Genomic DNA, 121,896 nt, shown 5'->3' with positions numbered 1-121,896 from the left:
GTTTGGGAAGTGTGGGATAACTGCTGGTGTGGCGCCACTGTCCTGAGACTCGTGAGCTGCAGAAGAGATCTCTACACTGGCCCTGAATAGAAGCATGTCATAACCTGGCTGGTTCCTTAAATGAAGCAGGCCCAGCCACCTTGATGACCAACAGGTGCACCCAATTGGGGGCCTGAGGAGGGGCTGGGATGCCACCTGATGGGGATTATAATTAGGCAGGAGACAGCAGGACTAAGTCAGTTTGGAGGGGGTGGGAAGAGAAAACATTGCATTATAGCCCTTCAAGGAAACTGCTTAGCTGTGAGGAGCTGCAGCCCCTTCAGGAAGCAGGTAGGCCCAGGGAGGGCAGAACTGGGATCAGGGGTAAGAAACAGAATAAAATCTCAGCAGCAAACTAGGCCTGGGGGGGCAGAGACACGCAAGTAATTTAACCACGAGCCCTGAGAGGGGGCAGATAAAAGTCTGTGTATCCTAAAGAAGGGGCAGAGGATGTAGAACTTGGTGTAATTGGTTTGAGAAAACTAAACTCCCCAGTGAAAGAGCTGTTTGAAGCATAAGAAAGTAGTAAATATTAAGGGACAGCAGCGGGTGCAATCCTAGTGCAGTACTAGGTGTCCATACCTTGGCCTCCGTGGGGCATGCCAGGATGACCACAGACAGTGTCTAATGGGGGTAGCAGTAGATCTGCCGTTTCAGCTAGTGGATTTCAATAATCCTGGGTTGGGCTGTGGGGCAGCAGGACCTGTAAAACAAGCCCTAGGGCTGGAATGGCAGCCACGGACAGGTGCCACGTAGCTCTGTGTCCTGGCCAGTGTTTGGTTTGTGGGAGAGCAATGAAATCCATAGCCTCAGTTCCCATGGAGATGCCTGTTCAAAGGTGTGTGGCTGGGGTTGAGGGGTTGAATGGTCTCCTTACACTTGCTAGCACTGCCAGAACCTGATTCCCTGGTGTGTTACTCTAGTCTTAGACTGGTGCAGCTTAATCAGTGGAGTAATGAAACAGCAAATCAGGCTCCCAAGCTGATGGCGTTCACCAGGGCTGAATGGGACCCTTCCTATGCATATCACGTCTCAGGTGATGAAGTGAAAGGGCCTGCCTCAGTTGTCACCAGTGCCACCTGAGTGTGACATCAATGCCTTAGTAGAGTTGTTCCTGTTTCACAGCTGTGTAAGGGAGAGACTGTTGCTATCTCAAGTCTCATGCTGACCGATGTTTCTTGAAGCCCCACCTCCTGGAGTCAGGTGATATGTGAGAATCTCCACTTCCATTTGAAAAAAATACACCCCCCTTTTTTTTTAGCCCTCATAGTTGCAGAGGACGGTTTGCCAGTGGGACACCTCCTTCTCCGGTTCCACCAGAATAAGGCAAATAAAAATGCCCCAGACGTATTGCTTTTAAAATCTGATGCTATTTTGGGTTTTCAAAGCCTGTGAGTTTTGAGCACTTGGGAAGAGGAGACCCAGGCCCCAAACCCAGGCCTGGGGACTATGCTATCTATATAACAGACTAGGGGAATGGGGTGGGAGGAAGGATTCTTATATAGAACCAGGGTTATGATTTTAAAAATAACATTTGGAATTTTAGCAGCCCAAAACAAGGTTGCTAAGGATCCAAGCAAATACCTTACGCTAAAGAGAGGTGACTGACTTGCAAGTTATAGTCCCTCACTCCTGGTTCCATTAGCAGCCCATGTTGTGATGCTGTTCCTGCACCAACTTTTCCCTTTCCAAGTACCTATTTTCTGACCAAGGAAAGCCAGTTTTTGTCTTCCTATCTCTCAAGGTGTCCCTCACTCCATCACCACCAAATGGCAATGTGCACCTGCAGACATGGTCAGACACAGCTGTGTAGCAGGCAATATGATTGCATGACTAAGGGGATGGGCTTTTTTTTTTTTTTTTTTTGAGCAGCTGATTGCTAAAAGTGAAAAGCTACAGGATCCCTACCAATGATCCAGACTTTGTCTGAGACCCGTAAATCTAGATTTATGCATCTCCAGAGCCTAACCTTGCAAACCATGTTTAATTTTCAGCATGTGAAAATGGATGTCCCATTGATGTCAATGCTGAAAGTTAACACGTGGATGAGTGTTTGCTTGCAGCACCATGGCTCTAAGCAGCAATGTGGTCTCTACGGCCTTGTCTTCCCTAGGAGAACAGGCGTGTTTTTTAGCTCCTGTTAGCAGCAGCCCCAACGTGGGCCCCAGAGACTTAGAAAGACTGTCATCCTCACTGTCATTGCCCCCCAGCCCCAGAGAGACTCCACATCCTCCTACTTCTCACTGCACCCCAGCCCCAGAGAGACCGGACTGTTTTGGTGTAGATATCAATAATATCTATGAAGCATTAAAGGGGATGCTGACCACACCATCGGGCACTACATGGAGAAGGCTAGGCCCCATGGGGGAAGAAAAGAGTGAGAAATAAAAACAAAACAACCCCCCTCCAAACAAACAAACAAACAAAACCCCAAAACACTGGGTCCTTGATGGGCCTGGTTCCATTGGAATCATTTGTACCCCCCATCAGATGGCCCTGGTATTTATACAGTGACATCAACATCTACCAGTAAAAATCTTGTTCTCCCAACCTTAGTAGACTTAGTAGAAGAAGAGCTGTTTGTACCTCAAAAGCGTGTCTCTTTCACCACCAGAAGTTGGTCTAATAAAAGATATTACCTCACCCGCCTGGTCTCTCAAATATCCTGGGACTGGCATGGCTACAAACCAGCTGAGTTATAAACATTTAAAAACTGAGCTTCATTCGTGTCCAGTTGTGCAATCATCGCTGATGCTGGGAGCTGTGATACTAGCAGTGCCACCAAATATCGTAGATAATATCTGTGCAGAAAGTTTAGAACAAAGAAAACTTTGTCCATAGGCAGATTTCTGTGCAGAAGCCGATTGTGTTGAAATCTTTATGCTTTTGTAGAGATCACCTCCACAAGATGGAGCCTTTCTACTGCACATTTTATGATTGCTTTAAGCATCAACTGAGACAAATGGTGGACCGTGCAAATTGCATTCCAGCCTGTCGCTCTGGATTTTTCTTTCTTTTGTGTTTTTGTTTTGTTTTTTGAAGAAGCAAGGAAATTAAAATACAAAATCCTATGATGAGGAAGTAGCCCAGGGAATGTCGTATGGGACCACTCCTACTGTCCTGGATTTGAGGGTTGGAAGCTGGAGCTCTCCAGTTCCGTAAGCGATGTAAGGGTTGAAAACATGGGCCCAAGGTAGTCATCTTTGTAGGCTTGCCCATTACAAGCCATCATGGGAAATGTGGTCCACCATATTAACCATCTTTGTGTGCCTACCTGCAATGTATGCTGGGAGTAGAGGGATGGAGTCTTTACTATATAAATAACTGCCTTTCTGCACTGAGTGAGATCCTGAAGTGCAAAGGTTGTTCTTGGTGGCAGAGAGCATAAAGACCGGGGGTTGCTGAAAACCCACTGCTGTAGGCGTCTCTCTCTTCTCCCCTCAATCTCCACTCTGTACATAAGTTCTTTGTACGCAGTATAGGGGGAGTGGGTGCCACCTCCTATATTTGGGCTGCCAAACACTTTCCATTATATAAGATTTTTGTGGGCTCTTTTTTGAGACGCCTCAACACCTTCCTTGGTTGCAGCAGGCCTTTGACATCCAGCAGGAGAAAGGCCTTCGGGTTGGTAAAGTGGCTTTTCTTTATCTGATGACCTTCCATTCAGATTTAAGTGTTCGAGGCAGTTGTTCACATTAACAGAGTTATAACCTGTTCAAAATGACTGTTTTCCTCCGGTGGTGTGTGGACTGTAGTAGCCATGTTAATCCCAGGATATTAAAGAGACAAGGTGGGTGAGGTAATACGATTTATTGAACCAACTTCTGGTGGTGAGAGAATTTACACAGAGATCTTCTTCACAGAGCTCTGTGTTAGCTTGGAAGCTTGTCCCTCTCACCAACAGAAGCTGGTTCAGTAGAAGATATTACCTCAACCACCTGGTTTCTCCATTGTCCTCCTGTTGGCTGTGTTCCTTCCTTCTCTGCAAGGCTGCAGTCTCTCTCAAAAAGTCAGCTATTTTGGATTTGGATGAAACAAACACCTTTGTGTGCTCCAAAACTGCCATTTCTGAATTCCATTTTTGGAGGCAGCCTGGAAGGCCAGCTGGCCAGAAGTCACATGCCCTGGGGTACCGGACAGCTTGGTGTCTCAGTAACAAATCTAGTGAATTGAAGGAAAGAAACTCAAGATTTTTGCAGTAATGTTAACTTTGCCATGCTGGACGTAATTTGTATTGCCTTTCTATGTTGTCTTTTGTGAATGTGCGCTAGTCTGTAGTGTGTTTAATGTTGATGTAGTTAGTTGTCGATTATAAAATATACAGCATGTTCAGTGGGGCTGTGTTAATGGTAGAACCTGAATTTGTTCATTTCCTTAAGTTTGAGCCTTTAAATCCACCAAGTTAGGGTTGCATTTCAGTTGCTGTGGGATGGCATCATGGGCAAATGCTCCATAGTTAAGGTTTCAGTTGTGTTTGTATTATATGTCTGATGTTTGGGTTTATGCCTTTGGGGGAGGCATCTAACCTCAAAATTGATAGGCTAGCTATGGGGCTGAAACTGAATGTTTATACCAATTTTGAAGCGAATTGGATAAAGGGTTCATGGACGATGATGCCCTAAAAATGGAGACGGGGGGAATCTTGCTAAGGATTTACTGTGGTGTTCCATGTTAGTTTCAAGTGGTGAGTGGAGGAAGGATGGTCTTGTGTTCAAGGCATAAGACTGGGACTAAGGCTGCCTGGGTTCAATTCCTGATTCTGTCACAGATTCTCGAGTGCGACGTTGTCTCCCCCGAAAGTGATTTAGTCTAACCAACAGTTAGGCACTCCCCTCACGTGTTAGTCTTAAAATCTCCCCCTTAATCTTTTTGTGCCTCAATTCCCACCCTGTAAAGCAGGGAGAATAATACTTGCACTGTTTTTCTTGTCTAGTTAGACTGTAAACTCTTTGGGGCAGGGACTCTCTCTTGCTTTGTGCACATACAGCACAGTTTGGCCCTGATCTTGGTTGTGATGTCTGTGTGCTACTGGAACACAAATAATGGCACTAATAAAGGTGAACCGCCAGACTCCAGCAAATTACTGAAAATAAGGGATCCCAAGGCAGCCACGTAGGATATAAATTACCATCGGAGCTGGCCCATACAGCATAAATTAAACCCAGAGGGTCAGATCCTGAACTGATAGAAATTGGTGGCATTCCACTGAGGGCAATAATCCTACGATGCTTTACCCCAGCTGTGGATCTGGCCCTTTAGATCCTGTTGGACTTGAATGATGGGAATTGTTTTGTTTCAATAACACGTCAAAACTCTGGAATTCACCTTTTCAATTTGGGGATCTGTCATAACTTAATCGTAGTGCTAACCTGGAAAAGATGAGACATGCCCAGTCATTTATGGAAAGTGCACTTAACTGCACCAAGGCCAGGAAAGTTTATTAATAATACCTCTAAATATAGCCCTCTTTGGATTATATTTAGCCCCTTGACAAATGTCCAAGATACCGGCTTTTTGGAAGCTGGTACATTATTGCTTTTTACTCCAGTGTGGGTCAGACCCAAGGCTCTTATCTCTCTTCCACTTGTGTGTGATGACTGTTTGCTTTTATTTTTTGAGGCTGCGACTCTTTCCTGGGAAATGGGTGTTGCAGTGACAGCACAGAGAATTTCCCTGAACGGGATCCGTGCTTTCCAGAAACATTGGGAGGATTCTTCCTAAGGCAGTTACTCTAGGGCAATGACTATTTAAGGGTATCCAAAGCAAAGAGCTGAATGGCGTAGGCGGTGGTTACACTCCAAAGGTGAAGAGGAATAACCAGGCTAATATTCTAGCAGCAGTGATAATACTAATAGCACACTTCACCTGAGAGACTCAAAGCTCTTTACAAAGGGAGTGAATTATAATCATCCCCATTTTACAGTGGGGGGAAACTGAGGCCCAGCGCAATCTGGCCAGGGTCACACAGCGAGCTGGGAAGGGAATCCACCTCTCTTGATTTTCATTCCTATGCTCTAACCACTAAAGGCACTGGGCTGGATTCCCCAAAGGACTTAGGCACTTCACTGCCACTGGGTGTCTAAATCCCAGAATCAGGCCCACTGGGACTGTCAGACCCCCGTTTAGCTGCCCCAAACCTTGTAGGTGCCTAAACTCATGCAGTGCCTACAAGTTTGCAGTAAAAGTTCTCTGTGCCTGTGTTTCTGCCTCTGGGCCAGGCGTCCAGACACCCAAGCCGCTGAGCGACGCACAACCTGGGGGAAGATACGCGTTCCTCTGCTGAACTCGCCTGCGGGGTCTGAGTGCGCCTGCTGGCGTGGGTCACTGCACAGGAGCTTACACAAAGTCTGAGGATAACCCCATAACTTTTAGCCCAGGGTTAAGGTAACCCACCTCGGAAGTGGGTGATGCCAGGTTAGGTCCTTCTGCTGCATGAAGGGGGGAAGGGATTTGAACAGGGCATCTCCTACGTCTCCAATGAGCACCCCCGCCACTGAGCTCTGGGATGTTCCCTCAGTCTAGCCCCAGTGGAACAGCTTCAACAGGAGACAAATAACTTAAAACGTCATCGGAGCAGGGGGGAGTGGCTGCTGGGTCACCCCCTTCCCAGGTGAGCGCGCTAGCCACCAGACTACACAGCCACTCTCAGGCCACAGCGAGCGCAAGTGAGCATGGCTAGCTTAGCTGAGGAGCCGCCTGGCCCTTCTGGCTTTTGTGAGACAGTCCCTGCCCCCAAACGTTCCCAGTCTAACTGGGACTAGACAAAGGAAATACGACCCCATTTCACAGATTGCTGACTGAGGCACAGACAGAGTAAATGTCAGGGTCACACTCGATGCAGGGGGTAGAACTAGAAATTGAACCTCAGCTGCCTGAGCCCCAGGTCAGTACCTCAACCACAAGCACATCCTTCCTCCTTGTTCTAAAGTGCGGTGTTATGTGCTCTTCGGTGACTTCTGTGCTCCACCACTGAGGTGGCTGCATTTCCGTGGTGGGTGCAGTGATTCCTCTGAGATCATCTGGGCTGAAAGGTTTGGTGTTAAGTCACTAACGGTGAACTCTGGGTAGCCTGAATATGGGGGTGGTTGGGAAGCAGTGCTGGTTGTTCGCCGCATGCGCATCCATCTGCCCTGGGAGGCAAAGGACAAGCACAGTGAATGCTGAAGCACAAATGCAGTACAGTGGGAACCGCCCTGAGTGCACACAATCTGTGCCTGCCCGGAAGGGGTGGGGGCCCTGCCTTCAGGACACTTGCTCAGACTGCAGGAGCAAGAAGTCAGCTGGCTTTTCCCTGTTGGGAGAGCTGCTGGAGAAGCACCCAGCTGGGCTAGTTCCCCTGAAACACCCCTATGGTGCTGATGCTCCAGCTTCATGTTGGGTAGCCCTGTTGGACTCTCTCACCCCAGTCTGGCGTCCCATTGTTTCAGGTGCCGCTGATTTGCAGCACATGTTCCTCTCCCTCCGGCACTTCTGTTGTGTGACAGATTTTTCCCATCTCGGAGCGCTGCAAGGGGAGGCTTTCTTGTGCTCTCTTGACAGAGGCCCCTGTCAGCCCCTCTTGCAGGGACAGGACATCCTAGCTGGTATTTCCTAAACAAAACATCAGAGTGACTGACTGGGGGAGTGACCTTGTGTGAGAGCAGTGTGTGCAGGGAAATGGAGACAAGTGGGGATGCAGGCTGAGTCATCGGGCTGGGTTCCAGGACTCCAGGCAGGAGTGCATTTCCAACCCCTTTTCTCACGCAAAGCACTTGACCTTAGGATAGCCCGCCTGCCAATAGCAAGTCCGCTGTGATCCTTTCCCGCCACACCCATGCTGCGAACCCAGCTTTAATGACCACTGAGTCAGACGGATCTATGGCTGGACCCTGTAAAAAGACCAGCGGGGAGGAGTGTTCTGATCTCCGACCTGCTCGCAGGGAATGAGGTCCCCAGTGGGAACCAGCGCTGCATAGGACAGAACAATCATGCCTAGTGAGATTGGGGCCTCATGGTGCTAGGAGCTGTACAGATACCTAGGGAGAGACACTCCCCGCCCCCAAATGCTCACCGTCTGCATAGACAAGACAGGCAGAGGGTGGGAGACAGGAAGTACTATGTCAGTTTTACAGATGCCAGCATGCTCATAACAGAGATGAGAACAAAGGCTGATCAATATCTACCCTTCTGCAATGAAAGGAAACTCATCGCAGGGGATGCAATGGCAGCTTCCTTCACGCTCCTTGAAATACCAGCATCCTGGTGACTTGTTGAGCGCCTGGCCTACCCAATCCTTGGTGATGTGGTGTCTCGTCTCTGCTGCCATCTCAGCATATGCTTTGCTGGGCTGCTGAATGCAACCGACAACTGGGTGAATTTCACTCACGATTCTCTTGTGTAGCCGTTTGATGCTCTCATGAGGACAGCCTTCTGCCCAGCTCCGAGTGGGTTCCGAGGAGACACCTGTGACACCTGCCGTTTCAAGAGGGGCTTGAGTGAATGCACTAGGTTTGGAAACATCTACACTCGCTCAAACTGCTGTTTGTTTGAATCCTGCTTCGGTCCTGGCTGAGGATGACCTACGTCTCTGTGTAGAAGTCATAGATGACTTGACAGCCCTACACGAAGGAGTTAGCATCCCTGATCGCTAGGGACTAGCATTTGGTCACGGCTGAAATGGCCTCTCTTTGCTTCCTCAGTCAAAGCGTCCTTCTTTGGAAGCAATTTTTATTGTAACTTTGTATTTCCCAGCATTCTCCCAGTGGGTGTGCTTTGAAGGACAACTGTTCGAAACAGAAAACCCGGAACGGGGCTGTGCTGAAGCAGAGACAGTCTGTGTTCACGAAATAGCCCATCAGCATCTAATGTGACCTTTGCAGAAAGACCTACTCCCGGCTGTGCAAAGGGAGCTGGCAAATCTATTGCAGCCTCTCCCAGCAAATCCAAGGAGCCCTACGGGCTCCCCGCCCCCAACCTGCTTTTTAGCCACAGAAGAATATGTGGCGCTTTAAGCCAGCAGACTACAAGCCACAGCCATGTGAAGAATGAGATTTCTACCGCAGTCAGGAAGAAGAGCGTAGCATGTGGAATTCATATGCTGCGACTCCCATCAACAGACAGGAGCAGCCCAGCTTTCTGCCCTTGGCTTGATTAATCCCCGCAACATTTTTATGTCTCACACTGAAATGAGTTTTACATCCCTTGAAAATAGTAAGGAAAAGATCCAAGTGGGGAATCATTTCAAAGTAGTGTGGGGTCAATAGACATGAACCAAGGAGCTGGTAGTACACTGAGTTGCCCAATATTGTTGCCCAATAGTATTAAATAAGATCCCAGCCGATTGGGGCAAATCTCTGGGTTTGCCCATATAAACGAGGGCTGAGTTACAGGATGCGCCATCTCCAGTCTGTGCTGTGTGTGCAATGGAATCAGTGTAACGCCAAACCCGCATCTTGCAAAGGCCAGAGTCTGGTCACACCATGCCAGAAAGGACTATTGCGATTATCTAGGCTGCCCTGTGGCATAACGCAGGCCAGAGAATTTCACGTGACGATTCCCGCAGTGGAGATGGCTGCTGTTCTCTCCCATGAAAGTGGCTATTAAGAGGACATGCTGCCAACGGGCCAAAGGGCAGGGAAAGGGACCTGGAGGCCTGGATTCTTTTCCTGGCTCTGTAACGGTGACCTTGACCAATTAACGTCTCTGTGCCTCAGTTGACCATTCTGTGAAATGGGGTTAATGGTGCTTATAGCTACCCTGCAGGGGAGCGGTAAAGTGTCTTGAGGGCTTTGAGTGGGAAGCATTACAGAAGAGCACGGTACTACGTATTACATTGATGTAGGGAGAGGAACCACCGGGGACAAAGGGAAGGCTGAGTTTCCAAACAAAACAGCTCAACAGGGCTTTCCTGTTCTCAGTGGGGACTCGCAATTCTGGCTCATGCTGCAAGCAGAAAAGAGCTATGATAGCACTGAGCTAGGTCCAAATGGCTCAGTCCCCATCTCTGAAACAGCTGTGAGCTACAAAGGCCTGCTGGGTAGCGGTATGCAAATGAGCAACCCCAAGCATGCTGCTTAGCTCCCGCCTTCCTAGATGCTGTGCCAGAGTTGGCCCTATGAGCAGTGAGCCATTCCCCACCCAGGACTTCTGCTGGGGCATATTGTGTGCCACCTGTGATCAGCACCTGTGGCCACCAGACAAGGGAGGTTTGTGCATTGAATGAGGTCTGCAAGGTTTTCACTGGGAGCAGGAAGGAAAAATTCTGAGTGACAAAGCTGGCTTCCTCAAAGAGGGGAAGGAAGATCTGCCTCCTTGGGTTTCGGTAGGAATAAATATTCACTTAATGGGTTAAGTATATGACCACCAGCCAGGAGGCCTGGGTTCTAGTCCTGATTGTGTTGTTAACCCAGCAACTGGGCAAATCACTTTAGGTCTAATGTGCAGAAGGGCTGTGCACCTGTGAAAATCCAGCTCTTAATCGCTCTGTGCCTCAGTTTCCCCCTCTGTAAAATGGGGATAATGCTTCTTTTCCATCTTTACAAAGCTCCACACGGTGGATGGATTTACAACCCTCACCCAAGTGCCAAGTAGTAGTTATTTCATTTAAAGATAATTAATCTGATTGGGGGTCAGTGGAAAATCATATCTATTTCAGACCTGTTTCCTTTCTGCTGAGCAGATAGTGAAGTTGGCCCACTTTTCCGACATGGAAGGGCACATGACTAGGGTCACTTATCACAAGTCACCAGTGTTGGGTTAAGGGCTTGGGAAAAAAAAAAAAAGTGAACTGCTGATGAAAAGACAAGACAGTCTCTCATCAGATTAGAGTATCAGGATGCTGCACTGGGCCTGACATGGGAGCACAGTGAAGGAATTAGGTCTGAAACCCTGCCTCTGAATAACACCCTGCAGAGAAAAGAGATGGGAACCTCAAGAATCATTATCTCATCCTAGCCGGACACCTCATCTTAGACAGAGCATGGACGGGGCTAGTACAGGCAGCTGTCCGTCAAATGTGATTCTGTAGTTCAATGGGCCGAATTCATGGCTGGTGTCACTCCACTGACTTCAAAAGTCCATTGGCCTCACTGAAGACACACTCCCAAGTGATGTGTAGCAGTACTAGCTTCTGATAAATTTATGAATGGGATGCTATGATGGCGTTGCCTGCAGTAGCAGAGGATTGGACTCAATGACCCAGAAGGTCCCTTTCCGTCCTGTTTCTATGACTAATTGAGAATCTTTTACTGTCAAGTTCCCTTAACGGTACAACGCCACGTGAGTGCTGACTGTTAAATATTACTGTGATCTTCTGAACTTCAAACAAACGAAAAAAAAGGGCCCAGAATGTGTCCCAGTTATTCTTTTCTTTCTTACATCTGTTCAGTGAAGTTTCTCTTTCAAGGAAATCAACATCTTTCCAAGTTAGCAGATCAGAACTCATGAACAACTCTGCAATAGCAAACCAATAGGCACAGCTCAGTTCTCATTCAATAGCAAGAACCCCCCGTTATTTCTAACCTTCATATCAGTGGCTCTCTACTTTTCCAGAAGATTGTACCCCTTTCAGGAGTCTGTTTTGTCTTGCAGACCCTAAGTTTCACCTCCCTTAAAAACTACTTGCTTACAAAATCAGACCTAAAAATACACAAGTGTCACAGCACACTATCACTGAAAAATGGCTCACTGTCTCATTTTTACCATATAATTCTAAAATAAATCAATGGAATATAAATATTGTGCTTACATTTCAGTTGATAGTATACAGAGCAGTATAAACAAGTCATTGTCTGGATGAAATTTTAGTTTGTATTGACTTCGCTAGTGTGTTTTATGTAGCCTGTTGTAAAACTAGACAAATATCTAGATGTGTTGATGTAACCCCTGGAAGACCTCTGTATACCCCCAAAGGTGTGCGTATACCTTATTGAGAACCACTGCTTTATAGTAACAAAACTGATGTGTGCATGGTATGGGAGGAAATCAAATGCCAGTAAGGAAACAGATTTCAGATTCAACCTTCCAGGGGATATACTGTAAAATAGAATGGGTGGTGTCAGAGAGAGACTATTTTTCTAGATATAGAAATACCCAGAAGTTTGAAGGTAATGTCTACACCATATTGGCACAGCTACGGTGCTGCAGCTCTGTCACTGGAGCTTAGGTACTTCCTGCATCAACGGAAGGGGCTTTTGCATCAATTGTAGTTAATCCACCTTTCTAAGAGGTGGTAGCGAGGCTGATGGAAGAATCCATTTGTCTACCCCGCCATGCCTACATTAGGGTTTTGGCTGACCTAGCTACATTGCTCAAGTTGCAAAATTGTTCACAACCCTGCTCAATGTAGCGAAGTCAATGTCATTTTTTAAGTGTAGACCAACGAGGCCAAGGTGTAATTAACATATTGGAAATGGAGGCCCAGGTTGAATTGAACTAGGAAAGCTTCAAAATGACATACTGTGAGAATGCAGCAGGTCTTCACGCCACACATCATTGGATTCGTAAACCTCCGCTACTGTGGCTTCCAATAGATGTAGGATTGGCACCTTTAGCAAGCTAGATGGGTGATGCTTTCTCCCCTGCTCTCTGCCCTGTGAAGGGACGGAGGCCACAAAGCACATCTGGGGCCTGGCTCATGCACAGTTCTAACAATGCTTAGTGGCACTCTTGAAAAGCATCCCAGGCTGTCTCTGCCATTGTTCACATCTGGGCTGTGTTTGGATATCAGAACTGGTCTATTTACGCTGCAGCAATGCTTGGAGGCTCCAGGCAGGACCAGGCACCCATTGTGCTGGGCACTGTACACACATGTGAAGGCATGGGCCCAGCTCCCAAGGCTGTCCCTTATTAAGATCCATGTGCCAAATACACTTTTACAGAGACTGAAGAGACGCCAGTGCCGTGCAGGGCTGCTAAAATAGTCTGGTATTGGGGTTGCAGGCGCTGTGGGTCACCAGAGCCAAACACAGGCGTTTTGGGTAAATTCAGGCATGAAGTCAGGAGTCAGATCCAGGAGTTTTGCTGGGGGCCCATCTCTAGTCCCCAGTCCTGAAATCTGATCTGCCTGGCTGGATCCTTGCCGGGTCCCATATGGGCGCAGCAGTACGCTCTTGCAGATCCGATGATCGGCTCGGGGTCCTACTTTAACTCTGTTGGGATGATGTGCCGGTGACTGTTCTTTTGTTTTCTGGTTTTTCCTTTCTAACCAAACCTTTGCGATTCACATCTCAAACCCGTGGCTGGAAAAGCCTCCGAAACCACCTCCTCGGACAGCCGGCTGGGCTGTCACAAACTGAATGATATGCCTTAGGCCTGTGGCTACCACTGCTACTCTCCAGCTGCTGCATCCGGCGTCTTAAAGCCACCAGAGCAAAGTCGCCAGGAGCAGAGGGCAAACCAATGAAGCTGTAGCTTCTAAACTTCTTCTGGTGTGTCAGCAATGGAGCAGGAGTGTCCCCTGCTTCTCGGACAAACCTGGGGCAAACCAGGGGGCAGCAGTGGAGGTGCTATGATGTAATTAAACCCACTCTTTTTGCAGTGACGTATCCCTCGAGTGTTTCAGTGGCAAGGTGTGGTTTTGCACGTAGGACGCTTCCATTTTGGTTGTGGTGTGAGACTTGTTCTCTGGTGGCCTGAAAGGTTTCCAGCAGCAGAGGGAGCTGTTACACTTCTTTAGCGGGAGATGGGGTGGGGGGGAAAGGAGGGAATGGTGACTTTTGGAACAAAGTTTTCTGGAAGGACTCTGTTTTTTTCCTTGAAATGGTTCCAAGAAGCAGTTATGAAATGTGGAAAGCATTAAAAACAACCTGCCAGTCTGAGCCTCGTTTGTCTTGGGAGAGAGAGGATCAGTGGGGAAAACTGTGCTGGGGGGGGAGGGGGGGAAGGAAGGGCGTAACCTTGTCTCATGTTTGGCCATGTCATCTCATTCCCCTTCTGCTCGTCTGCAGATTGCCGAGGGTATGGAGAGCCAACAACCGTATCCGCCTCTCCTTCCTTTAACGCTCCCTCTGTGCCGTCTGTGCTAGAAGGGAGAGCTAATAGGAATGTGATTTCAGTTACTGAGCGGTAGGACTGATTCGTTAATGGGGAGAAGCAGATGCCGGTGGGGGGGAGGTGAGTGTGTGAGAGAGATTCGCAGGTCTGGCTTGCTGAAAAGACTTATTGAACTTGGTTTCTGTTGGAGGTTTCAGGAAGAAGCCCTGGTTTTGTCTAAATGCTTCTTATTACGCGATTTCATTCTGAGCCCTGCATTGCTGCTGCTTCGTGGAGTCAAGGGCTTCCCAGCTCTCGTCTGTCCTAGCTCAAGTTGCAAATCTGGAGGCCCCATCCACCCAAATTCCTCTGTAATCTTTCACTTTCGAGGACTGGCTGGTTATTTTCCAGGAGCAGTGCCATGAAAAGGGGCCGTGTCAGCAGAAGCCGAAGGAAACGTGCTGTTGTGTGAGATAAACAGCTAGGATTCCTGCACATCGTGGAGGTGGGCTAACTAAACACATGCATTTTCAGTTGCTCTTCTCCAGCACCACATTCCCAAATAGCAGGCTTTTATAGTTTCCATTTGCTGTCTGTGTCACCCGCTGTCTAGGTCGCTAGAGGCTCCCCCTCTAACCTGGTCCACAGAACATGTGAATATGTTACAGCAACAGCTAACGAGCCTTGGCTCTCTGGCTCGTGCCTTCGGCTCTGTGGGCTCCTGGTGCATCGACTGAGACGGCAGCCCTCACGTTTGCAGATGTTGCTCCTGATTCTGCAGAGACTGACGCTGTTAAGCATGTGCAAACATCTTTGCAAGATCAGGCCCCGGGGCTCTCTTCTGCAAGGGGCTGAAGGCCTCCCCGTGAAGCCTCCAGCTACTTTGCAAACTGAACGCTCAGCACCTTGTAGGGTGAGGCCTCCACATTGGTTGGGATTTGAATCTGGGTCCTGGGAAGCTGACTGCAGCTGCTCTGTCACTTTAGCTAAAGAGGGTTCTCCACCTAATGTCTGTACTTGAGCTGTTTGTACGATCTCCAGCAACCATGGGAAAAGCAGTCGCATCTACCCCCACCTTCTCATCTCAAGCAAAGGCAACTTGACCCTGTATGCCTGAGCCCTGGGAGGTGTTCCAATGCAGCGTGTTCTTAGCAGACGTGTCGTTCCAGCAGCGAGGGGCTGAAGCTGTCTCGCACTCCCCACAAAAGGCAGGATTTTCAAAAAGTGCTTGGCGTCGGCCAAATTCTGCTCTCGCTGAAGCCAGTAGGAACTTCACCATCCGCTTCAGTGAGGGCAGCTACTTCTAAAGTGAAAAAACTCTTGGAGCGAAACTCTTGGAGAGGCAGTTAATCGTTTTGTCTCCCATGCTGCCTTTCAAATGTTGGCATTCCAGGCCAGCGGGACGCTCACCCAAAAGTAGGTGTGGTAAGGAAACTCGAAGGTCAGTTTGCGGAGGGGGATCATAGGCAGACCTGCCACAATCTAAAGGTTAGGATGGATGCACATGGCTGTGTTCTACTCGCTCACCAGTTCACAGTGAACGATGTTGATGGGACTGACGAGAGGAAGAGATCCGTGTCGCATGAAAGCGCGTCTCTCTCACCAGCAGCCGTCGGTCCGATTGAAAAATATTACCTGACCCACCTTGTCTCGCTTAGTACAATAGCACCATTCGCCGTGAAGGATGGATAAAAAGCCAAGTCATTTTTGTGGATGAGCTTGTACATTTTCATGACCGTTCTGCGAGGGGGGATCAATACTGAGTGGTTCTTGTGCTCAGATGAGCTTTGCTGATATTTTCAACATAGTATTTAGCCAGAGGGGTCGTGAAGGGTAGGACCCAAGGGCAATCTCAGCCAAGGACTCACAGCCTCTAATGCCCTTCAGCTCAGCCAGCTCAGATCCATCTCTTGAGTGTGCCTTCAGGGTGCATGACCCCAAACCACAGGACGTTAAATATAGCTCCTTCAGCCATCTTCAGGCTGAGCTGTTGCTTCCTGTTGCCTCAGGCTACGTCCAGCATGGAGCAAGAACCAGTGTGCTCTTCCTGGTATGTCAACGGTTATCCCTGTGCAGTGAGGTTTATGCTCAACCCTGGTACAGGACAACTCATGGAGATGCCTTTAATTAGCGTGCTCCTTTCCTCTGTGCTGTTCCTGATCAAGGATCGCTGGAGCTGTTGCCTGGGTGTTGGAAGACGAGGGAGCAACCTAGTGTTTGCTGCAGCTGCTGCTCAAGCGTTGGGGTGGCAAATAGGGAATAGACTGGCATCATTGCAGTGCTATGTCACCCCCTCTGTAAGCACGATCAGAATCTTCTGGACTTAAAACACTCAGAGATGACCCCTCGGCATTTCCTCTCGTTGGGCTCTGGGCCCCTTCCCTCCAAAATAAATCCCTAGAGTAGATCTTCCAAGGTCCATACTGGCTTGGTCTCGCAGTCTGCCTTATACTTGATCTGACTGAGTGATTCAAACCTTTCCACTCAGGTGGTCTTGTTCACTTGAAAGACACCAAGTGCACTGTAGCTTTTGGCAATCTCCAAGTTTCTGACTTTGGATGTGTCAACAGAACTTATTACCCTGAACTCTTTTTCTCGTGTCCCAGCTACCACAGGACTGTGAAACATTGTATTACAAATTTCTAGGATACCCTTAAACCTTGGGACTCTTTCAGCTATCCAGTCACAGTGATTTCACTTCTAGGAGACGTGATCACATTTTATATCGCCACAATCTCACACCTCTGGCTTTCTATCCTATATGGGATTCTTATAGCACCCTGGTATGTGAGCCTTTTCCAGCAGTGCATTATGGGATGTGACTAGCATCGGCTGTGTGTGGCTTGTTCTCTCATATCTTCTCTCTAATAGTAGGGTTGTCTGTGTAGTGGGGTGGTTTGTTTTGGTAGGGTTTTTAAAAATGTCCGTGTGTTAGAGAAGGCAGGTCGAAGAAGTGCACTTTGCACTTGAGGTGGACAGTGGTAAGACTTGGGATGGTCCTTAGTCCTTGAGGGCACGGATGAGTTCTACCCTGATGGTAGAAAGTTCCATGATGCCAGAGGGATGGAGGGGTCACTCATGGCTTTTTTCGATATGCTGAGCTCGGCCACTGAGCTCTTTGAAGATAAAAATCATCTTTCTTTGTTGCTAGGAAGGTCGTTTGCCCTGATTTCAAAGTGTAGGTAACCCAGGGAATTCAACATATCCCAGTCCTGGGGTCAGTACACCTGTTCCTGTAAAAGCTGGTTGACTTGCTTCTTCCACTAGATGCTGGGAGGAGGGGTTTACGTCGGTTACAGATTGTTGTAATAAACCATACATTTATGTCTTATAACTTTATGTAGTAGACACAATGAAGACATAAAATCCAATGGTTGGAAGCTGGAGCTAAATAAATTCAGACTAGAAAGAAGGTGTACATCTCTAACAGAGGGTGATTAACGACTGGCACCACTTACCAAGGGACATGGTGGATTCTCCATCACTTGCAGTTGAAGTCAGGACTGAGTATCTTTGTCAAGGAGATGCTCTAGCTCAAACAGAAGTTATAGGCTTGATGCAGAACTTGAATGAAGTGTTTTTGGCCAGTGCTATTTGGGAGATCAGACTACATGATCATAATGGACACCATTTCATAGATTCATAGATTCCTAGACCAGAAGAGACCAATTCTTGGGTGTCATCTCCCTGCAGCAGTAGGACACTTGTCACGAGAGCTGGAGTAGCTGGTCCTAGTAAATAGCTCACTTCATGATTTTAGCCTTTGTTCTGTTCATGGACAAACCTTCATTTTTATTGATTTATTTTACAAATGTATCTGTTTGGAATTGTTCAGTGTGTGGTTTTGTGAGTCTATTTCAGTCTTTGGGACAGGCGGCTTATGAACTTCGTGTGGGATGTGTGCTAATGCCAAAAACACATAGAAAATACTTGTGCAACAAGATCATCCAGCATTCACTAAGCCCCAGCACTAGGAGGCTTACAGGAAAAAGAGGAAACAGCTCGCTCTGGCAAGATTAATTTACATAAATTATAACTTCTCTCCACTGCTGTTCTAGACAGTGGTTTATGCAGGTTTGTTTGCAGTTTGTGTTCTGCTTTAAGAAATGATACTATGAGTTGGATAGAAATGTGTTTTTATAACAGCTGGTGAGGAACTGGAATTTCTGCTGCCTGGAAAATTCTGACAATTTTGGGAGGAAAAAAAAAATCTTTACGAATAGGAAAGAAAAGCTAAATTTTCCCGCAAAACTAAAATCCTGACATTTTGATTTGGGACCATCAAAGGGCTTCATTTTGACAGTGTTGAAATGTTTAGTTTCATTCCAATTTTACTTAATATATTTAACATAACATGAATATTAAAGTCAAACTGATGAACATCCAGGTGCTAAGTCAGAACAGCCATTCCCCCAAATACTCGTGCAGTGAAAAAGCAGTCCATGAATGGCTAATTAACAAAACAAAAGCCATGAACATGACTGAACTGAGCATCTCTGCAGCACTAACATGAATGTTTGCAACACTGTGTTTCAGTATCTGTCTGTCTCCACCCGTGGCCTGGCACAGCGTGGTTTAAAGTGGGTTAACTGGAGAGAGGCAGATTGCAGTGCCTTCGAATGGCTCCTCGCCATTGGAACTTCAGGCTTAAGTGGATAAATCTGCACGTCACATAGCGACGCTGACGTGCTCTGTTTCCACAACATGTAGCTGTGTGAGTCACAGCTTAGTGCGGTACGTGGCAGGCACTCCGGGATCCTGAGTCCAGCACACAGGAAATGTTCCCGAGGCTGCTCTGCAGCTTCATGGCTGAGAGAGGCATTTTTGCCATTTCCTATGGAATTCCAGCAGCCCTTAAAGAGACACACCCGTCTGCATAACACTGCACTGAGACACATCCACACAAGCGCCGCTCCGGTCCCAGGGCTGCGTACTTATTTACCTTTCCCTTTGGAAAGGGAGAGGATGCTGTCCAAGGGGGATATGCCCAGCATTTTACCTATGTTTAAAATATTATGTATATCATTTCCTAATCCAGAAAGTCCTTGCAAATGTGAGGTCTGCATGGGTCAGCCCAGTCCAGGGTGAATCATGGCTCTGTGTTCGCGGGCCAGATACTGGGATGTACAGGAGCTGCTCTCTGCAGCATTGGAAGCTTGGGAATCTTGTCTGTCCCAGTACCCTGCCAGTTCCTAAGGCAGTGGGGTTCCAGCAGGCAGAACAGAGTGGCAGTGGGACAGCTGCCCTGTTGGCTGGCGCACGGCGACTGGAGCAGAGACCCCCAGAGCTGCTAGTACAGTTAAACGCCAGAGTCACTGGCCCCTAGTTGGGGCTGTGCCTGACTCATCCTCTGTGGGCTGGCTCTGAGGGGGACTGATCACCACACTCCCCAGTGGGTTACAGCAGCACATGGCACGTGTGTGCTTGCTGATCAAACCAAAGGGTGTTGGTCTGATTTCCAGGCCCCCAATCCTTGCCGATGCTCCTTTGGTAAGCACGGCAAAGAGGGGCTTCCCTCTGGGCCGAGCATAACACAGCTCCCCTTGACTCCCGCGGCAGAGCCGCCACCTCCTTCGGCCACAGACTCTGGGATCTATTTATGACAAGGGCGCACAGGCTGCAGGGTCAGCTGCCAGCTGGGCCCTCGGCTAATTGGTGAGAGAGACTGTGGTGCCACTGCCTGGCAAACACGCCTCTGAGAAATAATTGCTCAGCAGGTACCGGCAGTGGCATAACCAAGCATCAGCTGCCTGGGAGAGGACAGCCAGGATGGCCAGGCCGGTTGGCTGGGCCTGACCTCTGACGCTTTCTCTGCACCCGGGATCTGCTCAGCAACTTACTGCCCACGCTCTGGCAGGGCGCCATGCCACAGACGACTCAGCATTGCCTTACTCTTCTGCCTCTGTAAGGCTGCTGCTCACCCTCTGTTTGCAGCTGAGCTTGTTTTTAAATAACCTTTTCACTTAAAAAAAAAAATCAGTCACAAGCCCAGCTCTATCTCTTAGTAGCCAAACTGCTGGAGGCAAAGTGTGAGCCTGTGTGTGTGTGTCTGTCTGTCTCTCCGTCTGTCTGTCTGTCTCCTTCCTGGGGCTATCGGCAGAGTTCTGGCCAGGATGCTGGAATAACCAAAGCTGAGACCACCTCCAGAAAATCCATCCCAGCTTTCTCACTCAGCCCAGTGCATGCTGGGACAGGACTGCTGGTGTGTAGCCAGCGTTGCGTGGATACGTGCAATTGTCCCTGCCGCTCATCGTGTCTGTGTGTGATGGAGGGAGCTGACACGGCCAGCATTGATTCCTGGCCAAAGCACGTCACCCAGCCATCTATGGGGGCATGCACAGACACACGTACATAAACACAGAGCAAGACCTACAACTACCAAGACATCAACGCCGATCGTGAAAGCAGATGCACACCACAAAACCCAGCGCTATAAACATCCCTATAGATGCATTGGACACACACGGGTCGATGCCTAGTGCTATAGACACACACGTTAACTACACACACCACATTGCAGACGTATGCACAGAGGGGTGAAACAATCATAACACGACAGGCACCGGCATGCACATGGCACTACGGTCGCACAGCACAGGCGTGCTCGCGCGCTCACACGCACGCAGATGTTCTCCACGGCAGCGCTGTTATTTTGGGCTTGCCTGTGAGCGGACTCTGGAAAGGCTGAACTGAATTTTTGAACCAAAGGCGAGGTCTTAACTCTGGCCTGTCAGCAGGTCCACTGGGAGACTTGACAGCCTGCAGCTGCGGGGAGTGAGATCCTGAGAGCCTCCGTCTCTTACAAACCCGCCCGGAGGATTTCATGGTTCCTCTTCCCCAGCTGGGTCACTTTTAATCCTAAAAGGCAACAGCCCCGATCCAGATCCCTGCCTATTCAGCCTCTGGATTTCGCCAGGTGAGGAGGGTTGTACAGCGGGGTTCTGCGTATCTTTCTTTGCTGGGTGAGCTCTTCCTGGTTTCCCAGGATGAAGCATCAATAGCTGCAAAAAAATCAGTGCGTTTCTCTGCAGAGCACCTGTGCTGATGAGCGCGGTGTTGCGTTTCTGCAAGCAGCCAGGGCTGTGGCTTGCTTGTACGTCAGCTGGGTGAACCTTCCTGTAAAGGGAGTCACATGCTGCTCAAGACCCAGGTTCCCCAGGCACATAAAAACCCCTGCGAGACGCCCGCCCCTGATACCCATTTGATTTCCCCTCTTCGTTTCATTAACGCCGAGAGGTATTTACTGCCCATGGCACTGTCACCTGGGCCATGCCCCTCGCTGCTGATGCTGCCCTTTCTCTGGATTCCTCAGAGGTGTTACTAGCTTATGGGGGGGCCGGGCCTTTTTGTCCTTCTGCAGCTAGGAATCCCTGCCAGCGATGGTCAGGAATCACTGCATTCCCAAACCCAGCTGAAGGTCCCTCCGTTCTTGTCCTACCTGAACAGTAGCCCCTCTCCGGGGCATGCTAACCAAGCAACGCCTACGCATTTGGTGCTTCTTCGCGATGCCTGTTTGTACAGTCTCGTTGAGCAGGGAAGCACAGGCATCCCTGAGCTGGCCTGGGGCAGGCGCCTTGCTCTGCCCACGCCTTGCAAGAGTTGTTCGGGGAGGGGAAGGAAGAAGAAACTGCAGGAGGCTGGTGGGAGGCAAATTGCAACTTCAGGAGTTGGAATTTTGGCCAGGATGCCCGAACTAACCTCCCTGCTCTTGCCAAGAGTGGTGTGGGATCTTTAGTGGGCCGAGGTGTGTGTTACCATACTTGGCACTTCTAGGGTGCTTCTCGTCTATAGATCTCAACAGCAGGGAGCAGGAGCCTCTGTTTTACAGACGGAATAAATTGAGGCAGCCCGAGACTAAGGGATTCGATCGAGGGCACGCAATGCATCAGTGCTAAAGCTGGGCAAGTCACTGACTGGGGGGTCAGGAATCACTCTAGGCCCAAGGTACTTTAAAGAGATCTCTCCTCCTTCAGTGATCCGCTCCACCTGCCTCTCTGTAACCACGCAAGGGCTTCTGCCCTGCCCCACCCCAGACTGCCTCTCTCCAAAGGCAGCCCTAGTGTGGGGAGGCCTACCTGTGCGAGCTTTCATCTAGCTAGTGTTGATAACCACGTGAAGATCCGATGGCACAGGCTTCATCGCAGTTGCCCGAGTACACGCCCACTGGGGCCCCTGGGTATGTCCCTAGCCCACGCTGAGGTCTGTGCCGCCTCGTCTTCACTGCTGCTGTTATCTGCACTAGCTAGAGTCACGCTGGCTCAGGCCGGGCGACCCGCGCTGCAAACACACCTTAGTGTGAGGTGTAGATCCCGATACCACACTGACTTCCATGCGGGTGGGGCACGGTGCCCCCCTCTAGCGCCTGTGGTGGTGGAGGAAAGCCAGGTACCCTAAAGGCTCGGACCGGGAGGTGAGTCAAAAGAACACCCAGGCATGGCTATGATGATTTTAAACCAGCCCTGCGTGCAGTCTGCCTGGCTTACGGTGGTGGAAGACATGGGGCTGGTGGCGATGCTATTTCTGGGGGGCTGTGGACGGGCTGTGCAGCGGGGCTGGAACTCATCTGCGCTTCGCTCGCTTGCAGACAGCAGGTCATGCCCTGCAGCAGCACTCCCGCTCCAGCCGGGCCTGCTCCAGCCTAGTTTGTGGATACTTGAGGCTTGGAGGGAGTTGGGAGCCAGATGGGAACCGTGTGGCTCAGGGCTGTCTTTCTCCAAACACACATTCTAAGTAAATTCCTCCCTGGCAAAGCCCTCCAGTTCCACTCTTGTGGTTTGAGGACACCAGCCTTCTGCCTTACAGCTGGGCCGCTCTAGGAGTTACACAAGAGCAAGCAGCATACATAATGTTGATGGGAATTATCCCTGCTCCTGTCCTCTGCCTGGGGCTGGGAGCCATCTGTATGACCCTTGCCAGGGTCAGCTGGGAGACATTCCATTTTTCCAATGTCCTCCCAAATAAAAAAAAATAAATAGATTGTCGGATGCTCAGAGCCCTGTGAGAAACTGTGGGTGGAAGGGAGGGAGGGAGGAAGGGATTCTTTCACTGACGTTAGTGGTCCCAAATGGTGTCCATTTGACAGTCCCTGGGCCCTGCCAACACACAAGCCAGGGATGTGTCATGTTTCCCTCCACACAAGAGAGAACGAGAAAGAACAAACGTGAAGTCTCCCATGCGATGGCTTGGTGTGCATCTTTCCTCTCTCTAGTTTACAGCAAGAATAGCTGCTGTCTCTACACACTAGGAGAGTTCCTGGAAATGTAAAGTACAGTAGACTGAACACAAAGGTAGCAAAGTCTGAAGTTGCGTACCACACGATGTGGGCCCCTCTCCACCAGGAACTGGACTAAGACGTACGACTTATTTCACGGGCTACCGAAGAGCCACCGTCATGGCAAACCTGACCCACATTGAGATCAAACCAGTCACTCGGCATTGCAAGGCCACGTATCCCATTTCCAACCCATTTGGTTTCTTTGAAGCCAGTGGAGTTGTTCCTTCTCATGCCAAGTCTGAATGTGCACCCTTAAGTTGATCGCCTGTTGAGTTTGTCCACGGGACAAAATGCAACATATTTGAACAACTGAGTTAGCTGCCATCATGCGGGACATGCAACAGCCTGCTCCACGTAGGCCAGGGCTAACGGTTTTCTGCATCATGCTAAGACCAGGGTAGGGTCACAGTTAACCGGCACAATGGAGATTGTCCTTTGTCCTGGTCAATACGGACCGCTTCATCCTGGTCTGAGCCATGGCCTCTCACTTGTTTTTTCACAATCAAGTTCAAATGTGATAAAACTTTGCAGTGCAGACAAGTCCTTACAAGGTTACTCAAACGTGTAGCATTGCCCAATATCTAGGATGCTGGCTAGGGAGTTGGCAGATTTGGATTTTACTCTTAGCTCTGACATGGTCCTGCTGTATGACCTTTCAGACATGTCATCTCACCTCTCTTTGCCCTCCCGCCCTTTGTTTAGTCTTTGTAGACTGTAAACTCTGAGACAGCGATTGTCTCTTATTATGTGAGTGGACAGCACCTAGCACAATTATTTCCTGATTTCAATCAAGGCAGCTGGGTGCTACCATACTGCAAATAATACATTTTGCAATAACTCTTAAAAGACAGGCCCCTAAATGTTGATTGGTTTTGAAAAACAGACTCCTGCTTTCTCAGAAAGTTATTTCCGAAGCTTCACAATTAAATTTCTCAGGCTAGACAGTCCTGAGAGCATTCCTGAGTCCCGGGGAAAGGAAATGTAGTTGCACCTGGTACTTTGGATTAGTATGGCAGCTTTGCTAACTTTCAGAGCTGCAAGTGGTACACTTGACCTCCTGTTCCCTCGCTGCCAGTGAGCTCAGCCTTGTCTGAAAGCCACTGCAGCCCAGCCTATGTTTTCTTACAAAGATAATTAGTATATATGCAGATGGTTCTTTAGTTGTGTGCACCTTTTGTTTTGTGAGATGTCTTTGCATTCTAGGCATAGACCATGCATAGAGGGGACAAGGTCTTATACCAGGGCACATAATGGGGTGTGTGAGAGAGAGAGACTCCACAATGTGGAAGATTAATTATTATTATTATTATTATTATTATTATTGTAGTTGTGGTAGGACCGATGAGGCCCAGTAATGGATCGCACCTCATTGTGCTAGGTGCTGTACAAACACAGAACAAAAAGACAGTCCTGGCCCCAAAGTTCTTACAATCGAAGTATAAGACAAGAGATGACAGAGGGATGGGGAGCACTAGGAAACTATAAGACAATATTGACCAGCATGATAGGCAGTGGTCACAGCACACCAGGTGCCCCCTCATCAAGTTTATGGGACTAGTTTAAGTTTATGAAAATACATGGTAATTCATTTCATGTGTCTGTGTCTCCAGATGACGGCTCCCCAGCAGTCAGCAATTTCAGTCAGAGACAGGTTTAGCATCGTTTTGCTGGCTTGCTCTGAAAGAGACTGCGTGATGTTGTTTTCAGACCATGAGGATCCTGGTTTTAGACTCACGGCCATGGAGAATGATGCCACCTTCACTGGAGAGATGATACCTTGAGAATAGCTTGTGGGGTGCTGTCTGGTGTGGGTGTCAGGGATGCTTGCCCGGCCGCTGCCCATGGTGTGCCCTTCCTCTGAACAGCCAGAGGATTCACCCTTCATGACTGTCACGTGTTGTCTGGGGTTCTCTGCTCAGTTGTGTCCTCCCCAGTACTTAGCTCAGCTCCGTGGCTGCTCCCTTACCAGAGTGGCCGGGCTGGTCGTACTGGGGGGCTCACACTCACTCCCCCCTTCCCCCCATTGCCTGGAAATCACCTAATTGAACAATAACACGAAGTAACGGGCTGATGACAGGCTGTCAAGTTTCCTACAGGGGTCAGTCAAGGCAGTCTGGGAAGAAGTAGAGGAAATCACCCTGGGATGGCTGCCTGACATCGGACCCAGACAGGAAAGAAGGCTCGTAACTCACCCTGTCCCTTGGCAAACCAGGGCCTTGTTTTGCTATGTTTAAGGAGGGTTATTGTTCACTGAGTCGAATGCTTGTCGAGTGCTCCCACCCTACCTCCAGGCCAGAGGTGACTCATGCTTCCTGGGGATGAGCTTATCTCGTCGTGCCCAGTGCTCATCCATCGGAAGACCTTGGAAAGCGCGGCCTTTGTCCTTTCGTAGGGTGACCAGGAACGTGACCGAGCGCACACCGGCCCTTCTAGTATTCCGGTTTGTTTCCGGTCTGTTTCCTGGTTCTGCATCTCCCCACTTAGCATCACCGCTGTGCAGCCCAGGAATCATGGCCTCGGTCTCAGCTGCCTGAGACTCCACTGTGAGACTCTCTCAGCTTTAAAGAAGGGAACTGGGGAGGTGGCATGTGGCTGGCAGGCGATGCTGGCCAGGTTGCAGGGTGGAAACAGGTGATGCCAGATGGGATGAATTCTGCTGTATGGGCCAGAGGAGTGACAGGTGTAGTTAGAGGAATGCATGAATATTCTGTGCCTCACGCAAGCCGGCAACATAGTGAGTGATTGCACTGAAACCCCGGAATAACGAGCTTATAACCAGCAGAGGACAAACCTGAAAAGATGGGGCGGTTCTAACCAGCCTGAGGTCCCCAAGCTCAGCTTGGCTGTGAAGCAGACAGGGCTGTGTTAACCTGGGCTCTGGGTATGCTCTAGGTCCTGCTAAGTAATTCAGGCTTTAGCTGTTTGCTTCTGTACACTTCAAGAGGTTCCCCTGCTGTAAAGCTAATTGGCGACTGTCCTTTATTGCAGCTCATAACTTCTGCATTGAAGTTCCTCATCCTCACATTCAAAGCTCCAAAAAATTTGTCTGCTCCTAGGTCTCTGCTCTTGTTCCCTTCTAAACCTCTCTTCTTGCTGCTCCCCTAGCCTCTGGTTTTGGTTTCTCCACACACAAAGAGCAAGCAGCTACATTCAGTCCAAGCGACCTCTGTTTAAAAGCGAGAGAACGGAAGTAAAAGAAAGCAAACCTTCTCTGGAAGTGTCTGTGCTGAACTGACCACGCAATGGCTACCACTGTCTGCGTAGAGAAGTCCTTAGAAAGTTAAAGATGCCCACACAGAAACAGAGCCTTCATTCCATAGCTCAGTGCTGCCAGTCTCCTTCCTCGCGCTCCGCTCTGTGTCTTCTTCCTTGTTCCCACTCACCTGAGGGAACGCAGAGATCTCCCTTCCTTCCTGTAATAGTGTTCGTCTCCTCCCCGAGTCATCCTCACACCCTCTGTGTAGCATTTGCATCCTTCTGAATGAGAACATAACAGCGATGCTCCTTCCCACTGGGAATTATGTGTTTGCAATGTCCCATGGATGCTTATGGCACAGCACTTCGTAGTCAGGCTGAAGTGTGAGGTTTTCAGAAGAATTGAGGATCAGAAGTCCCGCAGATATTTAAAGGAACTTGTACTCCTACATCTCTTAACCCTGGGAAAATTTCCCGCTAAATATTCATAACTGTCACCTTTTGTGGCCATCCCATAAGCCAAATGGGTAGTCCTCCAGGAAACAGAGAATCCTCGTACCCCAGCTGGAGCTACAGCTGAGTACTTGACTGTGACTTGTGAAGGGGTCCCGGGCCAGCCCATTCCATAGGCTCTCAGATATTAATCAATTGAAATAAAGACATTAAATATAATGACAGTAGCTCCAAAACTTGGTTCCCTTGGATGGGGTCACTAGGTGTGAGTAGCATACAGGGAGCAAGGAGGGGCAATATTTGGTGTTTGGATTCATCTACAACTTTCCAGAGCCTGCTCCTAGCACAACATGTATATGCTTTTTACAGCAGAGGGGCACTAGGGGATATAGCTGCATCTGCTACATAAGCCCCTGTTTTCTTGAGGGTGTAAACGAAACTGCAGACTCTTGCTCTGTACATGATCTCAGCCTCGCAGTCAAAGTTTTTGATGAAAACATTTGGTTTCTATTGAATTTTATGATTGCAAAAAATGACGACCTCGGCCCAGCTTCTCAAAGGTATTTAGACTCCAAATTCCCAGGGAAGTCAATGGACGTTAGGATCCGAGACACCTTTGCTGATCTGGGCCCTGGTGTTCTCCTCTTGCCTGGAGATAAATGTAGCTCTTCATCTGAGCCCACTGGACTGGGATCTCTAAAGTGAACTGTCAAACCACGGCTCAAATGAAAGTATAAGGGAGGAGTCCCCCTCCCTTTCTTCCTCTTTCTTGATATGCATTATGCTAATTTGAGGGGTTCCATCCTTTTCTATGCTCTCCAGCCCCATTTCCATTCACGCTCTGGTCCCACGAGGTGGCCAGGAGACTCCGTTTCCCATTTTGGGGTATGATTTCACAGATCCCGTTGAATGGCAGGACATTTCCTCATGGGGCGGGGGTGTCTGTTCAGAATGAAGCCGCAAACAGTCCTAGCTGGAAATGGAACCTTTCAGCGCCCTGACTGCTAAAGCCCAGTTGACCTTTTCACTTTCCCGAGCCATCATGGTAGAGTGGGCACTTTAACTGGGCAGGACAACTCCCCTCTCAGTCCCTGGCCAGTCCACTCTTCAGCATCAATCACTGGAAGCTCCCCTCCCCAGCCCATGCGGGTTGCTTGCTATTTTGGTGAAAGAGGATGCGAGAAGGCTTGCAGTGTGAGCTCATGGAAAAAAAAGGGAGGGCTAGAAACTGGACGGCAGAGTGTGCCAGAGGAATCCCACCTGATACAGTGACATCCAAAGTGCACCGATGCTGTTACTGAGCCTTGACATGCCATTAACATAAATATTCTGGTCAGAGAGAGGGAGAGATGCTGCATTAATGCAATAACACAGACCTCTTGCTTGTCAGTGGAAACAAGACTCCATCTGTCCAAAATATCATCCTTGGCTTTGCCTATAAATCTTGCATTGAATGAATAAGCTTATCTATTTAACTCTTAGCCAAAAGGGATGCACTACACAGCACTGTGCAAACACTGTCAGCAACTGTAAGTTACAGGAATGTTTTCAAACCATTTCTTGCTTTCAAAACAAGGACCAGCTATTCCACAATTTTATAACACAGTGTATCCTATTGGTAGCCCTCTTTTAGGTTAGCAGATCATTCCCAAACTGACCATGATATTCTTTGAATGTGTTCGTGAGTCATGTTTGCCATATAGTTCAGGCAAATTTCACACTGTGGGACTTGTTTGAATGTTGATTGTTTTTGGTGTCTGGTTGGTCACTGAAGTCACATGGCATTAACTGTTCTGATTGGATGTCTACAACACTTTAAGAAGAATAATGAAAACAAATAAATTACATTATTTTGAGTATTAATTTTTGGAGGATTAATTGTTTGGGCTAAAATTTGTCAAACTTTTGGAATTTGTGAACATCTAACCATCAGTATACTCCTGACTAATAAACAGCAGGAGTCATAGCAAATTGAACTGTGATGTTGTTCACAAATCAGTGTATCACTAGCCAGCCAGCCAGCCTTAATTAATAGCTGGGTGGATGTAGGAACACGTGAAGAATTTTTATTTTTATTTTTCCCAAATACACGCTTGCAAAACTAAACCAGAATCCCTGATTTTGGGCCGTTCCAACATCGTTCCTCTATCTCCAGAAAAATGACTGTAGTTGCACTTTGTAATTACAAATAACAGCTGCCAAGTTAATCCAAACAGGGCCGGGTAGAGAGATGAGTGAGTTGTGCCAAGGTCTGGTGGCATTGTGTTTACTAGGGTGAAGAATTCCGATCACTCCAGCAATTTTTTTTAACTTTACCGTTGTATTTTTTTAAAATTGTAATTGACTGATAGATTTTATGGCCAGAAGGTATCATTAGATCATCTAGTCTGACCTCCTGCCTGACCCAAGCCAAGGAACTTCATCCCGTAACTCCTGTACTGAGCCCAATAACTTGTTTGACCAAAGCACATCTTCCAGAAATGCATCCAGCGTTGCTTTGAAGACATCAAAGGATGGAGAATACACCACTTACCTTGGAAGTTTGTTCCACTAGTTAATCACCCTCACTGATTTTGCTTTTTTTAAAATGTGCCTAATTTCTAATTTGGCTGGCTTTAACTTTCAGCCCCCCTTTCTTCTTGCTATGTCCTTCTTCACTACTTTATATAGCCTTTTAGTTTCTGGTATTTTCTCCCCGTAAAGGTACTTATCCACCATAATCAAGTCTCTTCTCACTCTTCTTTTTGATAAGCTAAACAGAGTGATCTCCTAAATCTCTTATTGTAAGGCATTTATTTCAGTCTTCAAATAATTTTTGTAACTCTCTTCTGCTCTCTCTCATTTTCCAGTATCTTTGGGCACCAGAACTGGTAGTGAAGAACTGTGCCCTAAACAAAGTACGTCTTCTATAAAAAGGAGGTCCCATAACAGCAATGTGTAGCAATTATCTAGTGCTTTTCATCTATAGATCTCAAACTGATTTACAAAAAGGTTAAGTATCATCAACCACAGTGTGAAGACTGTCAAATTGACCTAATGACAGAATCTGTTTCCAAGGGACTTTGATACGAAGGTGATGAATGCATCAAATTTTTGATACATTGAGGAAAATTAAATGAAGAGTCCACCACACCTACACCCATCCCTTCCAAAATGTACATTTCTAATAAGGCGCATGCTGCAGATTTCACATCCAGAGTTTGACCTCTCAATCTGTATGGCTTTAAGATCTGGGTCTTTGGTTCGGCACAATATAAAGAAGGGGCCATTTGCAAAATTCAGACTGGGTTTGGTGTTCAAACAGGCTCCAAAGTAGTTTTGGATGTGGGATTTGTTTCGGTTTGATTAATTTCCTTCATCAGTTTTAAACAAATAACAAGGTCCTGGTTCAGCAAGCAACTTAAGCAGGTACCTAGCTTTGACTCCACTGGGACTAAATCTATGATTAATTAGGGCCTAAATTAATTAATTAGGGCCTTAATTAGCACCTATCTGCTGCTCTAGGAAGCACTAAACATGTGCAGATCCTGCAGCATCTCTAATTTAATAGAAAGTTCAGGCCTGTTTCATTTTTAGGGCAGTTGAGAAGGTCAGTTCCACACGATGCTGGTAATTTGGTAACTGTTAGGATTTTGTCTTGCAGGTGTGTTTGCTGAGAAAGCTGTTATTTTGTGAAACGGAGATGTAGCAGCAGATTACAAAGAGACATACACATTGTGCTCTTTGAAGGGGAACTTTGTTTTCTTTCTTGTTGTTTCCCCCCTTTCCCTCCCCCCAAATCTAACATAAGAGCCATTTGGTCTGAAAGCATATGGTGGCTCTTTGTAAATGGAAAACCATAACACTCTAAAATAAGGTCTTTTACAAAACAAATCAGTGACATAAGAGGTTAGGGCCAGATACCATTCTTGGTCCATGTGTGCATATCCCAGTAATGGCAATGGAAACTCTGAATATGGCAATGGGAACTCTGGTTTGGGGCAAAATATGGCAATTGTCCAACATCAGCATGTTGACTCAGATTAGCATTCACACGTTCTGCTGCTTAGCTTAACCTTTGGAATTTAGATTCAAGGGAATAGGTACTTTCATGAGTTTCCCAGAATTTCCTGGTACTGGGCAGAGGAAAACCCTCCAAAATCACAGACTGAGTTGGGGGCTGAGGTTCATGTATTGTTTTTCAATTTTATCTGAATTGGCTTGCCGATCCTTAGTGTCGCATGCAGGAAATAATTAAGTCACCCCAATGATGTACCAAGGAGAAAGTGTCATGGGATATCTCATGACTCACCAGAGAGTTTAGATGACTGAAACTGAATCATGGGCACAGGAAAGGCCTATTGTCTTCCCTTTGTCACTTGGTTTCATGAGCTGCAGGGTCTGTGCATTTCTTTATTTGAATGAATGCCTGTAATAGGAAGATTTGGGGAGAGGGAACATAGAGGAATGACTGCTATATTTGTTTGAAGGAATAGTGAATGCTGAGCACACATTTATGGTGCTTGAGACACTGAACATTCTTGGTGGTGCCTCTCCCCCTCTGGAGAGGGAAGATTAGCTAGTAGCTAGACTATGGGCTGGGGAATCATGAGTCCTGGGTTCTAGTTCTGTCATACACTCACGCTTTTGGCTTTAATTCCTCTGTTTTCCCATTGATAAAATGGCAATAAATGAGGCTGCTTTCCTAGAACACATCAAAGAGTGTTATGAAAAACATGGTCTTATAATGGGTCCAGGACTAGTCAATATTTTCACTAGAGACTTGGATAATGGGGTGAAGAGCGTGCTGGGACACCAAGCTGGGAGGAGTTGCAAGCACTTTGGAGGACAGGATTGAATGAATGGAATGAGTCAATGTGATGCAGTTGCAAAAAAAGGCAAATATGGTTCTGGGAAGTATTCTAAGGAGTGTCATATGTAAGACACAGGAGGTCGTTGTTTAACTCTACTCAGCACTGGTGAGGCCTCAGTTGGAGTATTGCATCCAGTTTTGGATCCACACTTCAGAAAACAGGGACAATTGAAGAGAGTCCAGAGGAGAGCAATAAATGACAACAGGTTTAGAAAATCTGATCTATGAGGAAAGGTTAAAAAAACTGGGCATGTCTAGTCTTGAGAAAAGACTGAGAAGTCTTCAGCTATGTTATGGGGGGAGTGTGTGGACTAGATTACCCCTTGAGGTCCCTTCCAGCCCTACATTTCAATTATTTACAAAATACTTGGCTTTCAGATGGCTCCAAGGCCTGTACATGTCTTGTATATTTACATATCTTGTATATTTCAGCTTCCTGACCCTTAACCGTGTTGGCTCTGCAGGGCTAACTGGAGTATTTCTAGCGCTAGGGTCAGCTTGCACGCTGCTGGATATGTAAAGGGACCAGTCTGGTGGGTTAGAAGGTGCCATTTTTACAGAGGCACTTTTCAGAGCACAACTGGGCCTTAGAAGATGTGCACCTCCACCTTGTGAGCTGATCATTGGTCTGAAGGTCATTTTTCCATCTCTGTTGTGGTGTGTCATGCTACTAACTGTGACCTTTCCATGCCTAGGGCAGCCACCTGAGAATGCCAAGGTCAGGGCAGGCTGTAAAAGGAGAGCAGATTCTCCCAGCACCGGTGGGTAGCACTGAAAACAGACTTCCCAACCAGCCACAAACTGTGCTTCTCATTCCCCCAAACCGGTTATCAAGAAGCCAGTACACAAATACACACTGCCCCCTTTACTGCATTTCAGTCTCTGGCTCCCAGTCAGCCACTAGGTCCACCAGATCAATATAAGTTTGGATCTTACCCAAAATACCACGCTGCCAGCCAGTCCTTTAGTAACTAAAACTAAAGGTTTACTATAAAAAGAAAGAAACAAACCATAAGAGACATGTTAAAGGATTAAAGCAATCAGATACATACCAATGATTAAAAGTCCATATCCATCAGGTTTCTAGAAGAATTGTGGAGTTCCTCTGGTGTACATCCTGTACTTGAATGGGTTTCAGTCCTTCGGTTCAGTTGCAAGTGAATTGATCCAGAGGCAGGTATGTGTCTGTAGCTGAACAGGAACAAAAGACAAAATGGATTCCCCAGGCCTCTGCCTTATATACCCCCTGGCCCTGGCCATGCTGCCTGTGGAATTTCACAGGAACCAAAATGGAGTCCAGAGTCACATGGGCAAGTCCTGGTGATTTATCAGGTATATCCCTACTTCTCCCCCTGGGCCCCTTGCACCTGGAAATGTCTTAATGGGTCATTAAGCAGGCTATTGTTTTGCAGCCATCCTGTCTGAGTCGTTACCCAGACAGCACAATATATATATGCTGGTATATCAACATACCCATAACTTCCATCTCACATATAACACATGAACATAAGTATTACCATCTTACTTAGCACATTGTAGCCTTTCTAACAGTACCTGACATGGCATATCTCACATGAATTATTATGATTTTGACACACTGATGTCAAACAATATACTAAATGCTCCCCTACCCCCAACCAATCCAGCCAGCGTGACACTAACTACATCCTCTGATTCCAGGCATAGAGCTAACCAAGACGGCAATCTCTAACAGTCACTTTTGAGGGAGGATGGGGGGTGGGGATGGGACAGTAAAATATATCAGGTAAACAGACACTGTTTGGTGCCTCTGGAACATGGATCCAACCAAAGCAAACTCCTTTTCCTGTGGGGCACTAGAGCTGTTTTTTATGCCTGAGTGATTTTGATGGATTCACATAAGTTTGACTAATAATGTCTGCTCACGCGGTTGCTCTTATTTGCTTTAGAGCTAGCTAAACTTGGCACTCAGCACAGCCAAAACTGCTATTATTTTTGAAAGGCCCTCTACAGTTGTTCTGGGATTTAAGTTATTTTGCTGGCAGCTAAGACTTGCTGCTGGTCAGGGAGGCGGTACACATGTATTGTGGCTGACAGATTCGCCTACTAATTTAATTCACGGCATACATGATGGGGCAAGATCCTGCTAGCGCAGCTCAGGTTCCACGTTTCCCAGACAGGCTGAATCAGACACCTTTCATTGGTGCCACATTAAATTACCTTAATCCGGTACCAAAATCTGAGTTAGGATTGATTTGGGTAATATTGAAATCAGGATTCCAAGGCAATTTCCTTGCAGCAAAGATAAGGGTGACTTCCCCGTCCATAAACAAATAACTTTGCTAGTTTCCACCTCTGGTGGTTGCAGAGGTGGAGAGAGAAATGAAACTCCCCCTACTTGCTGCCTCTCAGTTGCTCTCAAAGTGGAACAATTACCAAAAACTCCTGCCCCTTGTGTATTCCTCTGTCACGGGGCAGCATTCCCTCACCCTGGATTCCTCTCTGCAAACAGTCCTCAGGCAGACCAGTGGCACGTTTAACACCAAGTGCTTTCTAAATGCTTGTTCCGCACAGCACAAGGCTTTCCCCCATGTCTACCTATTACCAAGGCATGTGGGATCCTGAGCTTTCCCAGCTCTGCCTCCTCCTGTCTCTTAACTGTCCTCAGCTGAGGACCTGAATCCTCTTCCTAACTGGCTAACCATCTGGTGCTTATCCCGATATCTCCTCAGTTTGGCCCAGGAGGGGATGCTTGCAAAGTGCATAGAGTGATGAGTCAGCTTTAGGTTACTTGCGCTCTGTCACATCTCTGCTCTCGCCAAATCCTTGCCACACACCTCTGCTGTCACTTTATCACACTCCTGCTGCATCCCACCTCTTGTGCGACGCTGCAATGTTACATTCTTCCCTGTCAACAAGTGGGATGGAGATGGTCAGGCCTGGTGACTGGAGCTGGAATCAGGTGGCTGGAATAGGGGTGGAGCAAGGCTGGAGCAGACTAGGAGTGAGGCAGCAGTGAGAGCAGGACTGGAGCAGGACTAGGAACAGGACTGGAGCCAGAGCAAGGCTGGAGCAGGCTAAGTCTTGGGGAGTCCGTACCACCATCAGGCAGGAGAGAGTTGCAAATCCTAGACTGACTTCGAGCAGACAGCTGCTGTACCTTCTGTGGAGTTTATATACCTGGCCTGGGAGTCACATGATCAGTTCCTGGCTTGTGGATTGGCTGGAGCCAAGCACAGGAGTGACTCATCACCTTACATTTCCCTTCCACGAAATGTCTAACCACGAGGATTCAGGATTGAGCTATTGCCACCAAAGGCCACAGAGGCACTTTGTGTTCAATCCCACCGTTAATGATCACTTTCTGATGACCACAGAATGAGAGACAGGTGGTGGAATTCCCCACGTTCGTGACATTCGCTGATTTGCCATGTTAACTGTGGCTAACTCCTAACACTTGTCATTTGACTGCCAGTGTCTCTGCCTTGATTTAAAAACCTTGCTGCTTCACAAGTGTTGCTCTATTGTTATTCTTCTCAGTTGGCATAGACATAGGAGATGATGCTTCCCTGTCATAGCGTGAGCAACAAATGTAAGCACGGTCCAAAAGCAGCTGCTTGAATATGTAACCTTCTCTAGCTCTTGTGATTTACTTGTTCCCAGTTTATCAAGAAAAACCCCAAATGGTGTAATTTGATAGAGGAGCCAAGACTGAGGTGAAATTGGCAGAGCTAGGTGGAGGACCAAGGATGAATCAACAGGGAGTGTTGCAAGTCAGGATTTAGATGTCATGGCAGAACTCCACACATAATCAAGAACCAGTGCCATAGGTGGTACGGCAGGTCAGGTTTGAGGTGCATTGGCAGAACTGTCTGAGTTCAGAAGTGGAGTGGAAACCATTGCAGCAAATCAGTATTGGAGGGCATTGATGCAGCTGAGAGGTGCGTGGACTTATGAGTGTGTGGTAAGCTTACAGAGCACTTGTGTGCATGAGTGTCATCCAGGGCTTTTATTCCCCTACTTTCTTGAACATCAAAGTCACTCACACATTTTTTTTTTAGATCTGGCAGTACTCCACATTGGTCCGTGTGGCCCTTTTATTTCTGGCCTGTTCCTTTCTCTCCTTTCTTTGTAATGTGACCAGTGTGACATTTGGAATATTAGTACAGTCAGTTATCAGCTTTCCCTGCCGTCTGGAATCCTGCCACAATCTTTTCGTTCTTTGAATACTGTGCATTCCTCTCTTGAGAAGAGATGATGCTTCCTTACTACACTCAAGAACGTTAGCCAGAAAGACCCCAAGTAAACATCTGCCATGCTGTCCAAGATAATATCTATGCATTAAAATCCCATTATCTGTGCATATGATCTGAACCATTAATAATAGAAAAAGTAGCATTATCCATGCAGTGCAATATACGGGAGTGAATTCTACAGTGCAAACATTTAAAAGGCCATTTGCTAGATCCAAATGTTCCTTTAGTTTTGTGGGAAGAGATGTAGTATGGTAGGAGAGATCAGATTTTAATTGTTGAATGCTTCTCCTTGCCTGTATTAACTGCACATCCCTTTTCTGTACAGCTGGTTTACATTTGGATGGGGTTTTTATTGCTCTTGGTTTGTTTCACTATGTGTGAAACTTATCCAGAAGTTTTATTTTTAAAAAAAAACAAAGAACATTTGTGTCATGCACAAGACATTTAATGTGCAGCTCGACTCTGACATGTTACTGTGTAAAACCAGCACCTTCTTTTAGCATAATTAGTATTTGACATGTACATTGTGGTAAAGCCTAAAGTCCACAGCCCTCTTGGGCACCATTGTGCTAGGTGCTGTACAAACATAATAAATGACAGTCCCTGTCCCAAAGACTTGCTTAACAGACTGGCTCTTCATGTGTATTGAGAATCATCAATTGTCCTGTTCGTTGTAAAAATAAGCTTTGAATGCTCTGTACTACTGATAGCTCTACAAAGCCAACGAAGCTCTAGGAGAGACAGCTGGATGCTGTTCTGACTCACGCATCATCAACAGAATAATTCAAAAGGGCCTAAATTCTGCTCTCATTAGAAAACAGAGGAATCTGCTGGCATCACTGGAGTTACTCCAGCGTTACAACAGAGTGAACGAAGTGATTTTTGTAATTTCCAACTGCAGGATGAAACACTGCCCTCAGTTATTCCTGTGCATCCCCTGGAGGGCGGAATTTAGTGACAGTGGGGTTCTAAGTACAGAAATGGCCTGCAGAATCTTTACCATTTGCAGCAGAGTATGTATCCATCTGGCTCTCATAGGGCTTCAGATACTAGATGGGGTGGGGGCACAGACATTGTTCCCCACAGTAGATCTCTGGCACTATGCACAGGGTCCTCTAGCAGAGAAAGGCCACGATATTATTTTGAGATCTGCAGTTACGCTGACCTGAGATTGTTGTTCACAGCTGGATTAAACAACTACACGCAGCCCCAGCCAACGGGTGAGCTGGGAATTCAGCCTTAAGGCCTTGGGAGCAGGGACTGTGTTTGCTCACATCTGTACTGCACCTAGCATGTTCTGAGTACAGCTGCAATATAAATGAAGTGTAATCCCACCACCATGTTCAACAGGGGGCCAAATTTGCTGCTGAGATAAATTGCCCAGAATCCATTGAATGGAGCTGAGCCAGTTTACACCAGCTCGGAATTTGGCCCATGGGTTTGTAATAGCTGCAAAATTGCTCACCCTTCACCCTGGTGGTTAGAGCGGTAGCACTTTAAGTGCCATGGATTTAGTTTAAGATTGGGAACAGTGTAGTCTGGAAGATTTGTGATTGTGAGGTAGGAAGTGCTGCATTCTAATTCTGACTCAGATACTGACTCTTTCTGTGGCCTTGAGCAAGTCACTTCAGCTCTCTGCCTCAGTTTCCCCGTTATCAAATGGGGATAATGAGTTACCTACCTACACATGGGTGTTTGGGGGTTAATGTATGTGCAGTGCCAGGAATATGTTTTCACCTTAACATTTAGCATATCATCATCATTTCAGAGCATGGAATTAGCCCGAGTAACAAGTGAGTGCAACATCCACCCCTCCCCGTCCGCCATGCTCCACATCTAGGACATTCCCCGGGAAGAACCCGGAAGCCAGTCACTGTGCAAAAATTCAGTGTCACCGACTAATGATAATAACTGTCACGTCTAACATACACATCACGCAGGCATTCAGAAAGGGAACACTGCCCGTGACGGGAGGCTCAGAGACTGGCCAGACTCTGACGTCTGCTTGCAAGGTTAATATGACTCTTCAGGGGGTGTTTTCAGAACAAATGATTCAATAGTGCACCAGAAAAATATAGCATCTGTGCCAAAGAATTCACGAGCATTCACCTCTCACAAATGTACTTGGTTTCCTGCCTAACTGAAGGCCAGTGCTTAATGTTACATGTTGTATTCTCCTGTCATTTCTTTTTTTCAGTCCTGAACAAAGCAGGGAATGTCTCTCTAAGATTGTGGGAAGTCAGGAAAGGAAGAGATGATTCACTCCCAGGAATATTTGAACTGGAGAGAGCTCTTGGCAGCTCTGTAGTTTTTGGTGACAATGTGTTTCCCTGAGACTGCGGATCACCACGCCTACCTTCACAGATCCAGTAACCACCCCTGGCCTCCAAACAAACCAGGAAATCTGCTATCGATAGCCTGGCCCTCAGATACCACAGGACATGCTCTGAGGAGAAAGTCTGGGGCAGTGTTTCTCAATTAAATTTGGCCACGGAACCCTTTTGAACTCCATAAATAATTGCGGAACCCCCCAAACTCGTAACAATCTTCAAATGTCGAAATAAGCAAAGGTCAGCATTTCTCACTTAAATTACACTTACACTGGATACCCTCCGCCGGAAAATCCGGGACATCTTCCCTTTTTCGGCGGTGCGGAGAACGGCTGCTCATGGCGGTGCGGAGAACGGCTGCTCTCGGTGGCGGAGAACAGCTGATCGGCGGCGCCGAGAACAGCTGCTCGCAGAACCCTAACAGTGTTCCCGCGGAACCCCAGGGTTCCACGGAACACTATTTGAGAAACACTGGTCTAGGGTATAAACCAGAACCCACAAAACCGCCTTCACCAAACAAGGACACTGCACAAGACAAGTAGGTCACATCATGGAATGGGCCCCCCTAATATCCCAAGAAAACCTGCTTCAATATGGAAATAAAACCCCCTCCAATTACACACCCCTACTTGTCACTTATCACTTTGCACTGGAACCCAGGTGTGGTATCCTCAAACAGTCACAACCCACGCTTGACTGGGACCCCATCCTTAAAGAAATCTTTCCTGAACCCCTTCTTCTGGCCTTCAAACAACCGCCCAACCTCTCCTAGCCCATCATCAGATGCAAGCTCCCCACAGGCCAGGACACACCAGCTCAAAGCTGCAATAGGCCCTACCAGAACAATGGATGCAAAACCTGCAGCCATGTCTCCATTGCTATGATGATCAACACACCACACCTTTCAAGATCCATGGGTCCTAGTCCTACACATGCCTATCACAACAGATGGGGTACCTCATCTAATGCACAAAATGCCCCTATAGCAACTATGTGGGTGAAACAGGACACTCACTAAGCTCTTGAATGAATTCCCAGTGGAAAATTATAAGACAAAATCTTATCACCTGTGGGCGAACACTTGTCACAAAGCGATCATTTGATATCCGACCTCTCAGTTCTCATCCTCAAAGGAAACCTGCACAAGACCTTCAAAAGATGAGCCTGGAGCTTAAATTCATCACTCTGCTAAACACTAAAAATCATGGATTGAACAGAGCCAGTGGATTGATGGCTTATTGCAACAATCTATAACCCACTGACCCCTCAGCCCCAGCTTTTCTTCCCTCCCTCATATGACTGGAGAGGTATTAACTGGACACTTCACCTTGAATGCTCCCTTGAAATATGTGCTAACTGCTTATGCTGAACAATCTGTTTCACCTTGTATTTAGCTGTACATTCATTTCCCACAACTGAAGCAGAGCTCTGTGTAAGCTGGAAAGCTCATTTCTCTCTCCAACAGAAACTGGTCCAATAAAAGACATTTCCTCACCCGTCTTGTCTCTCTAATTTCCCTGAAACTGTAATTTTCCTATCCAGAGAGGACAGGCACCATTATATCACAACTCATGGCTTGGATTTCAGTGCCAGGGTGAAAACTGGCACCCTCCTGGCTAAATTAATCCCTGGGATAACCTCCAGTGAAGTCCACAGAGTTACAGCGAGGATCAGTGTGATCCTCCGCTTCCAATAGCAAGTCCTGGTGGAGAACGGCGGAGCCTGCATTGCTCAGTGGTAACGATAGTGTCTATTCAGGAAAACAGAAACATCCAATAACTAATGAGAACTTGGATGATGTTGTAAAGAAAGATCTAGGCTGGGATTTTCAAAGGAGCCGAAAGAGTTTGGCACCCAAATCCCATTGAAATTCAAGGAGAGGTGGGTGCCTAAGTCCCCTACGTTCCTAGCATTGCAACTCTGCTTCAGTATTGTCTTACATTCTACAGCACTGCCACCAGTTTGAGGCTAGGGCGTGACAAGGCCCACATCCTTAGGTCAAAGCCCCAGAGCATTAAGAGGCTAACTGAGAAAGTTCATAAGGTTCCATCACTGGCTTTAGCAAAGGATCAAGTCCACTTTATTATATGAGTATCTCTCAATAGCATCCAAGTACTGCTATACTCTGTAGGGGGCCAGCCATGTGATCCTTTACTTGCCTGAAGCTGACTAGCAAGTAGCTCTATTTACACCTGGGAGCACAAGCTAAGGAAGCAGCAAATCTACCCATGACTCTAAACACCCCCTTGAGTGAGTTGCCCAAGATCACAGAGGAGATCTGGGAGAGAAGGGAACTGAACTCAGCTCTCCTAAGTGCTGGGCATCTGCTCTAACCACTGGACCATCCTTCCTCTCAGATAGCCCCCTTCCAATGTCATTGGAACTTCTGAGACACAGAGCTGGGTTCTCTGGAGCAGATGAAGTAGGAACTGACCTCAGACTTCACTGAAAATTCAAACTGAATCTTTTCTGTGAGTTTGGAGGAGCTCCAAAGCGCTGTGTTCATTTACAGTTCATTTACTATTCCTATTAATTAGCTATTAGGACTGACAGTTATAATAAACTTTCCTTTTTATTGGCCTTCATGCTTCCTGTTTCTGGTCAGGATCAGAAGTGGAAGCTCCACAATACCTCCCAAATACATTCCTTCAGGATGGCCTATCTTAGCTGGAAACTGGAAGCCCCAGACATGTCCTGAGATGGCCTGTACTGGCAAGATATCCAGCCTAATTCTCCAGACTCAAGAAGCCTGAAAAAATATCTGAACTTAAGTGGAACTGCTGAAATTTGCCATCTTCTCCCTGCTCTCTGTCTTCTTCACATCCATAGCCTTCCCTTCTTGCACTACCTTCTTACTTACCATATGCCACTGAATTCCTACCTCTCGGCAGTTCCAGCACGCCTCACTCCCTTTGGGTGTATATTTCCAGGTCTCTGGTGCTGATGTAAAAGCGAGTCTTGCAGTCACAATTACTGAGGCTTTGTGTTCCCTGCAACAAGGAGCTCAGGTTAGTGCACTCCTGAACTGGAGTGAAAGCGAATGCACTGCAAAGCAATGCTGGAGCGGCACAGAGTGGTTGAATTAGCCGAATGATTAGGTTTAGCAGTTGAGTTGTAACTTGAACTGTGCATCCCCTCACAGCTGTGCTGCTACAATGCTTCAGTGCAAAGACACTGTCTGTGCCGATGCAAGGGGTTCTCCCATCAGCAGAGGTAATCCACCTCCCTGACAGGCAGAAGCTAGGCTGCCAGAAGAAATCTTCTGCCGACCTAGTGCTGTCTACATGAAGACGTAGGTTGGCTTAATTACTCTGTTCGGCGGGGGTGGATTTTTCACACTCTGAGAAACAAAGTGAAACCAATCTAATTTTCTGCTGTAGACCAGGCCTAGATCTCCATCCTTCGCAGCATTCAAGCTTCACCCCCACCCCAGCCTTCACAAGACAGCTGAGTCGAGTTTAAAGCATCACTTAAGTCAACTAGAGATTTTGTTATGGGGCCAGGAGTTGGGTTAGGGGCAAAACTCGAGTTGTCACTTGAGTGAATAATGCAGTGAAGGCAGGGCTGAGAAGACACGGCTGCTCTATGCTACCGACTTTTGACTACCAACGTCAGCTTTTTGCGCCAAAACAGTAGTGGTGTACTAACTACCCTCCTTCCCCCGCCGACCCAACCACCCAGATTTTGTGACAAAATAAAACTACCTCGACAAGAGGCTTTTTGCACCAAACTTTTAGCATCAAACCGTCAGCTCCCACACTTAATTCTGTTGCAATAAATGGCCTCCAGGAAGTGTCCCACAATGCTCATCCTGACCGCTCTGGCCATCAGTTTGAACTCTGCTGTCCTGTAGCAATCTGCCCCTCCCCCTTTAAAGTCCCGGGAATTTTTGAAAATCCACTTCCTGCTTGGTCGAGTTGGAGAGCTCACATTGCATCTTCCCGGCTTACCATGGTGACTCCATGCCCCAAACACTCTCCCACTTGGAGCACGCCAGAGCTTCTGGATCTGATCGACATTTGGGGAGACGAGGCTGTGAAGTCCCAGCTCCACTCCAGCCAAAGGAACTTTGATACCTACGGTCAGATTTCTCATGGCATGGCGGAGAAGGGCTATGAATGGGACACACTGCAGTGCCATGCAAAAATCACGGAGCTGTGGTGGGAGTCAAACCAAAAGGCTAGGGAGTCAAACCGTCATTCTGGTGCAGAGCCAAAGACCTGCCGCTTCTATAAGGAGTGGGAAGCCATCCTCAGAGGTGACCCCACCTCCACTACCAAGGGATCCATGGATACCTCCATGGCAGCAGACCCCAGGCTCAAACCCGAGGAAGAAGTCATGGATGAGGAGGTTGAAATGGAGGACCTGTTTGAATTTGGCTTCCACCTTGGATGTTGCAATTTCTACTTCCATATCCTTGTTCTCATTATCCACCCTACCACTGTCCTCATTACTCCTATTAAAAACTAAGGCAAGGTATGCGTTGAGGTATTGCGCCATGCCTAGATTATCTTTAATCTCCCCCCCCCATCCTCAGTGCTCAGCGGTCCCACTCCTTCTTTGCATGTTTTCTTTTCTTTTCATGCCGAAGGAACCTTGCACTATTGGTATTAATTTCCCATGCAAGGTGCAACTCTGCTTGGTTGTTGGCAGTTCTCACTTTGTCTTTACACTACCTGATCTCCCAGAGGTAGCTTTCCTTGCTGCTGCCTCCCATCTTCCATTCCTTGTAAACTTTCTGCTTTCTTTTAATCACCTCTTTGAGATGCTTGCTCATCCAACTTGGTCTGCAACTCTAGGAATTTTCCCCCTTGTTCTGGATGCAGGCTCTAGATACTTTAAATCAAAGTTGCAGAAACTAATTCCAAGCCTCCTCCCCATTCAGATCTTTGAGTTCTTCAGTCCAGTCCACTTCCCTTCATATTTTAAAGCCTGCCCGTTTGAAATCAAGGACCCTAGTTTCAGACCTATTTTTGTTCATGCTTCCTTTTCGTTTCCTCAAAAAGCAGAGGCCATTGGGTCACTCGCTGAGGGAGCGGGGCTCGCAGGAAGTGAGAAAATAGCTCGGTGTGCTGGAACAGGAAGCAGGCGTTCACTGATAGGTCCCACCCCAGTGATGATCAAGTTTACTCAGAGGCTTGGACTTCAAAGGAACATAACCCAGCATGGGAGGGAAAGCTGAGGCATGGAGCACACAGCTGGGCCATTGTGATTTCTCAGTCTACCGCTCGCCCTCTTGTGCTGTCAGCTGCAATTTATTACTTAATGCAGGCATCCCATGTGGTTTGGCTCTTTCTCATGCGTAGTCATATACTGAACCACACCCAGCATCCAGCATGAAGTCCTCCCTTCTCACGGCAGGTGAAATATTCTCTCCATTTTAGTGTAAAAAGCATTTTTGCGCACCCAAGCTGCTCCTAAGCGGACGTCGACGTTAACAAATACCTCACCCGGGGCTGACCATGAGCAGCTAAACAGAACTTCCAGGGGGAACTCAAGCTAATGGATTTTAGTTCTAGAAAAGACCTGTTAGTCAGCTGGTCCACCCTGCTGTCAGTGCAAAATTATTCCCTTGTCTGGGTCCTGGGTCCCTTGTAGCTACAGAATTGACTTTTGTTAATTGTTTCATTGCTGATCATTCTGAGCATGTTATTAATGCAGTAAAAGTACTAAGGTTGTTTAGCTTGCAGGATTGCACTACGCAAATATATTCAAGCCAGCTGTCGTGTGTAATAACAGGCTAAGTGCCTCCTATGTCACAATGCCAGCTCCCAGCTGTGAACTGCTGCCTCTCTTGACATATATCCAGACAGAGGCAGGACCTGTGGTCCAGGAGGTCACCAGGGGTGAAGCAGCAGGGAACTAGAGCGGGAGCTGTATGGAATAGACAAAGACTGGGGCTTCCTGCAGACGAGCAGTCATGCAAACCCTGGGAGATGATACCAGCTAGTGGACTAACACATGGGAGAGATTTTGCGAGGAGGAAGTTAGGATCCCTGCCGTGCCCTCTGCTAGCACTATCCAATGCCAGGGCAAAGAAGAGGACAGTTACAACAGTAGTAAGGTACCATGCCACACACCTCTACCAGCATCAGTGCATGTACCAGTGTATCATGCTGCGTGGCCTATCGCAGCCTCCAAGGCACTCGTGAATATGGTTTTTGACTTAGGGCCAGATAAAGGTGGTCACAGGGCTAGAGTCTCTGCTGTTAGAAAGGGGTATAGTTTTATTATTTGTATTCCCGCGTCATGGACCGGGACCCCACTGGCATAACGCCCCTGACTTTAGGGGAACGAGGCTGACTGACACCAGTAGATAATCTGGCGCACAGCTGTCAAGGGGACGTGAGACAATACCAGAGCGTCCTTGGTAGGGCAGTTGTTCCTCTTATTTGCAATGCAAGGGCACCAGACGATGCTCAATCCTTTAAGATCCTGGGGCTGGTTGTCACTATGATCCTGGGATGATTGTTGCTAAGGTTGCTGCAGCGGTATCCCCCTGGCCACATGGCAGAAACTGTCTGCTGAGGGCACCGAAGGCACCTCTTGGGGAGCTTATTCTGTTCGGCAGTCAAACAAACACGCCAAATTTCCCCATGCAGGCACCAAAAGAAGGATGTCTGGATCCTGTTTCTGGGAACGCAAACTGGCCCTTATGCCCATAGGATGGACATTTATGCTCCATCTGCGCATCCAGGACTTGGACTTCCTATGAATGTATTTATGTTCAAAAACTGGGTCCACTGAAGTGAAATTTAATCATCCAACGAGAAGCAAGATCACTCCCAGCCCCTTCTGTTTACCTGGGTTGGCACAATCTGGCAACATAGGCCTAGATTTTCAGCTAGAGCATTCAGCATAGCTGACAGGGAGGAGGGGGGACAAAGGTGCCCTTTGCACTCCTTCCCCCAGTCTTGGGCCACCCGTGCACCACTCTGGCCCTGTGGCACGATTTAGAGAAGCCTGAGGACTGCTCTAAATGATGCCAGTTACCCCTAAGAGATACCAGAGTTGGGGATCTCTGGACCATAAAGAAGCCCTGGTCACGCTCCTTTTGTCAGCAGCAGGGTGAGGGGCGTAGCAGGAGCCAATATGGTAACTCTTCACCGTCAGAAGTTGCCCCTGTGCTGGTACAATCCTCCCAAGGCTGGTCACTGGGATTCTAGGGCCAGTTTGCAGTGGTGGGGCAGCTTCAGTGCCCCACACCAAGTGGGCCACGGGGCAGCAATCTCATTAGGAGTCTACACAGAACCTGTCGGTCTGGATCAGCTGGCCAGGAAGTGGTGTTGCCCTGGGAATCGCAGCCTACACACGCACAAAATAGACCAAGAGAAATGTGGCGTCTTTAGTTACCATTACAGCATTTAAGAGCAGTGTCCTTCTCTTCTCCTGCCAAAGGGAGATTTCAAGCCCTCCAGTCACAAACAACCGATGAAAAGAAACAGAATTTGTTCTTTAAATGACTTTCTTCCTTTAAAAAAAAAAAAATCTCCCCCTCTTTCTCCCTTTCTATTATTATGAAAGGCCATAAAATCTACTGCCAGCGTGACCTTGGGAGTCATGAAATTAGCTACGCCACGTTTTTTTCATTCTGGTGTCTAATAAGCAAACGTGGCTCAATGCTGGATTGCGGTGGAAATCCCCTCGAAATACACGTGACAGCCCCATGGGAGCCAAACAAAGCTCCTGGGAAGCCCTAAGGCCAAGTGAATTCAGCTTCACTGCCTTAGTGCAAAGCATGCTTGGCTGAAGGATCAGACTTTTTCCCCTCCCAAATATTTTTAATTTCACGTGTGAATTACATAATTCCTTTGATTGGAGGAGCTCAAAGTGTTTACCAATATGGATTAAGCTTCACAACCTGCCAGTGAAGTAGATCTATTATTATTAATTATTTGTTTTATGGTAAAACCTAGCAGTCCCAACCAATATGAGGGCCCCATTGTGTTCGGTGCTGTACACGCACAGAGTGAAAAGACAGTGTCTAGCCCAAGAAGCTTAAAATCTAAATAGACAAAGGAGCAGCGGGTGAAGTGTCTTGGACACCATCATAGAGCCAGTCAGTGGCACAGTGGGGAGTCCCTGCTCTGATTTCCAGTCCAGGGCCTTAGCCACTTAGCCACACTGCCTCTGTAGAGTATATCTATTTTATAGATGGAGAAACAGGCACAGGCAGGTTTATGGGACTTCCCCAAGGACTTCCCAATGAGGCAATCACAGCCCAGGGTCAGAGCCAGGCTCCGGGTATGTCTACACTGTAATTAGACCCCCGTGGCTGGCCAGTGCCAGCTGGCTTGGGCTCGGGCTAAGGGGCTGGTCAACTGCAGTATAGACATTCAGGCGTGGGCTGCAGCCTGAACTCTGGGACCCTCTCACATCTCAGGGCCTGCTAATATTTGTGAAGCACTTAGATCCTACAGTGATGAGTCCTTGGCTTGGCTAGGTCTACGCTTAAAATGCTACAGCAGCACAGCAGTAGCACTGCAGTGTGGACACTCCTGTGACGGGAGAGGTTCTCCACTTGCTGTAGTATAGCCACCTCCCCGAGAGACAGTCCGTAGGCTGATGGAAGAGCCCTAAATGAGACAAGGGCCCGGTGGAAACAATATCATGGGATCGTGTAATTAAAGACTATCATCATGCATACGCACAAGGGGTCTGAATTAAGGTTGCACAGGCAATCTTCATTCTGGCATTTCCTCACTTTTGAGTGCTGGACTTTGCACCATTAATAATGGGTGTGTGGGGAGGTGTCTTGCCTCCTCCCTTGTATAATGTGTATTTAAGGCCTGATCCAAAACCCACTGTGGTCAGGGGAATGACTCCCGTTGACTTTGACGAGCTTTTGTTAAGGCTTTGTCCCTGGCGGTGTACAAAGTAGCTACCACAATTCCCTGTGAATGGTTGTCACGTGACGTCCCTATAGTAACACACATTGTTTACTGGCACTTGTACAACTTCCTTCAATCTGCTCTCAGCTCGCAGGCCTCTGAGAGAGGAAAAAAGCTAGAAATGTTTTTGGTTGCGTAATCTTTTGTGATCAATGTTGTGCACTCCTGCTTATTGAGAGACATACATGGATGTTTTTTTAAAGGCAATCTTGGCGCCTTCTCAAAGGGATGCGTTCAACCACCTGACGCAGATGGAAATGACCCCTGCTTACAACTTTAAGAGCTCACTGAAAGGTAAGATGACTGCACTATGGATGATTTGCCTGGTACCTCTGGGGGTTCGATCCTGCTCCTGTTGAAGTCAATGGGAACAGGAATGGCCATGCATGCATTGGGAATGCAATGCAATGGGAACAGGAATGCCATGCAAGCTCAGAGGTTAAATTCACCTACAGCTGAGCAAATACTGAAAACAACAAGTCCTCTAATATGCATTCAAACTTTGTCACTTTGACTGTGCTCATTTCCCTTGGGTGCTTGCTTTGCTCAGATATTCTTCTGCTCACAGTTTACTAGTGTGAATACTCACTGAGTGTGACTGTTAGGTTATGTCTATACTTAACATGCTACCGATGTGCCGCTGTAGTGCTTCAGTGTAGACACTCACTTCAGCAAGTGGGAGGTTCTCCCATTGCTGTAATTAATCTACCTCTCTGAGAAGTGTTCAAGAGAAGAATTTTCCTATTGACCTAATGCTGTCTACACTGGGGGGGTAAGTCCTGGAGCGGACCAACCCTTTAACTCGACTGTTCAAATATTCACCCAAAACAAATTTCAAAAGATAGAGCCAACCAAAGGGCAGTGAGACTTGTCCACTGTGACTTTTTTCCCTTGATTATGCAGTTTCAAAGTCCCAGAGGGGTAGCCATGTTAGTCTGTGCATAGCAAAAACAACGAGAGTCCTGCAGCACCTTAAAGACTAACACATTCCTGCAGGCAGAAGCTCTGACAAAGTTGGTTGCTGCCCACGAAAGCTTATGTCCACAGAAATATGTTAGTCTTTAAGGTGCTGCAGGACTCTGTAGTTTCAAAGTTGTGCACTTGTTGGTTAGTTCCATTATCATTCAATTAGGAATTAAATCAATGCCACGTGACTTATGGAACTTAGCAGGAGGTTTGAATATGCACCAGAATATGTTTGCAAATTATCCGCAGACCAAGAATTAATCACTGACGAACTTTGTGATTCATATCCAATACACTAGAAAAGACTGAAATTTGTTCATGGACCAAAAAAAGAGTTGAAAGTGATCAGATAAGCTGCTTGTCACAAATCATTTGCCCACCTGGAAATTCTGGCCTCTGAAGTCCCAACTGAGCGACTGTACTAGAGTGGAAAAAATTGGGCCAGGAATTTAAGTATCAGCTTATTCCATTAGCATCATCATAGGATCATAAGTTGTGTAACTTCAAGAAGATAGCATGAAGATGATTCTCAGTGTACATCAGTATGGCACAGATGAGAACCGAGCTAAAAAGTTGGTTAACATTGATTACTCCTCTATCTAAGCAGCTTTAGTATTAACACAGTAGTGAGGTATTAATATAGTTGTGGTTAAACTCATTCTCACTAGGAAGGGTTACTGTCTCCCTCACTAAGTGCATAGTTTGTAGTTTCTCAGACAATTGGCTGGATGTTGATTCAGTCCAGGGAGTCAAATATCAAGGCATGTTATCTGTTTATTTCATGCTGGCCGGAGAGGTGCAATTGTTCTTTACAGGGAATCTGCTCCGCTAGCACTCAATGAAATTGGAAGCCTGGGTGGTGCCAGAATCTCAAAGCAGAGGACTGAGCTGGCATGTCACCCACTATATGACAGCCATGTCTAGGATTTGATTTCATGGAAGGACAGATGCTGCCTGGCTTCCATTCCTACCGAAGGCCTTGTAGGGTGATTATGTGGTTACATACCTCTGAGAATGTGGACAAAACTATTCTGCAGAGCTGCCAAGTTGCTCCGCGTTGCAGAAACAGGAGCAGCAGCGCTGCAGAGTCTGCTGGGCACAGGATTTTGGAGTCAGCTGTTGATCAGTCTGTCTACTCTTAGCAGCTTTTATAGGAACGGTTGGAGGGGGGGGGTGGGGAGAGGGGAAATCCGTTGTATTTTGGGCATTAATGACGTGTAGCAATCTGTCCTAAAGAGAGGTGGTATTTCAAAGAGATCACTGGTATTCCAGAAGTGGAACAGCATAACATAGAAAAGTATGGGTGTGAGACTTATTTTTTTAATTCTAAATATGTGCAAATATAGCTATGCAATATAGGTGATGTTTGGACATCTCTACTTCAGACTGGTCTTGTGTCCAAACTACAATCTCAGCCTGTCTCTCCAGCATCTCCTTGTGGATGTCTAGCTATCAGCTTGATCTTTAAATGAGTTTAAGATTGAGCTCCCCTTCCCTGCCCCAAGCCTTCTTGACTGTGAATAACACCGCCATGCCATTTGTCACTCAAGCTTGTAACCGGGTGTCGTCCTCGACGCGAACGTCTCGTTAGGTCCTCACGTCCAAGCTGTCTAAGTCTTGGAGATTCTTTCGGCGTAACATCCAAGATCCAGCCCTTTCTATCCATCCACACAGCTAAAACTCTCTCAGCCAGCCCCTCAGCTCACATCGTGATGACTGCAACATCCTTCTCTTTGGCCTTGACAAATGCAGACTGGCCCTGCTCATATCCACTTGGAATGCTGCTCCAACAGTCATTTTTCGAGCCCATTACTTTGACCATGTCATCCCTCTCTTTGCATTCCTCAGCTGGCTCCCCATTCTCTATTGCATCAGCCATAAACTGCTCATCTTCAGGGCCAACGTGACCTGTCTCCACCTATCTGTCATCCCTCATTCCTTACTGAAATTCCTTACTCCTGCCTCTAATCACCCGATCATGATGCCAGCCTCCACTGCTCACTTGTTACATTTTCAGTCAAGCACCTTTCTGCTTTCTCCCATGCTGTCCCACATGCTTGAGAAGTGGCTGAATATGGCTGTTAGCCACTCTCTGCCTCAGTTTCCTATCCCTGAAATGGGGATAATAGTATTTTTCCATCTCGTTTGTTGTGAAGACAAAGTCATCGAGGATTCTGAGGCACTCAGATACTATAGAAGTGGGGCCATAACAGCCCCTTAGATATCAAGAATGACGCGTGGGTCATGGTACTGTCAATGGTTGATGTAGGGTCAGAACCTCAGCCCTGCTCCAGCAGCTTCGCATGACTCGGGAAGCTCATAGCAGCTCTAAAGCCAGCATAATGGTCCCCTGAGAATTCCTCCCATGTTGGGGCATCCTCTGGGTGCCACTGAGTTGCTGTATAAAATAACCATGTGTGAGAGGCTTAGAAGGAGATCAGATGGTTTGGGGGCTCAGTAATGGTCTACAAAACCTTCAGCCCGTCAGTCACGAGTGTGAATGAACTTAGGTTGGTGGGGACCAAAAGTTGTTACTGGTCAGTCTGAAATGAGTCTAAGGAACAAATTCAGCCCTGCTCTAAGTTGGCATCAGTAGGGGTTACACCCGCTTCCCAGAGTTGCTCCGTTGCAGGCTGTCAGCTGAGGGGATTGAAGCTGGGACTTCTGGCTCTAAATGCATGAGGAGCTACAACCTCCGGGGAAAGAACCAGCTGCGTTAGCCCAGGCCGTAGCAGGCTCAACCTCTCTTTATGGCCTGGCCACCGCTAAGGGGGAACAGCGCGCCTGCCTCACAGAGTGGGTGTGGGTTACACCAGGGCTGAACGGGTATCTCCATTATAGGGCCCACGTCTATGCCCGGCACTAATTAATACCTGGAGTCTCAGCACAGAGGGCAAGGGCTGGTGGTGACTGACCGGCCCTGGTGCCGATGGAAGCCGGGCAGTAAGGTGAGGGTTGCTAATACCTGTGCCATGGACAGACGGAGAACGGCACCCTGCAAAGCCATCGATGTGACACCTTTCTCCCACACTAGGGCTGCGATTTTTTCAGAGGGAGTTTGGCGCCCAGCTTCCGTTGACTTTCAATGAGATTTGGCCACATGGCAAATCCCAGCCTAACCTCACCAACAGCTTCAAAACCCAGCAAGCCTAGTCTGTTTTGTGTCTGTGGAATAAGAATGAAAGGAAATGTCCAAGGAGGGCAACAGGATTTTAAAGAAAATGATCAGGAGAGAGACACACAGAGCAAAGGAGAGAGAAGCGAGGAGGAAAAGGAACATCGAACATTCTCCAAGAGATCCTGAGCCATCGGGTTAACAGGGGCTGCTGCTCAAAGCGATCTGCTTCTGTACCAGTCAGTTTCCTCTCCCATTAATTTCCACGCATGCTTTAGAGCAGCTCCACCGGCCGCCTTTTCTTTTGGCGAGTGCACATTGCAATCGTGCATGGATGTCCTGTGTGGGTGTGACTGCGCCCCATGCAGCAATGAACCCCCGCTTCAGCCATGCAAGCGCATATCATGGATCTAGGGTATATCTAGGGTTCACACCCAGAAAGAGGTCAGAGGCACTGGACTGTCCGTATGCACTTTGGTCTAAATCGTCTCCCCAGTGCCCATCTCGTTTGGCTGCGCGCTTGCAGAATGCAGGAGGGAAAGGAGGGAGGAATCTTTCCTCCTAGGAAGCCAAGCCACACTAACCCACTGGTGCGCGTGCGGGAGATCCTCTCTGTCTCTGACCTGCAGGGGATGTGAGTCTCGCTGGGGAGCCTTGGCTCTTAAGCTCCAGCAGCTGGTGCTTGCAGCCATGGAGGTTCCTGTTGCAAACATGGGGTCTCGATCAAGATGGCAGCCTTCACACCACGCTGCAGCGAATACTTCCACCCAAGAACTGGAGTAGTCACTGCAGCCCTAGCAGCCCCTCTCTATGGCGTGGGGAAGGAAGGGTGGAGCCACATAATAGCATATTCTCCATTCCTGCCCCCAAAGAACCACTGTGCATAGCCATCCCCAGAGCCCCCATGGAGCTGGGCCCCATGGCACACAGGAAGCGTGCCCCTATGGGGTCGCGGAGGATCATTTGGGAGGGGCGTGACCAGGCCTGGGGTTAGACCCCCATGGGGGGCAGGGAGGGAGTGTCATCCAGCCCCACTCTTTCCTGAGCTCTGCTCCAGGCCCAGCTGTGGCCTCCAGACTGGGGGGGAGGGGGAAGCAGGGGGTGTGGACAGGGATAATGGGGGGGCACAGGGTAAACATTTTGGGGACCACTGATTTAGCCACTCCTGGGCGCACACAGATGCAGAAGCTCTGTCGCGTGAGTGCCGCGCTCCTGCTCTGCCGCTGCAGAAAGGAGCAGGATTTGGTTTCGGGCTGTTGCGTTTAAACTTCCTCGGTGAGCGAGTGTGACTCTTTACAACCGTGGGGCCAGCTGCCTGAGGGAGGCGGGGCGCGGCCCCCTTCCCTCATGAAAGACAGGCTGTCTCCAAACTCCAAAGAGCTGGCTGCGGAGCAGTCACGCTCCGGACAACTTGAGGTGGGTGGGGCGAGTTCCCTTTTGGCCATTTATTTTTCTTAGCTTATTTAGTGCCGTACGTGTCCGTCAGCCTGCAGATGTTTCTGTTGCCACCCACGTGGTAGGGGTTATAATAATACTGTCTGCAACCCTCAGGCTCAGCGGCCGTGGGCTGCGGAACGCCGCCGGAGAGAAAAGGATGCTCTTATAAAACCAGCAAAGCCATGAACGTTTACTGAGCCCGGCCAAACTTTACGGCTTCATTTGACAGGCAAAAACAATGACTGGTCTGTTTGCCATGCGGCCTGCAGTTTCTCCCTAGAGGCGAGGTGTGCGGAGTTGCCAGGACCCAGCAGAAAGTACCTCTCCGAAGCCTTGCTGACAACCACCGGCCATCAGCGTGCTGGGGGAGGCAAATCCCTTGTACCGCATGGAGACAGATATATGCCTATGTTGTTATAAGCCTGGAGTCCTGCCCGGGGGACATGGAAAACAGATGTTGCTAGAATTGTAATCTTGCGGAGAAGCACCAGCCCTTCACTGCCAGCCCCCTGACATCAGTTTCCTTCTTACACTTCAGGGCCTAAGGAGTCTGGCCCTCGGCCTGTTACAAGGCCACAAGGCCGTAGCGAGTAAACTATGCGAAAAGTGACTCGCAGCTGAGGCAGGTTTAGCACAGCTCCTGCCGGCCCAGCTAAGGTTTATGCCTCATCGAGCAGAACTGTCGGCTTCTCTGCTGCATGCAGAGTCGGGCACTATCAAGGAATTGGTTAATACTCCCTGATTCTCTGCCCCAGCCCTGGCGCAGGCTGGAGTAGCCTGGAGGCTGCTCTGTTATACCAGCCGGAGTGCAGGATGCTCTTCCGGTCACCTCCCATACATTCCACTCCGACACGCCGCCTGAAATGACTCAGTGAAGGACCCTCAGTTCCTGCACTCACTTCCCCAGCTGCTCCAGTGGAGTCTGAGGTGCATGAGTGTGAACCAGCTGGGGGTAAACTCTAGTGCACATCAACTTGTTGCGCACTGACTGTCCGTGTGAACCCTCCTGGAGTGCATTGAAAGTTCCCTAGCTCATGCTGACATAGTCCCATTTCCCAGTGCTACATCCACATGCATTAGGGAACATTTAGTGTGCCAGCAGGGTCCACACGGACAGTTAGATCACGACACACCGGTGTGCATTAGAACTTATACCCCAGCTGGCGTGCACGAATGCATGGGGTAGCCAAGCCCGGAGTTTGTTGGCCTATCTAATCAGACCTTTTCAAAAGGGGTGGTGTCTCGGAAAGATGGCTGTTTGGAAGGAGGTTGTTGATTCCTTTAGCTGGGCTTCCATTTTGTCTTGTATTAATTAACGATGACTTTGGTGTATCAGCCGACAGCTAGCTGGGACTTGTATTTTCCCCCAGACCTCCAAAAAATCCTGACAAAAATTAAACCCTTTAGTTTTCTTCTACATTTTGGAGGTTTATTTGAAAAACTGAAAAGTTTCTAGTTTTTTGGCAACTGAAATTTTTTTCAGTGTTCATGTTGGAAAGAAAACCCCCACATTTTAGATTTCTTTTCATCAAAAATGTTGCGTAAATTTCCATTTTGTTGGAAATTTGCCCAACCAAATGTCTGTTTGTCCACTTTTCATCAAAAAACCAGTTTCAACAAACAATTTCCAACAGTCTTACTAGATCATATCTACAATAGCACAGAGATATATTTAAGTGATGTTCGTCCATTCTGAGTTCAGTAGCATCTTTTCTGGTCTTTGAACTCATATTTTTTTTCCAGCAAGTAGTGCAAATGCCAGAGAAGTGACAATGCCTGGATGATTGTCACTCACATGATCACTGCTAGCTTCTTGAGAATCTATCTTCAATGGGTGGAATATATTAATTCAATTGGAAATGACTGACATTTTTGCTTGCCAACATACAGTGTGCTTGTTAAGTGTCTGGAGCACACCCTATGCAAAAATGCAATGTGCTGGAACCTCCTGCTGGAATTGATATTTCCTCAAGTTTTCCTGTTGGGTTTGGGTCAAGATTTCTCGAGGCTGGATCAAATGAGCTAAGTTTCTACATTACTGTATGTGTTCCCCTAATAATCTCAATAGGGCTATTATTAAACAGACAGTAAACAGTGTGCTAAGTGTGATACATTGTATATCACCACTATCCTTTACTAAATACTGTGTAGAGCACATTGTTACCTTTGTCTTTATCATGGAATCTAGGACTGGGGCCATTTTTAAAAGGTATTTAGGCATCTAGTGGGATATTTAAAAAGCCCCTGGCCACCTAATCCTCATTATTGGGAGTTACGTGCCTCGTGGGATTTTCAAAAATGCTGGGTGCCTTTCTGCATCTCAAAACCCCCAAATACCTTAACAATCTTGGTTGCTACACCAACCCCCATCTCTCCTGCTGCACGTTGACGGTGTCTGCCCTCTCATTTCTTAATTTTTGTTTTATGCATTGAGGTTATGTCTGTATTTACGATGGTGCCTAGAGTACAGGTATGATATGTGTAGCTACATGGTGCAGTGAAAGGCTCTGGCAGCGGGGAAAGGCTCTGGCATCGGGGAGGAAGTAGGAAATGACACTGCTAAAAATAGCAATGTAGATGTGAAAACTTCCAGAGGGGTAGCTGTGTTAGTCTGTATACAGCAAAAACAATGCCTCTGACAAGTGGGCTGCAGCCCACAGAAACTTATGTCTGCAGAAATGTGTTAATCTTTAAGTCCTACAGGACTCTCGTTGTTTTTAATGTAGATGTGAGAGACCCTGCTTGGGTGTGGAGAAAGAATCACGTAGGGTACATACCCTAGGGTACAGGCAAGTAGGGCACTCTACTGCACTCTCCTAAGCCATGCCTCATGGTCTCCACTGCTATTTATACCAGTTCTAGATGGGGGTGCAGTGTCTGAACTCTACATGCTGCCGTAAGTCTAGGTGTGCCCTAAGTGGGTTCTGGAAAGTGACATATTGATGAACTTGGAGACAGAATTTCTCCGTCAACAGAGTAAGTGAAGCTTAAGGCAACACCAGTGCGAGGTTCTGCACACACTACTGCCCATCTGAGCTGGAGAAAGAAGCTCAAGGAGCAGAGTTCAGTCTTCAGGACTGTCAGTCATTGGTCTCACTGCTGAGACTACATAGATGAGAGGCTGGGTTTGGCAAGGTGGACATCCATCTGTTGAAAAATGGACCAGGACCGTGCATTCGTTATTCCACATGGGCTGTCAAATTGACAGTAGCAAACGGAGCTGGCTGGAAAAATGTCTTTTATTTCCCAGCGAAACATTTTGAATGAAAAAGTTTTATTTGAGATTCTTCAGGGGATCTTTTGACACTAAACAAAACTAAAAATGTTGTTTAGTTTTGCTTCAAATAGACATTTTTGTTTCTTCTTGTTTTTCGAGAATCAAACTGAAATGAAAAAATGCAGTTAGAAACCAAACAAAAGATTTTTGTTTAGAAATTTCCTATAGAAAAAATTAGTCAAAAATGATCCTTTCTTGCCAGTATATATGTATATATATACTGTGACAGGGCCAGACCGGACGGCCATGAAAGAGTGCTCTATTTACAAACCAGGAGGTGGGCGGGCATTAGCCCCAGGCTCCATAAAGCCCTCTTCCCTGGGTAACCCAGCTGGGGCTAATTCAAGACAATTGGGCCAGTTAGGCCACCTGGAGCCTATCAAAGAAGCTGCCCCAGCAGTTAAAAGCCTTCGCTTCAGGCAGGTCAGGAAGGCTGAAAGGGAGTTAACAGTCAGAGCAGAGCAGAGTCCTCCACTTAGGAAGGAAGAATCCCATGCACAGCTATAGACTGGGGACCGATGAGCTAGGCAGCAGCTCTGCAGAAAAGGACCTGGGAGTAACAGTGGATAAAAAGCTGGATATGAGTCAGCAGTGTGCCCTGGTTGTCAAGAAGGCTAATAGCATATTGGGCTGCATTAGGAGGGGCATTGCCAGCAGGTTGCGGGAAGTGATTATTCCCCTCTATTCGGCATTGGTGAGGCCGCATTTAGAATATTGTGCCCAGTTTTGGGCCCCCCCACTACAAAAAGGATGTGGACAAGTTGGAGAGAGTCCAGCGGAGGGTAACAAAAATGATGAGGGGGCTGGAGCACAGGACTTCTGAGGAGAGGCTGAGGGAACTAGGCTTGTTTAGTCTGCAGAAGAGAAGAATGAGGGGGGATTTGATAGCGGCCTTTAACTACCTGAAAGGGGGTTCCAGGGAGGATGGGGCTAGGCTGTTCTCGGTGGTGGCAGATGACAGAACAAGGAGCAATGGTCTCAAGTTGCAGTGGGGGAGGTCTAGGTTGGACATTAGGAAAAAGTTTTTCACTAGGAGGGTGGTGAAGCACTGGAATGGGTTACCTAGGGAGGTGGTGGAATCTCCATCTTTAGAGGTTTTTAAGCTGAGGCTTGACAAAGCCCTGGCTGGGATGATTTAGCTGAGGTTAGTCCTGCTTTGAGCAGGGGGTTGGACTAGATACCTCCTGAGGTCCCCTCCAACTCTAATCTTCTATGATTCTATAAAGTGGAGCAGAGTGGAGTGGAGCTGCCCTGCCCTGCTGCAGCTGCAGGGCTTGGGACTATCATCCACTGCTGCTACCACACCAAGATGGAGAGGCCCCAGCTGGGGAAGTCTGAACAACCCTTCACGCTGGTACCAGGGAGCAGGCCACAAGCCGGGGGGCCATGGACAGGCAACCCAGGGAAGGTAGTCGGTCTCAGGGACTAAGCAGGGTGAGACCACTCCTCGCAGGAGCTCTGGGTTGGGGGCCTGGGGCAGAGGGTGGGACTGGGCCCCCCCCCCTTCACTTCTCTCCCAGCTGCACCACTGGTGTAGCCGGTGAAGCGCAGGATCCACAGGGCGGAACAGGCGCACCCCGCCACAATACACACAGACAAAATTGCATTTTTTGGCAGGAAAATTTATGGGGATCAAAAAAATTGATCAGCTCTAGTAGGAACTTTTAGTCCTGACTTAACTGGATGGGTTTATTTCTGCTCAATCTAGAAAAAAATCTCATGATCCTTTTCTGAAATTAGCTTCACTAAGTATTGAATGTGTATGATGAATGTCCCCCATTAGTTGGTTTTTATTACAAGTGCATTTGAAGCTCGTGAATAATGTATGTGTATTGGAGTTGTGCAAAAGATTTGTAACAAAACTGGGCCTGGAACTTGGAGCAGGTTCACAGATGAGTTGCACAGATCTTTTGGTGATGCTGTCCTGAAGTCTGAGTTAACTTTGTGCTTATTTTAGCACATGTGGTCCTGCCTGGAAACCATTTACCGTACTGGTTTGCAAAGAGATATGGACTGAGAAGCTGCTGGTTGTATGTGAGTTAGGTTTAGTCTGGTGTCTGGATTTAAATTTGATGCTGCTGAACCCTTTAGAGCTAGTTTTATGAGATTTTGGCCCCCAGGAGCAGAAATTTCAACAGATCAGCTGGTCTCACAAGTTCTTATTATCTTGGGTGAAAATCATATGAGAACCATTATTTCTGGTACTTGGGGGCACCTTTAAATTGGAATCAGAAAACAAGGCACTCTGGGTTTTTTTAAATTGACCCGTTTCATCCGAGTTTCATTTCCACACTTGAAACCAGACCAAAACTGGTGCTTTGGGCTGAGTTTTTAAGTTCATTTGAACCCCAGGCTCAAAGTCAAACACAAATGGGCCAGATCCTCAGCTGCAGTCAATTGAGCGGTGCTGCTTTACACCAGATAAAGGTCTAGAGGGGCTGACTCCCGTCTCCATGGAACTCTGTTGACGCCAATGGCTTGTAGCAGTGTAAGTGAGAGGAGAATTTGGCCCAGAGGGTGCAAAGACAAACACGTGCAAGCATGCAATCATAGATACACGCACATTATTTATTGTTAGGGTCTCATTGTCCTGCCTTTACTCAGGCTGAGTAGAATCTTGCTACACGAGTAGCCCCGTTGGACTATGTGCACTAAGGTACTTGTCAGTGTGAGTGAGGACGACACAACCAGGCCCTAATTATGGGCCATACAGGAGGTGTAGTAGATGCAGCACTCCTTCAGATACAGTGTAGTTCCTGCCTCTGTTTGTTTTATCTTAACAAAGCCTTCTTGCTCAAACGTCACGTTACGTGTGCGTTGTAACGTACAAGACAATGGTCCCTTGGTTTTGCTCTGTGTGGTGCCCTGAAAGTTCACAGGCTGTTTCTCACCAGTTCATGCAACTGTGAAGAAGAGCTGCCAGGAGTCACTGAACTCGGTAAAATGGGAGCTACTGCACATACTAGCTCGTGTCCCGCAAGCTAAAACAGACCCAGGCTTAGGGCCAGGCTGGACCGCAGTCAGTGGCCAGAGGTGCACACAGACAATGAGTATAACTGTGGCGAGTTAACTTTTCCTCCACAAAATGTAAATGAAGGTAGGTTATGCTGGAGCACAGCGGGACCCCGTTCCCTTCACACTGGCTCCGGCACCGTTGCGTTACCGTGCGACGCCCTCTCAGCAAAAAGTTGCTGAGCTCAGGGTAATGCTGGCTCTGCATTCCTGGATGATGAGTGAGGGGTTCCAGTGTTTACTTTGAACACTGTGCCCTGTGTCTGAATCCACCGGGTGTTAAATTCTTCCAGATTTCTGGCTCTGTGCTGCAACTCAGATGTGGCCAGGAAACCGTTCTGCTGCAGAATAGGGAGGTCTCTGTGTGAGCTAGTCAGTGCACTGCACCCTGATGTTTCTTTGAGTGGAACACAATGGAGAAGGGATTCGTTTAATTTTGTTGTGCTCATAGGCTCCATTTACTGCTACATTTATGAGGGGTATTGGAAGTGCATAGCTGAAAACAGGATGGAATTATCCCTGTAGAGATAGCACTATTGCAGACTTCATTGATGGAGGAAGCGCAAAGGGGCTCACCTCACAGTGATTTTTCTTATGTAGCGAAAGGCAGTGTTTTGGGGGTGGTTTCTGATGTCTTGTGTTGTAAATTAAGAGCCAGCTGGTTCTGGGATGATATCACTTCAGCCACGCCTGTCTTTTCCAGAAGAGAGGAAAATACACTGGAATCAAATCCTCAATCTGGCCCCCAGACTTTTGGGTGTCTGAAATTCAGATGCAAATATTGTGACTTGAGTCCATCTCTCATATGTTTGGGTCCTTGCAAGAGAAGCAACAAAGACTCTGGCCAAGACTTCCAGAAGTGACCAACAATTTTGGAAGCCCAACTTCGGACACCTTAAAGGCACCTGATTTTCAGAAAGCATCGAGTCCTCGCTCTCTGAAAAACAGGCATCACAAGCTGAGCAGCCCGGAATCACCTGGCACTTTTAGAAACGTCAACCAGTGTTTTCATTTGTCAGCACCTCTTTTCTGAAACACCCTTTTGTGCTGTGTGTAAGAATACTGTGGTAAAATGTATTATATTGTGCTGTACTTACTTTAATTCCAAAATGTAGCAACAGGGGAGAAAGTGTAGGTTAGTGGTTAAAGCAAGGGCATTGTAGAATAAAACTCCTTCATTCTGATTCTGGTTCTGACTTGCTGTGTGACTTTGGGCAAATCATATAACATCTTGGGCCTCAGTTTCTCCATTTGTAAAATGGGAATAATTATAGTAACACTTCTGTACCAAGTGAAGTGAGGGTGAATTAAATGTTTGTAAAAGTCTCCGAAGAATATCTAAGGAAAGGCCCTGGGAAGTGCAACGTGGTACTTTGTTGCCTGAAGCTAGGAAAACAGTGAATGCTGCAAGAAAAATTTCAACAGTTCAAATTTGTAAACAAATTCACCTCACCGGTCTCTCTCTCTCTCTCTCTGCCTCTTTTGTGTTCATTCCCACAAATGTTCTGGCAAACAGTTTCCCAGCAGAAATGTTTGGTGGACCCAGCAAATTTTTAAGTGAATATCTTAGAATATTTGCAGACAGCTAACTGAGCATTTGTAATTGCGAGTATTCACTCTGGAATCCTCCACCTGAGAATCACGTTTATGCAGACATGCAACAGAAGTATACCAAGCGATCTATGTGTTCAGGCAAAACCGCTCAGATACGACCTGTGTGTCCGACCAGAATGACTCACAATATTGAATGCTCACAACAAATTGTTACAGAACAATCTATGCACCTCGAATCATCTGAAGAAATGAAATAATATATCCACAGGGCAAATGTACCTGAGCCCATCATTGATCTGATTGCAGATGGTTTGTAAGAGGCAACATTGGTCTGATCAATTATTATGAGTTGCCGCTGAACTCTAGCTACAGCCCTTCCAGGTCTGTGGGTGTGTGCATGCACATGTGTGCTTTGCTTCTTCCCATGGACTCCTTTCTCCACTGGGATCTGCCTCCTCGGCACCTACTGCTTTTGATGCCTTGGGTCCTTCTTGAGTGGATTACGTGGTATAAGCGAATCTTTTTTTGTTCAATCCACCCCTTCAAAAAGTTTCAGAGTTGCTGCCACCTATAGGCTAGAAAAAATACAGTAACAGAAGCTAGCAGGCAGCTTCCTAGTAATTGGACAATAAGGGCTGCTGAATGTTGATGTAAAGCTGGGCTTTTCCTGAAGCATTATGAAAGGTGGGCAGGGGCAGCAGACCGCGTGATGGGTACAAATGTGACTCTCAATATCTTCTCTGGGAAGCTGGGTTCTTTCATTAGCCATTTTCATCTGTCTTCCTTTCCCAGTAAAATGGATTTCTCGTAAGCGTGCTGCAAGGTAGAGATTCGCAAAGAGCCAAAGAAGCACTGTCCTTCTGGAGATTGCTGATTTCTTTCTTTCACTATCAGTGAAAAAGTCCCTCCTGCCCCCCAGTTAGGAAGTTTGGTTACTCCCAAGAGCAAAGCTAATTAACTTCCCTATCGTTTATTAAATTCCACATAGCCATCCGGATTAGAGGACAAAAGGATAGCCTGAATCTGGGTATTTTGGGCCCTGATTCAGCAAAGCATTCAAGCCTGTGCTTAAAGTTAAACATGTGCTTCAGTGATCTCCTGGGTGTGTGCTTAAAGTTCCATTTGTGCTTAAATGCTGTGCAGAATAAGGATGGAATTACCCACAGGCTTAAAGGCTCGATCGTGGTCCGTTGAATTCGATGGAAGTTTCACCACGGTCAAGTCCTAAAGTGCTCTGCTGAATTTGTCTGCCATGATCAAAGCTTTGAAATAGCGATTGGCTTGATGCACAAAGCTGGGTCCTGTATTCAGATTTACCCAAAGCTGTTGGTCCTACCCAGTCTCTAAGTAGGAAGAAAGAGCTTCAGAGCTTGTGGCATCTAAGGAAATATTGGATCCATTTTGCAATATGCGGTTTCTGTATTAATTTATGGTAGAGCCAACAATGTTTTTGTGGCTTTTGGTGCTCAGTGAGTCAACTGAGGTCAAGAAAAGCACTGGGTATATGAGAAGAGGCACAGTTGAGTCTTCAGTGTCATCTCCTGGAGTAATAAAAAAATCTTCCTTAGCCCTGTCTTCATACAGACAGGCACATTGGTCCTTTGATAAGAGCAGGCCCAGAGCTGGGGAGAATTAACTACTTTGGGGCAAAATTATTGTCTGACCAAGCATCATCTTGGAGAGCAATTATTAAGGGGACCAAACAGTAGTTAGTTTTCATGGTCTGGCTCTTCCCCCATGAGCACAAGCTGTTCATGCCCAAACACATCAAAACCCAACTCCTAAGTCTGGGATACAAAGGAAGGATTTAGCTATGGACCAGCTGTTAAAACATACGAGTGGAGAGTCCTTTTTGGATGCACTCCTCTCCTGTTATTGGGGCCTGTGCTTTCTGCATAGCACTTCAAAAAGTGCTGCTTCCATATGCTCTGTTTAGGCCAGGGAGCCTCAAAAGACAAGGAAAATAAGGTCATCAGGCCTTAACTGGCCACCTCCGCACTGGGCTCCTGAAAAAAATGACATCAGCCTAACTCAACAACCACAGTTACCGTAGGGCTTCTTTATCTTAGGCGTATTAAAAAAAAATCATTGATCCTCTTGTACAGACCAGCTCCTGACTGGAGTGATGGCACGGCATGGAGATGCATGGCGAGAGAAGGGAGAGGGCTGGAGAGGTATAGATGGTAAAATGGAAATAAACACAAGAATTCCTTGCAGCTAAAACCACTTAAAAAGCCCCTGGAGTAAATAAATGCAACAATCCATCTGGATAAAATGAATGGAATCTTACAGCCTAAAGGAGATGTCTCAGCACTGAAATGCGTGAAACACAGGCAGCACAGATCCCTTCTCGCGCTATATTTGGGGTTGTGCCCATGTACAAGTTCCCTTTGTGCCCTTCCTGTCATTTTCTATTCTTGTTTGTCAATTAAGAGCGACATACCTGAGAGAGCTCCTCGTCTGGCTGTACTAGGTTTCCCATGGGTGGGACCAGGGGAATGTTCTTTTCCCCTTGGGAAGATTAATTGTACGAAGTCGACATTTCTATTCTCGAGGCTAATTCATCTGGATGCTGAACATTCCTGCTTTGCATGTTTAGCATGGCAGGCCTGTGTCATGGCCTTCCAGTATCTTCAGACTAAAAACAGACACAAACTCAACCCTACGACTCATATTGCATACGACAGGCCAGATCTATTGTCTTATGCCGGAGCGCATGCATAGATTTTAAAAAGTGCACCTGAAGGGAGCACGAGGAATGTGACAGTGACATATGGTGGACTTTCCCAAGGTGCATATTAAAGGTGACCAGAAGGGCGGCTAAGGAACGATGTAACCACTAACCAATGGGTCATTTCAGTGAGGTGGCAGAAAACGCCATTGCTAACTATGGGACAGCTTCCGATATCTTTATGCATATGGGATGAAATCCTGGATCCAGTGAAGTCAATGGCAAAACTCCAATTAACATCAGTGGTGCCAGGATTTCACCTAGTCTGTAAAAAGTCCCGTTGATTTCAGTAAGAGTTCTCAGAGAGTTAGGGGCCCTCTGAAATTACTTTGACAGCCACCAGTCAGGGTGGAGGCTAGAATAATCCAGGCTTTTTTGGATATTAGATGATGATAGCAGAGCCAAGGGTGAAAACTAGAATAGTGATTTCCATAAGCAAGGTGCCTCCCAGGGCTTGTCTACACTGGAACATCCTGGAAAAATAATCTGAATTAACTAGAGGTGTGAATTTGAAGTGGATTAGTTAAACTTCCTGAAATTCCTGAGTAGACGCTATTATTTAGAATTAACGTGATTTTAATTTGATTTGATTTTAAATCATTTTGGAACAGAATCAAGCTCTATCAAATTAAGGGCACTTTAATTCCAAATGAAGGTGTTCAAACAGGGGTTGAAGAAAGTAGGTGATGCTGCCTCAGTGAAACAGAAATTGACGTGTTTGATGGTACGACACCTGCCTCCCGAGATTCTTGGTGCCTCGTTCCAATATCTCACCAGAAGGACATCATCACAGCTCTTTCTCCATTACCGCACTGCCACGTCAGAACATGGAAAACCCCTTTCAAGGTCCAGTGCTGAATGAGTGGGTGGGTGTGATACCCACACCACTGTGGTGCAGTGGTTTGTCCCCTTGTAGTGGGAGGTGGGGACACCTGTAGCACTTGAGGCTGTAACAGCCTCGGCTAATAGAAGTGAGGCATTTAGCTCATGCAGTAGTGGCTCAGATCCAGAGATGTGAGGTTTATCCCTCCTTCTGATGATCCACCCAAGATGTAACAGCTATGGTATTGCTAGTAGTCTCCCGGGCACAGCTGTATTTCGAAAAGCAGCTCTGTTCTAGCAGGTAATGAAAGCAAGCAAAACAATTCACTAGCAAGAGGGAGTTGTTGTATTCGTTGTGACCTAATCAGAAAAAAACAGATGGTGCAAATTTCACTTCCTGTGCAAAACTATTTCTGGCACTCAAATGTCAGTAAGAAGTGTACATCTACCTTGCCCAGTGGCCTGTGTGAGCCGCTGTAAAATTCCTTCGCACCGGGAAAGCAGAATCAGAATACAAATGGCCACTGCCTCTCAGAGGAGAATGAGAGAATCACAGAAATGTGGGGCTGGAGGGGACCTCAGGCAGTCATCTTGTCCATCCCTCTGTGCTGAGGCAGGATTGCGTCTTTTCAGAATGCCTTCCAGGGCTGTCTGGTGGATGGGGGAGGGCACAAACTGCCACCCCTTTGTGAGGGGTTCAGCACCCTCCCCGCTGCTTGACTAGCCGGCTCTGCCTATTCTCCATCTCTTGCACCGCAGGGATAACCTGAGTGCTGCCCCTGTTGTACTCTGAGTGCAGGGTCTGCAGCTCTGCTTGGCCCTTGGGCTCTACCTCCCTTGCCCCCATGCCCCATAGCACACCAGAGTAAGGACTTGTCAGAATCTATCCCTAAGCAAAGTGCCAGAACCGAACATGGCATGTACTCAGCATGGCTCTGGGAGCAGCTGCACATCTTGCCCCAGTGCTGTCCCGGCTTTCTCGCTGCTCAGGCAGCATTCAGTGCCATCTTCTGATTGGCCAGCAACAATTCCATAACAGCCCCCACCCACCAGCTACTGTATCACTGACCCCAGTGTGTCGCGGTGGGGTTTGTTTAAAGGACACCCCCCCACACACACACACACATACAATCTGGCAGCCCATCCTGACACTGAGACATTATCTCCCAGTCAAGAAATCCCCTCTCTCTGTACACTGGCTACAATGTGCTGGACTATCAGAGACTGGAGGGCAAAGCAGGAGAGAAGAGTTTCCTCGCACTGGATGGCAGGCTCTCCAAATCAAGATTCCCAGCCAGAATAAGAGGCTTGGCAACTAGATTCCCTTTAGGTGGAGGACTGAGGCCAAGTTAAGGACAATCACCCACACTGTTGCGGTCTGCACTGCTAGTCTAACCAGGCCCAGTCACTAATTAGCCCTGCAATCACATCCATGCTTCATTTTCTCTCCTTTCCTCCCCCCGCTCCCCCGCCCCAGTATTAAAGAAGGAGGCTGTCTAATCAATCTATAAACACCCAGTGTGCACATGGCATGGTGTAGCTGTCAAGTTTGAGTCAGACCAAACTTGCAAGGGAGAAGATGGGCGTGTGGCGTATACACTCCTGCCCCAATCTTAGCAGCTTTGCATGCGAAACAAGAAAAGGTGAAAGGGCCGAAAAGGGGAACGTCAGACAAAATGAAGGTTGGAAAGGATTTCTCCAGCTGCTAACTAGGCGACAGCAATGTCTGAATTATCACTCAACTCATTCAGCACGTGTCTAGATTTGAGCCCCTCTAAGCAAGTTCTTTTTGAATGAATTCAGCCAGAACAGGAAGTTTAGATAGTGTTATCAAACTCAGTTTGGGCCCAAGCCACCACATATTTATTAATGCTGGGAATTCTACATCATCCTGTCTGAAACTCATTCACTGATTGCTACTAACTCCCATGCTTTTTTTTTTACTAGTGCATGGGTGGGGCAGATTATAGTTTACCCTCATCTGAAAAGGAATTTGCCATTTCCTTGAATAACCCGCTTACTTGGGTGGGTGATTGTGCTGTGATTATTGGCTTCCAGAGCCATCAAACCAGAAAGAGAGAGAGAGAGAGAGAGAGAGTGAAACTCCAGTCCAAAACATCCTCTTAGTTCTTGTGGGTAGCTTAGGCAGGAAGGAAAAACAGTAGTATTTGTTTATCTGGTTTTCTCCTTGATGGATAACACATTTACACAAAACCTCAGCATATCAGAAATACCGCCAATACTAAAAACAGGGTTGTTGTTCCATTATAGAATGAAAATAAATACAATGCCAAAGACATCAGAGTCGTTTTGTAAGCAGCAGTTTTGCTTCTGAAGCAAACATGATTTAAACATTTATCAGCACTCAGTAAAATTATTTCACAAGGGCAATCTAATTATTTGATTCACACTAGGTCACTTAAAATGACCTTCCGTAGGTGTGTCCTTCTCTAGGCTTATTTATCAACTCCTATTCCTCATTAGAGTGGCTGGAAAATAGAATTTTCATTCACAAGAAATTCTGACATTTTGGGGGTAAATTAGAACAGAAAGCCAAAATTTTGACGTTTCCCATGAAATGAAAATTCCCCAAAATTTTGACTCGGGACCACTGAAACGTTTCATTGTGATAATGTTGAATCATTGGTTTCCATAAGATAAAAATATTTCACTTGAGTAATGTCTAAACATTATAATATTATATGAAATAATGAATATAATATATAGACTATTAAATATAATAACTGATGTTTTATATAATATAAAAGTCTAAAAAAGGTGAAGTTAAATGAAGAAGTGAATGAATGAAATATTTTGTCATTATTGAAACAATATGAGAAAGTCAAAACATTTGTTTAGATTTTTTTCCATCCAAAGCGTTACTGAAATTGACACATTCCTGTGAAACATTTCAATTATAATGAAACCGCATTTTCCAATAGAAAACTGTTCCACTGAAAATTTTTCATCCAGCTCTACTCTTCAGACAGAGGATTGTCTGTCTGTTTTCTCCTAATGGTGGCATAAGCGGTACGTTTTAGCGGAGAGTGAACTAGACTGTCTCAAAATGGTCCTACCTATATGGGCATGTTAAGAATTTAGGACTATGTGTTGAGGTTTTCAAAGCCATCTGGGACATTTAGACACATCTAGTTAATATTAATGGAAGCGTTGTGTCCAAATCTCCATGACTGCTTTGTAAATCTCAGCCGTAGAATCTAGTTCTCTCCCTTACACCAGATTTACACTGCATTTGGGGGTTATTCCAGATTTACACAGTGATTCCTGATTTATTACAGTGTAACTGGGAGGAGAATCACCCCCTTTATCCTTTCTGCACTACCTGGGACCCAAGACCATTATTCTTTCTTTGAGTGCAACCATTCGTTCTACTGCCTGAAAGACAAGGAAACTCCATGAATTTCAACCGGTGAGGTCACAGGGATGCCATTTCAGTGGGCAGGGGGAAACTTTCAACAGGGGTCCAGGAGACACTGGGATTATTCTGAAGGATAAAATGTAAAAATCAGTATATTTCAGGAGCATTTATTTTGATTATTTCCTATATTTTGAATAACATATCATATGGGTTTACTACAACAAAATTACCAACCCAGGACAAACACAGGCAAGTTTTAAAGCTAATGAGTCTTTGCCGGTGGAGTGCAGATCCAGTACCAAATAAAACCTAATTTTCAATCTTATAAAACAACAAATGTCTGAACTTCCAGGACACGAATACAGTACAATATTACAACTCCCATCCCTTGATGTATCAGTCTTTTAGCTTTTGCACAGACAGCAATGCAGATGCACAGCGTGATGCATTGCTGCTATTTTTAATAGAGAAAAATCAAATTGTTTACTTTGACAGAATAAAATCTATTTACCCCTGCATGTGTAATCCCCGATTATCAAGCCTGAACGGCATTTATTGCAGTCTGTGTTGTGGGCTCTGGTTGTTTAATTCCAGCTGGTTTCATACCTTTCCTCAATCTAATTTAAAACATTAACTATGTACAATACAGTATCAACTTCTCTTCTGGAGTTATCCACACATCATCCTAGTGGGGACAATAGGAGGAAAGGGACTGCAGGGTTCTGAACCCTAGGGAAAAGGCCATAAAAAACAGTGAGAAAATGGGGTGCTCACTGGGACCCTGCTGGCCACCCGTGGGAGGCAAAGAGAGGGTTACTCCCCCTGTCTCTCTTTCCCCACACGATAGTCTGTCCCCTTTCAGAATCATTGATTTCAGTGAGAGTTTTGCCCTAGTATCAACTAGATCAGAACTGAGTAAAGATTACAAGAGTTGGCTCTAAAATAATAGCAGGGCCAAAAAGGTGTGCAAGTGAAAAAGGTACAACTGAGAGCAGGATCTGGTCCTCTGACATGACTGGAACCTGAGCATCAGAAACGATCGAACAACGAATGCATTTGGAAAACCACAGGGCCAGATCCTCAGCTGGTGTAAATTGGCGTCACAGTAATGAACTAGCAAAGCTGATTTACACCAGTTGTGGATCTGGCCCCAACTAGTTTAACCATGTCGAATTTTTTACAAATTGCAGGTGGTTTACATGCAAGCTTTTGCTTTGATCAGTGAGGTGCACACAGATTTCTCCTTTCTGGTTAAATATTTGACATAACCAAAAATCAAACGGACCCAGTCCCGTTCCCCCACCATCCATTGTTTGAAATAACTCAAGAAAGAACTCTTCTGTCAGGGACTGCAGATTTCACAGACATCACACCCATGAGCCTTTCCAGAGGAAAGACGCTGTTCATTTAATTGGAGAGATAGGAACAAATTCTACATCTCAGCTGCTTATGTGTACATATCAGGTAATTCCCACTGAACTCAGAGGGAATTACTCTGGATTTAAGTTAGTGTGACTGGGAGCAGAATTTGCCTATTATGCCTAGTTCCTTGCAGATGTCCAGTAAGTAGAATAAATATGGATCCAAACCTGGCCAAACATTTTACTTTTGATCTTAGATTTGATCAAACTTTGTTTTTAGCAATCCTTAATCAGCCTGGAATTTGGGGCAGTTCTCTGGCTTGTGTTATACAGAAGGTCAGACTAGCTGATGACAACAGTCCCTTCTGGCCTTGGAATCTATGAACCTGATGGTGATTATTTACATGTACAAAGCGTGAACCAGATCCTCAGCTAGTGTAAATGGGCATTGCTCCATTAGAGTGACTCCAATTTCTAGTAGTTGAGGGCCTGGACTATATTTCCAGGTCACTTGTTATGGAAATCAGACTGTTCGAGGAGCCACTAAAGATGCTGGCAGATGGAAACCAAATAGTAAACATGTCTAGGGGAGGCCTGTAGCAGGGGGATGTGGTTTTCTTTTCCTCTTTGTGGGAGCAGGGAAACGTGTTTTCTATTTATCCTGGTGTTTACCACAGAAATGGTATTTGTACTGTGTGTATGTCACAGACAGGCCTGAGCCGTTGTGTTCAGATCTACATCTAGATCTAGACTTTCTCTGCATTTCAGCAAGACCCACCGGGGGATTTAGAGCTGGGCCCTACTCCGTATTGGATTTGGGAGAAAGCATGTCAGACCAATACGTTTCTAACACGCAGAAGTGGGCCGGCGTCACGATCACGGCAATGTGGGGAGATTCCTATGGCAGGTGCTGTGTGGCTTTGACACGCAGCCTGCAGCCGGAGATGAAGATTGTGGCATTGCCATGGTTGCTATTCCTAGAGGAGGAAGAATTGCAGCAAAGGCTAGGAAAGTGCCTTCAGGAGAGCTGGGGGATGCACACCTCTCATGGTCGCTGTTATCCCCGGCCTGGCTCCCTCCCGCCCCAGTGGCTCTCAGTATCCTCCTTCAGATGCAGTATTCCTGATTTGTGGAGCCATCACATCATCCTGGGGGCTCAGCCTGATGGGGGCTTTTTGCCGCCCGTGCCTGTGATCCACCTCCGGCTCATGGGGTCGGCGCAATGGCAGCTGCGTGCCCCACTCCTGCTGGCCGCCGCCACCGCGCCATGCTGGGTATGCTGCGGAGTGAGAGACGCCGTGACTCGTTGGCAAACTCACTCCGCAGCTCACGTAGTGCAGCGAGGTGGTGATGGCTGGAGCAGCGGGGCACAGGGCTGCCGCCCCGCTGACCATCTGGCGGGAGGAGGTGATCAGACATGACTTGACCTGAGCCTGATGTCTGTAGTTGGGTCCCATTGGGTATGGGCCAGGTTGCAAGGATCTACTTCAGGTGACTTCTTTTATTACTGTGCATCTTCTCCCAGCCTTTGTAGCTACATTTTCAGGGGAATCTTATAAAGCCTTCAAGAGTCTTTTTGGAGCAGGTTCCTATGTTCTCCCTTTAATAGGAGTGAGGTCTTTGGGGGATTTTCCATGGCCCTCAACCCCAGCATCAGTCTTGCGCTCAGGCTCCAGAATGCAGAAGTCTTAGAACCTGGGATATTTGTCTTTCCCAAGCCCATTGGGATGGACTCTGACTCATTTACACGGGTGTAAATCTGGAGTATCTTAATTTATGATAAGAATCTGACTCTGTGCGTATATTGCTGGAAATATCAAAAGGGCCAAAAAAGCCCTGGCAAAATGCTTCGGTTAGAGCAATTGATAGGATCCCAGCACCAAAAGGTAAAGGAGAGGAGTTAACCAAACCACAGGCTGAGGTCCATGTTCCAGTCAGGGGATGAGCCAAGATTTGCTCGGTTCTAACTTGGTCTAGTTAGCCTTTAAATCTCTCGAGTTATGGGGCTTCCATCACCCACAAGACTCATGCTGACCAGCCAGGAGCAGATTGTGATGGAGAAACCCTCGCTCAGAATTTCCTTCCTCTTTCGTACTTCTCAACCTGAGCTCGGCATTTATGAAGCTTTTGGGCTGTGGGAATGGAGTGAACTTTTGACTCTTTCTGACTAACACTTCAGCCATTCTCCCTCCCAGCCTGCCCTGCCAGCTTGGTTTTGTCTTTTCCTTCACTTTCATGATCTCATCTGATAATAAGTACGATCCTTAGCACAAGCGAGACACTGGCATGATGATTGCAGCGCGTTCTAACCACCAGCCTTCTAGCCCATGCCTTGTTGGTTACACAATCACTAGCAGCTGCCTAGAGCAGTGTCAGGGCTTCCATAGAAACACACGGGCCTACTCCCTCACCTCAGCAGAAACTCGCTGCTTCCAGGGGATCCACGAAAGCATAGGGCCATCTGGATGTGCTTCTGCACTTGTTCCTCCTGCTTTCCTCACCCCCCGGCCCAGCTTCCTGGCAGTATGGCTCCTGGAGAGACACTCCCAGTGACCTCTGCTCCTGATTCCTTTATATTGGGGAAGGCGCTGCACCATGGAGAAGGGAAGGCTGGCAAGTGAGGTGAGCTGTTGAGGGTCTCAGGTGGCTGTGGGGAAGGGACAGTGCTGCAGACTGTGCTTAGTACTCAGATTTTTAGCCCCTTGGGGCGGGGCCTGTCTTTTCGTTCTGTGTTTGTACAGCACCTTGTGCAGTCGGGTCCTGGTTCACGACTGGGCTCCCAGGTAGAGCAGCTCGGGAAGTGGTTCTCCCATTTTAGGAGAATTTCTTAGATGTTTGAAAGTTTTCCCTGTCTTGAAACAGGGCAAAATGTCAAAAGCAAATTTTCACAAACCGATCATCCGAAAAAGAATTTGGATTGAGTCCACCGAAACATTTCATTTCACCTGCAACTTTAAAAAAAAAAATGTTTGGGTTTTTTTGGTGTTTGTTAGCATAAATTAACTAAAATGTAACAAAGAAAAATCATCTAAGTGGAAAAATGAAATTTTTCATTTTTAAAATATGGGGATGGGACGTTCTGAGAATTTAAAACCTTCTTCTCATTTTTCCCCCCAAATTGGGACATTTTTCAAAGCTGAGTCTTTCCTAGGAAGTTTCACTTTTAAAGAATCGGCGTTTTCCAGTGGAAAAAAAAATACTTTGTTGGAAAAATCCCAACCAATTGTACTCCTAGATGCTATAAATAAACAAATAAACAAACAATAAATAACAACAAAAACAACTCTGGGCACCCACCCAGCCCACAGCCCTTCCTCTTTCTGTATCCTCCAGCCTGAAATAAAAAGTTCCCATGAATGTGCTTTTCTGAACTCATGGGAAGGAGAACCAAAGCTGCACTTGTCTCCCTTGTGGAGAAGGGGGGGATGACATAGCCTGTAGACATCAAAACGGAAAATTCTTAGGTAATTATCCAGCCTTGTTAAAAGACCTTAGCCAAGGGATTTCCCTGGGAGGGTATTCCACAACCTCATTCAGGTTCTTCATGATATTCAGCCCAAATTTTCTTGGCCTCATTTCTTCCAAAGTTTCACAAGATTGTTGATTATTCCTGAAACAATTCTGCTCCTTCCTTGGGGTTTACCCTCATTCCTAGTACCGGGCATTACAGTAGGATCATTTCCATACAGAATATGCCCAAGCACCCATCTATGTGTTGTGGTAGGTGGGGACCTCAGTGGTTGGACTTTCTGTTCACATTCTGCTGTCACTGAGCACTAGGGAACAGCTGACACCAGTAGAACTGAAACAAACGTATGGTGCCAAAAGTGGAGGAAACCCACACTGCTAAGCTGATGGTTTACACAGCCCTGTTTGGATATTCCAGTGCTTAAATCTCTGGACTAAGACTGGGGAAAGCTGGGCTCAATTGCTGGCTCTGCTACAGGCTTCAGATGTGACCTTAGGTCCTCCTAAGAGGCCTTTACTGTCTGTGCTTTAGTTACCGGTCTGTACAATGGGCATCATACTACTTCCTGTCTGACTTGTCCATGAGAATGTGAGCTCGTTGGAAGTAAGGAATGTCTCTCACTATGTTCACAGTTAGGCTCTCCTTCGATCTTGCTTGTGTCACGGCTGCAGCCTCTTAGAATTGCACAGCCATCTGTTTGAGGTTTGCCGATAGCATTCATTCCCATGTACGAGCAGGAGCTTCAGTGAGGATAAAACACACCCCTATATTTAACCAGGAAAAACTCAGTTCTCAGCCTGGCCTTTGTGGGCCCGATTCTCCTGGCACTTACTTTAAAGATTCTTTATTTTGCAAGGGGTAGAAAACACTGTATTAAAATGAAAACATTTTCAATGAAAAATGGACTTAACTTCAAGGACAAATGGGCTGACTTCTGAGCAAAATTACGTTCACAACAAAAAGGAACAGGGATTATTTTATTTTGCTTTGTGTTCGTGATTTGGTTGCGGTAGCACCTAAGGCCCAGTCAGAGATCTGTGCCCGACTGTGCTAGGTGCTGTACAAACATGTCATAAAAAGATGATGATCCCTGACCCAAAGGGCTTACAATGATTTGGTAACTTCTAACAGCCACAACTGCCATTTTCATCAAAAGGCAAAATTTGAGGCTGGGGACTGGGGAAATGAAATTTTGTGGAAAATGTTGAGCAAACTCTTGTGAACATGGTTGTGCAGCTTTTTGAGGAGCCCCTGGCATTTAGGAGGTTGTGGATAAAAGGGCATGAGACGTCATCGTCATGGCTGTGGTCATGATGAATGGACCTCTTGTGGCTTTTTCTACTCCATAAATACTTGGCTGCCAAGTTTACCAATTGTTGATAATGGCAGTGCCACCATAGCTGGTACAGAACCCACAAATGTGCAAGTCAAGGCACTGGGCCTGCTGTGGCATTCCTGTGGTATTTCGTCTGAGACATCATAAGAAAGCACAATCCCTAAGGGGTCCTGGAGGCACCAAAGAATGATGTTTACAGTCGGGTTTCCTTCAAGCCTACCACAAGAATGCGCCTTCTCTGAGTGTCACAGTACGTTGGCGGGAAGAAGACAGGCTGGTTGCAGAGGCATTGGTGCCTGGACAGGAATGCCATTACGTCCCCAATCTTGCAAAGACTTAAGCATGTACGTCTTTTTGCCTGTGACTTCAGTGAGAATACTCATGTAGATTAAGTTATGTCTACTTAAGCTTTTCCATAATTGAGGCTTAAACCAAGACTTACCCATAAGATGTGGGAGATTTGCAAGAGGTACCTGAAATGCCAGGCCACAGAGAATCGGACCCATGATCTCACAAGTTTGCCTTCACCACCAAAGTAGATCTATGAAAAGATATGAGAGACATTGGCTGTTCATTTCGGAACGAACAGGGTTAATCACAGTCTGAATCAGAGCGATATTACAGAGGCTTGAAAATCTGGGATTTATTAAAGATAATCAAACTGGGAATTTGGAGAAGAACCACGTCCAGCCAGTATGAGAGTTTTCTCAGAGCTTTAGAGCCCAACTTCTTCAAATTGAGCTCCGATCTGAAGTGGCAATGCCAGAATTTCTAGCCGGGGCCTCAGGGAAATGAGAGATGAACAGGCTGAGCTTTTTCAACCATCATGCTCGCCTAGCATGTAATTTTTAATGCCTTGTTGTGTTTTCCCTGCTTGTTCCCCAGCCTCACAAAGCACCCATTGTTCAGGCTGAAGCAGCACTTCCTCTTTCAGATTGATTGGAAATTCTGCAGTCGCTTATTTTTCATGGTCTCACTGCCTGATGGATGGGGAGGTTAGTGGCTCTGTAACGCAGCAGAACACCCTCTAGGCATATAAACTGCAGTAAAGTGCCAACAGTCAAAAGCCAAGAAAGACTTTTCCTGAGCTCTGGGGCGCCTTGATCTGAGGAAAGAAAGAGCTTTCCACCTCTCAGGTGATCATTTCCCTCCATTGTGCTGCTTGGACTGTCTTCTTCCGACATACTCTGCTGTTAGCTTTTCATAGTTCTTGTTTGGGGTACACCCCTCAAGTACCCAAGAGACAGCATGGCCTGGTGGTCAGAATCTAGGATTAGACTAGGTATCTCGGGTCTGAGTTTTCTTGGTCCTGCCTCAATGCATGGGAATGGACTAGATGGCCCCTCAGGCTCTCTCTCAGCCCTTCATTTCTATGATTCTAGGAAACCCCAGTTCCCCTCCCAGCTCTGACAGTGACTCCTTGTTTGATCTTGGGCTAGTCACTTTACCCTGTGACTTACTTCTGTGACTCAGTTTGCCCATCTGTAAAAATGAGAATTAGAAAATCCATGTGGGTCTGTGACTGGCTTAATTAGTATCTGTAAATTGCTTCCAGGCCCTTGGATGGAAGGTGCTGTAGAAGTGCTAGGTATTATCTTGTGTTTTACAGAGACGCAGCATCACAGCTAGTCTGGAGAGCATTAGTCTGCTAATTCCTTCCGCCTTCTACGAGGCTTAACCTAGAAAGTGAAATGTCAGGTCATCGTGTTGCCACTTGCCAATCACTCCAGCGTTATGTGATTCATTCAGCTACAAATACAATGCATTTCATTGTCCTTGGCATCTGTAGTCCCCATTTCTAGCATGCTAAAACAGAATTACAACATCTCACTGGCTCTAGGACCCTTGCTCTAAGAATGGTCTGTTTATTTTCAGTGTGTTTATTTTCAGTGTGTGCCCAGCATGGAAACAACGGAAGAGTCTAAATGGCCTATTGTACAAACACCCCAACCTGTCCTGCTGGTGATGCTTTTGCTCTTTTTGCAGTTGCTCATGGCTTTCTGATAAGTGGCTCTGCTTGCATGAAAGCAATGACCACTGTGGACAACAGCCGACACCAGTGTGTCCCCCTGATTCTTCCCCAGCGGGACTGACAGTGGTTTGATTGCCGGTATAGACAGAGCCAAACTGGTGAACGTGCACTGGATCTCTGTGTTGGGGTCTCCACCCCACACAAGGCCTGAAGGGTCCATTAGGCCAAGTAATCTGTAGACCGCACCTGGAGGAAAGCCGGGGAGGGCTGAGGCCTAGTTGGCTGATGAAGTCCAGCTGGGGGAGGAGCTGGGCAGGGTTTATAAAGCCAGGAAGCTGGCAGGGAGGGAAGCAGTCTGTAGTCACTCCCTGTGAGAAGGGAGGTGTGTTTGAGGAGACAGGGCTCAGAGGCCTGTAGCTGCTCCTTGGGAGGAAGGAATTTGGAGGAACCAGAAGCTGCAGGAAGGAGTCCGGGGAAGGAGCAACACAGGGAAAACACAGACTGAGGGTCCTTGGACAGCTGATCTGTCCACTGGGACGTGGCACCATCAGGGCAGTGCCGCTCCTGGTAGTGACCTGGCCAGTGACTGCGGTCCCTAGAGAGAGGGGCCAGAGGGTGAGACAGAGTCGAGGGGGGCCGACTGGCAGAGCTAACCCCCAGAACTGCCAGGAGATGGTGCTGCCCAAACTTCACAATCTCTGAGAGGCCTTAGGATTAGCCCCCCACTGCTATGTTACAGCCCGGGCGGGGAGGGACAGGAACTCAGCCAGGAACCGCTCCAGTGCACAGATCTCCCTGCACCCTTATCAGCCTGGCCCATTTGTCCTCTCCAGCCTCAGCCCTTCAGCCCTGGATCCAGGGACCACCTTCCCTTTGAGCAGGGGCTGGTTCCTGCGTGCAGCGCAGGCTGGCCTGAGCCCAGCCAGATGGGTCTATGGTTGTACATTTACTGTCAGAGAGAGCTGGCAGCAGGAAACCGTGTGGTGGTTATTTATCACCAGGGACAGGGCCGCCACACACAGCTCCGTTTTAAGGGGGCTGGCCCTAAGCCACTGGGATACCCTTGGGCTTTGTCCTCTCTGCGTCAGGGTCACAGGCAATGGATGGTTGTACATTTACTAGAGAGAAAAACCTGCAGTGGGGATACGCTCACCCTTTCCAGACTGCTGTGTCCTTTCCAGCGCTTGGATTTGTCGTGCATACCCCCCAGTTTCAGTCACTTAAAAACCACTGGCTTACAAAATCAGACCTAAAAAGACACAAGCGTCACAGCACACTACTACTGAAAAATGGCCGACTTTCTCATTTTTACCATATCATTTTAAAATAAATAATTGGAATATCAATATTATCCTGACATTTCGGTGTGTCGTATACAGAGCAATATAAACAAGTCACTGTGTGTATGAAATTTTAGATTGTACTGACTTCACTAACTGTTTGTGTAGCCTGTTGTAAAACTAGGCAAATATCTAGAGTTGATTGTATCCCTGGAAGATCTCTGCACACCCCCAGGGGTATGTGTACCCCCAGTTGAGAACCACTGCTCTTGTGTACTGTTTTGCACTTCCAGAGGAGCGATTGAACAAAAGGAAGAACAGATGGATTGCTTAGACGCACTCTAACGAGCATGAGCTAATAGGAGAGGTGTTCGATATGTAATAGAATAGAATGGAGATAGAAAGCATACATCAACATGCAACAGGAATGAGGGGGAAAAAAGGCCCTTTTTTATAAGGTAATGTGAGGCAGAGTGTGCATGGGACTTGGCAAAGGTCAGCAAATGAATCCGAGAGGTGCTGAGAAAGCAGGAATGCCTGGCTTCCAGTCCAGTTCTCAAACCACTAGACCACATTAGATGCAACATGACAAAACATTGAAGGGTAAGACTTCAAAAGAGCCTCCGGGACTGAGGAGCTTAAGTCCCCTCCCATTGCCTGTCAGTGAGACTTGGGTTCCTAAACATCTAGTTCCATTTAAGCTCCCAAATCACTTAGTTACTTTGGAAAATGTTACCAGCCAGCTTCCATGTTCTAGGGTATGGTTTACACTAGATGGTACATTAGAACAGACGGTGGCTGGGACAACTGGAGATTCCATAAACCACTGGGTCCTTTGTCCACCCCTGCTCAGCCCTGTGCACTGCCATGCAAGGGATCCTGGAGAATGGGGCTCTGCCCACACACATCTTCCAAGGTCAGGAGCATGACTGGCTCCTAAAGAACTATCTCCAGTGCATTCATTCTCTTCCCTGCTGAGGGTTTACATTAGCCATGGGGTTAGTGCTCAGCACCCACGCTCCACTGCATGAAACAAGTCTAGATTCCCAAGTCTGCTGTCGGCTGATCTTGCCAGAGTTCCAGAAGAAGATCAGGGCTTTGGAGCAATAATGGCTTTGCCAGGTTGGTGGGGGCGGCGATGAGGGAAGGGAAGGCAGCTAAAAGAGGCAGATGTAGGGTGACATGTGAACATCTTGGCCTTTGCATCCTACTTTGTCTGTCGCTTTGGAGCACAGGCCATTGTGTCTCCGGGAGCGAAAAAATCCACAGAAATTCCACAGGCCCTTCGCTGTCTCACTGGCCATCAATATGGTTTCTGTTTGTGGCTGTTATTTTGCATCTCTTTTACAGTGTGAGAAAAAAGACCCCTTTGTGTGAGAACTGAAAGAAATAATGCAATCCCACAGCCTGCCTGCAATCTTAATGTCAACTATTTGTCTCCTTGCGTTTTCAGATAAACAAGCTCTTTCCCCTGTGTTTCTGGCCACTCCCGGCCACACCCCAGTGTTTTTCTCTTTGCTCGGTCCTAGACGGCACTCCACTGGCTCATCAACAGTGGGGATGGGAAAGCTGTTGCTGGAAGAGCCCATGCTGTAGGACGGGCTGGTCAGGAGAAGTCTGTGATCTGCGATAGTGTCTGCACCGAAGCCCACTCAATCAGTGGAAGGGATGCTGTTGACCCCAGTGGGCTTTGGGGCAATCCCTTTGGGGTTATTTCATCCTGTTTTTCATCGGGGTGAAATCCTGGCTCTGTGGGAATCACTGGAAAAACCCCCATTGACTTCAATGTGGCCAGGATTTTGCCCTACTTTTTTCAGATGGAAAGATACAGGTCCAGCCAGGGAACAAGAAAGGCTTAGTAGCAAAAAGAGAAGAGTGAGAGAGAGGCTCACTGTGGAAGGACATGAACTGCTGTCACGACCTGTTTCTTGATTCAAGGGACTGACGCTCATTTTATATGCAGCTGGTCTGAAGCAACACAACTATAGTGAAGTCAAGGGAGCTACTCTAAATGATGCCAGCTGATGATGATGTCAAGTATCTTTGTGCCAGTCAGTGGGCATCTGATGGCAACTTTAGGGTGGGTGCTAGACAAAACTGGGTGGGGCAGATCTTCCGCTGGTTTCAGTCCAGGATAGGAAGTCAATGGAGTTCCCCTGATTTGCACCAGCTGCCAGTCTGCCCCTTCAATTGTAGCTCCTGTTTATACCTGCTCAGAACTTTCTGAAATATTCCATGCAGGATCTCGGCCCCCATTTCTTGTGTCTCTTTTTTTCTTTTAAAGCAAAGAAATTAACCCCTCCCCCTTCCCCAACTTAATACAGTGGCATGGCTGCAAAGCAAAAATAATGCATGTCATGAAATGCAAAATCAAGGTTTCGTGGCAGCTGTTCATCCGGGTGCATTGCGCACACCTGCGATTTTCACGTTCCTTATGCTCTTTAAATGTGTATCTTAATATATGAATGGGTCTATTGTAAAATCTGTCCCATCAAACACAGTGGATGCAATGCATCCACATTGCTGTTGCTATCAGAACCTTAACTTTCACGTCTTGATGTTTTCCAGTGTTAATTCTGCAAACCTAATCGTGCTCGGATGTGGGATATTTTGCTTTGATATTAGATAATTTCATAGAGTTTAAGGCCAGAAACCACCATCAGATTATCTAGTTGGTCTTGCTCACTCAAGTTGCTAGAACTAAAGAGGCATAGTTGTGGTAGGACTTCCATTCCATTCTATTCTATTCTATTCTATTCTATTCAGGCTTTTATTTGCCAGGCTGTTCTCTTCCTATATTCTTTCTCACTGTGAATTCAGATCCCAGGTTCAGCTTGGCCAGTCAGCATTTTCTTCCTCGCTAGGATCCCAGGGCACAGCTTCTCCTCTTCTAGCTCATCTCTCATCTACCCCCTACAGGATTGTGTGGTGATCACTTTCTCCTCTTGTAACACCTCTTCCCAATTCACACTCATGGGCAGCAGCTTGATTGTGAAGCAGTTTGTGGAGCATTTCAAGCACTAAAATTATATAAATGAATAAAGGGGCATTTGTTTCTCTTATCCCTTCGTCAGCTTTATTCAGTTTCCAGCAATTCTTTTAACAGTCGCTGCTATATCTGGGTTGGTACTGAGGGTCAAAGCCGTATCCCATTGAAGTCAATAGCAAACCAGCATTGACTTCAGTAGGACCAGGATCAGATGCATGGGGCATTGCTTGTTAAGATTTCAAATTGGCTTCATCTCCTGCAAAATATTACTGGCATCCCTTTGTACACTGCTGAATTAGAGGCAGACAATGCAACACCTTGTTCTCAGAATTTCATATAATTTGGGGGGAGAATCCTGAAAGAGAAAAATAAGCAGCTAAAAAAATTGATGTAAAAACTAAGACCCAATAAATATAATCTCATATATAGATGGAAGAAATGGGTCCATTATATCCTCAGTAAAATCTAATCTATCCATCATCACCAAGGTAGCTGCACTTCTCCCACAGAGAGGGGGTAGGATGGTTATTTTCTCCATGACTGAAAGCATTGACATTTAGGGTTTTCCTTCTTCCACCACCAAATCACAGGTTTTCTTGCCTTTTTTGACGATTCTGCTGCACAGCGTCCATCCAATTTCTCACTCCTAGGACACACTGAAGAAAATAAGGGATGCTTCCAGGATCCCTGAAGAGGGCAATGTGGTTGGAGAAGGAGAGGTGAAGTGAAAGAAGGGGAATAAAACCACAGGTGTCACAAAGTTTGATCTCATTTGTGATTTGACAGATATTTGCCACGAGTCATCAGCGATTTCTCCTTCCCTACAATAGTTGATACGACAACAACTTTCTGCCTAGGAGCTGATTCAAAGAAACTGATGAAGTTGATGAGAGTCTTTCCCTTGGTTTCACTGGGGTTTGGATCAGGCCCCTGAACCTGTTCTGGTGCGGGTTGGGTGCTTATCTGAGCTGTTTGGACCTGGCAGTTACCTGGGGAAATCAGACTTTGTGAGTGTTCCAGCACTGGAAAGATTGCAAGAAGAGCCTTCCTACCACGTGTCGGTATTTGTGAGCACGCTATCTGGATTAATTCACAAAATTACAGATTTCAATTGGATTTAAAATACAATGTCAGTGAAAGACATCCTGGCCCAAATCCAAAGCCCACTGCAGTCAGTGAGATTCCTCTCACTGCCTTTAGATCAGGCCCTGTATCTGTGCACTTTTGCAATGCAAGCGTTTGTATCTAGTGCAGTCCATTAAAGCCACTCAAAAAGCAAATGTTTTGCATTACGCTGATTCCTGATTCCAAAGCAAAACTGAAGTATTTCTCCCTCCTCTGCCCCAGTCTCTGAAGATCTGAGCAGACCCAAACCAAATGAATATGGAAACCATATGGTGATAAGTAAAATAAATAAGAGATCAGCTTTGGGAGGCAGCAATCCCTCAGAGGGGCGCAGCAAAAGAAACTCTAAAACAAAGAGAGAGTTAATTATTCCAAGATTTTTTTTAAACAAAAGCTTATTAGTCTGCAAAGTTCTCCTCTGCAACATGTAATTTCATTTCCCCCTCATTTGCTTTTACTATGTGTTCTGGGCACTGTCAGAACAGCCTGATTTATAACTGACAGCTTTGCTATTTTTCCTACAAGTTCTCTCTAAATATAAGAGTGTGAAAATTGTCCCATTGCCAGGAACTCCTCTTAGAATTATAACTTACTTTCCTGCATGCTGCATCAGGTAGCTTTCTGATTTAAATGTCTTTCTTTCATAAAAAGCAAAATCCTCTTTCTTTTGGGAAATTGTTTCTGATCACTTTGATTGCATTGACTATCTCAACATGTCCTGAAAAAAAACAACCGAAAAAGAAACAATGGGTGTGACTCTGCTGGTTCCTGCTGCCAGCGGTGCAGATTTTAGATTACAGGGGAAATGCTTATTGACCAGGATTTTTTTAACTGCAGAGTTTTGTTTCTGGGGCTTTATTTCTGTCCAATGGTCTCCTAAAGCAGCTTGTAAAATAAATCAGCAACACTGACATGGTACATAACAGGGTATTTCTGGCTGCAGGGACCGCAACATGAAAAGCAGCTTATGAACAGGCAGCCAAGTGCTGTACTTTTAAGCATCATGATGCGAAAGATCAGAAATTATGGTAGATTTTTTTCAGTGAAATTTCAGCATCAGACAAAAATTAGCAATTTTTTTTTTTGATGTGGGATGGAAACAGCACCATTTTAGGAGTGAAAAAACTATATCCACCGAGAGACATTTCTCCACCTGTGATGCTGGCAGACTTCTACAGCTGTCCATGGAAAGGGTCTCCCTGTTTGCCTGCAAAAGTTGCAGGTTTTACAGGGCTCTTCCATTGTTTTCCTTTTTGTGTCAAAATCAGAGTGAGGTCTGAATCTCATGCCTTGAATCGGAGCACTCCTGAATTCTGGAAGTGACTTGAAATCCACTGCTCAGTCTCCATCTCCATTCCAAGGTGTGGGAATATCTCTTCTCTCTTTTATTGTCTTTGATTTTAAACTTCCTAAAGAGCCTGTCTTCTTGCTGGCTCATATGGAGCCTTTGGTTTGATGAGGATCTTTGTGGCGATGGTAACAATGCACCAGATTCACCGGAACATGCTGGCTGCTTTGGTGACACACAACCACTCTAAACCTTGTGTGGTAGTGGATTAGACTGGACGCTTGTTTTGCATCACCAAAACAGTGCAAAACAACCGGAGCTTACCAGTGAAACTGGCCTAATAATTACAAACCTAGTAACGCTTTATCCAAAAATCCAATCTGGCATGTGCCAGCGACTGTCTAGGAATAGACAAATGACAGGCAGACCTCAAAAGGTTCTGAATTTGAATCTGCATTGGATAAGACTGCAGAAGTAGGGATGCTTCTAACCAAGGTCCTCTGCTATATCTGTGTGCGTGTTGCACACTCAGGGTCAAACTGTGGCAAGCCCTTGTGTGAGTGTGTAAATCCCTGCACTCCACTGAGCTCAGAGGCTGCTCTCTGCTACCACCCTCTGTGACACAAGCCATCCCACAGGGGTGTGGAAGAGCCTGAGCCGTGTGCCCCTCTGTCCTGGCCAGCAATGCTCAGTGCAGAGGAGGAGAGCACAGGTCATAGAATCATAGAATATTAGAGTTGGAAGAGACTTCAGGAGGCCATCTAGTCCGACCCCCTGCTCAAAGCAGGACTAACCTCAGCTAAATCATTCCAGCCAGGGCTTGGTCAAGCCGCAGCTTAAAAGCCTCTAAAGATGGAGATTCCACCACCTCTCTAGGTAACCCATTCCAGTGCTTCACCACCCTCCTAGTGAAAACCTTTTTCCTAATGTCCAACCTAGACCTCCCCCCTGCAACTTGAGATCGTTGCTCCTAGTTCTGTCATCTACTACCATTGAGAACAGCCTAACTCCATACTCCCTGGAACCCCCTTTCAGGTAGTTAAAGGCTGCTATCAAATCCCCCCTCACTCTTCTCTTCTGCAGACTAAACAAGCCTAGTTCCCTCAGCCTTTCCTCATAAGTCTTGTGCTCCAGCCCCCTAATCATTTTTGTTGCCCTCCGCTGGACTCTCTCAACTTGTCCACATCCTTTTTGTAGTGGAGGGCCCAAAACTGGACACAATGCTCCAAATGCGCCTTCACCAGTGCCGAATAGAGGGGAATAATCACTTCCCTTGATCTGCTGGCAATGGTCCTTCCCTCCCAGTGGTGCACTCCCCTTGGGCACCGTGCAGCACCAGGAAGAGTTGTGTGTGTTTCTTTTTGTTGGAACAAAGCAGAGAGCGTTGCAAATTAAAAGCCCAGACCCAAGTGCCCTTGAGCACTGGGGAAGTTGAGGCAGATCCCCCGACGTGCATTCAAACTCTGGCTTATCTCTAGAATAAAGATCAGAAAATGGGGATTTGAGTGGCTGAGCGAAATGGACTTAGCGGCGGTGGGAGAGAAACCCCTTCAAGCAAACTTTTTTCTAACCAGAGAAAGGATCTTGAGCGCCCTTAAAGAGATGTGTTTCCAGGAAGACGAGCTATGGGTGTAAAATCTGAGTCCTTGCTAAATACACACACATGCATCCTGCTCCCTCTGAGGTCAGGGACAAAGCATCCATTGCCTCTGATGGGACCAGGCTCTGACTAAAGCCCATTGGTTCAGGTTGCTCAGCGGTTGAATTTTTGTTACAAGCCCAGACCTCACCCCCCAGTTAAGAAGTTGAGTAGTTTCTACCTGCCCTGAAAGTCAATGGTCCTCAGGCCCCATTATTCACAGGAGCTGTTCAATGCACCATACAACTGCGAACGAGGTGCAAACCTTCCATGCCACATTCTTCTTTGACAGGTTAGTCCTGGACATCCTCCATCTGCCAGACCGGCTGGGTGCGGCAGCAGAGGTGCCCTTTGCTGAGCCCTGGCTTTTAGAGTTTAGGTCATTTTCCTAAATGATTTGATTTAAATACAGCATAGGAGGAGCGGGGGAGCTTGCCAGGATACTAATAAAAATCCGGGGTCATCCCTCTGTTACGGGTAGCATGTCGAAGAGCATTTCGCCTAACTCTGCTTCCACTGAAGTCAGTGACGGTTTTGCCTCCTGCAAGTTTGACTGCAGTGAGCACAGAGTTAAGCCAGCAACAAGTGCCTCGGAAATCCCAGCCTGTCTGAATATTGGGGGACGATATTCTCCCAAGCCTTCTCTGGAACCTTCCTGCATCTGATTTCTAGGGCTTGCATTTTCAAAAGGGTAACATTTTCCAAAACGCCTACAGCTCAGAAACTCCAAAAGTATTGAGAGATCTGACTCCCGTTGACTCCAGTGGGAGTGAGACACCCAGATACCTTTGAGCAGCTAGGCCTAAGTGACTTAGGAGCCAAACTCCTACCAAGTGCTAACAGGCCTTGTTGCCTGTGCTAATATTCATTTCATGGTCTCAGCAGGTTCAGCCGCTGTCTTTAAAGCTGGGGCTTTCCTGGGGTCATATAGGAAATGCTTTTGGGGATGTCTCTTCACCTGTGAGATTTGATGAAAGGCATTGCCCAGACACCTGCAGAGAGACTCACAGAGCCACATCTCACCTTCCCACACTGCAGGTGTCACCCAGGAGAGGGAATTGGGACCTATCGAGCAGAGGGCTTAGGACACCTGAATGGATCTGCGTGGTGTAAGCAAGGGGAGGGGGTGGCAAGGACTGGTGGTGAAGAAAGTGAATTGGAAGCAGAGGAAGAAAGGTGGGGTTGGAGGAGGGAAAGTGAAGGGTGGGACATGGAGAAAGAGGGGAGTGGGAAGGTAATGGAGACATAAGCAGGGTGGGAGCAGCCAAACTCAGTGTCTGTGGCTTATTCCAACAGCCAGGCTTCTCAGAGGTTTGATTCTCGCCGATTGCCAGGCAGCTGCATGAAATGCTTCTGAGGGCTGGACAGGAGAAGCTGGGCCTCATTTCAGCTGTGTGGTGCAGTGGATCGCAGGCCAAAGCCAGCCTTTGGGCAGCACGCCCCAGCTGCGTGGGCAGACAGGCTCAGTGAGGATGCTGGGGTGACCCAAATTAATGTCCTGGCAGCAGCCACTGGGATTCCCCTGGCACGGCACCAGCCTCAGCTTGCATTAGCAGAGTATGGCATGCTGGGCAGGGCCTGGTGTGTCGCTAGAAACCACTGGGAGGAGGGAATGTGAAATTCCCATCAGGCTGTACCTGGAGGGCTCCCTCCCAGTGCAAAGCCAGCACTAGTATCAGACAGGGAGGCAGCTCCGGTAGGCTGCCCAACCCCTTGTGGGAGTTCGGGAGCTAACATTTCATCTCGGGCAGCTACAGATAAATCCCTGGCTGGGTTTATTAATCCCCTTCCAATGTCAGTGGCAGATGGGGACTGCTGTCGATGCCATGGAAAAAAAATCCTCTTCTCCTACACGAGCAGCGGGATGGATCAGAAGATGCACCCCCAAGGCAGCCCCCGATCACAGCCACTCGCCCAGTAGGAGCGCCAGAAGGCTCAGGCGCTCTGTAGTGGATCACTGAGCCTTTTCTCTGTGGGTTCAAATCCAGCCCAGGCTGGTAGCCCAGTCTAAGAGGTTATCACCTGATGGCTCTTCAGAACCTCCTTCACTTTTCCCTTTAGGTGCAATCACTTCCAGCCCTGCTCGTGGCATAAGCCCTCATACTCCACCCTCAGCCCTTCTGTGCTCAGGTCTCTCCCCACTGTGCCCCAGTCCCATGTATCCGTTCGCTAGCACCTTGGTTCATTTATATGGTGTCCCCAGTGGAAATGCATGGGGGGGGAGGGTGCGGGGGCAAAGTCAGGGAAGCCAGGAGGTGTCAGACGGGAATGTGTGTGTTGTTCTAAGAAGTGGGTGGTTTTCTCCCTGCTGTCCAGGCCTACAATGTAGCTTGCAAGTCATTCTGATGGGTGCCAGGGCTGTGAGGACGGCAGGTGAAGGTCAGAGGAAAAACACCTGGGATCACCTATGACATAACTCTGATTCATAACCCAGCTAGAGTGCTGGGCAGAGAGGCTGGTTTGGAAAGCAGATGCTGAGGCCTTATCTCAGATTCATTTCACCTTAGCATGCAATACAGACACACACAGAGAAATGGAAATGTTCTCACTGACCAACAGGGATCCTAGTTTTCCATGATGATAAAACCAAAATTCTCTGACTTAAAAAAACCAAACAAACCAAAAGCCTCCCAGGCAGTATTCTGACAGGTTGAGCCCTGCCCCCCAGGACTGAAGCTTTTTGCCCATTCTCCAGATTATCTGAATTCTTTCTTATAGGATCTGGTCCCCATCCCACGTAGAGCAGAGAAACAGGGTTCCACGGTAGTTAGTACGTTTTTATTTTTTCACAAAAAGTAAAAACTAAAAGATTCTCTGTAAAAATGCAAATGCCGCGTTTTTCCATGGCAAACAGGTTTCCAGGATCCCTGCTGACCAATACCAAATAACCGTAACTTTGCTTGGTAGCAAAACATTCCCAATACTTACAAAAATCTAAACCAACCCTAACCATGCATCGCATAACATTCTTTCATAACTGTGCACAAAACCATTAATGCCTTGCTCTTTCTTCACCCAGAGTGAAGTCTATATTCCTATCCAAAGCATATGCAATTCCCCAAAAAGGTATTTTAGCCATTCAAGACCAGAGGCTCTTTTAACAACCTCAGCCAACATAAATATCATACAAACATCAGTGTCGTTCCTGTGTTGAAAATAATTCCATGAGACCTAAACGTGAGTATACGCACACATCCTCCTATTCCTAATTCTTACACATGACCATAAAATTATCTAGCCCCTTAACATCAGAAGAGCATTTGGCTGCATACAGTTTTTGGTTTAGTGCAGCTCAGATTTTTAACTCCTTTTAAAAACAATATAAATATAACTAAGATGTGCAGATGCCAAAACCATTTTCCAGGGGGGCTCTCCATATAAACTAAAAATAATCTGCTCTCCTTACTTCATCCTCACACAGAGCTCTTTGAAAGAAGGGCCTGTCAGCTGTCTCTTTACAACACCTACAGTGTTACCTTCTCATTTGCTTTGGCACTACATAGCGTTGGCCGTTTGTGGATCTCTCTCTCCAAGATGCTCTGGAATGCAGCTCACAGCTGTTTCATAGCAGAGCTGGTTGGGGCTGAGGTCTGGGAACAGACTGTAAGTTTTGGATGTGCCTGTGAGATGCACGGAGTTCTTTTCCATGACCTTTGTTATTACTGTATTTAATTTACAGCTCAGTGTTGTTGGGTGGCTGGGTGCCTAGCTTTCACTTAGTGTTATTTCTTTTTCAGGACCTGATCCCAAGCCTATTAAAGTCAGTGGAAGGACTCCAAAGCTTTTTGGATCAGGCCTTTATTCCTTGAGTCTTCAAACCCTGAATCATCGTTGTTGCCTTTGGTGCCAATCCTGATGTTAGACAGTGGACCTCAGTCTGCAGGGCTGTCAGTGCAACGCTATATTTGCACGCACACAGTTTAAACACATTTTCTGTGGTGCAAATGTATCACATGCAGCCACTGATTAGCAGCCTGGCTCCTGACTAGCAGATCCCTTTTGGTTTGCAAAACGAAGGCTGAACAGAGCTGCTTAGCGTTGTTTTTCTGGCTATGTGCCAAGCCAAAACTCTCATCACTGGCGCTGTATGGGGGAAAAAATGGAATTGTCTTTTCATGGGAAATGTCAACATTTTTAAATGACTTTCTGCTCGGAAAAGGAACGAAAAGTTGAAATATCAAACGTTTTTCATAAAATGAAAAATTCTGAAAAGTTTCAAGTCGCAAATATCAGAATTGAAAATGTAGATATTTTTCATAAAAATAAAACAATCTGACCAGTGCCTTACACAAAGGGACTCTGAGAAACGATACGTGAATTTCCCATGGTCACTTAGCAAGTTATTGGCAGAAACAGAACCCAGGAGTCCTGACTCCCAGTCATCTGTTCTAACCACTAAGCAACATTGCTATACCTAATTATTAATGGAATCAATGATCTGCTCAAGCTTATCTTTTCCCCACTTTGCTGGTGGAATAGCACTGGGCCAGAGGGGAAAAAAAAACAGTTTGTTTTTGGTGCTTTGCACCTACCCACGTTGTGTACATTCCAAGCTCCAAGAATGTCAGAGAATCTAGCAGCAGTTGTACTGTATAATTATTCCTGCAACCTCTGGACTGCTTGTCTCCGTCGCTCCGCAGCTCCCAGTGACATACTGTCTCAGGCTGCGCGCACGCAGTCTGGAATGTGCTCTTATGTCTCTTGTACTCAAATAACAAAAACTGTTATTTGAAATCTACTTCTCGCTGCCTCCTTTCCCTTCCTTCAGTCCTCTCTACCCTGGTCAGCAATCCCATTCCAGCCGGGATAATCCTGACACTAATTTCAGTCGCCTGATTAGAATAAGAAGAATCTTTCATTACATTGCAAGGGCACATGCAACGGTTACTTCCCGGCTTCATAGTTTTGGGTGTAGTTTATAAGTCTTTCTGCTTCCCTGCCTTAGGAAATGTTGGGCAAATCCTTTTGCCGACTCTGTCACTGTTGGCAGACTGTGTTTCTCTGAGGTCTTTGAAATGGCCACAGAACAGGTACAGCAGGGATTCTCAAGCTCTTTCATAGTGTGGACCCTGTCTTAGTAGAAAAGTGTTGTGGACACCTCCTCTTGTATTCATGACTGGCCCCTGGGGAATCTAATAAAAGCTTGGTGGACATGAAAAGAACCTGGGATTAAATGAACCAGTGAGGTGGTTGCAATCCTGATGGCATCGATTCATCTCATCATATGCCCACTGGCTCTTAGTATGTTCCACCAGGACTCCTCCGTAGTGTGATTCTCCTGCAGTGCCTCATCTGGGCGGGAGGGAGCCGGAAGGCACCGGTGGCCACTCGTGGGGGGGCGGTCCTCACAACGGGCTTTGGATTTGCGGAGTAGGTCGTTGCATTTATCATAGAACACGGAGGCTGCTCATTTTGGTTCCCAATTTCCTGCGAGTTCAAAGGGGCTGTTTGTGGGGGTGGAGAGCGCCCCACTAGAAAGCTCTTTCTTCTCCATGGCTTAACAATCCTCTCCCCTTTTCTTGCGTCCCTTTTCGAAGACAGTCAAAGTCAAATGAGGACTGAGCAGCTGGGCCCTCCTGGCACTGAAAATAACCCTACCCCCAAATAGAGCTGAATAGCCCTCTGTCATGTAAATGTTTTCAAGCATTTTAAAAATGTGTCCTATATGGCACCAGAATCCCACAAGATCTGATCTTCTGTGGGACATTCCCCCCAGGGTGGTTCGAAGACTCGACTTTGCATTATTTCAAACCATAAATGTCTGCCAGTGTCGTTCAAAAAGCCCATGAAAAAACAAACCCAAGTTCTAGGCCCTGCAACACACCTGTCAAGGACACCCTTGGAGGACACAGTCCCACTCCTTTTGAAAACAACCAGAGACTCCCTATCGGCTTTCTTTTGGGACCAGATTCAGCTCCCATTAATATCATACAATCATGAAGCAGTGGGGAAAGGATCTATTATTCTGGGTCACCTAGTCTCTCCCCCTGCTCGCTGCACTGTTCTTGCTGACAGTCTGTTCTCCAATACTCAGGCCAAATCTAGTGTTAAATATTTCTAGCGTGGAAGCATCCACCACGTCATCACAGTGGTTATATCCCGGGCGGGCCGGGTCCATGGGACCTTTTTCCAGCTCTCCGTCCTTAATAAACTGCTTTGTTCAGCAAGAGCATATTTTACTCATGTAAATATTTAATCGCTAATTACATAATTGTTGTGATTTACTAGGCAGTGCTGGTAAAGATAAAAGCAATTACATGCACACAGGAAATTCTGTAGCTGCTCGTGGGCTGTGTAATTCTTACATGAATAATTGCTGCCAGGCAAGAATGAGCCGGTTTTATGACAAGCTCTAAATGCAACACTCTAAAGGAAACTAAAAGTCTGATTTCTCTAGGCATGTTTGATGAAGCCTTCAGTTCTTTCCAGCGAGTTTCTTTCTTCTTCGGATTCTCTCTTCTCTGGGGAGCTGCAATGCAAGTGGAGATTCTAGATCTGTCTCCTCTGCATGCCATGGTGCGACTGCGGCATGGGTAGGGTAGGCTTAACTGGCTGTACTTGCTGCATTCTAAACTTATCTTTATCTCTTGGGTTGCAGAACAGAGTTTGTTCTCAGCAAATATCGGTCTCCCCAGCCATTTGATCCGCCGCTGCCGCCAATGGCCAGCCTACACCATCCTCACGTCTCCAACGGTCAAGATGCTCGTTGAGCAAGATGAGCTGAGGAAAGCTGAGCCCCAAGGAACATCTCGGGAATGCAGACAGGGAATGGGCAGCAGCGGGGGCCACACGCCAGGACGAAAGGCAAGCGATGAGTCTCAGGAAGTAGGTTTTACTGAGACAGCCCAGGAGTCGTCAAGGTCAAATGAAGATAGCAGCCCCCTTAGGATTGCAAGGGGCTCTCCAGCAAACACTGAAGCCTTGTTTTTCCAGAGTAGTTCATCATCAGGGGGCCCCCCACTTAAAGGCAATAGGGTTATTTTCTCTAGTAAACCCCCCTTCCGTGTGTTACCATGTGGATCCCACATGTCTGCCAGCAAGCAAAAATCAACTGCCTGCAGTTAGAAAAATAGATTTCAGGTGTTCTGCTTCTCCACTCCAGAGTGCATTAAAGTTCCTCTGCAACTAGCTGTTCAGGTTTTGGTTTCTGTTTTTTAATCATATCATTAAAAGCCCCACTTGAGCTCATTCGGATGATTGCGTGAGGGGTAGAATGATGCTCACCCAGCATGCTGAATGCTGCTCTGTTTGTTCACGAGTGTCTTAGGACATGCCCTACAAAGGGGTATCATGTAGAACACAACGTACAAATGTGTACATATGCGCGTGCACACAAACACACACACACACACACGTTCGGGAGCTAATTCTCCACTCCCTTGCACAATGTGTCGTCATTTACATCACCGCAAAGCGAGCGTAAGTTGCTACCGTTCTAATCTGGTAATGTTTTACACCCATTGGACTGGTATAAATGACTATGCAGGTAACTGTGACTCGGATCATAACAATAATAGTAATAATCATTAATAATGAATAGTGCAATAAACTGGCTCTTAGAGTATTGACTTTCGGAGAATACGCTAACCCTCCATTAAAGCAAACCGAGACATGGAACCCAGCAGCAAATTTATATATTGATGTGAATACCATCATATAAAGAGTCAGTGATTCTCTGATGCCCTGTGGCTTGTGTGGTCATTTATACCAGAGCAAAGTGGGTATAAGATGCTACTAAGTTAGAACAGGTTGATTCTCATTGATATTAAGGCCATTTTACATCACTCTGGCAGTGTAAAGGGCCCTGGAGGTGTCAGTGATACTTACGCTTGGTTACACCACCCAAATGGCATAGAGTGGCCTTAGTGGAAATGAGAATCAAACCCAGCCCCTTTGCATTGGTAGAAATCACCACACTAGTGTAGGGCAACGACCAATTAGGCCCGAAGTATTTATTCCATGTCACTACAACAGATGTTCCTCTCTGAAATGCTCCAGGAGTCTAGTTAGTTTTTTTACACTGAATCCTATTTTGGGGTGGTGGTAAGGGAAATTAAATTAATAAAAGATCTACCTCCCTGTTCTTCCTGCAGCCTGTGGCTCATTGTAACTACTGTCTTAAACCACTTTCTCCATCACCCTTCTTCCCTGGACGAATGGGCTGCTAATTCTGCAAGTGCAGGAAACCAGAGCTATTTATAATAGTTCAGCGTGGGGGAAAAATATAGCAAGAAACTGAAATCATCCCTAAATAGCAAGAAATAGTGGCTGAGGTGGCTGAAAAACATTTTTGTTTTCCTTTGGCATGAGTATTTGTTTGCGTATGTGCATGCACATGTGTGTCTGTGTGTGTGTGAATTTAGTGCTAGCGACAGAACATAGCAAGGCATCCACAACAACTGAGTTCTCTCCGGAGAGGAAGTGTGGATTAGTGGTTACAGTACAGGATTGCTGGCTGGTCTGGGACTTATTCTGTGCTCTGCTGTTGATTCTCTGATATATTTGTAGGGCACTTAAATTATCTGTGCCTCAGTTTTCCTGTCTATAAAATGGGGATCACAATATTTATTTATTCCCCAATATCATGGGGAAGTTCAACATGTTAGTGGAACTGGTGGAAAACTTTCTGACAGTTTTCCAACTGGAAAATGCTGAGTCATGTAAGTCAAGATGTTTCATGGCAATGTATTGGCTTTGTTGACATTTTCGACAAAAAATTATTGAAACTTTTGTTTCCATAAGGTTGAAGCATTTCATTTTTATAATTATAATTAATGAGGGATTCTGTTTTTCAAGTTTATTAATTTAAAGGTGGGGCCTATTTTTAGCAATTTTTTAGGTTTATGTAGATGTTCAAAAATCAGTATGTGTTGGGGCTTTCTGTAATGTTTGCATAGACATTGTGTAATGAATAATCTCTGGGTAATGATCCTAGTGCAGTTTAAGTAGTACTATTTCACACAGCGCTACATTAAAGCACACTAGGAACCTTCAGTGTGTACCAGGAGAGTCTACACAGACCAATTAACATGCAGTACATTAGTGCCCTTTAGAAATCACACCCCTATAGTCTTCATTACTGCTCTGTGTAGACAAGATACAAGTAACCATTTCTGGTGTTTCTTGGATCAACACTGCTTTCATATATATAATTTGGTGTGTGTGTGTCAGGTGATTTATCTGTGTTTATTGGCTAAAACCTAAAATCAGAAGCCATAAATAAATAAACATAAATATAATATAGTAAATATAATGTATACAAAAGTCTAAATGATAAATATGAAACAAAGAGCTTCAACCTTGTTGGAATGAAATGTTTCAATGAGACTATTTGGATATTTCCTAAACAAATTTTTCAGAAATTTCATTTCACGGGAAATTTGGAAACTTGGCCTTTTCGTTCTGATTTGGGTCGAAGGGAAATTTGGAAACGTTGGGATGTCCCACAGAACGAAATTTCTGATTTCAACCAGCTCTGTCCATTAGTGTTGCTAAAATACTTTAAGGGCCTGATCCAAAGCCCTTTGGTGTCAAAGGAAGGACTCCCATTGACTGCAATAGATTTTATGTTGAGGCTTTTGATCTTTTAATGAAACATGTCACAAGAGGGCAAAGCATTCTTACTTTGTATCCACAGTAACCAGATAGCAAGTGTGCAAAATCAGGACAAGGGGTGGAGGGTAATAGGCACCTATATAAGAAAAAGTCCCAAATATCAAAACTGTCCCTATAAAATTGGGACATCTGATCACTGTTTGATTGGAGCCAGTGTGGGGGGGACACCAGTTCACCAGGAACGGACAGAAAACTACTGAACAAACAACTTAGGCCAGGATTTTCATAGGTGTCCACATCCTGCTGGAGTTGGGCAACCCAATGCCTTACGCTCCTTTGAACAGCTCAGTCTTATTTCGCAAAGACCACAGAACAGCTGTCAGATAACAACTTCCAGTTGCTACCAGCCTGAGCTGGATTTGAATGAATGATGTAGAGGTGAAAAGTCTCATGTTCCTGTTACCATTCCCCTGTTCCAGCCAGGCCTCCGTGTTAGTTCACACAGTCTATAATTCACTCATTTTATGTGCCTGTGTGTATGCAATGAAGTGTTGCCCAATGGTTACCACAGGGGCTTAGGAAACAAGACTCAGAGGTTTTATTCCTGGCTTTTCCACAGCCTCTCTGGTTGAAACGAGGCAAACCATTTTGCATCTCCGTGCCTCGGTTTCCCCATCTTTGAAAGAGAGCTAACGATCATTAATAATTAACTTACATCTCAAGTAGGTTGGGAGGTTTAAGGCCCCACTTCAGCTAAACACTTAAGCACCTGCTTCACTTCAATCATATGCTTAAGTCCTATAAAAATCAATGGGACTTTGGCAAATGCTGAGCACACACTGAATCGGGGCCTGATTCATTAGTGTTTGTAAAGTGCTTTGATAGCCCCAGGTAAAGATGAAATAGAAGCGAAAACCTGGGGCATAACATAAAAAGTGCCACAAAGGAAAATCTGGACTGAAACAAGAGGAAGAGGACACACACCAATTTACTGGCTTTTCCATCTGTGCTGAGTGGGGAGTGGACAGAATATGCAATTTAAAAGAGAAGTTACTCTTTAATGAGGAAAAATCAAGAGTCCCTGAAGCCGTCGACAGCTGTGGCAGCACCAGTCAGCTGCTGTAATATAAAATCAGGGGCCCCCACGCTAATTGCTGCTCTAAACGACCTTCATTCTGTTGTGGCTGTTCAAGCCCTGTTATATTGGAAGCAGATGCTCATCTCATTAAACAGATAGAAGCCAGGTGCTGCCTGCCTTGTTTCAGTGAAATATTGGCTGATTTCACATAAAGGTGAGTGTGATCAGATTTACGCTTGCACGTACCCAGAGGCAAACAGCAGGGATTTGGAATGATGGACACTGGCTTTTATTTAGGGCCTAATTTGAGTTTTTAACATGACTTTGTGTGTTGGTTGGCACTGAGGACTGGACACAGATGAAAGCAATTTATAGCTTCCTGGGGTGGGATTTTTGCTATGTTCTCTGCTCAGAGTTATTACACTGTGGTACTGGGGACTTCCTGTGACCCAGAAGTAGGCCCTTGTAAAAACAACCGACCCACTTGTGTGTATGCACACTCTCTCCTGTGTTGTTTGCAAAGGGGATAGCAGGGCCATGGCTGGTGTCTAATGAAGGTAACAAAACATTAGACGTTTGTGATTTTGGTTCTCAGAGAATGTGGGGGATGTGTTGGGTCCATGTGATGTCTGTAGGCCTGAGTTTCACTTTTTTTTTATTCCAACCCCATCCAAAATTTTCAACCTCAATTCAGTCAAAAAAAGCCCCATTTTGACTAGCGTGGCATACAAGTCAGATGGAATCGCTGAATTTGACCCGGCTTCGAGCGACAACTACAAAGCAGTCCAGGCTGTAGTTCAGCGCACAGTTTAGGAAATCCATGAGGTCAAAAATGGTCAAAAACCCCCTCGGCTAAGCCTGGTTCAGTGGCTGTTAGCAATGCTGGGAGCCCTGGTGTAGATGGGCCACTCGCCGCTTCAAACAGTGCATCTACAGCTGGTCAGGAAAGGTCCCTTATTTTTGTCAGAGTAATTTGAAAACATTTTTTGTTTTAATTGATCTTTGTTTGGGGCAGGGCTTCACTGGAAACCCAAAAACCTCCTCTCCAAAAGTGAACAGCAACAGATCTTTCATTTTTAGTTTGCTTGGCAAAAAACATTTCTTGTGAAAATGCCCCTTTTGTGTGAAAGTCATTTGGGGAAGGCTGGGCGGGGTAGTTGTCATCTAATCGTGTGCAGAGAATGATCTAACTGATACAATGTTGAAAACCATAGTGACAGCCCACTTCTACCAGGCCTTCCAGCATTGCTCACACCAATAGATTGTTAGTTCTTTGGGGCAGGGACCATATTTTTGTTTTGTGTCTGTACAGCACTGAGCCCAATTGGCTCTGGGGCCATGACTGGAATTCCTAAGTGCTACCGTAATGCAAATAACAATCATAGAACTGAATGAGTGGCACCAATGGAAGGACATTTTCCCCAAATGTCCGTAGTATGGACAAGATTAGAGGGGGCCACAGAGTCTGTCTGTGGCCATCAGTCTCAGTAAAGAATCCCAATTGGTATTCATTACAAGTGAGTCTTGTCTCTTCTCTGCCAGGAGAGAGCCCAGGTTTACCTGAAACTTGACTCAAGTTTGCTGAAAGTTTTCTGAACAAACCTTAGGAAAAAGACCTCAGAAAATACCTCACTTGCAAAGAGAGAACTCCAGAGGGAAATTTAATCCTTCAAGATGCTGAAAGTTCACCAATAGTTTTCTCATGCAATGGATTGTAGCCCCTCATGTTTTCAGCTTTTAATGCCAGGGTGATCCTGACCCAGAGAAAATGCCGGAGAGCCTGTCAGATAGGAGATAGAGGAGAGCTTTGGAGTCGTGTATGCAATGCTTTTCTGCCAGGTTTTGACGATCGTTACCATAACTGGATGGTGAAAGACTTAGGGGGTGTCCCCACTTCGAGCTGGGGGTTTGATTCCCAGCTTACAGAGATGTACCTGCACTGGCTCTGATCTGGCTTGTGCATTTAAATATAGAGTGTAGCCACCACGGCAGTTGCCTCAACTCTATACCCGTCTGAGACCACAGACATATTCTGGGGGCTGCTGGCCTCTTCCACTGCTCATGCTGGCGACGCTGCTTTTAGGGTGTTCGCTCAGTCAGCATTCGCTGGAGTACGTCTCCTCAAGCTGGAAATCAAAGCCTCAGCTCACAGTGTAGACATACCCTCAGAGTGGGTAGGGAAGTGTCACCTCTTAAATTAGGTTGTGAAGATTGAGAGGCTTCAATGTCTTGCCATGTGGGGGTGGTATCTTGTGTTTCTCTGAAGCATAGCCATTCTCAGACGAATCTCAGTTTAGCTGCATAACTGTAAAATTTCCAGCTGGGAAAGTGAATCCCCCATTGGCCATATTAGTTCTTTGGCATCTTATTTGCATGCTTTTGCCCCATCTGATAAATGATGTACAGTGCAAGGTTTCCTATACCAGAAACTATCAGTGAGACTTGAAGCGTGAAACCCACAGAAGGAAATGTATCTTGAGTAAATAAATGCAACCACATGGAGATAAAGGGAGATCGTGCCATCTTGGAAGGTCTAAGGTTTCAGCTTACAGGGTGAAGAAAGAGGAATAGATTCACCATTTTCAAGTTAGTTAAATCAGGTGCAATTTATGCTAACTACAGGTGATGGGAACCTGGATTTTTGGTATGAAGCAGAGAAGGCAGAGTAAGTGCTTTCTTATCATCTAGCTGAAATCAGAGCTATTCATGTAGAAAACAAACCTGTATCTGGTGTGACTGCCTGCATGAGTATATACGCCATGAATTACAGGTCACCAAATGGACTAGTTCAGCATGCACCGGTTTAGGGAATCACTCTGCAGTGATAGAGAGGAAAGAGGGGAATTTATCTGATGGTGATGGGCTCACAGTAGACCAAAAATAACTAATTCCACTAGCCAACTCAGCCATGAGATTTTCAGTAAGTTGTTGTGGCTAGTCCAAGTTTTTATCTTTCAGGGCAAGAGTATAGCTGGCCCTGCATGGGTAATAAATGGAGGGAAAAGCTGAAAAGAGTTGTCTGCTCTTTATTTCCAGCCTCCCTCTTTGCTTTGGCAGCAGAGGGATGCCCAGCTTTCTAATGGGGAAGCCTTACCCTAGTGCTGTATGGAAACCTTTTGATGCAGGCCAAGTGAGTGAAAAGTCAGGCCTTGTGAGAGGTGTGGGGGAGATCGTGAACAGCTACAACACGCTTGTACCTCAGTTTCGCCTGGCATTGTTCACAGGAACAAAAGGCAGGTGATGAAACCATTTTTCACACGTGAATTCTTCCTGCCCAAAAGTTCTTCCCTTCTCTGGCGAAGTAGCCATCTTTTTTTCCCTTCCCCAGAGACTGTGCCAGAGTTCTGCTGTGCCATTCTGCCTCTCGGGACCGACTCTGCCCCAGTAGGCGCTTGGTATGATGTCAATGTTTCGAGTGGGTGAAGCAGAGGAGGCAAAAATAGACGTTTAGACATTTTTCCAGCTTTGCCTGTTTGAAAGGGAATATTTATAGCTCTGTGCATAAACAAAAGCTCTCTTTGTGTGACCATTACCAGTGGCATTGTGCATGTGTTCCCAGAACAGCACACAGCCAGGACGTTCTCCCATCACATGCTCGCCCTCTAATCTGAGGCCTACTCGGAGCCAATTTCACCTCATTGAGAGTAGGAATCTTTGCAGGCCCCTCTTCCCAAAGCAGGCCGGGCAGCATTGCTTTCCAAAGGGTGGTGCTTCCATCTGGATTTCTGAGCACTCACAAAACTCCCTTTTAAAAAGAAATTGCTTCAGCTGCTTCATTATGGGCCTGACCTTGAGTACCCAAAATGACTATTCACTTTTGTGAATCTTGCCCATTTTCTCCATGCCTGGGAGAGCACATGGAACTGAACCAGCAGATGCAGCCCCTGTGACCCCAATCTAATCGGGAAGAACAAGCTGAATAGAAAGCCACATATTTGGGGTGGGGGTTGTTTGTTTGGGTTATTTTAATTGTGACCACAAGATGTGACTTGTGACTTTTAGAAGCTGTCATGCCTCATTTCATTGCTGCGGTGGTTACGCAGGGACAATGAATCTTCATGTGGATTCAGTGCTGGTGAAAGAGGGTGGACAGGTATTTCTGCTGACTAAAATTTTCTCTGCATCCACAAGACCAGGACAGCCCAGACACCAGTGGTGAAAGCTTCCTTCTCCCTTTGGTTTATCTCAAATCCTTCAGTGTTTGTATGTGTGGGACCAGAGCCTCAGCTGGTGTAAATTGGAATATGGCCAATCATTGTGTGTGTTATATTAATCTGTAAACTAAGAACCGTGATCTACTCACTGCATAATTAAAGCGTCTGAGCTTCTGCCACGTAAAATCAATAGCAAAGTCCCTGGTGGATATCATGTAGTCTCTGGCACTTCTTACTGTGGCTCAGAATTCTGCTTGGGATAGGTGGTGGTTGGTTTGGTTTTAGGAGGGATTGGGAATAAAAGGGGTGGGTGAATTATGAGCATCACCTATGCAGAAAGGTTTTCTCAAAGAGGAAGACTCTACAACATTTCCTGATGCCCGTCAGACTCTGCATTGGCCTGATCTCCTCTGGGAGCTCATCACCAAGCCAGCTGCTCTCGACCCACAAGGCTTTGTCCCCAGCTCTCCCATACTTCGTCCTGAGCTCCAATCTTCATTGTCCCAGAGGAGCCAGCTGTCGAGTGTTCGTAGATCAAAATCAGTCTTTGATGTTGCTGGGGGGCTGGATCCACTAACTGCTTTGAACATTAGAAGCAAGGCCTTGGACTGTCATTGGCAGCTGAGTGGGAACCAGTGGAGGGATCTGAGCACAGGCTGATGTGCTCCCGGTGGCCTGAGCCATGGAGAAGGTGGCATGCTACATTCTTTACCAGATGAAGCCTGTGCATTGTCCTACCATTCAGATTCAGCTGTAACACGTCATAGCAACCAAGCCTGAAGGTGAGAATGCATGCCTCTCGGGCTGAGTCCTCATCTGGGAGGAAGGGATGAAGTTTCTTAGCAAGCTGGATCTGAAAGCAGGCATTTCTAGAAACTGGCCATCCAAGCTTAGTGAGGAGTCAAACAAGAACCCAAGGCGTTGCCCCACTCTGATGAACGGAGGCCTTGGACTTTTGGTGGAAGGTTCAGAGAACATCTTGGCCATCTTTTTGAAGTGTTTCCACTTTCTGACCAGCATCACTTTGGTCTTGCCTAAGTTCAGCTTGAGCCAGCTGCTCTTCATCCAAGAGCTGATCCCTTGTAAGCTGCATCAGCTGAGAATGAGTATATATCTTAGTCTCCTTGGCTTGCTATTGGCAGCTGAGCCCAGGTGTTTCGCTATCTCCCCATGTGGTCTCATGTAGATACTGAAGAGGAGCGGGGATTGCATGGATCTCTGCAGGACCTCCTAGGTGAAGACCTTTGGAGAGGAGGAGCAGTTCCTCTTCCGCAGAGCTCACGGAGTGGTGATGAGTAACAACTGGAGCCATTGTAGAGCTCTGCCATCTACTCCTGCTGTGTCCATCAGGTGGGTTACTAGTACCTTGTGCTCCACTGTGTCTAAGGCAGCAGAGAGGTCCAGCGGTGTGAGCCTGGAGATCTTCCCTGTGTCCATGGCCATGAAAAGGTCATTGTTTAGTGCCACTAGAGCTGTCTCTGTGCTGCACCCTGGTCAGAATCCTGATTGTGAGGCGTTCAGGATGTCGGCTGATGTCACGTGTCAGCGCATGAGGGTTACTGCTTTCTCAGTAGTTTTTGTCCAGAGATGGACGGCTGGAGAAAGGATGAGAGTTGGAGAGATCATCAGAGCTCAGTGTTGCCTCCTTGAGGAGTGGGTGAACTACTTCTCTGGAGTCACTGACTATTTCCGTTAGTAGTGCTTGTGCTCCTGGGTTTGAAAGTAGGAGGAATGTTGCCTTAAAGGGCTTGACCCTGCAAAGTGCTCGTGAACAGCCCATCAGTTTATTGTGTGTGTGTATTTAGGGCCGTACTCTGATTAGTGATTTGCTCTGGGCAGGTTCCCACTGACTTCAACAGGGTTACACCTGGCATAAGACACCAACCAGCATAAGTCAAAGTCTTTATAATATGAAGAGTGTGGTTGAGAGGTAGATAGATCGATAATGCAGAGTGAGATCAAATCCCATTGAAATCAATGGAGGTTGAAAGTGCTCAGCACCTTACAGGATCAGGGTTTTTATGCCGAGTGCACCCCAACTCTTGCACTCCACCGCCCTGGAACAGAAAAACAAGCCTGATGACCAACCATGCAGAGAGCTGGAAAAGAGGGGTGAACAGTAGAGTGGCAAAGCTTGCAGATAACACAAAATTATTCAAGTTAGTGAAGTCCAAAGCTGATTGTGAATAGTTACAAGGGGATCCCGTAAAACTGGGTGACTGGGTAACAAAATGGCAGATGAAATTCAACATTGGTAAGTGTAAAGTAATGCACATCGGAAACAATAATCCCAACTACACATCTATAATGATGGCTCTAAGTTAGCTGTTACTAACTCAAGAAAGAGATCTTGAGTCATTGTAGATAGTTCTTTGAAAACTTCAGCTCCATGCACAGCATTCTGTTAGTCTTTTTGAACACTGATGTGAAGTATTAGGAAAGGGATGGATAGAAAATAAGAGATAGATAGATATTTCTCTCTCTCTCTATGTATATGTATATGTATATATAGTGCCACTGTATAAATCCATGATGCACTGTATCTAGTTCTGGTCATCCCATCTCCAAATGGATATAGGGGAACTGGAAAAGGTTCAGAGAAGGGCCACAAAGATGATCAAGGTATGGAATAGCTTCCATACAAGGAGAGACTAAAACGTTTAGGCTGTTAATCTTAGAAACTGACAGTTAAGGGGGGTGGGGGTATGATAGAGATCTATAAAATCATGAATGGTGTGCAAAAGGTGTATAGAGAACAGTTTTTTACTCTTTCCCACAATAAAAACCAAGGGTCACCCAATGAAATTAACTGGTAGAAGGTTTAATACAAACAAGAGGAAATACTCTCTCACAATGCACAATAAATCTGTGGAACTTGTTGCCGGGGGTGATAGTTATGCTTCTGGCCTTCACAAGTTCAAAAAAGAATTAGATAAGTTTCTGGAGGATAAGTCCATCAATGGCTATTAGCCAAGGTGGTCAGAAATGTAACCCCATGCTTTGGGTGTCCCTAAATCTTTGACTGTCAGAAGCTGGGACAGGATGACAGGGGATGGATCACTGGATAATTGCCCAGTTCTGTTCTTTCCCTCTGAAGCATCTGACAATGACCAGTGTCAGAAAACAGGATATTGGACTAGATGGACCATTGGTTTGACCTAGTATGGTTGGTCTTATGTTTAGCTGAAAACATTTTTGTTTTTGTTTTTTTTCAGCCAAGAACTTTTGGTGCTTTGATGAAAAGTCAAAAATTTCCAAAGGGGACGGGGGACCCAAAACAATAACGGCAAAACCACACCCAGCCTTTTCCTATGAGTTCTTGTAAAGACGTGGGATTTGGTCTCTAGTACTAAGATATGCGCATTCTCCGTTCAGGAAGATTAGCATTAGAAATACAGTAATACCTATCCTCAAAAGTCCAGCTCCTGAACTGATGTAAATCAGTGTAGCTCCATTGATTTCAGTGGAGCTATACAGATTTACTCCAGCTGAGAATCTGGCCCAAAGAACCAAATTCTGTAGTCTTCACTGAAGCGAAACTGCTATTGACTTCGCATCAATCATGTAGTCCTTATAGTGAAGAACTGATGACAATAGTAATACGCCCCAGGTTCATTTTATCTTGCAGTCTTTAGTGGGAAAAGAATGTGTTCTTACTTATCAGCTGGTTATTGCATGAGCATGAGATAATGTTATTAAAGCTGAACAAAATCCTTACTGGAGACAGTCCATTTCAGCTTTCATCAAAGAATGTTTCCTTCAGGAATTCTTTTCCACACCTGTCTGCCCTCTGCAGGGAAGGGTGTGCTGACTATCTGTGTGTAGAATGGGGAGAAGGATCCAGGGGTGTAGAGAAGGGTATAATTTATGAGCACTGGAGACAGTTTACATGTAAGCAGATGTCTTCAGTGCCAACAATTATTGCTCTGGGCGTAGGAAGCTGCAGGGATTCCTTTGAACAAAGCCTTGTTTAAGTTTAAGTTCTTAAGTTGGCTGAGAGGCCAGTTTGTGTAATTTGTACACGCCCATGAATCTAAGAAGGAGGGCATTAAGCTCTCTGAGGCAAGTCTTTTGGTTTTGTTTGTACAGTGCCTAGCACAAGGGGATCCTGGTCCATGACTCTGGCTCCTAAGTGCTACAGTACTACAAACAATAAATAAGAATACAGGGGGGAAGCGGGGCCTTGTGGTGATATCATTCTAGGACAAAATAGGCAGATTGACTCCAGGACGTTGCAATACAATATGGGACATCTCTGTCCAGGACTTCACAATAATCAAAGAAGAGACTGGTCTCCAGAGAATCCTTGCCAGGGTTTTAGACTCAACCCAGTGCATGCTGGGATGGGATCTTGGGAGTTTGGTCAGTGCTGTGTTGATACTCATGAAGTGTAGACCTGATCAGTCAAGTTCCTAGTTACCTAACATCTCCATGCTTTGATGTAAGCCACACTCAGTAACCTGACCTACAACTCTTATTACCTTACAGCAGACACTTAGAAGATGCCAGTCGCCCCATTGCCCTGCAATGCAGTGCAGAGGGCTGGACTTGACGACTTCTCAAGGTCCTTTCCAGCCCCACATTTCTGAGTCTATGAAACAAGGAACAGGGCAGTGGAGAATCAGACCCTGCTTGCATATTTTCCTTCACTAGATGTTCAATCTGTCCCAAAGCTTATGCACATACAGGAGAGCGCAAGATACTGGAACTGAGATCTGCTGGGCAGATCTGAGATGAAGAAAAGTTTTCCCTTCCCCTATAGTGGACAAGGAATTCATCCTGCAGAATGGGTTGTGTCTTAGAGCTGAAATTCACATTCTGTGGTAAATCCTGGGGGGGAATACTCATTCCAAAATGGAACGAAACACTGAGATTTTTTTTCAAATTTCCCACAGAAAAGGAATTCTGAAATTTTTGTTTTGGGAAAAAATGGAAATACACCATCATTTAATAGATTCATGCCTACGAAGGCCAAAAGGGAGCAATCTAGTCTGCCCTTCTGTATAACGCAGACCAGAGAATTCCCCCTTTCCCCCCCATTACTCCTAGAGCAGATTTCTTAGAAAAAAGATCCAATCTTGATTTTGATCTTCTCAAAACATTTCCGAGGGTCCCTGACTGAGCTTCCCGGAGCCCTGGCAGCTCACGACACAGAGAGGTTGGCAGCTCAGAGAGCCTGGGAACTGGGAGCCAGGCTGAAGAGCTGGGATCCTGGAAGCGCGGCCTGGAGTGGGGAGCTGCAAAGCTGGGAACAAGTTCTTCGATGGAAAATTGAAATTTCCTGGCAAAACTGAAAGTGTGGGGTGGAATATTTTGATTTTGCAGAAAGTGACTTTTCTGTCAGAAAATCCACTGGTCGGGAAATTCCTGGCCAGTTCCATGTGTCTATGAGTAGAACCTGCAGCCCAACCCATCCATGGATCTGAAAACCAGAGTAGAGCAGCAAATCCTGCTGTAACCCCTGAGTCATGCAGCTGCAGCTCAGAAGGAACATTTTGGGGAGGCAGAGTGAGGTGGCCCAGACCAGGGGTTCTCAAACTGGGGGTTGGGACCCCTTTAAGGGGTTGCGTGATTATTATGGGGTGGTTGTGAGCTGACAGCGCCTGTGCATGCCGTGGCTGTGGCTGTCAGCCCCATGCATGTCTGGCAGCCAGAACCCTTCAGAGCTGAGTGGCCAGAGAGCATCGGCCGCTGACCGGGTGCTCTGAAGGCAGCGCCGCTCCCAGCAGTAACCCAGAAGAAAGGGTGACATGGTATGGGAGAGGGGTTGCATGCCATGGGGGGGGGGGGGGGGGGTCATCATAGCCTGAAATATTTTCAAAAGGGGTCCCAGAAAAAAAAAAGTTTGAGACCCCTTGGCCGAGACAGTCCCGCTCAGGATCTGAGGCAAGGCTTTCCTTGTTTGGCAGTGTGCGTGTAGTGCTGCTTTCCAAGGCAGACCTAAAAAGGGCTTGCCTGTCTAATGCATCCTTTCTGTTTACTCTGGGTGTAACATCTGATCCGCTAGGACCAGGGGAAGGAGGGTAGTGGCAAAGCAAGGGCAGATGAGACTCGTCTGATAAAAGGATTTGTTTCTGTAGGGTGTAGCTGCCAGGTCAAACCACTGCCACCGCAGCACTGTCCGGCCAAAGAAAGCAAGCAAGCTGCATCTCTCCAGAGGCAGTCCTGGCGTTCCTCAAGGAAGCAGATTCCAGCCCTAATGTCACGGTTTCATTTACAGTGGGCACGGTGGCACGCAGGGGAACAGGCTGTCAGATGCTTGGCATTCTTTGGCCTCCGGAATGGAGGAAGTTGTAGGAGATGCACGTGCTGTGCTGTTCTTTAGCCATGCCCTGTTCCTTGCCCAAGCCCATCTGCTGGAATCTGGGAAAGGTTGCCTGTCCCTGAGCAAAGGGGCAGAGATAAATTACACATGAATAGACCTCCAGCCTATGTCCAGATCTGGTCCTGCACGTAGGAATTCCTGTGCTCCCGAATCGGAAACAGGGAGGTGTCATGGTGACCGTTAAGTGCCAGCAAGATGTGGAGTTTAGAACAGCAGGTGAGAGAGGGGGACATGCCTGCAAACCTTTCACTCATTATCAGCAGAGACAGTCAGCCTGCTCCTTATTGATCGTAATAGCAGTATGATGCATGCTCTCCCCTCCCGCACCACAATCCTGGCTCTCTCCCTCCTGTCTCTGGCCAGTCCCTCCCTAGCTGCAGGTCCCCTGTATGTGTTCTGGGCTGGGAGGGCAGTCGCCATGGAGGATATTAAGCCCATGCAAGAAAGGAAAAGAGTCCATGCAGTGGCTCTTCTGTCTAGGTAACACGATCATCTGACCCAATGGTCCTTTCTGCTGGGTAAGGGTTACTCCAGAAGGAAGTGGCTGTAGAAACAAATCTCTGGGTACCAATAAACTACCCCCAGACCCCAGCAGTTATCCATGGTGAGTGACCTGTGATGGCACTGAACAGAGCTACAGGGTGGAACTGCCTTTGAATTGCAATCACGGTTCTCCGTGCAATCCACTTCCAATGGGGGGAGGCGGATTTGTCACCCAGTCCGACCATCGGCACATACTGGCCCTTTGGCGGAGTGAATGGAATGACATATTGCTTCAGCTTCCGTTGCTATCCAAAGAATTCCACCCTCTGTATTGGCACCCTGGGCAGTGTTTTAGCAACCTCAGGAGATAGATGGCATTCCAGCCACCTACAGAAATGATCTGTCAGCTAAAAACAGCCAGAGGACTGGGGAGTGTGTCAATAAGCTGTGTGTCTGGCTGCTGCTGCCTCCTACGCTTTCTGCCGCACAGCAGAAAAGGGAACATGCTATGTTACATTTGTACAAGATGCTCTGTTTCTTCCCCATCCAGTAGGCTGGTAACTGAGGCAGTTCTTTCTTTCGTTTCTTGCGCTTTTGGCTACACCCTAGCTCCAAAATGTATAAAGGTTTTAAAAGAATAAATAGGTTCTACCTGCAAATTAAGGGAGAAGGCGTAATCCTGAGAAGTGCTGCCCCCCCTCTGCTCTCACTGAAGACAAGGGGAGAGAGAGGTGCTTAACACACTTATTTTTACTGTTGCATGTTTCATATCAGCCAGTTAATGAGAGGGTTCTTTATCTGAATGCGGTCAGCTGTGCAGGAGAATTGAGCCATGCAGGCTGCCACTGTACGGATTGGGTGGCAGGTACCTTGCCTATCGCAGAGCCAGGCTCCACGGGGATATCTGTACATCGCCATGCAGCGGGGCGGTGGAGTGGGTCAGTGGCAAACCGGTATGACAGAGGGCTGCTCTCGGGTACTCTGCTGCAGCGTCTCAGGCTCTCTAGTTTGGGGACTGGGTGAGTGCTTGATCTCACTTGATGGAGATGTGGGTCTGGGCTAAAAGCCATGCTCTGAAGACCCGGACTTTTGGGGGTGCTGGTGACTTAGAACATGAGCCAGAATCAGAATTTTCTCTCTCAAACCTCCACTCCAAACACCCTGAGTTCGAAGCTGTTTGCGATGGGTGTGAATTGTGCAGCCCCGGGCCATCTTCGACGCTCACCTCGCTGGGCCCTTTCTTTCTATCTCGCTTTTAACTTTTAAAGCAGGGGTTCTCAAACGGGGGGTCGGGAGGTTATTAGAGGGGGTCGCAAGCTGTCAGCCCCGTGCAAGGCTGACAGTCAGAGCCCTTCCGAGCTGGGTGGCCGCAGAGCAGGGGCTGCTGGCTGCATTCTCTGAAGGCAGCGCCGCCCCAAGCAGCAGCACAGAAGTAAGGATGGCATGGCATGGAGGGGTCATCACTTTTGGGGTGGAGGAGGGGTGTCGTCACAGCCTGAAATATTTTCAAAGGGGGTCGCAGGGAAAAAAATTTGAGAACCGCTGCATTAAAGGATTCTGCCAACTTTGTTCCTGGAAAAGACTCTAGCTGTTTTGTTCCATCAAATTGCTATTGATCTCTTACATATGGAAATGGCCTCTTCCTCTTAGCTGATGCTCTTCTCAGGGCCACTGGGAGCATATAGTGGCTGAGCTGAAATACCCGCCTTCTCCCCGCCAGAACGTAAACTCTGACTGTGGCCGCAAGAGCTCTCCTGGGCTGCCAGCCAACCTCCTTAGGATGGATTAATGGCAAAGCACAATGGGAATAATGAGAGCTATCACTTCTAATGGAGAGCTAATCCATGGCCAGCAGAGCTACAGACTGCTGATTCATACCCTAATGGGAAAATAGGAGTGCTCTCCACGCTCAGACATCTAGACGGAGAAGGGTGTGCGGGGAAAGGGGTTGCTGTGAAAGGCCAGGTGGTTTGCTCTGTGTAGGTTTGACAGCGTTTCCACTAGAAAGCCCCCTGGCTTGGGGAGTTTATAATATAAGGATGGCCAATATAATGATACAGAAATTACTGGCTGAGGTTCCATGGGTGGGGTGAGGCAGGAAGTCAGCCTGATGATCAGAGCGGTCCCTTCTGGCCTTAAAAATCTAGGACTGTGTGAATAATAGCAATTCTAATGCTCTGTCCTTTGTGTCTGAAGATCTCAGAGTGCTTTCCAAATAGAAGTGAGAAAAGCTCCCCAGCTTCCCTGGGGACTTATTATGATGCCCACCCCTTCTGGAAAAGGCCTATAGGATTTAGTACAAGACTCTCCCCTTCCTATAGGGTTTTTGAATGCTGCTCTAGAACACAATGGAGAAAGAGATCCCTACCGTGGACTTCTATGGGAGGGTCCCCAAACCACAGAGAGAGGATCTCATGCGCTATTCACTTCTATGGGCTTCTAGAGTCATTGCTGTAGAAATCTGCTGGCTCTTCCTCCCTGAATTCGACTGTTCCTTAAAGGTACTTTGCAGTTTCAGATCAGAGTTTCAAATGTTGTGTTTGTCCTGGGTAAAGGCTCATGTTCCCGCTCCTATCTGAGCCCGTTTCCTTGTCCCTGAAAGAGGCAGTGTGGTCCTGTGCCCAAAGCATTGGGCAGCGAGGAGTTCGGACACCTAGGTTCTAGTCCTAGCTCTGCCATCAACTCAGTTTCTCCCTTTGCAGCTGGGCAATTGGGGAGGGGGGAGGCAATTTGGGCCTCATTGACTTCAATGGGAATTTTACTACTGGCTTCAATGGGGAGTTGATCCCATGTTCCTGGGCAGCCTTAGAGGCAAAGGTTTGGTTTCACCTACTCTTTGATTTATTTTCCTGTAGATACAAGTCTTCCCTGGGGGGCGAAACTCGCCCTTGAGCCAGCAATACCTCAGTCCCAGTCAAGCCCTCAGCATGGGGTTAAATGGTGCCTAGCTCCCCCCCCCCAACACACAGGGGCCATTTCCCCCCTCTGGTAGTTGATTTTTAAGCTATATAAACAAAGCCACCTGCTCATCAAAGCCAGCTCTGAATAGACACCACCACAGATCAGCGAAACACATCCACGCCCTCTCTAGCAGCTGGTTTAATAAGAGATAAAAGGCCACGAGTCTCTGCTGAGAGAACCTGTCATTGGTTCCACATTGACATACCGGAAAAGAGGGGACGGTCAGTGGTTTCAGGGAAAGCCTGCCTCCCCCATACAGACCACAGCCATCCTCTGTGCAGGAGTGGGGGGGAAAGCTTCTTTCCAGGAGAAGGGTTTGATCCTACTGAGGTGCTGATGGTCACCTGGCAGGTGCTGGAGTGATCTTTACTCCCCTGGATTTCTGCACCTCCCAAGAAGCACTGGGTGCAGGGCAGGATGAGGCCCTCAGGGGGAGAAAGGAACCTAAGCCACAAAGTTTGGATCTTGGCCCTTTAGTGAACTTTCCCAAAGATTTGTGAGAGTTCAGATTCAGGGCCCTGCTTCCGATATATTTCTAATCTCTGATGTCATGGGGATGAGCACAGGAGAGAGTGAGATGACCTATATATGGAACATCAATGTTTACGAATACAATAACCCACAGAACCCAGTTCAGCAAAGCAACGGAGCACACACTTTGCTTTAGGCGTGCGTGTAGTTTCTTTGAAATCTTCAGAACCATGTGCTTAAGGTTAAGCATGTACTTAAGTGCTTTGCTGAATCTGGGCCCTAGAGAACAGAAGCATTCCATCCAGTCTATCATCTCAGGCTAACATGAGAGTGAGGGCCGGGGGGAGAGGGGAGGCAAAGGAAAACACTTCTCTTCCACTCACAAATCCATTCTACCAATGCCACTCCGTACATAGACTGTTTTGGTTCCATGCCATTTGTTAGGGAGACGTGATACACTATGCGAAGGGAATGAAAACCAGTGCGAACAATCGCCAGCACTTTGCTCTGTGCCATATCTGGCTGTAGAAATTTAGCTTCTTGTCAAACATCCATTTTCATGCCAAAAAGGAGCAAAATCCCAAATGGTTTTCATCCCACAGGCATTTTTAAAAATGGAGGCTTTGTTTTGTTTTTTATTGCTCAACGGGAAGACAATTTTGAGTTGGCAGCCATAACATCTTGCAGATTTGACAGGCATTTCTACCATTCTGGAAAATTCTGAATAAGAATTTTTACATTTTGCTTTTAAATTTTGAGGAATTTGCTTTTTCACATTTTCTTGCTTTGGAGCCTTGGGCTTCCGTCCCATGGAAATATTCCTCAGACCAATCTAGTGCTTGCAGTTGCTAGGCAGGTGTAGTTAATCTTCTGCGAAGGAGACATTGATTTTCCATGTGTTTAACTTTACACCCCTCGGCACTTGCATTTAAGTCAATTGGATACTTACCTGGGTGAAGTTTAAGCAAGTATGTACATGTTTGTAGGATCAGACGTTATCTTGGAGTCTGATCTGAACTGAGGCTCCAAACTTCATCTGACCCAGGGATGGGTGACCTCTTCAATCTCGCACTGCTTTTATCACGGGCAAGCATCTGAGAGTCCTTTGCAGATAGTAATGCACGTATCTTCACCACCTCCTGAGCAGGAGAGAGGAAAGGATGTGCAGAGATGTCCAGTGACTTGGCACTGAAGTCACCTCTGTTGGGTCCCAGGCCTTTACCTCAACTGCTAGCCTCCAGTAGGATCACAGATTTTGTCCTTGTTGCTGTGATATAGACACTAACTCTGGTTCCTCCAGCCACTGCTCCACAGGAGAGGTATAAAAATTCACTTATGGGTAGAGCGGGTTAGGAAAAATTTCAGTTTTGATTGGGGAAAAAAACCCCAAATCGGTTGTGTGTGTTTTTGTTTCTTTTTTTTTGAGTTTTGTGGCGATGGGGAAAAAAACCCCAAATCGGTTGTGTGTGTTTTTGTTTCTTTTTTTTTAGTTTTGTGGCGATGGAAAATGTTTTAATTAGGGAGCCTTTTGTTCCGCTTGATGAAAACCTGAATATTTTCAGACAATGAAATTTTCCCCCATTTTTCAATGAATAAACTTTTCTGTGAAGAAATTTCCACCACCTTGACTTCCACGTCACGCTAAGGCTATGCCCACACTCCTAACGTGGGGTTTGATTTGCCCTGCGTGTGTGTGCAGACTCGCCTTCGTTCTCCTCAAGCGAGGACCTGTATAAATAGCACTGTAGCCGTGGCAATGGAGGTTTTCGCTGAGCCATGCCAAGTAGAGTCCCACCTGAATCCAGCAAATATGTACTCCGCATGGCTCAGCCACTTCTGCCACCCGTGCTACTACAGCTGCCATGCTATTTACACTCGCCCTAGCTCTGGGAGAGCTAGCATGAGTATGTGTACATGAGGAGGGGAATCACACCCCAACTCATAGTGTAGACTGAACCTATGTCAAGTAACCTCCAAGGCTGATGATCCTGAGTGAGGTAAGAATGCAAGTTTCACAGCCAGAGTCCTTTGCTTAGCAGTGCAAGCAATTTCCTCTGGCCAGCCACATAGTCTCCCTACTTCTCTGGTTCTCCCTCCCCATTGAAGCTAATGAGAGACAGTGTTTCCTACTGGTTAGAGCACTGGACTGGGTTTCAGGTGACCTGGGTTATATTTCTGGTTCTGCTGATGGGTGACTCTCACCACTCTGTGCCTCAGTTTCCCCAGCTGTAAAGTGGGGATAAAGACACTGACTTCGTTTGTAAAGAGCTGTGAGATGGAAGGATGAAATGTGCTGTATAAAAGCTAAGTATTATTACTGGTATCTGCATCTGCCAGTGGTATCGATAACCTAACAATAGGGTGAAATAATATGGAGATGATGGGTTAATCTGTCCACCTCCCCTTGTTTGCAAACACACCCAACCCAGCTGCATGAATTCAGTTTGGATGAGATGGGCGGACTGCAGGAGATGGTTTGGATACACAGCATGGGTTCGATGGCCTCCATTGAAGCAGACGGGGTGGCAGGGATTGTTCGTCATGATTTAAACAAGGTAGAAGTGGAGTTTTCATTTATAACTCAAAAGTCTGCCATGTCCTCTGTACCCAACACACAAAATAAGACTGGGGATGAAGCTATTCTGAAATATGAGACAAAGTTTAAAGACTGAGCCTTTCTTACTGACCTCGGGGTAACTTTGTTGGTTTCAGTGGTGTGTCTCCTGAGCCTCACTGGTGTAAATCCGACCAGAATCGGATCCTTGGTCTCCAGCAGTAGCATTAATGAATGAGCAAAACCAGTTTTTCTGTAGGAGGGTACTGCAGGGGATAAGCAGCTGCCTAATTGAGTTTGGCTTTAAATCCTGCCCACTTTGCTCTGCCCTGCAGCCTGGGAGTTCCTGAGGGCAGAGAGATGCTCCTTCAAGGGAAACGTGCTGGAACATTAATGCCCTGTTCCTGCAGCCTGGCCCTAGTGCTTGATGTTCTCCTGAAGTCAGTCCGGCTCTGCAAGGGTGCAGAGATCTGCGCAGTGGATCGAATTGCAGGAGGGGCGTTTAAGCTTCTTAATTACAATGGTTATTTCTGACCCAGTAGCTGGTGGCATCCATTTTACGGCACAGTGACTTTCTTTGGGACACCGGCAGTGCAGCAGGCCTGTGTTCAAGCCAATGAAAAGGGCTCCATCCTGCCCTGATCCTGTCCTAGCGGCACAGAGACAAGAAAGGAGAAGGGAATGTAGGTTGTAGCTGCAGCGGGTGATGGGATAAAGTGTTAAGGGACAAGATGGGAGGTGCAGACCTAATTATTTCTAAGCCCCCCGCCCCCTGTAAATTGGATCTGCTGTTTGCTCTCAAGCAGTGAGGGATTTCGTGTCTCTAGAGGAGGAGAAGGAGGGAGAATCTGGTGGAAATGCAAAATATAGGATTAAAAATAAATTAGGGGAAAAATGTGTCTAACAAGCCAAAAGCAACGTTGAGGAGATTAGAAGGCACAGAAAGAGCAAAGGCTCAGCAAGAGAAATCCCATAGGCTGGTCAGATCTCCTCCCTGTGGGTTTAGAACAGCAGCCGAGCATGGATCAGATCAGAGGGTGATTTTCCTGTTTTCATAGCATGGGCCCTTTTAAGATCGAAATGTGGAAATATTAAAAGTGGAGGAGGAATTGATCAAGGTGAATTTGGCTGACTAGGAAGCTGGGAATGGAGCCATCCAGCTGTTGGCAGATTAAATCCACCTGTCTTTGTGCGACTGAACCTCATTTTAGTTCTTTATTAAACCCCACTCTCTCTCTGGTGTCGCTATCACCGAAGCACACCGTGGTACAATGAAATGTGTAACTTAAAAGGTGTCATTTGCATGTTAAAGGAGCAGACTCTCCACCCTTCCCCCATTACTGTTTTCTCCCTAAAAGACCTCCGTATTTTACTCTGGTTTGAACTGAATGCAAGGACCATTGTGAAGGGGTGTACATACCCCACACCAGGCAGAAAGTGGTTTTAGAGCAGCGCTGGGCCCTGTCTCGCTGCATCTGCAATATACACTAGTCTTACAGGAGGAGCATGAAAAGGGAGAAGCCCAACTAATGACCAATCTAGACCTGGGAGTGGGTCAGACCTCCCCACACTTGTTCCCAGGAAGGAGCATTGTGGAGAAGGAGGATGGCAGATGGTTCCCGTGAACCCTGCAAGACAGCCCTGAGGACACTAAGCCAGGCTGCGGCTTGTCAGGGATCCCCGAAGGATGGGAAGCCAGGCACAGGTTTTAGACTATTTTTGTTGTTGTTGTTGTGCCTTTCCTTTGTAACTGGCCCTCTGGGGCCTGAAGAAGGCTTAGAGTCAGGCCACAGGAGGAAGAAGCCCAAGGGAGAAGCAGACACTGTAAAGTAGCAGACCTCAACGGCCTGGTACGCAGGTCCTGGGCCGGAACCCTGGGTAGAAGGAGAGGCTGGGTTCCCCTACAGGCCACCAAAGAAAGGCCTGCTGACGGCCCTCTAAAAGGGGTCTAAGGCTCAGTGGGTCTAAAGTCAGGCTGGATCCCTGGCGCAAGGTTGCTGAACTGTTACTGGACTCGACTCTGAAAGGGGTGAGGCTAAAGAGTGACCTAGCCAGAGGGCTGCGTTGAAGGCCAACGGGGACCATCACCAGGCCTGAGCAGCCAGGCAGTGAGGCTACAGAGAGGAAATACTTAGAAGGGAGCACACTGGTTGGTGAGTTGCCTAGTCACAACCACGTGATCTCGGAAATGCCTGGGAAGTGCCCTGTAATCTTGTCGCTTAGTGCTGTGGGATTTATCAGGTACAGTACATCCAGGAACTGGTCATCTTTGGTCCGAGGTGAATCTTTCTGTGTCTATCTCAACTAATTCATCTGCCAGCCTTTGCAAAGTGCGTGTCTCTGCAATATCTGTGAGCTATGGAAAAGCCAGCTGCAGGGTGAAACTTTACTTATACTGATGCTCCATTCTGCTTATATTGGAGGTTAGGTTCATTGACATGTGGTGGTGCAATTTGGGATTTTCTTCCCACATCACATTCTCGTTGAGCACCTGCAGTTCCCATTCATGTAATGGGAGTGTCTGGTGCTCAGCATCTCTCGAGGGTTTGGCCCTACAAATGGAGTCTGACTATAACCAAGTTGGGGGGGAAGTTCTGGAAATAAGTGAACGAAAAGTGCCATGAGTTCATAGGGAAAGAGGACCTTGAATTTCTGTCTCTTCAAGAGATGGATCATGCCTGAGGGGATACAGTAATTTGTGTGCAGGAAAGGAAGGTGCCCACAGGAGTGTAATGGGTGGATATCACCCATTGCTGAAGGTCATCTGCACAGACAGCTCTTAGCAGAATGGAGCAGCTGTGGGTAGCCTCCACACCCTATGTGCACAGGGGAGCAAAGTTGCCGCCGTCAGATCGACCTATCTGGATCGATTGAGCGGTCAGTGAAGACCCGCTCAATCGATCCAGAAGTCGACGCTGGTAAACCAAGTGGCGTAGCGCTGCGTTGGCGGGGGCGCAGTGCGGTGCAGACGGCGTGCAGAAGGGAAGCACGGCAGTCAACGGGAGTTACACAAGCTACTCTGCGTAGCTCGCGTCACTCCCATTGACTGCCGCTGAATCGCCAGGTCAGTGTAGACCAGGCCTCAGTCAACGTAGCAATCCCTGTTACACTGCCTGACCCTGCAAGGTGCTGAGGCCCTCCGCTCCTACAGGCTCAGGCCCTTAGAGGGACACTGACTGCACCAGTGTCACTCAGGGAGATCTTTCCGCTGGAGTGTTTGGCTTTCAGTGGTCTGTGTGTTTCCAGGGTGTTCAGCACCTAGATGCCCTGTGGACCATGAACTACATCTGCTATATCTTTCCCTTCTGCTGTCTACGTTCCTACTCTCTCCAGGTAGGTCACTGAAATGTCTAGAAGGGCTGAGAAGAACTTAGCATGGCTCCTCGTGGGTTAGCTACAGGGGTCAGCTTTCCTTGGTCTCACTTCATAAAGCTGCACTTATTGGCCCCCAAAGTCTCTCCACTATTCTGATGAGCACATACAGCACAAGGAATGGAGATCTCCACTAACTGGTTGTAGCCTGAATCTTCTCTCACCAGTGTAAATCCAAAGTGACTCTAACGTCGGAGGAATTACAGCAGGACAAGAGCAGTGCCAGAGAGAGGGGAGTCGAGCCCTAAGTATCTGGCGATACAGCACAGCTCAGCTGTGGATCTGAATCTAGTCTCCTCTATTTTATCTCTGTTTGTCCACATTTTTAGCCACTGTCCGCATCTTCAGAAAACTACCTGTTCCTTATAGGCAATTATCAGTTATTAGCCACAGCAGCATGAGAGAGTGTTGGCCCATAACTCGGAGGTCACAGGGTTGAAACCATAGCTTGCTTCCTTTCATTGTCCCATTGCAGTAAACTTTGGAAGAGATAATGAGAGCGGAAGAGAAAGGGGGCTGAAGAGCCGATCATGAAGTCCTTACCCAGTTTCTTCTCCCTTCTCACTTAAATCAGCAGGGCCCTCTCTCCACTACAGGTGATACTTCCAAAGTTACCCAAGGACTTTGATTGTTCAGTTCCCATTAACATGAATGAGAAGTGGGTATTTAAATCTCTTAGGCAGCTTTGAAAATCTCAGCCCATAAGCCTGTGTGGGTTTGTCACCAGGTCAGTATAAACCCGGGCACACTAGAGGGATCTTTTTGGAAGAAAGAGATAAAGAACAGCAAGATGGAGGAGCTATTACATGTTTCTATAGTACATTAAGGATCTCATTTTCAAAGGCGCCTAAGTGATTTAAGAACTTACCCCCTATTTTCAAAAGTGATATAGGCACTTAGGCTCCTAAGTGTCAGTGCAAGTCACAGTGTTTAAAGAGGTCTGAAAAAAGTGGTGGTGATGGGGTCTAGCATCATCTGGGAGCAGAAGCGTTGCTACAATATTGCTTAAAGAGCAACTCTGAGCAACCTGGCTCGATTTAAAAATACATATATTTTGCCAGTCTGTGACCCTTTGCTTCCGCCACTCCCACACACTTTAAACACGGGGAAGTCAATATGGTATAAGCTTCTAAGAGCCTAAATCACTTTTGAAAATTTTAAAATTAAAAAAAAAATTAAAAACAAATTTAAAAAATATATATATATTTTTTCCTAGCTGTCTGGATTTGGTTTTCTAGTATTGCCCATCAGCACAGTAGCTAAGAAATGTTGGCTCTTATCTTTGTGACTGGAGGTACTGGTTATGAAAGGGGAAGTCTGGGAATGCTGACATAAGACAGACATAGTACAGGCAGGTGTTGTGCAAGTTTCCTCTCCATTGCTCTGCCAGTTCACTGCAAACGTGACCTGCAGCCTGTCCTGCTATTCCTGTCCAGGGCTGCTTATCAACCGAGTGCCAGCTACGTGGTCGTTTTATGATGTGCACAAATAAATATCCACCGAGCTCATTTTTCACTCAGGCAGGACTGGACCTCCTGTCTCCAGGATTTCCATTGCAAATCCTGATGAAGCAGAGATGGACCCAAGTTGGGAAGTTTTGTTCTAAATCCAAAGTTACCCAGAATGAAGGGGATCAGAGTTTGGGTCCTATATTTGGAACCCATCTTTATTTTGCTTAATAATTGATGCATGTTGATTTAGCAAGCATGAACACACTCTGTTAATCCAATGCAAAACATGAGACAGAACTTAAAAATACCATGCAGTGTTATCACAGTAATCCCGAGGGCTGGTAAATATCCACACACCATTGCAGGAGCCCAAGGGGATTGCCTGAGTGAGCAATTGCTCACCAATCGGAGTAAGGTGTGCACAGGCTGCTTTAAATGACATTGAAATAAAACATGATGTGTGATGGGGTGTAACCCTCTCCTCTCTCTTAAAGAATGAATCAGAGCAGGAGAGCCCAGTTAGGCCATTGAGGGGGGCACCTGGAAGATGGGCCAGGCCTAATTAAAGATGAAGCCCAGCTGGGCAGAAGCTGGGTGACGCTATAAAGGCAGGACGTCTGGAGCAGAAGGGGGCAGCAGGAAAAGAGGGAAAACAACATTGCAGTCCCTCTCTGGGTGCAGAGAGGCTGTGGTAGAATGGGCCAGAGCTGAAGAACCCTGCCAGGTAGAAAGAAGGCTTATGTGGAGGCCCCGATGCAAGGGGCAAGAACCAGCTCAACCAGGGAAGGTTGAAGCGAAGAGTGGAAGGTGATTTGGGAGGAGCTCAGCAGAGGAAGAACTCCCATGCTGGGGGCCTGGGCAGTGGAATAGGGCAGGGAGCCACATGCAGGAGCCCTGAGGGGTGGCTCGTGGTTGGTAGGAGAAAGTCCAGGGAGGCCCCAGCAAGGAGTCTGAGGGAGCAGACCTTGGCTGCGTATTACAGGATCCCTAGAATGGAACCCAGTGCCGAGGGAGGGCCTGGGCTCCCCGAGCAGCTGATGAGAAAGTGGCATGAAGCCCTTGAGAAAGGGATAAGGACAGCTGCAAACCCCTGAGAGGAGGGATATAAGGACCGCAGAGCTGAAGGCAGAAGACCAGGCATAAGGACTGGGACTATTGTGTTGGACTGCGTTACTCCACAAGGGGTGAAACGAAAACGTGACCTTGCTGGAGAGCCAAATCGCAAGAAGAGGCAGACCAGTGCGACCGTTGGCAGGGGGCAGTACAGAGGAAACAGCGGCTACGCCATGCCCAGCCATCCAGGGCACGTCTGGTGAGTGCACTCTTCTGCAACACGACACGCCATCAGTGCTGCATTGTTACAGCGGGCAGCTTGGGCTCTGCATCCAGCTGGGTGCGTCTTTATAGCACATCCACAAGTGAATACTTAACCCAGCCACTGTCTACAGCAGGTTTGCATTCCTCGGATTGACCACACCAAATATATATTTTTCTGCTGACTAAAGCAGAATTGAACACATCACGTTGTGGTTACATCACCCCAGCATCTTTACGTTTGCATCCACTCTCACTGGAAACTATAAAAAGCCTGACACCGACTAAAACCACAGCCGAGTTCTTGGAGTTCATTAAAAGGGAGTTTCACTTTGTCCACAAATACAGGGAGGAGAAGTAGGGATTTGTGTTTATGTACACGGGGGTGGGTTTGACTTACCGGCAGGTGACAAAGTGTGTGTGTCCAAGGGAATGACTAGGCTAGGATGTGTGTGGGTGTAGGTGTGTGTGTGTTTCAGAACATGACTGCGTGTGCCATTTTAAAAACTAATCTTCAAGCCAAATGTGTTAGTGGGCCTCCACCTTTCACTGTGGATCTTTCCCACACATGCTGTGGATCTTTCCCCCGACAGCCTTGCCTGATGCCTGGTCACCTTATGCACAATTGGTCTGTGCCTACAGGAGATGTTTTCTCCCACTGGCTTCCAAACAGCTTTTAAAGTCTTTCTCTCCTACGGTTGGCTGAGATTTGCCCAGGCTGGGGGCATGTGAAGATGTAAAGGAAGGAATCCGTGAGTGCAACATCAGATTTGCTGAGGGAGAGCCGGCGGGAGGAGGACAGCATGAAGCCCTTCGCGTTCCTTAGCCCTGTGAACCAGCAGCGTTCTGCAATCCCTCGATGGCTTTGGAGTTCATTCGATTAGGGGCAATGATGCACTGCTAATAAGGCAGCCGTGGTAGGGGGGTGGCACATAAGAAAGAACCATGACCTCCAGGGGGCCAGGTCTCTCTGTGTGTCACAGTTGCTGATGGAGAATATAGAGATGAGCCATGCTTTATGCTCATTAATTCCTGTGTGTTAGCATAACAGGAACAGCTCGAGGCCCAGTCAGGGTCAGGACCCCATGGGTTGGCACTGTACCGATGCTTGATACGAGGGAGGCGCCCTCTCAAACAGCTGATAGTCTAAATGGATGCAATGTGGGCGGGGAAACCGTCACAGTGAGGTGAAGGAAGTTGCTCAAGGTGGTGCTGACAGGAGTAGAGTCCGCACGTAGCGCTCTACTCACTGCACCGCACTCTCTTTCCAAGAACATTTGTTTTACACCAGACGGCGGAAAACCCACTTGCAGTCAGTGCCTCTCCTCCTAGCACATGCTCTTGCAGACCTATTTCCCTGCCCCTCCTCTGGTTACGGGAGCGGTGAGCGTCTCTTGTAGCACATGAAAGCAAACCGGGCAGAGGGCAAGGCGGGTGCCCCCTCAGGACAGGCTGGCACGTTGGCGCAAAGAGCTGGGAACTGCTGACATGAGGGGAGGTCTAGATTCATTTGAGCCACCGTGCTGGAGATGGAAGGGAGTCTCTGAGTCTGAAACTCCCCTGCTGGCCCCGTGGTTAGTGCCCTGCTCCGGGGGAGACCTCAGCATCATTCCAAGATCCTGTCCCTCACTTCTTCCTGGGCTGGCAGAAAAAGGAAGTGCTGTGGTCTCCAATTTTCTCACTTCCCCATTGCAAACCCTCTTTGCTACCTCCATTGCTCCCCTGTGACCTACTGGGGATGGCCGTGGATCACAATATTACTGCGCTTCCCCGTAGCACGTGGAACATTGCTGGCAGCTGTTGTTGCAGCTGCATCCTGCCAGCACGGTCACTCGGTCAGAACCGCACCAAATACCAGCCTGCTGATCGTGCGGTTTGAATGTAACTGTCATCCACTTGTGCCCCTAGAGATGTGACCTTCTGCAGTGGGGTGGGGAGCGCTGCCAAGATCTGGACGCTCGCCACGCAGAGAAAGTAAGGAGCAGAGAGCAACTGGGGACACAGGCCTGTTTGATACACACAGTGGCTACTGTCTTTAACCTCCCTGGCACTTTCAGTGGCTGTTCCTGCCTGTGGCATCTCTGTTTGTCACTGCACGATGAAATGAAACCACATGACCGGCAGCCTAGGATTTATCTGCCTGTCTTGAGTAGGACAAATGACACCCTGCATTGTAATCTCTCGCCCCAGCTTGCATCTGGGAAATCCAGCACGGTGCGTATCTTGAGTATTGCTGTAAAGGCTGGTGACACAAACAGAACTCCCCTCCCCCCACCAGTTTTTTTTTAGTGGAAAGGGCAATATTACAAAATGCACAGGACGTATCTGGTGGCAGTAACTTACTGGGTATCCAGGGACCCTGCCACCTGTGGTGCCCTTCATGAAAGCAAACCTTAAAATTGACCTAGTTTTTCACCATCTTGTGAATGTACTCGAGTGTTTCCCATGACGTGTGAATACCTCCCTTTGCCTGGGAATTGCTGACCTGGCATCTCTTGACTTGTGTCTTCCAGCATCGAGGAATCCACACAAGTTGTATTTGTAGAGTCTATATATCTGAGAATGCTCACATAACACAGAGGGTGCCTAGCTATTCAGGCAGCGTAAGGATGTGCAATATTTGCAGACAGACCATTCTCAGGAAATTCTGGTAGCACCTGGAATTCCACGGTAACAATAGTCACATCTAGTGTAACCTGAGAGTAAGGAGAGTTCCTCGAATACCTTGGTAATACATGGACTATCCTGGTCACAATAGTCACATCTGGAATACTAAGTAGCACATGAAACATCTGGTATACTCTGGTAGCACGTGGAATGCAAAGAAGTGAGTGGAAGATTCTGCTCTGGTAGCATTTTGCACCCCTTGTGCCCTCACTGATGTAAATGATGACAAAGGTGCAGGACGGGGAGAATCAAGACCACCCGTATTGTTCCATTTTTGATAGATGTCAGTCAATGCATCAGAAACGAGGCGTCACGATAGCGAGGCCATCACTGATACTAAAGAAATCCCACCTCGTTTTACACTTCCTGTCACAGCCATTTTTCTCCTGTCCAAAATTACCAGTTTTTCATTTTTGTAATCAGTGGAACTCATTCCACTGATGGGTTTTAATTTTTTTTTTTAAATGCCTTGGGCTGTGTGATCTCAGAAGACCTTGGCCGTCTACTCAAAGCAGGCTGAGCCTGGTCAATACGTGCGTGGGACATTTCCAAAAGAGAGAGCAATTTTTCTGCAAGTCATTATTGAACCAATTCCTGCGCATGGAGCTAGGGGGTGCTATTCTATTAGAGGTACAATCTTTCAGAGGAGATAAAGATTCCATGTTCTGCCCACTTGTGGCCATTAATTCCAGCACACTTCTTGCAAACGTACAGTTATTAAGCCCAGCTTTCTGGCCAAATTCAATGTGGCTTACTCTCCCTTTTGTACTGGCTAACTTTCTGCTGTCCTTTCTTCTGTCTCCAAACTAAGGGTGCTGTGTATGGTTAAACAGCTGCTGTGTTCCACCCCAGAGGGGACTGCATTTTATTTCTGGGGCATGTGATTGCTGTGTAGCACAGACGTAGCTTGTTTCTGGAGCACATTTTTGGAGAAATAAACTCTGGAAAACAAACCTGCAGGGAACAATCCTGTATCTGCAGTGAGACAGACTGAATGATTAACTGTGGGGGGGGAGGGGTCCTCATTAATTTCTATATGTGAGACTCTCTCTCCTGTTCAGGCCCCTTTATGCTGAATCAAGGAGCCAACATGGTGTAAAGGGGCTCTAAAACTGGGCAAGGGAGAATTCACTCAGCAGGAATTGAGGAAAACATCTGGGGGCAAGGTGGTTGTGACAGGGTTATGTCTAGGACAGGTCCTCAGACTGTGGCACTGGGGAGAGAGAACTTAGCACAAGCCGTTTATGAAAGGGCAGGCTGGAACATCAAAGAAACGGCCCTTACGTGTGCAGTGCAGGCAGCTCCTTAAGCTATTGAAAAGTAAAATGTCTCTTAATGAGATTTGCTGCTGCTGCTGTAGTGTTCCCTTAGCCCGTGGTTCAGCTTGGCAGCACAAGTGTCAACAGTTGCAGGTATTTTCTTTGTTGAAATGCTTGATGTCCAATTGCAATGTGACCCAGTCCAATGCCCATGAAAGTCAATGGAAAACTCCCGTTAAACTTCAGCGGTGGTTGGATCAGCTCCCTGTTAAGCTGCACAA

At 47.0% G+C, this 121,896-nt stretch overlaps 1 protein-coding gene across 3 annotated transcripts; it reads left to right on the top strand.

Annotated features, from left to right (window-relative positions):
* Positions 1–248: 248 nt before the first annotated feature.
* Positions 249–91,141, top strand: CDRT4 (CMT1A duplicated region transcript 4). Of its 3 annotated transcripts, none has more exons than XR_010919659.1 (3): positions 249–330; positions 47,423–47,513; positions 69,642–69,984. XR_010919659.1 is itself a non-coding variant. In XM_067547863.1 (2 exons), the coding sequence occupies exons 1-2, from the start codon at positions 47,405–47,407 to the stop codon at positions 91,034–91,036; spliced, it is 576 nt and encodes a 191-aa protein (XP_067403964.1). In that variant the 3' UTR covers positions 91,037–91,141. The 3 variants fall into 3 exon arrangements, 1 of the variants encoding a protein (XP_067403964.1); XR_010919660.1 differs by lacking the exons at positions 249–330; positions 69,642–69,984 and adding exons at positions 44,362–44,392; positions 90,570–90,597; XM_067547863.1 differs by lacking the exons at positions 249–330; positions 69,642–69,984 and adding an exon at positions 90,570–91,141 and having other exon boundaries at positions 47,405–47,513.
* Positions 91,142–121,896: the final 30,755 nt, after the last annotated feature.

The sequence above is a fragment of the Emydura macquarii genome, unplaced genomic scaffold (assembly GCF_026122565.2).
Source record: "Emydura macquarii macquarii isolate MOO-44397 ecotype Brisbane River unplaced genomic scaffold, CSIRO-AGI_Emac_v2 contig_1230, whole genome shotgun sequence".
Lineage (NCBI taxonomy): Eukaryota > Metazoa > Chordata > Testudines > Chelidae > Emydura > Emydura macquarii.
The sequence above is the reverse complement of the archived record's forward strand: the minus strand, read 5'-3'. Positions and strand labels throughout refer to the sequence as shown.

What these genes read in the sequence shown, in the direction of transcription:
- CDRT4 (XM_067547863.1), top strand. Translation starts at nt 47,405, where the DNA reads ATGGATGTTTTTTTAAAGGCAATCTTGGCGCCTTCTCAAAGGGATGCG. An exon ending in CTTTAAGAGCTCACTGAAAG is followed by an intron (nt 47,514 to 90,569) that starts GTAAGATGACTG and finishes CTTGGGTTGCAG; the next exon opens with AACAGAGTTTGTTCTCAGCA.